Genomic DNA, 144,179 nt, shown 5'->3' with positions numbered 1-144,179 from the left:
TAAAGTATTTGAGAGGGGCAAACAGGAAATCTGTTGTGAGACTTTCACCTTAAGAAAGTGTGCCTTGCATATGTATATTTGTAAAAAGCAATAAATGTAATGTATGTGTCAAATTACGAATAAAATGTTAAGGGTCTTACTTCCCCCCTCCCCCAGCGCATTTTCTCTTGACAGCTTTCAGGTATTCTTCAAGAACTTGCAATCACCCCTGAAATCTGTCTAGGGCTTTTCTATAACGATACGACAGCTAAAAATGCTTTAATGTAATCTTTTCCAAGAAAAAAATCACGAGAAGGTCTTTTTTACAAAAATAAAGAAAATTCACAAAAATATTTTGCTTTTTCACAAAAATAACGAAATTTCACAAAAATATTTTGCCTTTTCACAAAATGGGGACCCAAAAAATAAAACCTGGATCGACCCCAGCTTTAGGTCAATTCAAAAAGAACAGCATGAAAACATGCATTAATGAAAACGACACACAAAAAAGTAAAGCATGGACTTATGCATCACATTAAACAGACAAAAACATGAGAGTGGGGGGGGGGGGCAATAAAAATGTTGCTAAATAAAAAAAAAAATCCTGCCCCCCCAGGAACTCAGTCCTAAATCCGCCTATGAACATACTATGATGCAGCTTTGTCTTCTCCTGACGAAAGAAAGCGGCGTCCATGCAAATGTTTTTTTGCTGGGAACAGGTAAGAGTCACACGGAGCTAAGCCCGACGGAACGTTATGTTATTTGTTTGTCTCACAGAGCATTGATTAATCAAACCGTGCATCCTCAACATGAAAGTCGCCTTCTTCCCCACGATAAAGTTAAAGCAGCAGCGCAAGAGGCCTTATAGGAGGTTGCGAAAAATGGCTGCCAGGAGTGCATCTGAAAGCTATAAGAACGTTGGCAGAAGTGTATAGTCGCTCTAGGTGATCATTTCGTAGATAGATATGCTTCGGTAATGTGAACTATTCAGGGTAAGGTTTTACACTGCTTGTCCTCGAACTTTAAGATCATACTACGTAGGTATGAGTTTTCAACTTACTATTCCATAACGTTTCTAAGTGACGCATGTTTACGCGTACGAAGACATCACTAGAGAACTTGCGATAATTAACTAAGGAGGTGTTCAGAATGGATATTTTGGTCATCTATATGTTCTTTGGTACATATGCATGTGCAGATGTGCCGAAAAAACTTGTAAAGTTTAAATTGGGTGATCGTATAAAAAAATTTTGAAAAAAAAAACAGAACCGACTTCAAAATTGCTCTAAAAAGTGAAAAATAATTTTATTCTTTAAATACCATCGATAATGCTTTTAAACATAATTTTTGAAGTTGGCGCAAAAACAAAACGTAAAACCCAGTGTAACCACTCTTCGTTCATATTTTTTTTCAGAAAAGCATCCAAAGTTACGAACGAAACATTTATATCGCTATTCAAATATGCTGTCATCAATGCATAATGTATGTGATAGTGAAGAAACTGGTCCTGGTTAAATTTATAGTTGTATTTGAGTTATGGCTGTGAATGATTTTATCTATCGTTTTTGCGCCAACTTCAAAAATTATGTTTAAAAGCATTATCGATGGTGTTTAAAGAATAAAATTATTTTTCACTTTTTAGAGCAATTTTGAAGTCGGTTCTATTTTTTTTTTTTTCAAATTTTTTTTATTTCATTCTTTTTAGTGTAAATGTAGGTATTTCAGAAATAATAAGAAGTTACCATCACGAAACTTCACATTTTTTTCTTAAAAATGCTCCATATTAAAAAAAAACTATTGACACGCGTTAAACTTTAAGCGATTGGCACTAAAAACTTATCTTTGTTCCTCTCGGGAAATCATGCGTAGTTAATTTAATTATAACCATTCAAGTATTACGTTTTTCCTAACTAATTTACATTCCACAGCATCTAAGTTGCTCATGATGCAATCCTGTATTTTCTTACTTAGCCCCAATCATCTGTTATCGGCATAGATGATAACGATAAAAATACTACAGAGCAGTTGAGTCAAACCTAATGGTAGCATTGTGAAGGCTAAGCTGATCCTAATCACTGCATCACCTCGCTTCCAGGTTAGGTTTACCCCAACTATGGAGCAATAGCACTGAAGAAAGGAAGATTTTGATAATTCACATAGGGTTACTATAAATCAGAGAGTTACTAAAATAAAATTATTTACGCCAAAAATGAGACGACAGCGCCAGATTCCACATTATCGAAATATCCCCTGAAGAAATTTGATGCTTGCTTCAGAGAAGCCTTCATTCAAAATTATCATTACAATTACTATTAATGTTACTGTTATATGGCACCAAACTTTTATAACAATGAGTTTCATATTGTCGCGTAGATGAAGATAGCGAAGACAATGTGAAAGCCAAATGAAGCGAATGCTCGTTAGTCTCAACTCGAGATCTTCATTCAGAACCACAAATGAATGTTACATCTCCTTATATACAACTTGAGAAAGTGCTGGAACTTTCCAGACTTGGAAAGATACAGAAATTAATAGAACATTCGAGAAAATACGGGAAACAGTAGAAACGAAATTTTAGTAAAATTCACTTTGTCCTAGTCGGGATTTGAACCCGGGCCGCTCGTGTGGGAGGCGAGAATTCTACCACTGAGCCACTGTTATCCACGGATAAAAAGTGTGAACTTCGCTACAATATCATTTTAATCATTTAATAGGGAAATTGCATAAAATTTACTGTTTTTTGCCCATAACTTTTTTTCTAAAGAACAAATATGGTGAAACAAAGTAATGGGACCTAAGTTGAGCCATCCCCTATCCATTAAAAAAAGAATCATCAAAATCGGTTCACTAGGTGAGACGCTATGAGTGGACAAACAAAAAAAAAAACATACATACGGTACGAATTGATAACCGCCTCCTTTTTGAAGTCGGTTAAAAATAGAAATTAGGTCGATATTTGATTTTTTTTTTAAATTACAAGTCCTTATTCGTAAACAGGAAGTAAAGCGAAATGAATAAATGATCCTTTTGAATCCCTGACAATCTTATAAGTTTATTTTCGTTAGATTTTTTTTTTTTGCCATCAGCCAACACCATCGGCCATTTAGAGGAAAACAATCGGCAATTGGCCATCTTTGAACAATCGGCCAACAATCGGCATCGGCCCATCGGCCAAAAAATGCCATCGGTCGAGCCCTACAGATTTAGTCTTCAAAAATGAGCTTGAATTTTCTTTCTCTCAACTATCAAGAAATTCGCAGATATGAAATGCAAATTTACCGTACTGCAGCACCTTTGCCCAAATGGAGCAGCAGTTTCACAAATCAGACGGAAAAAATGGAAATGAATTCCCTGACATTTCCAGAAATTTCAACAGTTTGTGATATTCCCTGACCATTTTAGGTGATTTTCATTTTCCCTGACAATTCCAGGATTTCCATATTTTCCAGGGGCGTGGCAACCTTGTAAAAATGCCTCCGGTTAAGCCTCCAACTTTTAGTTTAGTATCCACTTTTTGATTATTTGTTGCCATTTTATCCAGGACTTTCAGTGAAAGCATTAGCAAATGAGATTTAGAAGCAACATCATGCACATAAATGTTGATATATAAAGAAAAGGAATAATGGAAATTTAAAAATTAAAATTGCACCAAACATCTATTTTTGTTTTTAAAAAAAATTGAAGTGTACAAGTATGACTTGTTTATTCCTTGCCGACAAGGAAAACCATGTGAAAACCTGAGATCGAACTTATATCACAAACTAAGAGTGATGATATAGAACTGACTTGTTAAAAAATCAATTAACAGTTAGTGAATCCAGAAAGGTTATAGAAAGTGGAGAAACGACAGGTCTTTTTAGTACCCAGGTAGCGAGTGGTGAGGGACTATTTTTAGAATTAATGTGGGGACCATGTTTCATAATTTCACCACTATATGCACACAAGTGTTGTCTTACCTTTTTCAAGTTCTTCACAGCTTTAATAAGTGGCGAGGCAGAAACCAAGATGATATCTGAAGATGGATCTTCTGTAGCCAGCTGTAAATATGTTTGAAAAGTTCGTTTAAAATCATCTATTTGCTATTAGGAACACTCAAATGTTTTAATGACATGATAGATCAAATACAAAAGTGACGACCAGCAACAGGCTCTAGGCCCAGCTAGGCTGGTCCTAGTCAATTTACAATTCGCAGTGAAGATCAATGGCCCACTTCAGTGGCGCAGCCACGGGGGGGGGGGGGGGGGTTAAAAACCCCCCTCAGAACGCCCGGCACATATTTTTTTCTTCACATATTTTTTTTTTTTTCAAAACGGGATTGGTTTTTTAAAAAAATTACTGAACGGATGATACTGAAATTTACTGAATTGACCAAGGTCACATGACTATTTTACCTGCCATGTGTGCCGCCTTTGTAAAAGGATAACGTGATTTTGTCACGTGATCGTTTTCTGTGACGTCATGTGAAACTATCCAATCGAATTTTCAGGGGTTTAACTCTTTCCTTCTCAGAATACATAGTCGAACTCGTCCGAGTGCCTTGAATTCTACCTTGAATAGACGAACGTAGCCTAGAATCTAGAATATTTTTTACCACCTTCAAGAGCTAACAAACGTGAATAGGGGCATGTGTGCGGGATCAGGATTCGACAGGTGATATCGGGATACAATGAGAAAGGAATGCATAGGCTGCGTCGAACTCAATGGTCCTGGCGTCAAAGTTTCGTTTCAACTTGACATTTTCAGTGCTGCTGCTTTTACTCTAGAAGCAAGAACATAGGACCCGAAACGGATTTTTCAGTTCATGAAACAATATCAATTCGGGAAAAAATCCCCAATATTTTAAAGTCAATTACTCGATGACATCCAGTAGCTTATCACAGGGGGGGGGTCCGTCGGGTAGCACCATTAGCGTACATAAGGGAGGCAAGAGGGGACACCAAGCTTCCTTAAAAATGAGTACTTCCTTGCTTTTATTACCACTTTTTCGGCCAAATTATTTTTAAAAAACTCAAATCTGCACTGAAATTGCTTTCAGAGTCACAAAAGTGTCTCTCAGTATTCACTTTCTTCTATAGAAAATGAAAAGAAAAAAATAATAATCTAAAAATTATTATTACTAACAGAATAAATTTGATATGGGTTTTCATCATAACCAGGGCCGTCATTTGGGGTTCGGGGGGGGGGGGGGATCAATTTTCCCCTGTTTTTAGGAAATTAATGTTTTTACAAAAAGTGGGCAGGTTTTCCTGTTTTTGGTTTTTATTTATATTGTAAATATACCCATCCCCCGGGAAAAATTCGAAGTGACAGTCCTGATTATAACTAATGGTTTCTTCTTTATATCAAAGATATTATCGTTAAAAAATACTTTTCCAACTATTCGTTACGAAGGTTTGAAACAAGCTAAAGCATCAGTTCATCTATTCAACAAAATTGATGTTTGTACATAAAAAGCAAGTTATAGGTTCTGAACAAACTGCTTGTTTTTCGACATTTTCTTTGAGCGTTCTCAGAAAACTAGGTTCAAAAAGTTTTTTTTTGATAGATATTGGATTATCATGTTTGAATCTTATTATTTTATTTTCATTCTCCTTTTTTTTTAAATTCATGTTCCTCACCAATTTTTTTGTCTTAGATATTTAATTTGCAAGAAAGACATTTAAAAAATCTTTAATTTAATCCGTTTATTACTCAACAACCTAAAAAGGAAATTTCAAATTTGAAATAGTATGTTTCACACTCCTAATTTGAGGGAAAACGCTGCAGGAATTTGCTCCACGTGGAACGGGCAGAGATGGGAGGACACTTGTCACTATTTGATGGGAAGATAAAAGGGGGGGGGGGGTTACCCACAGGATTCGCAAATCGCAACTGAGCCGTGCAGAGAGGACCAAGGGACAGGAGATAAGCATAGAACTCTGGCAAGGCACATTTACAACCCCGAATTTTCTATGATTTTTCCCATTTCTCATCGAAAGATAGCGATCGTTCTACTGTTATCTTGATTTTCACGCTCTACGTTTTGACTTAGCATTTTTATACGCATTTATGTGCAGTACAACAAGCAATACAACAGGTTTGATCTGGAATCTTCCACAATGTCTGCATTGAAACCCACGAAAAAGAGAAAACATGATATTTCAACATTTTTTGAAAAATCGAAAAAAGAGAAAACCTGTATGGAAAGTGTTCTCCCTGCACACTCTTTGAGTGAAAAGAACCAGGACTCTGATACATTTACAGCCAAGTTCACTGAAGGATCAGTTACTAATTGTTCAGGACAGGATTTTGGAGTACATATTAGAGCTGGAAAGCAGGTAATTAGTTTTTTTTTTCTCATTGTACATTGCGAGCATCTTTTTAAAAATAAACTATATTGTGCTTTTCCATAGAGTAAAGAAATTACATAGAGAGGCTCTACTATACTGAGAAATTGAAGCCGGAAGTTGTACCGCTGTATCCCAAGATCCTTAGCTTCTTGCTAAATATCTTGAGCTACATTTTGATTCAAGACATTCCATTACTGAATTTCAATTGGTTGTTAATTTAAACTTAGATATTGTTGCAAGTTTATGAGGCACGTTTTTGAAATTGCATTACAACATGAATTAAAACGTGAACCAATCCGCCAGCTACTTTATTTGGTTGTTATTATAGCTCCGCCCATTTTTGCACAGCATTATCCCATAATTCCGGCTTCAATTTCATCTCCTTTTTACAATAGACTGGGCCTCTCTATGTATATTTCTTCACTCTATGCACTTTTCTAGAAATAAATTGAATACTTTTTTTTTTTGCCGAATACCAAACATAAGGTTAAATTTCCAACCGTACCTTTGTTACCGAATGCTCAATTAAATATGTTTAATTCTAGTATTTTTTTATTTTATATCTATTATAATATTTTATTTTATATATAATAATAAAATAAACAGAAAGAGCAGAGTGCATGCGTGCATATATGTTCTGGGTAATCTCAGGAACCACGGTATCAGGTCGAAAAATTCCCAGTCCTTCACTATTTGAAAATTACATACTTAGATAGTGAGGTAGGCAATATATTATCCATTTATCCATATATGTATATACATGTGAGAGAAATTTTTTGGTTAATCACACTGCGCTGCAAAAAATAACCTTCAAAATGCTTCTGACATTATTCCGACTGATTCTTATGAAAAATGACCCCCTGAATCCGAATGAGTCCTCCGTTTCCCCCCCTATACGTACCAATTTTTGTACCCCCCCCCCCACAAGTTTCTTTTTTCATTTGTCTTTAGTATCAGAGCTTTTATTTTATTTGGAGGGGAAAAGAGCATTGCGCTAATATTATTTTGGATATAATACTTGTAAGCTGTAGGTAGGTAAAAAATTGGCACTATTGTATTGTACTATAACTTTCGTTCAAAAAAAAAAAAAACATTCGTTTGTTTACCAACTTTCAAATATTAAAATTTGATTAAATTTAGTGAAGTACAGCACTGCACAAAATCTGTACTTAAAATAAAGACGATGATGATTATTATTTATGTAAGTTCACGTGCATTCAACTGCTATTAAAATTACATTTAATTAAATTCAAACAATTCCTTCATCTTTTTTCGTTTTTCATGCAGATTAATGACGAGCTTAAACTTAACCTTTTGAAAAAGGATTGGACACCCGGCTCAAGTTTTGATTTTCCTCCCTCAAGTAAAAGAAATTTAAAGTACCAACTTAAGTGGCTTTCGGAATGGAATTGGTTGATTTATTCGCCTAGTGAAGATGGGACATTTTGCAAATTTTGCTCTTTATTTGCAACGGGAGTAGGGCAGCAATCTCACTCTGCTGGCAAATTAGTAACATCAGCGTACCAAAACTGGAAAAACGCAAGAGATGACTTCAAACGGCATGAAACTCTTCAGTACCATCAAGCATGTAAAGAAAGAGCAGTTAATTTTATTGCTACTTACACTGGTGCCAAACCTACTATTGATGTAGTAATTGATAAAGGTCTGCAGGCACAAATTCATGCAAATAGAGAAAAACTGAAACCAATTATTAAGACAGTAGCACTTTGTGCTAGAGAAGGTTTCTCATTAAGAGGGCACAGAGACTCTGGACCTCTTCACTTGGATGAAAGCATGAAAAAGGGAGAAGGACACTTCAGGGCTCTATTAAAATTTAGAGTTGACGCAGGAGATGAGACCTTAAAACAACACTTGCAGATAGCAGCCAGCAATGCTACTTACATTAGTTGGCAAATCCAGAACGAAATAATTTCAACTTTTAACGATCTTCTGTTGAAAAAAATTGTTTTGCAGGTTAATAAAGCTACATACTTTTCTGTGCTGGCCTATGAAACGACAGACATCGGTGGCGTACAACAGATGTCCCTCTGTGTTAGGTTTGTTGAAAATTGTATTGTGAGAGAAGAGTTTTTTCCTGTAGTAGACGCTACAGGGAAAGCCCTTGCTGGTACAATTTTAGAAGGGTCGAAAAAATGTGGAGTAGATACCACTTGTCTAATCGGACAAGGGTATGATGGAGCTAGTGCGATGAGTGGTGTTTACAGAGGAGCCCAGGCTGTAATTCGAGAAACTTTCCCTAAAGCGATATATGTGCATTGTAGCGCACATTGTCTCAATCTTGTTATATCACGCGGCTGCAGCATACTGCCCATAAAAAATTGCATGGCAATTATGCAGAAAGTATACACTTTCTTTAGCTTTCCAAAGAGGCAAAGAGTTCTAGAAAAAGAAATTGAGAATCATGAAACTGTTTCAAAAGTTAAGAAGTTAAAGTCATTGTGTCTAACGAGGTGGATTGCACGACACGACGCTGTAACAGTCTTCATTGAATTACTATCCCCACTTCTCAATGCTCTGGAAGAGATATCTTCTGAGTGGAATGATCCCAAAGTGTCAACGGAAGCGCAGATGCTTTCTACATGTATTCCTAAGTGCTGTTTCTTGACAAGTTTATTTGTTTTGGATGCAGTATTTACTTTTACTCTGCCTCTCAGCAAATATCTGCAAACAATAAATTTTTTGTTGCTGTGAGAAATGTCCAAGACTCATTGCAAAAAATGAGAGACAACTCTAGTGAAAACTTTCTGAAAATTTTCAAAAAAATTGAAGAAATATGCAATTCCTTTGATATTTATATTTCTAAACCTCGCATTGCTAGTAAACAAACAATGAGGAGCAATACTCCTGCAGACACTGTAGAAAACTACTTTAAAAGAACAATTTTTGTGCCATTTTTGGACGAATTTTTGAATGCGTTGGACGAGAAATTTGTAGAGCACACCAAAATATTGCAGCCATTTCAGTTACTAATAAGGATTGAAGACACAAATGAAGAACAAGTCATAGAAGAAATGAAAACTTTAGAATTTTATGAACTAGAAGAAAACATTACAGGAGAATTTGTTTTGTGGCGCCAATTTTTAACAACTTGCAAGGAAAAACCTCTAAATGCCATCGAGGCTCTTGGAATTTGCAACAAAACTCTTTTCCCAGGCATACATCTCCTGTTAACTATAATGGCGACTCTTCCAGTAACGTCTTGCAGCAATGAACGTTCGTTTTCGACATTAAAGATTTTGAAATCATATTTGCGAAATTCTATTTCCGAAGAAAGGTTAAACGGGTTAGCACTGATGTACATCCACAAAGACATCGATATATCTGAAGAGGAGGTCTTGAATGATCTCGCTAAAAAACCCCGAAAAATGAACATAAGATTAAAGTGAAGGTAAATATAATTTAAAAAATCTTGTTTGTGCTTTTATTTTTCATTCCTCCCCTTTTCTTCGTCTTAAACCCATTGTTAATTATTTATTATTTTAAGCAAATGAATAATTACTAAGAATAATTGAAGTAAGAATATTGCTTAGTAATTATTCATTTGCTTAAAATAATAAATAATTAATATTGAAGTAATGAATAATTACTTCAATATTAATTATTTATTATTTTAAGCAAATGAATAATTAGTAAGCAATTTCAGTTAATTGATTAAATATATTGAATAATAATTTTTTACATAAAAAATGAATGGAAAATAATGCAAGAATTTTCGATTTTGAACCCCCCCCCCCCCCCAGAACTTTTTTCTGGCTGCGCCACTGGCCCACTTAAAACTATCTACTCCCTTGCTCATTACCACCTCTTCCGGTAAGCTGTTTCAAGGTTCCACTACCCTGATAAAATAACAATTTTTCCTAATATCAATGTTATTTTTTCGAAATTCCCTGATATTTCCCTGATCTGTCGCCACACAGTTATTTGCTCAAGACTGTACATTTTTGGCATTCTAAGTCTGGAATCATAGTCTAAATGAGAAAGTCCATTTATTAGCCTTGTAGCCAGCCTTTGAACCCTTTCCAATACATTAATATCTTTCTTAAGATAAGGAGATCAAAACTGAACAGCATACTACAAATGAGGCCTTACCAAACTTCTGTATAAGGGCAGAAGAACTTCTTTAGATTTGTTTGAAATAGATCTATTGATAAACCCGAGCATCTTATTGGCTTTGTTACTACCTATGCTGCACTGTTGACTAAACTTTAAATCCTGACTTATTAAGAAGTGGCAAATTAATGAAGGGGGGGGTGCAACCCCCCCCCCCCCCCCCCGATGCACAATTTTAAATTACAGAATTGTAAAATGTTTAATGTTTCATGATTTTTTCAAATCATTTCTGAAATTTTTGCAATGTGCAAACCATTACTGAACTTTCGTTTTTTTTTTTTTTAATTTGTGCCTTTGTGTGTTGCGCAGGGCAGTCTTTTCTTTGCTTGAAACGGTCGTTCATCAGAAACTGAAGCAGATGTCAGTGTTTTCACTCTCCCCAATCTATCACCCCAATAAAATGCTTTCCTTTTGTTCCCGCACCCCCGAAAACACTCTGCTGCATTATTGTGGATTAGCATGTGACCACGAAGGCAACTTAAAAGTCATTCCTCAATTCCAAGAAGAGAATAAAAGTAATCCTGTGTTGTCTCTGATTTGAAGAAAGAGAAATTGACAGCAGTGTAATTTATTGATGCCACTTAGCTGCTGTCGGAGATGATCTCTTATAAAGCTGCTGTTCTACCGGGAACAGCTCTCCCTCTCTCACCCTCTTCTGTTTCTAAACACAACTTTTTTTTTGGGGGGGGTGTTATTCTTTTTTCTCGCCTTTTGCTCAATAATGGATCAACTATTCAGTTTTATTAAAAAGAAAGAAATTTGCAAGAGGGACATTTTGTCAGTAAAATGTTATGAAAAATTGCCATGTTTAACAGGAGCGTCACTACAAGGGGGAGGGAGGGGGGTACGTCCCAAGTGACAGCCCTGAAAAAGCTTCTTATCTACTATATATTTATATATTTTACACCTTCTTTTATCAATAAAATTTCAACGACTATGGAGCACAATATTTGGGGGGGAGGGGGAGTGATTAAAAGTGCCCCTAGGGAAAATTTTGCATAAAAAGCACTTGTGGTTTGAAATAGTCTCTTCATTTAATCTCTCATAATACTACTAGAGAAAAATGAGTATTTGCTGAAAATTGTATGAACTTCTTATTTGCATAAACCATTAAAAATTTTTTCTTCCTTTTTGGTATGTGTGTGAAGTGAGGGGGGAGGGGGGAATAGCAACAAAAATTACGGTTCTCGGAACGCAAGTGCAGTATGTAATTTTTATGGGAACATTAGACATAAATATAAGGGAGCAGGATGGTGATGCAACTTAAGATAAATGGTTGTGTGAAGTAAAAAAAGTAGTATTACAAGGTGGGGGAGGGGGCCTTTTTTTTGAGGCGTCAAAAATTTGATAAATTTTTTCGGTACCGTTTTGATAAATTTCACCCTTTTACAGTGATATCTTACACATTAAAACATACACATTTGAAGAAGTAATATTTTCAATTTTATTATCTGACAATCGAGAACCATATGAAAATAACATAATTTAATACATGATTAAATAAATAATAAATTACTTTACTGCACTTAATTCAGTAAAATCATGATTAAACTTGACTACATTTTTGAGTCCTATTAAATCAAACTTTTTGAAATGAAATCCTGAGAGGGTCCAGACCTCAGTTGCTGACTATATTTAGAGTTGAAAATAAAATACCTAGTTTTGTATTTTGCTTTATTACATAATTTTAAAGTTATTTACTTATTTATTGTGTGTTTTAAGTCCAACTTTGTCTCAAAAAATTTCCATTTTAATCCTTGTATAAAATATTTTTGTTTGCAATTTTATACTTTAAAAATATATTCAAAGACTTTCCAACATATATGGCTGGTATGTCTTTGTAGAAACCGTAAGATTTTTTTAAGAGGTACGCTGGTAATCAAACTGCTGCTAAAAATATGAATTGGTGAAACAATTATTTCACTTTCGTCTTGAAATTCAAGAGTAGGAATGCCAACAAACTAATAAAAATGATATCATACTGATTAGAAATAAAGTTTTTATCCATAAATTTAATTAGATTAAAAAAAAAAAACATTCATTGAAACAAATTGCTGCCAAAATCCTGAGACTCCCCCCCCCCTCCTTCAGGAAAATTCCAAGTGACAGGCCAGTGGCGCCGACTCCATGGGGCCTGAGGGGGCCCAAGCCCCCTCAAAAATATTTTTGAGGGGGCAGAGCCCCCCCAATAAATCAAGAAAATTATTAGTTATATTATGCTTTCTAAACTCATAAATTTAACTTTTATTTTCTTTCTTTGAAGATAGCTTTTCTAGTAAAATACATTCAGTAACAAGTTAAAACAAATAATTATTGCGGTAGTAAGCAGGTTAACTGAAAACGAGTGGTGTGAATAATGATAGTGTTACGGTGCTGCAAGCACACTTAGAATTTGTCCCAGTGCGCGAACTTACGGGTCAAGTCAGTTGCTGGTGGGCAGCGATGCGATGCGCTCATCTAAGTGTTGCTGATCTGGAAAAAATATACGAGGGTTTGATTTGTATATTAAATGAGAGGCGTGATAGTTTTGAATACTTTTGGGTATTGTGTTTAAAAGAAAAACCTTCACAAAATGAACAAATTCAACATCCTTCGTTTCCTCAGAATCGACGTATACCAAAGAAGTATGAAAACAAGGAAGCCAGCTCACCGCACACTTTCAAAATCCCAAAGGAGCCGTGGTAGCCCGATCGGTAAAGTGTCGGATTCGGGGCCGGAGGGTCCTGAGTTCGAACCTCGATGGTCGAAGATCCACCGTCGTCATTAAAGGGGACTGGGCGACATTAAATATGCTCGTGGTCTCAATGTCCTCCAAGTGAAACAATACTTCTGGGGTTGCACCAGGTAGCTATTAGCTCCTGGACTAGTTCTAAATTCTCATTAACTGTTCAATCCGGTGATGGTGCTGCCATCTATCGGTATATAAAATAATGGAGGCAAGGCACTTAGTATGCAGTCCTCGACATAAATACAGTTGTAGTCAGTTGTGACTCTGAATAGGAACAGGAAATCCCAAAGCACTACAAGGCAATACATTGATGAGGTTTGCGAAATGGCGCAATCTTGCATTATTGGGCGGTTTACATCAACTGAACTCCCACTGGTTATTGCAGTTGAACAAGAGTGCTTGCTTTTGTTAAACAAAGGTGAAACAAATTTTGAAAAATCAACTGCTTTTCAAAAATGACCTAGACATTGGGAGACTTGCGTTTACATATGAGTATGTTAGCCGATATCACTAATGAAAAAAAACAAAAAACAAAAAAAAAACTGGTGTTAAAAAACATGTGTAAATTTAATTACCTTTTTACAAAAAATACTGTGCATGTTTGTATTTATGTTTTCCTTTTTTCAAAGCCAAAAAATGTTTCAGGCTTGTCGAGTTTTCGGGGTTCTAATGTTCATTATATAACTTTGAAATGCTTAAAAACTCACTATTTTTCATCTCAATTTTAGAAAATTTCCCGCTGCAAGACCCTCAGGTATGTCCCCCCCCCCACACACCCAATATATTTTTTTTAGTCCGCGTCTCTGGGAGTGCCCTTCTATGCAAGTCAAGTGCCCTACCTTTTTCAATGCCTAGCTAGAAAGCTCAAAACTCGCGGTCGCCAGTCGCCAAATGCGACCAATTTTCAAATTTTGGCGACCATTACTTTCACTTCAGTCGCCAATGTGGCTACCATTCAGCAATGCAACCTTCCCTGACCTATAATCTTGACATATGACCTCTCCCCAAATTCTTTTGTCCACTAAAAGTTCGGCTATCGGATCGCCGGGGATGAAGGGGGAGGGGGGGAATATTGTCCTCTATCTGATGTCTCTACGTTCAGCATTAAGAATTATTTTACCACAAAATGCAAATATTTTAATGTATTTTAAACACTATTATATTTATATGCAATTGTGCTTCTGAATAGAAACAAAAATCGCAATCACGACTGCAAATTCGTTACAAAACTTGCTATTTCGAAAACTGCTTTCTTTACACGCGATCGTAAAAATAGACAAATTTCATACACCAATTTAGTAAATTATGCTTTTTTGATCTTAAATTCATTTTTCAACTTTATTTCTCTTTAACAAATGGCTATTTCTTCGTTTTGCGGTATTTTTAAACTACACGTTTTCAAAATGGCGTCGCGTTGCTAGATTGTTCATTTTTACCAGTTAAGATGAAAATGTCCTTTCCGAAATAAATGAGAAGAATTAATTTTGTACATTTGGTTTACATATGAATAAACGAAAATGGCGCCTTTGAGTCAAAATGCATCGAGACAAGGTAAAAACGATATCACTAAAAAAAATTTTTTTTTTGTGAGATTTTTTTTTTTTTTTTGAATCATATTGTTTGTTTTTCCCTTTTTTTTTCTTTTTAAAATATAAAACCTACTGGAGGAGAGGACATATCCTTTTATTTACTTTATTTCTCCTGAAAAAAATTGTTATTTTTAAAGTTCGCGGTAAATTTTCAAAATGGCGTCCCGCGTTTTCAAAATGGCGCCACGTTGTAGATTGTCCTTTTTCATCAGTTAAAAGAAGAAAATGTCTGTTCCAAAATAAATAAAGAGAAGTACAATTGTATTTATAAAACACATAAATAAAAAAAAAAAAATGGAACCCTTGCGTCTAGAGAAAATGGAAAGAATACTGCTGAAATCCTTTTTTTCTTCTGCTGGATCTTTTATTTCATTTTTTTTTCCGTTTTATTTTATATTGTTTGCCTTTCTTTTATTTATTCATTTTTTGACACTCAGGCTTCGATTTTTATAAAATTTTGCATGCATTTGAAAAAGCAAAAAAATATTTTTGTAGAATCGCAAATGGTTTAGGTTTTACATGCTGTTCAAGTTTTTGGTATTTTGTTTTCTTTATCAAGGAACTAACTCGTCTTTTGGTTGAAAGCTGCGATGTTTCTAGAAGTTTTAAAAGCTGAAAAAAAAAAAAAAAAAAAAAATAATAATGATCTTCATTCTTTATTTATTTATCGTGATGTGTTTTGCTTAAAGATAAATTAATGCAGATTATAGTTTGCAAAAGATGTGTTAAATAATATCTGGGCAGGGGTGCCCGTTCCCCCCAAGTTCAATTCCCCCCCCTCCAAAATGTTTTCTCAACCCTCTTTTCCTTTTTTATTTTTCAGCTCGCGTTTTATTTTATTAATTTTTTTAAATATTTTTTATTTACTTATTTATTTTAATTATCATTTTATAAGAAAAGTTCTTTGCTACGCCAATGACATATACACACATACTAAATAAATAAATGGTATAAAATAAATTAAGTAATTTAAATTAAAAAGGTTGGCTATCATTTTTTGAGATTTGGCTACCATTTTGTGAGGATCTGGTAGCCATTGGCTACCAATTCAAAATTTGAGTTTTGAGGTATACTAGCTACAGCACTGCACGACTCCCCGTAAAAATGAACAAAAAAATGTCTCTTACTAAGACAAGTGACATGATCTAGTTGAAACAGAAAATTTGTATACCAATTTTTAGATTGTTTTACTTTGAAAACGCCATATCACATTTGTTTGTTTAAATTATACACACCAGAAAATATGTAAATTGGCATTTTCAAGGAACAAAAATCTGACCTTTATTGGGGGGGGGGGGACCTCCGTGGAAGTACATAACCCCCTAAGCCCCCGGTGATGTCTAGCCCCCTCAATAATTTTTGCAAGTCGGCGCCCCTGTGACAGGCTGTATAGAACATAAATGCTTGCATGTTATGAAAGGAGAGATACGTTGCAAGAAATCTTAGGGATCTTTTGACCAATTATCTATGGATAGGCCGAAGGATGTGGACGGACCACACACTCGCTTTATGGCTCTAGAGAAGGGACCTAAACGAGGGGATAAGCATTTAAAGTGGAAAAAGGAGATTGGCAGAAACTTCGGCGGGACTCAGGGCCAGAACGTGACTACCATTAAAATTTTGTATCCTAGCTTGGTGACAGCATGCAGAATGTTGTTACATGAATGAAGGACTCATTCGTCATTTGGGATAGCATTTAGCAAGAGTGAAGCAAATCGTTTCGATGTTTTAAGAAAATTTCATCTGGTAGTACAACTAAAGAACATTTTAAGCGGTAAGTTATTCATTTCAGTTTTTATTTTGAATTTCCTTCATAATTTTTTTTTACTGATATGGATTTTGATATTGAATGTCAGTTTTAAGTGTTACAAAATGTCTGCATTAGGAATATTTATTTCTATACAAGCAATAAGTCTTGCTTCAAAAAAAAAAATTAAATCACTGAGGTTAATATTTTTACCAACTAGAAAGTCACTCATCATGGTATGACGGGAGAAAATTTGCTTCTATGTACTCGTACATTTGAAGGCAGCAATTGCCTGTTTGGTGATATTTTGGTAGTTTAAGTTAAATTTGGTAATTTAACCCTAACTCCAGTGGATTACACTCTAACTCCAGTAGATAACAGTCATTGCTGACCATTTTTACAATTCTTCATTCTCCTAAAATGACAATCTTACCAGTAAAACAGTTAAGTCACCAGATCGAGTTGAGCCTTGTCACGATAAAGCATTCCTCTGCATGTTAAACATTACCAAAACATATTATCAAACTATCATGTCGTGATGCAAGTTTTATTGTTGAAACACGCGGGTTATTTTATTATTGGTTATTATTTATATGAGGATTAGTTTTCAAAATGCATGTGGTTGTCGCTAAATTTTTAAAATTTTGGAAACAAATAATTCAAAAAATAAATAAATAAAGTGAAATATTTTAAAAACTAGGGTTCTTTTTTTGATTTTATTTAAGTTTGTTCACTTTGAATTTGCTATTTTTAAGAATATATCAGAGTAATCAAAATGAAATGCTTTCTAATAATTCAGGTCATTTATGATTTTGTACTTCATTAACAGATGTATTTAGGTAACTCCAACCTTTTGGAAGCTTAGAATTTCCCATACGTACCTATTTAAAACATATATTTTGAAAAAATAAATAAATAAATAAATAAATAATGGACACAGCACCATTTGTTTTCAAAGCTGTTGACACGGCTGACATAATATCGAGGCTGAATTAAGTCTATGCCGCCATGAAATCCATCGCCCTTCTTCCCATCAAAGAAGAAGCAAATCTTCAAGCAAAAGAAAGCGTTTTCAAAATTAAAACATCAAACTTATGCAGTTGGTAGATGAGCTAACTTTTTATGTTATTACTTATTTTTTTGTTGATGTATTCTTATTGAAGAAACAAATATTAGTCTCGAACAGGTTATTGAGTGATTGATATTGGAATATCGCTATTTCAAAAGATAGTTGAAAATAAATATAGAATGCAGTTTCTCCTCAATTTGGAAAAAATAGCAAGTATGTTAGAAATCATTTCAGAGTGGTGTGACGTTAAAGGTGATCCATCACCATCTAAAGCTCATTGCTTGTTATCAAGCATGGTGGATGGATAATTTATTCTATTTATTTCCTGCCTACAAGAAGTAATGGCTCTGACTTCAACATTAAGCAGACGTTTTCAAACGGCAAGTGTGGATTATCACACTGCTTCTGAAACTATTGGTGGACATAAAAAATGTACTTCAACAGAAGCACCTGAATGTCAACAAAGACTTCTCCCTTCTCTACCAAAAAGCTGTAGAAGCTGCAAAAGCATTTGACAGCGACCACTGACAATACCGCTTTTTGAAGTTTCTCTTTTTCTTTTAATATCGTTGAGAGTAATTTGGAGGTATACCATATTTCAGTGCAATATCTTTCTTTTTCATTGTTGGATTCCTTTCAAAGTCATAAATAAGTTTTACTTCACTTTCTAAATCCAAGATTTTTAGCTTTTGCTAGACATCTTTTATAGTAAAGAAAGTCTCCCTCTGTCTCTCAGGAACTTATCAGCAAATGATTGAACTAAAAAATAAAGGCGAGTGGATCTTAACATAGGTCAGCCTTTGAATAAAGGTACAATCAATTGACTTGACAACTTGACAGCTTAAAAGCAGATTCGTAGTACAGCAACGTGTCTAAGAGTAAACAGCATAATACAACAAAAGGAAACAAGTTATACTCGTTTCCGCATGTGTAACTCCTTTATTGCACATTGGCTCAACATGTGTTCTCCTTGCTTTAGAGGTCTATTGTGCAGGAATTGCAAGTGAAGGTGAATGATTTTTCCTCCCATAGTCAATTGTTCCTTTCTCCCTTTTTTCCCCATTATTTTTAAATTAATTTCTAGTCATCTTTGAAAAATCTTCGAGTTAAGGAAAGTTAACTTCGAGATATGGAGAATAATTAGCATGGAATTCAAGACAAAGGGATCGGGAATTGATTAAAACTTCGAGTTATTGGACTTCGAGTTTTCACGAATTGACTGTGTATATATTATATATATATATATATAGAGAGAGAGAGAGAGAGAGAAAGTTGAGGGTGGTGGTACAGTAACGATTTTCATACATATTCATACGACATTCATTTGGGCGGCCTATAAATGTTCCCTTAACGTAATTTTTTGCCTTTATTGCTCATAAACTCCAGCCAAATCATATCAATCTCATTAGGTTTATCAAATAATATTCAAATTTTTACAACTACTCGGTATTGGCCAAGTACCTGATTAAAATTTGGCCGAGTACCGAGTACTCTACTTTGTAGCAAGTAAAATTTTTAAAAATGCAAAATCAATCACTTTTTTTAAAGTCTTGACGAAGACATTAAAAAGAAGCTTACTGAAAATGCTTCAGTTGCTATTACAGGTAGATTTCAATTGAGGCCGAGATCTACACACCCATAGAATTTGTAATGCCTATGCTACTAAGGGGTCTGCCGCCCTTAGTGACATAGCAATCCAGTAGACAGTTAGAGGATTTTTGCAGAAGGGGCCATAATTTATAGATCCAGGCCTGTTTCAGTTTAATCATTGATGAAAACTTTAATTGAATAAAATTAATCATGCTAATTAAAATTAATCTCTTCTTTCCTTTCATCCCGGTTTTTGTCAGAATTTAAAATTTAGCCTTTATGTTTAAATCAGTAAAATTAAAACCACTAACAGATTATTTAAATCATTCCATGAACGTTTTTACGTGAAGCTCTCCTTACTCTGTAGAATTTTTAAAGAGAAATGTAAACTCTATCTTACTATTATTATGTAGGGGGAGGTGGGGTACATTGGACCATGGGGCATGTTGGACCGGTCTCAATTATTTTAATAGTAAATATTTATTTTATGACTAACAAATAGCACCTATGGTCCTACAAATCCTATAATGAAATCACACAGTACATATATATTGAACAAATTTTATTTCAGAAAGTGCTATTTCAGCGGTCCTGAATAATTTTCAGAAAACTGTAACTTTATTTTTTTTAAATGGTTTTCATCAAGATTGCGGGAAAAAAATAGAACTCCTTTATTAAAGTAAATTTCTTTAGTTCAATATAATTGGCAATTTTTCCATTTTTTGTCAAAAAGAAAAAAAAATTACGACATCACTTTTTCAGATCAAGGTGGGGTAGGTTGGTCCATTCGTTGTGGGGCAGGTTGGACCCAACCAACCTACCCCACATAATTTAAAAACTTTAAAAATAATTATAACAATCTTCCATGATTTTTCTTTCGATTAAAAAAAAATTATTGGATACTAATGGTGAATGCTTATTGCTGATAATCAAAAATTTATGTCCTAAAAAAACGTTTTTAGGACATAGGCGAGGTTCCTGAACCAACACCTTTTCACTAAGGTTACTACCAAAAATAGTCTGAAATTGTGCTTTTAAGGTTTCAATTTTGAAAAAAATTGGAGGAAGATCCCTAAAACCACTCCTTACCTCTAAATATCTCCAAAGATAACCTGAAATTGTGTGTTACCCTTTTCTGGGGAAGATTCTCGCAATCTTTCTTTTCCAAAGATTGCCTAATGTTGGGGAAAAAACTGAATTGCTTTTGAAAAGAACCTTAAAATAAAAAAAATCATAAGTTACTGACTATTTATCAAGTAATTACGTCCAACACCTCCTATTTCTTTCACCACCCTTTTTTTTTGTTTTTCCTAGTTGGTCTAAAAATACGAAAGTTTTCACAAGCTCCCTGCCTCCCCCCCCCCCTAAAACCAGCAAAGAGCTTTTGAAACCTCGTTTTCAGAACTTCAATGTCGACAAATTTCCAAGAGACAGTTATCAAACACCTCGCCTTCTGAAAGCATCGAAGATCGTTTAAGATTGCATTTGTGGAGCTTCAATTTTGAAAAATGGTCGAACCCCTAATGTTACCAAATATGGTCCACAATCACCTATTTAAGACTTCAATCTCAAAAAAATTTTGGACAAGAGTCCAACTGCTCCCTTATGAAATCTGAAATTGAAAAAATTACAATATCAAAAAATTTAATGTGGAGAGCGTTTAAATCTCTTCACCTAGTATTACTGAATATCGCTTTAAAACTTCGTTTTTTAGGACTTTAATTTTAAAATAGTTTTTGGGGAGAGCCCCAGAACTGTCCTGCCCCTAACATCATCAAAGTTAGTCTGAAATTGTGTTTTTAGAACTTCAATTTCCAAAAATTTCCACAAAAGACTCTCCGATTCTTTCCTCTCTGTAGCATCACCAGAGACCGTCTAAAACTGCGTTCTTTGCACTACGATTCTAAGAAATTCTTGGGGTGAACCCCTACACTACCTCCCCCCACCATCAGAAGTTCTGATGGGGGGGGGTGATATTTTTTAAAGAATGCTCTCTTAAGATAATTTTTTGGTTGCACCATTGAGTGACAGTCTCTTGTCCCACCTCAAAAAAGATAGAAAGATCAGGGCATTGTTGCCCCCCTCAAAAAATTGAAATTACAAAGAAAGGGGGGGAGGAGAAAGCTAATCTTGGTTATATGGGCCCCCTCCAAAATAAAAACATATATACGCCACTGGAATTAAGACAACAATTGGTCCATTGAACTCTGGGTACAGGTGCTGATTTAATATCGGAGTAAAATGCTCCAAAGGGGTGGAGCAATGGAATGTTTTTTCTCATCGTTTGTAAATGCTAAATCTCAAGAAGGGATTCAAATGAAATTTGGCTCACAGAAGTTTGAAGGGAGACATAAGTATTAGTTTTTGACACCAATGTGTTCAAAAACTGGGTGGTGTTAACGGACAATCTTCCCGAAAACAGTGACTGCTATTTTTGAAGAAGTAATGCGAAATAATAACAAAGAAAAATAAGTAAATGGATGAGAAAACTCATTTTTTTGGAGAGGAACTAGTTACAATTCATATTTTAAAATACGCTGTTTTTTTTTTTTTTTTTTGGCGTTAAACGATACATGGTGTGAAGATAAAACAGAATACAAACCCGAAACCAAAAATGTACTCGAATATTTATTATTACGCATTAAAGGGAGTATGAACAGAATATTTCAAAACTGCACTTACTTGTTCAGCACAGGATATTCCCGCAATACCTCCTCCAATTATCGCAAAAGTAGCAGAAATGGAAGAACTGTCTTCAAAGTTATCAGCCATTCGATTTTTGAAAAGACATATGATGAAGGAAAAACTATATAACTCGGCCCTGCTATTACACCGTGTGGTAAACAGGCCGAGACTTGGCTGCCGGCTGGCTGGCAGCCTAGTCTCCACAGCTAGGATGCCGGCTGGTTCACGTGACCTGTTTGACGGGTTTTTCACGTCACTGTACGGCAGCGGAAACCGAACAGATGTTTGTTTACAGATTGGAAGTCGTATTGTCGCAACGTATCAATGCGTATATATAATTCGATGTTACTTTTTTAATAAAAATATCGACAAGTTCATTATAGTTTGAACCGATACAGGTTTGTACTCTGTGATTACCTACTGCTACCGTCAAATTTGTTCTTTTGTTTGTGAACGAACGAGTCTATAAACTTGAAACTTCTGAATGAAGCCTATTTTTTTTCAATTCCTTTTATTAGTGCTGGAATGACACTAAACTGAGGCTTTCCATTTGTCTACCTGAATTGCTTACAGCAGGCTTCTTAATTGTCCTGATTATCCTGATAAAAAATATTTTGTCATGAGTATTAACTTTTGGTCCTGATGATCCCAACAGGTTTTCAGTTTGTTCCTTGGGAAAAGTACCTAATTTCTTCATGGTCCTTAATCTGAACTTCAAAAGATTAAAATTAGCAATTCCCTAGTTAACCAGCAGTAATTAGTAGACTCCGGCAGTAATTGGTAATCCACTGCTTTGCTGATTTACCTACCCGCCATTGGAAACTGATTAATCAGTACAAACATTTTCATTTTAAAAGCAGTGTTCTCCATATACGCTATATACTCTCAAACATTTTTTTAGACATATAGCGTTTACCCTCAAGCTTCAAAAATTTTCATACTGTGATATATTATGTATATGATTGCATACACATTGTGCGTTATGGATTACTGGGAGTATATATACCCCTAAAGAAAAAACATGACTGGTTAAAAGTATTATCCTATAGAGGATGTAACAATGCTTATTGAATTTTAGCCTATTAATCGATAGATTCTGTTTTATATTGTTGAAATAACTTTTGCTAAGCACTTGAAATTATGCTGAATGAATTATTTACACCTAACCAATAGTTTTGAACTCCAGTTGGTATATTGCATCAAGCTGTTCTCTCACCATTTGATTCATAACTTTCAAGTATGGTAATGTTAATAACATACTGATACTCAGGGGCTGATACAGAAAACTATTTTGGGGGGAAGGGTTAGCTGAAGAATGACGACCCCCGTGAACGAACCTATGGTTTTAGGTACGAAAAATTTCAAAAACTGCTTGCGGGTAAATAAAAAGCATCAAATCAGCCTGGAATAAGACACCTAACTGGGGATAAACGTTGCAAATTGATTTCATGAGGAATGAGATGAAGTAGTTCAAATGTTTACTTTTAAAAATAATAAATGAAAAGTTAAGATACTGTAATCATCTACATTTTATGCATAAAGTTCTGGATTGTTTAGGGGGGGGGGTATGACCCTCCAGCCTCCATGACTCTCCCCTTGTATCTACCACTGTTAATACTTTGTTTGAGAAAAAAAATAGAAGGGGATAGAGGAATCACTGAGTAAAACTCGAAATGGAACCAATATTTTAAAGCTAACAAGGGCCTGATTTTGAAAAAAAATGGACTTTTAGAAACTTGTAACAGTGTCCAGTTGTGAGCCCTACAATTTGCATTGGTCTTTTTATGACAAATTTCCAGTGCAAAAAATAATAATAATAAATGAAAAACATGTGTACTAAACTTGTTTGCAATATCTGATGATATACATTTCATTTTGCTACTGAGTGCAATAGTATATATGTGCACTACTCTTTAAAAAATGTTAAGTGTTCTGATTTTTTGTAATTTTGTGTCCTGATTTTTTTTTTTTTTTTTTTTTTAAAGCCACTACAAAGTCTCAGAGACATTTCAAGATTTCTCTCTTCAGTCATGGATTAAAGAACAGAAATTCACTACGTAATTGCCACAATAGTCGGGGCTTTCCCGAGTCTTGCTGTGCTATACTCTCCTGTTTGAACAGATATTTGACCATAAGTAAGCCTTACATTACCTATTTAGTGCCGATTTTTATGATATGGTTCTATAATAACCAAGGACGGATGCAAGGGAGGAACGATCGGCTCCTCATTGAGCCGAGATGCAGGAACTGTCCCTCAACCTATTTTTGTTTCTCGAGTTCCAAAAATGTAATTTTAGATGATCTATAATGTTGTGAAAAAGTGGGCTCTCTATGGGAATTTTTTCAGAATTGTTGTCTTGAAAATACAATCGTAGAATGTTGCTTAACACTTTAGTAATATTAATCGGAACACAGGTAGTTTTTCAAAGTTCCAAAAACTCTATTCTAAATGACATTATGGAGTTCAGGAGATCACCCCCAGAAAGTATAAATTGAAATTCAAAAAAGCAATTTTGGGACACCTTTGATGACGTTTAGTTAAAGGAAAGGGTTCAGGACGTCCCAATCCACTCCCAACAAAAAGAAATAAAGCAAAAGAAACTTAATTTGTGACGATCATCGGTGATGTTAAAGGGCGGAGGTTTTGGAATTTATTGAAAGGTAATCATCTGGATCCATCCATGGCAATAACCTACAGTTACCATTGACTGATAACCCATGATCTTACTATCATGTTTACTGACTTAATCTTAATTTTTTTATGATACTAACCATTTGACAAACTATTTCAGTTAGCACATCTGGAAAATGTATGTGTATAAAGAAGTGGTCATTTGTTGGTGCTAGGGAGTGGTGTTATTCAAAGGGGTTATGAAAAACCAGGCTTGTTTTAAAAGAGGGTCACAAAAAAAAAACCTCATAAAGAAGGAGCATGAGAAATTATCCAATTTCCATTGCAGAAAAGGAATTAAAACAATTATACATGTTATGCTGAATGTTTTTCGAATGAATTAGCAATAATTTTAGCATAAAGCGACAAGATTTTTAAGCGGCATTGCCAGTCAATTATAATTTCCGCTGAAAAATTTTTAATCCTCATTGTATGCATTCAAAATCTTGCAGGTAACCAGCAGTATCGGATCAGTAGCTGATAGGCTGCTTGCGGCCTATCAAGCTCTTTTGTTAAGTTAACCATAAAGACTAGATGGGTATAATCAAGATCTCGGGAATCAAGTACTTCTGATAATCGAGACTTTTTGAAAACGAGAACTCGAGTGATTCATGACAGAACTTTTGAAATCGGGAACTCGAGTGATTGGACTGCTGGGGTATTTTGAATTCATATCTTACAATGTTTCAAATTGAGATCTTGAAATGTTTAAACTGCTTTTTTGAGTAATTAAAACTCAAGTTTTTCAAAATTGAGTTGACTTCGATAGGGGTGCCCACTAAAAAGAGGAGGGGGGGGTCTATAGCACAAACAGCACCACTAAAATTTAAAGGGGCAGTTTTTTAAGAGGGTTGTTTTGTCTTATTTTTAAGTGCGAGATCAGTCTCTTTCTAAATGAATAATCTGTAACATTTGAGAGGGTTTGCGATTACCTTGGGGGAGAGGGATGAATTGAATTCTTAAGTTGTTTCTGCAGGAGGGAGGGATGCCATCAACCTGTTATTTAGGGACTGTGGTGGCCTGATTGGTGAAACTTCTGACTTGTGACCAGAGCCCCCCCCCCCCCCCCCCCCCCCCCCCCCCCGCTCATTCTTGAAACCAAAACTGGAAATCCACTGAGCGGTAAAGTCTGGAAACTTGCTACTTGGACGGAGTTTACATTAGATGCGGAATTTAGTAATTATTCAGTTACAAGTTTTGCAAATTCAGCCTGCTGGTTTATATTAGTAATTTCAGTTTAAACACTGGCATTTTTAGTACCAAAGCTGACAACCATGGCTTAATTGTTTTCTTAACAGATCTTTATCATATAAGAGGGATGAGAGATTTAATCTCAATGGGTCCTTGCTCCAAATTAGTAAGCATTTCAGAAGTAAGGAATTAAGAAGTATTAGTTATACAATTAGATTCGTTCAAATTATTTCGATGAATATCAATGAGTGGTTATTATTTCTAATACTCACTATGCTAAATTTGTATGCTGTATCAGAGGTCAAATATGTATTTCGTTGAGTTATTTATAGTGCAAGGATAAAGGTTATGAAGATTTCAAGAATAAAATTATTTAGTAAGCACTAGAAAAATAAATTTTTTAAGTGTAATCAATGCTGTAGTTGAGAGAAACATGTTTGAGGGGGGACCTCCTTTTCATATGTACTCTGCACAATTTCAAGCCAAAGAAAAAAATTTTCTCTGAAATATTACCACACAGTAGCTTGTACAATTTATTTGTATATTTATGACGCAATGGGACTTGATGGCTATTGGAAATAACTTTTATGTCAGTTTCAGTTTTTTTTTTTTGGGGGGGGGGAGAGGTGTATTGATGTAAGCAATTAAGGTTAGTAAAACCAACCCCCTCCCCTCCAAATCCTTCAATTCATTTTGATTTTTTACTGGAATTGTTTGCTATATATGTTGTTATGCCCTTTTCTTTAATTTTCATTTTTTACTCAGTAAAATTTTAATACTGGTCGAAATTTTAGATTTCATTAGTCACTATGATTCTAATTGGAGCTCATTCAGTTGCAGATGATTGACAAAGTACTATACCCATTGTAGAGACTGCAAGTTTTTTTTTTTTTCCTTGACTTGTCTCATTGCAAAAAGAAGTTGTTCTAAGCCATTTCATGAAAGTAAAAAGAATCATGTAACGTTACCACAACATAAAAATAAAGCTTATTTTCATCTAGTATTTATGCTGTGCATATATTGTGTCATTAGCGCTATAACTAAACAAACTAGTCAAATCTTATTCATAAATAAAACACTCCTGATTGTAGTGTCTGGTTCTTACTATATCACATGTGATACATCCCCCCTAAGCCCACCCTCAAATAGAAAAGTACTAATCAAAACAATTATTCAAGTTCATTGTACAAAATATTAAGCTTTCATTCTTTGCTTGGGTCTGAAGGAGATAATTTAAACAATGTGCTACCACGAAACAATTTAAGAATAAATTCTGTCAGTGTAAGTGTATGCCAGATTTATTTCCTTACTAACATATTTATATCTATAATTGTATTTAAATTAAATATTCACTCTTTACTTTAATTGTAGAAAAATAAAACTGGTTCTTGTAATTTCCTGCGACAGTCAGATATCTCTACTAGAGGAATCTACTGCTGTGAATACTTGTAAAGAGGTCTCACACTCAAGAAAGGTGTAAGTGTAGTTTTTATTTGCCTTAACATTGAAAACAGCTTTTTTTTTCTAATTCAATTCTGGTCCAATTGACCTTTTTGCTAAGTCCTGACTTTTGAGCTGAAAGTTAAAATCTACTACTTACTTTAATAACATTGTCACCAAGGTGTGCGAGGTTTTTGACACTACGGTAAATACCATGGTTTTTACCATTCTGTCCAAAACTGCATTTTTAGTGAAACTGTATTTTGTGAGAAAGTATCAAAAACAAGGCATTTGAGGTGCCCCTAGAAATTGTCCAATTGAAGGGAAATTTTTCACAGGCTGTTCTTTTGTCCATTGGAACAAAATAAGAGGGTGGGTATCAATGCAATTTTAACTTCTGAAAAATGTCCTATAGCTAAGGGCCACTCGAGTGCATATATTTAATGATCAATGTCTTGTTCGTTAATGTATGATTGAAAAAAAGAATTTTCATTAAAACTTCATATAAAACTTAAGTGCAAAAACTATTTTAAAAAATCAGATTTTTCTTTGTACACTTTACTTCACACATTTAGTAACATTCTTTCGAGTTTTAATGGAACTGAAATTAGTTATCTTGATACTGTTGTGAATTTCCTTTCATTACTCTACTAACTGTTACATAAGAAAGTTTTTATGTAAAGCGTTATTTGCAAATTTTTTTTAAGTGAAATATTTCATAAGTGAACATTTTGAAGAAAAATATTATCAAATACTCATTAATTAAAACTAATTAATATTTATATTTATGCATCACGAATATTGCAGTAAATACAAATTGATTAGATTACACTTTAGTTTTAGCATACTTTTGGGCAGTAAGACACTTTCGGACAGTTTTAAACAGTTTTGGACAGTAAAAACCACTTGTCCTGTCCTAAACCAGTTTTGGACAGTCCAAAACCCAACCCTGATTGCAAAACATATATACAGTCGGATCCCGCAACAACGCCATCCGACTTTCGCAAAATGACTATAAAGCGAGTTTTTTCCAAAGTAATGAGTTTTTTTATTGCTGACGCAAATTGCTTGCCTGCAACATGAAATTTTTTTGAAAGGAGCTGCGTAGGCTTCGTTGACACTAAATATTGGTTTTGTGAATAGACTTTCATCCCTTTAACATCACTGAAATCAGAAATTCACACACTGTATTAGTCTAAACCTAAGCAATGCTTTGCTTTAGTTTATACAAATAACCTGGGCCGTATTTAGACTTAGCGGGGCCCTAAGCTGTTTCAGGTATGGGGCCACCTGTTGTAGTTTGGACAATGTTTCTCTCAGTGGTGTAAGATACAATTTTTTAATTTTTTTCTCCTTTACTATGTTTGTCTCTTTCATCTGCTACATACAGCAATACTTTTGCTTTTTTGATTGCTTTTCCCTAGTGTCTTTTTGGGATTGGCCTTAAGAGGGGGAATGATTTCAAGAGCTGGAGACCCAGGACTCCTCTTTAAGTTGAGTATAGAATATCCCCAATTGTAGGGGGTGCGGGTGTTTCTCCCCTGGAGGAAAGTTTGAAAAATAGATATTAAGTTCTGCATTTTGAAGCCTTATAAGATGTAGTTGGAACTACAAAAATATCAGGACAGAAATAGGCAAACAAAACTTTTTTAAAGTTATATACTTTAATTAAGATAATACGCAAATTAAGATAATGTACAGTAGAAATCATTTTTGATTTGACGAATCAATGACAGAAGTTGACAGAGAAAAGAGTGTGGGAAGAGAAAAGACAATACATTGGCTTTCGATACAGTTAGTTTTTAATTATCATTCCAACCCACCAACAAATACAACAAGTTAAATATAAAATGATCAATTGTAAAAAATGCTTTAAAACATATGGTGTACAGATTTAGAAAATAGATAACAAGACAGTAACATACAGCCTATTTGAACAATTCCTAATGATGAACACTTGATAAGAAATAAAATTGGAGCCCAACTTTGCTTTGGATTTTCAAAGACTTACTAATTATTTTCAAGTACTCTAAATCAATTAAAATTCTTTAACTCACTTCATTTGTACTTTTCTGTCTGATATTTTAGCACTTGATCCTAAATTTTTAAACTCCTGTTCTAACTTTGTAAGAAACAGCTATTTTAAATGTAAAAGAAAAAAAAACTATAGATTTCTCATTACAACAACTTCTCTTCAGTTGCAAGTGGGACAGAAAACAAAGAGGAATAGAAGTAGAGTGTAATTTTATTTTTGGGCTAAACAGATTGACAATATGCAGAAGTAAGATAAAAGCAAGCAACACCGAAAGAATTTCCAAAATTCTGCATTCGGAGTTATATAAATAGGAAGATATGAAACATGTGAATCACAAAAATATTTAATATGTTTCAGAAACATAAGAACCATTGTTTTTACATTTTTTGTGCAGGATAAAGCAAGGAGCTGAATTTGACATATATTGGCATTCCTTCTCCATACTCCCTCCCATTTGTTGTTTGTAGCTACACTTTTCCAACTTTTCAAAGTTTTCAAGTACTAGAAAATAAAATTTATTTTTCAAGTACTTTATTTTTGAAACGAATCGTACAAATTTCCGGCAGTTGGGGGCCCTAAGCTATAGCTTGCTTAGCTTGTAAGTAAATCCAGGCCTGCAAATAACCGCTCCGATTCTTAATGGTTTTTTTTTCATTCTACATATGAACGTTGATAAGATAGAATGGCTCTCAAACGTGCTTTTTCATCTAAAGTTGGCGAAAATGGAAAGAAAATGAGAAAGCTTCTGACCATTAAAGAAAATGTCAAGATTCTCAATATGCTTGAACAATTAATAAGTGGATTCAAAGTAGTACAGCAATCAGGTATGAGTGTATCTTTGATACGTGCAATTAAAATTCAAGAAAAGGAAATCCGTAAAAGTTCAGAACTTAGTTTTGATACTGAAACTCGCAGAGTAATGTCTGAGCAAAATACAATCATAAGAATAGAAACTGCTCTTTCATTGTGACTTAAAGAGGTCAGAAAGAGGGGTGCTCGCACACTTTCATAAACCATCATCTTCATCCTTTTAAAAATTATAATTACGTTTACGATATCTACTGTTCAGTGCTAATATAATGCAGTATGGAAAGACAAAACAACATTAGAAGAAGCACCAGTTTGCAAATTGCAGCAGACACGTTTTTCGGCGTTACAGGGAATGCCTTTTTCAATGCAAAAAATAATGAGCTTATGGATGAAAAGACATCCGACAAAAGATGGTTTACAAAGATGCAGTATGGTTTGTATTGATTGATTTTGTGCTTTGTAGTAGTAATTTATGTTAAATTGTAACACTTTAATGCTTAGTTATTTAACGCTAAAATGCGGGAAAAAATCATTTCTTTATAACAGATACGGTAATATATAGTTAAGAAATGTTTTTAGACAATTTAAGGGGCGTTAACACTTGTCTGAAGTAATTAGGTATGCTGACAAAAAATTTCTAAACATGCGTTGTTCCACAACGCGAAATTTCGACTTGTGCGAGGGGTCTTGGAACGCATCCCTCGCATAAATCGGGATCCGACTGTATTTTTATTATAACTTGATGCCTTTTTAAAAAGAATTTATTTTCCTTTTAATTAGTTTATAGTTCTGCAAGAGATTTTGAATCTTTTGGCCAAGCTTAAAAAGACGGCAAAAAGCTGAAAAGAGAAGCGAAGTTGCTACAGGAAAAGGTGGAGATGAATGTGATGTCCAAGAAAGCTCCCAAGTTGCAGCTGCAATTGGCGATATTAATGCTGCAGAACATGAATTTGTTTTGTGTCTGTCAAGCATTAATGGTTTGATGCAGTTAAAAGTGATGCATTCGTAAGTATAGCAAAATTCCTGAAATTGGTACCTTATAATTTTGTAACTTACTTTTTCTGAAAGTTGTGTACTAGTAAGTAGCTAAAAATTCCCCAAACTTTTTACTGACGAGAGTTTATTCTAGGAATGCACCAATTCGTTGGTAATTAGTCATACTGCCGATTTTAATGGGCAGAAAAATTATTTTTTGAATAAAATTATATATTAAGTATGCCTAGAACAAGAAACTATGGGTGAATTTATTGTACATAAGTAAATATTTTTTTTATTGTTTAAGAACCATAGTAGGTGGATATATGCAGCCTGACTCAGTTCCCCTCGCTTCCTCTCAAACTTTTGACAGAATACTCCTATTCAAGCAAAAAAAAAAGTTTTTCAGTTATTGTACTCTCTTTTTATACACATAACTACAACATTTTACAATTTGCTTTAAAAATTACACCCTTTAATTGAGCAAAAATGTTATTGTGTAATATGTTTTTGTTTTTAATGCAGGTATTTTTTTTTTCAACTGAGAGAGCAGTAAAAGCCGTTATGATTATAATTAATCAGCTAATGGTTAATTGGCCAATTTGCTTATCCAGGGTTCGTATGCCCTTGAAAAACCTTGAAAAGTGCTTGAAAAATAAAAGTTCATTTTCAAGTGCTTGAAAACCTTGAAAAAGTTTCTTAGTGCTTTAATTCTCTCAAATATCACCGGATTGTGCTTAAAAGTTTTAAAAAAGTATTTCACGAATGTAATTTTCGGAACATGTCCTCAATATGCAACATCGCGAAAAATTGCTTCCGTGTTTGGGATTTCAATCCTATTGCATCTTGTAAATATTTTGATGTTTTTTACAACCGAAAGATATTTTGACATATGGTGCCTTAGATGTTTATTTTTTGTATAATTTCATTAATTAACTAAGGAATTAATTTGGAAACCATGACAACATGGAACTTACTTGGATTTCGCGGAAAATCGCTCTTGTGTTTAAAATTTCAATCTTTTTGCATCCTGCAAATATTTAAATATTTTGACTAATCAAATTCGCAATTATATATTGCGAATTTGATTATATATATTGATTTGCGCGAAAATATTATTTTTCAATAATATTTTCGCATATGCTACCTTAGATTGGCATATTTTTTGTTCAATTTTAATAAAAAACTAATAAATTTATTTTATGGGAAACATGCCAACGTTGAACGAACTCAGACTTTGAAAAATTGCTTCTAGTGTTTGAAATTTCAATCTTTTTGCATATTGCAAATATTTAAATATATTGACTAATCGAATGTTATTTTCATACATGCTACCTTAGATTAGCATATTTTATGTTTAATTGTAGTAAAATATAAATTTTTTTAACGGGAACATGACAACATTGAACTTAATTCGCAAAAATTTGCTTCCCTTGCTTGAGATTTCAATTCTTGTGCAATTTGTAAATATTTTAATATTTTTGGCAATTTAGAAGTTATTTTGACACATGCTACATCAGATTAGCTTATTTTATTTTTTGTTTTAATATCTAAAGAATTAATTACTTTGGTCTTGTTTAATTATATGCTTATTTATTTTTGCAATTTTGAATTTTGTTATCTTTCGCTAATTTTCGGTCATAACAGATTTTTTGAAAAAAAAAGCAAATGAGCAAGCACCTAACAAATTAAACTTAAAGTTTGTATTTTAGATATAAAATTGAATTATATAATTTTATAAATTTGAATTTATAAGTACATCATTTTCTTTATGGCTGCTAAAATAATTAAGGTGTATAACATGGGTAATTATGTTATGATTATTCTCTGGAAATCCAGTAGTGTTCGTTATGATTTTACCTCCCTATATCTCTGATTTTCCTCTTTACCTCAAATGTTCAAAATTACTACTTTAGTGAGGTACTTGGAACAGCTTACGGAAAGAGGCTGTAATCAGCCAGAGGGTTGATACTCGTTCCTTAAGGAGGGTCATAGATCTTCATTTAGATCCAATAACTGACTAGGACCAGCCTAGCTAGGCCCAGTGCCTGTTGCTGGTTATCAACAGGCACTGAGCTTGGTATTTCTATTCAGAATATTTTGACTTAATAAACTATTTTAACATAAGAATTAAATTGTATGCATATCAAAAGTTATTGTTGCACATATGTATGTATATTCAAGTAATAGGAGTCTTGGTTTTAAAAATTACTCTCCCTCCCCCCTCGCCCCGATTTGCTCTTTGAAACTTTCAGGTAATTTTTTATGAACTCACAAACCATAATCACACCTGAATATTATTCTCCTTCTAAATTTAAATTCTAATTTCAACATTAACCCATTTGTTCCCAAAATAAAACTACTTGTGTCATAATATATGTCAACTTCTTGTGAACCTTTTCAATTTCGAAATATGGCTCTATGAATCTGAACTTGCACATTTATTGATTATTACAAGTTATTCGGTGAAAGCTGAATAGGCTCAAGTTTACATTCAGAGTATTGATCACTTCTTAAGCAGCTTTTGTATATTTTAAGGTGTGGAGACTGGACTGTGGACTTTCATAAACTTTTCTTTTTTACTAACTTTTAAATTTACTCGATGATGCTGAAATACCTTATTGGCTGAACAACTAATACATACATACGAATGACTGATTTGCATACTTTTAAATGATTTGCGAACCTCTAATATTTTAGAACTTAATAGTGCAACCTGAAATTACTTTCTGGGTGGTGTTTTTGTCCTAATCGCCCTTAGATTGTAATAAACCACCGTATTAATATTGGAAACAAATGTTGAAACCAGGGGGAGGGGATTTCAAAAACTTCTCTCTGGCAATGCCATTGAACTTGGGTATTTTGATTTCTTCCCATTTTTTTTTAATATTAATTTTCTGATTCTAGAAAATACACTTCTTTGAATGTGGAGAAAAATTAACCCTCTTAGGATCTGCTTCTTTTTATGACCGAACTTTTAAGACATTTTCAGAAAAACTTTCGATACAGTATATCTTTCATCAAAGTGTCTCTTGTTGTAGAAAAAGCAATTTTGTTTTCCTATACTTTTTTGTATTATTGCCTTATTTCTATGTTTGCAGCATATGAAATCTGCATACAATATTTTTAGTATGAATTGAATTTTTTTTTTGCCTTGGAAAAGTACTTGAAAAGTGCTTGAAATTTTTTCTCCATGAAGGGTATGAACCCTGTTATCAGTGCATCCCTAGTTTATACACTGTAATGAACTATTTGATGGCCAAAATAGCAATAAAACTTGCTTGAGCATGTTTTCAAAGTCACAAGGAATCTCTTTTTCAATAGAAACACATGTAAGCTTATGAATGAAGAGAAATTCCGCAAAAATAGATTGCATATTTACAAAAGTCTCTGAACTGAAAGTTCTAGTGAAACATATCTTCATTAATTGTGACCCACCATGTTATCCTAATTGAAAATTAATAATATATGCCTATTTACTGATTGAGGAAATTAGGATCATTCAAAAAAAGATTTAGAACTTTTTTTGAAAAATGTGAAAGCCCATACAAATTTTTGAAAAAAAAAAAAGTATGTATTATGAAGTAGATTTATTGCATACCAAAATATATATAATGACCTGTTGACAAAATGTATAATATACTCTTACTCACCAATAAAAGGTTTATAAAAAAACTTTGACTTTTGTCGGAGTCATATTTTTTATTTAAGTTTTAAAAGGGGCTCTCATTGGCTGTAAGTCTTTAAAAGAACTTCAGTTGCAAAAGTTTTCAAAATCTATTCAAGCAGTCAGGGCCGGATTTGGAAATGTGGAGGCCCTGGGGTAATGAAGGAGTGGAAGCCCCTAATCAGGGTTCCAAAAGATCATCATATTTTCGAAAATATTAGATACTTTGATAATATATCCGAATATTTTGATATATATGTATATATCCGATATTTTCAACCCTTGAAAGTTAGGATATTTTGTAAAAATTTTATTGTGGGGGCCCTTTTCTTGTGGAGGTCCCGGGGCAGTAGCCCCGCCTGCCCTCCCTTAAATCTGGCCCTGCAGGCAGTATCCTTTACCTAGGAAAATAATCCATCTACTAGACCATCACTCACATAATTGGTTCCTTCATTTAACCTGTTACTATTTTCCTTGTTTGGCAACTGTTTTGCAGACTTTTTTATTTAAAATACTATTTATTCCACTATTTTTAGACCATAACTTAGTGGCAGCCCTGTTATGTTTATCTTGGCATCAAAAACTTGGCAATCTGATATTTATCAATGGAACAATGGTATGATGAAAAAGGATGGCTTATAAAAATTGCTTTTGGTTGAGACATTTTTTTTTCAATTCTGGTTCATATTTGATCTACCATCGTAAAAATGTTATTGAAGAAGGGCTTGATTTGGAAAACGTTCAGTTAGGCCTTAATCATCGATGAAACAATTTTATGATCTTAAATCATCTCTTGAGAATTTCTCAACCAGGGATTTTACCTGGGCGGAAAGGCCGAAGGACCTAAGTTTTGTCATGTTTTTGACTACTATATTAGAATTGGTAATATATGTTATAACGAAGGGCTCTGGGAACTCAAAACTCTCTTTGCTGCCCCACTACTTAAGTCATATTAATAAATTTTGTTATACATAATTTGTATCTTTTGTTATGTGTAATATATAATTCTTACTATGCATTTATTTAGCCTATTTCACTGTGTAAATTAATGTGTAATTATATCTTAAGTGACTAATTGTTTTTTTTTCTTTAGTTAGTGTAAAAATTAAGTACTAACAAGCAGAGACTAATTCCATTAGCCATCAAGTCAGTAAAGTGCTAGCTGGTGCTGCTGATTGGAACTTGCATCCTTCTAGAAAAATCGAAAAGGATACTAGACTTGCAAATCCGAATAAGAAGAAGAAAATGTATAGATGCAAAAAAAAATGTATAAAACTTTTTTATTCATAATAAATTTGTAAATATATAAATTGCTCCAAAATATTCTTTTTGAAGAAAAAAAAAAGAAAACAAAGAAACAAACTTCCTAAAATAATAGTGGCTGCTTACCGTTGGAAGCTCCCTATTAGCCATTAGAAAAGTTTTTATAATCTTGTAGCGCATGAATGCAACATGTTTCCTATTTTTTGTTTTAATGGCTTTACTTTTATCATTTAGAGAAAACATTCTTACAGAATTAAACTATCAATGAGTAGAATAGGATGTTCGCATCTGATACTTAATCTTAATACATTCAGGGCCTGGTTTAAGCGTAAGCATGAGAAGCACAGGCTTTAAGGACCCCGAAAATTACAAAAAAATATATAAAAATTTCATAATGGGTGTTTAAATTTGTATTGCACTATAAAATTTTTCTAAACATTTTTATTCAAGTATAAGTTTATTGCTGGCTCTGTTTTAACGAGGTTTACGAGTTCAGTGGAAACCTAACTCTCTCCCCATGGATTGATTAAACTATTTGGAGTGATGTCTACTCACTATCTGGAGTGATGTATGAGATCACTCAGATGTAACTCTGTGTTGGTATGGATCGAACTATTGCTGCTTAAGGCATTTATTTTGTTTCTGTTGATTTACAATGTTTCAAAATGTTTGAATCTTTTGTATTTTTTTTTTTTTTAAATGTAAGTTTCAAGTTACAAATACAGAGCTGTTGATATTTATCCGGATTATACAGGCTGATAAATTGACTAGCACCTAATTTGCTGGGCCCAGAGCCTGTTCTGAGTTTTCACTTTTGTATCCGTAATGTAAAAACAATTTCTTATTACTATCTAGTGTTTCATTTAGTTAGAAGCAATACTTAACATGCAACTAACAAAATACATGCAGAGCTTGGAAACCAGTTTGGGGGAAGGAAAAGACTTAGTTTAAGATATTCAGTGACATTATCAAAACAGATATACCCCGAAATTTTTTGAAATTGCAGTTGCAAAAACCCAGTTTTGGGTAATGTTTGAGGGAAGAAAGATTGTGGCCAATCCCTGGGAATTTTTTGAAATTGAAATCTTCAAAACACAATTGTGATAATATCTTGGGTAACGTTTAGGGGACCGGTAATCTTTACCCATTGAAGCTCTAAAAACGTAATTTTGGTTGACTTTCAATGATGTTATGTGGAAGAATTTTCGGAAGCTCCTCTCCTGAAAATTTTCAAAATTTAAGCCCTAAAAACTAAATTTCAAACAATCGTTAATGGTGGAGAAGGGGGGGGGGGGACGAAGAAACATTCCGCCGAAAATTTTTTGAAGTTAGCTTTTGAAAAGGCAGGTTTTAGAGGATTTTCGGTACTGTTTGTGGGAGGAGAGATTTGGGGTCACTTTTCGGTAATTTTCGGCGACGCTCTCCCGGAATTTTTTCCAGAATTGAAGCCCTGAAAACGAAAGTTTGAACGATCTTTGGTAAGATTGGAGGGGGGAGGGGGAGTTCGAACACAACTCGAATTTTTCCGAATTGAAGTCCGAAAAACGAAATTTTTCGCAATTTATTTTTGTGAAGGTTCGAAAATTTCCCCCCGCTGGCTGCGGCCTTGCTTGAAAAACATCCCCAACATTTTAAGATATAGAATTAATCCTTCGGGGTGAATGACACCCAAAATGTGTCTTAAGAGCGTACGAAAAAATACATGCTCAAAACTTGCTCCAATATTTAAAATTTATAGAATCCAACAAACGCAGTAGCATTACTACAAGAAGGGGGGTGCTACTTGAATGGGTTTAAAAGTTAATTAAAAGTATAAAAATTTCATTTCAGAAATTATTTTCAGATTTTTTGGTTGTATTAAACGTTGCATATTTATTTTGATTAGGTAACATCCTTGCTTTAAATTACTTTAGAATTCTCGCGAAAATCTTCAAAAATCCCGGAATAAACCCAGTTTTTTCTTTTCTTTGCAATACTACTTATGACTGAAAGGTGGAGGGTAAACGACCTTGGAAACTAATACGAGCGAAGGCAATATTCCACAACAGTATTGCCCAATAATATATGCAGGGCCAATGTCACCTGGTTAGCAAAGTATCTGCCAAAGTTGCGAAAAAAACTTGCCGGCAGTATTGCCCAATATAATTACCCAACATTGTGAAAAACTTTACCGTTTGGTGGCGGCCGACCCAATTAGACCGATAATGACGAATTTTGTTCTACAAAATTGGCCAGCCCTGCATCTGCCAGTGTTGCAAAAAGCTTGCCGGCATGCATTGGCTAATTTTGTTCTGCCAGTATCAGCCAATACTGGCGCTGTGTAGTGCCCAATATTGTATAAAGTAAACCGTTTGATGTCAGCTATCCTAACTTTACGTGATATTGGCCAGTCTTCCAAACATCTTGTTTGCGACATTTTTTCATTGCACATTCTTTGTCGTAGATGGAACAAAACCCAGCGCCGGAGCGGCAACTTATGAAGGAGAAAATTTTTAAGTGCACTGCGCACCTTGACGAGACCTGGGAAAGCATAAACATGCGTTTAAAGGCATTTAGTTTCGAAAAATTTCTGGGATACAGCCTCCTGATTTCCTAGTCCCTCCCTCTCTTGTCAGAAAAAGAGCTAAAAACCCTAGTAGCACATGACGTACGACAATATCGTAAAAATACCAATGCTATATCGCTGTGTCATCGGGTCACAATATAAAACGATGTCTAATCTGACAGAGCGTGCGCTATTGTGACAGTATCGTTACGCGTCATTGTAACGATGACGCAAGTGTCATTATGCAGTCATCCTTTCCCATAGTTACGATATCTTCCTATATCGTTTATGCGTCATTGTAACCATAACGTAAGTGTCATCGTGTCGCAATGAGAGAGGGGTGTAAAATTTCAAAAATTTGAAATTTTTAAATAAAACTGGATTATTTTTTATTTATTCCATTTTATTCATAAAATAACAGTACAGCTTTGAAATATGACTATAATAAAAATAATTTTGTAAAATATCGTTTCTCGTAATATCGTGACGATGACGCGCTAAACAGCAAAAACAGTATACGGCAATGACGTACAGATGACGCCACGATATGGTGTGCTACTACGGAAAGCTATCTTTTTAAAACTTGAGCTTAGAAAGGTTTCGAAATGGGAAGTTTGAGCGACGAGCATGTTGGGTGCTGGGAACATTTTGGGCTCCCAGCACATCGGGCCCAATGATCCCATCGCCCAAAATGCTCGGCGCCCAATGTTCCAGGCGCTCAATATGCTCGGCGCCCAAAGTTCCTAGATCGGAAAGGTTTACGCTGGAGGGTCACTTACCTTGCCTCTTCTTCTCTGACCTGGCTCAACAGAGCCTAAAATGGCGTTTTTGGGACATGAGTAATTTCTTACAATTTCCCAAGCGATTCCCCCTCCCCCGTCTTGTAATAAAGACAAAGATAGCTTTAAAATGTTTTAAGGTGTAGGTATAAAGACTCCCAAAGTTAATTATTACCTAAAGATAGCTTTGTTTTTAGAGCTTAACTCTTTCTTGGACACCCCCAAACCCTTTTAAGTTGAAAGGTGTCCGTAGGAGAGTACTCTCACCCTTCCAAAGTTTCGCTTATACAGGCTAAAATTGCGTTTTTAAAATTCAATATGAAAAAGTTTCAAGAGCAGCGCCAACCCTGACCTTTTAAGTAATACACTATAAAAATCATTTCTAGGCCTTGAATTTCAGAAGTTTTCCGGGGGAGGTGTTCCTTTATTCCACCTCCATTTCTCTTGCGTTAATACCAAAAAAAAAAAAGTCAGACATTGCGTGCTTTTGATTTCCAGTATGAAAATTTCCAAAGTAGATCCCCCTCTCATTTTCTTCAAAGATAGCGAAAGATATATAGCAGAAAATTGATTTCAGTTTCGATACCGTTACAAAACAAAGTCCCGTTTTAAGGTGCAATTTCAAAAAAAATCCGGACTAGAGCCACTTAACTTCTCTTTCAGTAACAAGACATCCCCTTAACATCACCAAAAGATCATAGGCGGCTGTACCAAAAAAGGTGTTAAACGAAGTGTAGAGGTTGGAGGGGGGGGGTAACCACTGAAGCTTTTTTTTTTATTATTATTCGTGAAATTGGGCTATAGTATTCCTGGCTTTTAATACTACTGATTCAATTTACTTCTTAAACTGCAAAATATGGCCTCGAAATTCGGGGCGGAGAATCACTTTAGATTTTTCCTTTCAATTTTAAAATTCCATTTTTATGAAATAAGATGAGTAATGTCCCTTTATTTGGAATATTTAGTTCATACTTTCGTGAAATAAATCAATTTACTCTATAAAAAATTAAAAAATCATTTTTCAATCGGTGTCTTTGTTCATCCTCTTATATTAACGAAAACCACCAAAAATTGCAATTTTAGTTTAACTCGTTACCTTCAAATTACTAATAGATTCACCTCCCCCCTCCCTTTTTCCTGCGATTAAATCTTAAAATTTTATTAAAAAACTTGAAGGAATCAAAATGGTGGATTCAAGGCCTGGTTTTAGTGGTGGTCCTTTCCAAAAAAGGAAGGGGGGAGGCCGTCATTTCGGGATTCAGGAGGAGCAATTGCCCCCACCCCCCATGTGCTAGGTCGAATCTTTTTTTTTTTTTTTTTGAAGTTCGAAATTTTATGTCAATGAAACGTTGCCCCAGAGGCTGCGACTGGGACTGAAAAGTGCGGGGGGTGGGGGGGGCAAAAGGAAAAACCTAAAAGCCATAGGATTTTTAGCGGCAGCAAAAAAATGAAAAAAAAAAGTGTAAAATTTTGTTAGGGCTAGTTTTGAGAGCAGATGAGGGGTAATTGATGTGAACTCACTTATTTCTTAAGATGTTGATGAATTTTGTACACAAAAACTTTCTTCGAAGAAACACTTAGACTTACAATAGTTACCAGAAGTTTTTTGAGATGTCACAAAAGGTTGGTAAAAATTTCATTAAACAACTACACTCCTGTTTGTGAACATTGCAACACCATGAAGGAAGCATCATAGTTGAATAAAATTCAATACCCAGTTGAGTGATAATGGTACAAATAAATGATTACATTTTCAAACCAAACAAACAATAAAAAGAGATAGAAAATTTTGTGGGGCCACCACGCGTCGCAATAAGAGCTGCTACACGACTCGACATGGAGTGAAACAAAGTTTGAATATCTGCCTGCGGAAGAGTATTCCATATTGTTTGTATGCGCAACCAAAGTTCGTCTGTCGAAACAACAGGACGAGGATCACGAGCGAGACGCCGCCCAACGAAATCTCACACACGTTCAATCGGTGACATATCCGGGAAATATGCAGGCCAAGGAAGAAGTTGTACCTGCTGCGAATCAAGGTAGGATTTGACAGTCCTGGCGACATGTGAACGGGCATTATCCTGCTGGAATACAGCCCCTGGCAATCCTTCAGGAAAGGAATAACATGGGGCTGTAAAACTTTGTTTATGTATCGAATACTGTTCAAATTGCCCACAATTCGTAGCAATTGTGATCGTCCATGATATGCTATGGCACCCCAGACCATAACTCCGAGTGTTCGTCCATGTGGCGTTCGATAATGCACTCCGGAATGTGCCGTTCACCGGCTTAGCGCCTGACACGAATTCGGCCATCATGGTGCCACAAATTGAAGCGAGATTCGTCTGTAAAGACGAGCTGCTGCCAATCAGCACGCCAGCTCCTATGCACATTGGCTCATTGTAGCCTCAGGCGGCGATGGTTTTGCGTAAGAGGAATCCTGTATAAAGGAATCCTTGCGCGCAGCCTACGCTGTAGCAAACGTCTCCGAATTGATGAAGCACACAATGAAACACCTGTAGCTGTTGACCACTGTGCTGCCAATTGTCTAGAAAAAGCTGTGCGGTCTGTCAGCGCCATACGCACCAGGTGTCTTTCATCGCGATCTGACGTCACATTTCAGGATCCGAGCCCAGACATTACAGGGTCGGACCCAGATTTCCGAGCTGTCCGACCTTCGTCCGTCCACTGCTTCCAAACATGCATGATTGTGCTGCTGTTATGCTGCACAAGAGCGGCTACTGCACGATAAGACAATCCAGCTTCACGAAGGTGAACTATTCTGCTCCATTCAAACTCCGAAATTTGCTCAAATTTCGCTTTCTTTCGTCGAAGAGGCATAGTAAAGATTCAGTTACTCTAGCATATAACCACCGATAATCATACACGCCTCGCTACAGCCGTCTACTTATATTCGGTTCGATCCGCAGTTCAGAGGAAGCTGCTCAGCATACGCATGCGCTACCGGTCTGCAATTCTGATCATTTGCATATCATGCCGTACTTTACATTTCCTGCAATTTTCAGCTCACTCGCGTAAGTCATTCGTGGTGTTGCAATTTTCCCAAACGGGAGTGTATTTAAGTAAAACAATTGATTTACTAATATCTAAACAATGAATACATAAACTAAAAGTTACTGCTTGTGATAAATAATGTTCGGTAAACAGATATACAAAGTAAAACAAAGAATTATGTTCAAAAAATTTTTGACATTCCTGTTTTTTTTTTATTTTTAGATTTGGTTTCTAAATTGGAAAATAAAATAAATAAATGAACCATAGAAAAATAACCCCCATCCCCCCCCCTCCGAATCGCCGCCACTGCGTTGCCCTTATAACCTCACATGCGCCACGAAAATATTTAGGCGTCCAGCAAAAGGTATAAAATGTATAATTCTTTTCAAAAAAGTTATTTAAATAAAATATCAAGTTCAAAATTTAACTTAAATTTGAAAAAGTCTATATATTGAGCACCATGTGGGAGACATTAATATATTGCAGGAGAGCTAACATTTCTATTCAACGCTCATCGGCTTAACTGTTTATATTGTTCAACTTGATAACTTTTTGAAGGAAATTTCAAAATATAGGTCTCTTGCGTGTCACCTAAATATTTTTGTGGCACATGTGGGGCCAACTTTTTATCATCATGAAATTTCGAACTGCAAAAAACTTTTTTTTTTTTCGATACGGCCTAGTACAGTGCTGGTTCACACTTTCAGGCTCAAGTCGGCACGGATTGTCATTGTTCAAATTATATGAAACTTTTTTACAATTGTTTTTGCCCAAAAGGAAAAACATGAGGCTGTTCGTCTTGAATCTACTTTCGTTTTCTTTTTGGGACACCCCAAATACGCATGCGTGTGTGTACACACATGCGATATTGGCATTCTTTCCATCTTAAAATTTTGAAGCTTTTTTTTCGATTGGGTTCAAAGCCCCCCCCCCCCCAAGAGAAAAACGACCAATTCCCCCCCCCCCTCATGCGGGGAGGACAAGGCGATCAAGCGCTCTCTCGCGGAAATTTAACGTGGACCAAAACGCATTTTTAAGCAGGCTTTGCTTAGAGGATGAGATTATTATAGGGCACTTAGCCCTTGTAGCAAACATATAATATAGGGAAAGTGGGATCCATTCTCTTAAACTTATTAATAATACTTAGTGCAAAAATTCCTATAGAAGTGTGCACTTTAGGTGAAACTATAATTGAAGTTTAATGAGCATAAGTAATAAACACTAACCTGGAAACGCTTCTGTGAAAAATGTTGCTTGAACTCCCTAAAACATTATTTTTTGGAAATTTGTTTTGCCTTTAATTCTGTGACGCAGAAAACGAAGCCCAAAAATGTGCAAAACCAACCATACAGTGATGACAGGATTGCCATTTGCCACTCACTTATAGGTAAAAAATTCTTCGAGTTTACCCTGTGTGAGTAGCAGCATCACAACTGAGCAAACACTAATCCAGTATAATTTCGATTTAACGATATCAAATTTACGGATTCCCTCAATTAAATGATACATTTCACTGGTTCGGATTTAACTTTATTGAATATATATATGCTGCTCGATTTAACGATAACTTTCTCCAGTCCCTTGGCAATTGTTAAATCGGTGTATTTGTATAAGAAAATGAATGTCCTAAAAAAATGAATGTTCATAAAAACTTTTAGGACATTAATTTTCTTTTAAACTTTTAAGACATTAATTTTAGGACGGAGGGAAAATATAAATTAATAAATTAAAGAGGAAATGAAGAATTCATTAAAACTGAAATAAATAGCATGGTGACTGAATATTTATATATTTAACTTTTTATTTTTTTTTAAAAAAAGCTCTCTAAATCATTCATTGCTTGTACCTTAAAAGAAAAACACTAAAAGTTAGCAGAACAGTATATTGAAGACTAATCTCATGATCTCTAAATTAAATTAGCATAAAATTCAAGATGCATGTCAAATAAAATATTCAAGACCATTTGATTTTACGATAGATATTTTAAAATTTACTCAAACAAAAACCTGGGGAAAAAATGTGTATGTTAAAGCAAAATTGATTTTTATTTTAATCTATTCATTTAATTTTAACTTTTATTTAATTATTAGTAGCTTATACATTTAGCAATTTTTGCAACTTCCATTTCTGAAACGTCCTGCATTTTAAGAAAATTTGCAAAATTCCCAAGTTTTTTCCTTTTTTTTCGCGGGGGGGGGGGAGATTTTGAATTCCTTGTATTTTCTGGTTTTTCTATGGTATGGCAACCCTGCGTGACATGATTAGTGTAAATAAGTACAAAAGCTTGATGGATATTTAAGTTTTACGGGTGTGACCCACTTTCCCCAACGGACAAAATCTAAGAAGACATAATATAGTAAACTTTATTCTTCATTCTGTTTTTAATAACGTAGTTGACTCTCTTTTGCCCTAAATGATAAATAGCTGAAAAAAACTACTAATGAAAACAATTATTTATTTTTTATTATGTTATTTTTCCATTATATTGATTAAACCTTTTGGAAAACCAGAACTAGTTAGTGTTCCAAATATTTACTGGCGAGTTAGAAAACATAAAGCATAGTAGTGACAGAAATGTACATAATGTGATTTTGTAGAAATGGCAGTCTCTGGAACCTTGAAGTGAGAATCTTTACTTATCCTTATCAAAAGCTAAAATTGAAGGAAACTGACATCCTGAGTTTCCAGTCAAAAGAGTCATTGGGATTCTACCTTATTCCCGAAATATAGCAGCCAACTAATTGTTTTTTCGTTTATCTTGATGGTTGTGCAAAGTCATCCCTGGCTATTTGATAAAATTCTTAATAATTTAACTTTATCACTATCTTTTCGCACTGAGGAATTCTTTTCTCAACTTCTCTGATAAAGAAAAATTGTGACAACATAAAATAGGTCAGTTAGAATGAGTCAAAAAGCACAAGCAGAGTAAATGGCAGTTAATGAAACCCAATTTCTCTGCTATGTGCCATTCAGTGGGTACAAAAATATAAGCTTCTTGGGAAAGTGGAGTGAAAAAAAACATACATTATGAAATCAAATTTATTAATATATGAATACATTTTAACAGAATAGAATACAGTAATTAATGGCTTTGCAACTTGTTCAATCAGAAAAAAGGTTTTGTAGTAGTAACTGCAACAAAACTATCTTTTTTTTCCTGCAATTGTTAGTAAACAAGTTCCTATACTAATTCATCCTTTACACTTCCAGTTAGTTCTAATTTGGTTACAGTACTTTTACTACTGTTGCATTTTTTCTCTTGCTAAAGCCTTTGGTAAATAAATTACCTTTCGTAGCTTTCTGCCATTTGCACCTATCATCATTATTGAATTTTTTAAAATATGTTTATCTACTTTAGAGAGTTTATACTTTCTACTTGGGGCTAATTTCTTCAATATTAGTGAAATTAATATTGCTTGGAGAGAATTATAACATAAAAAGATTTATAAACTAGTTCACACAATGATTGAAAATATTTTTTTCATCATACAACAAATAGATAAGTGTGAGGCATATAACTATATGATGTTTGTTGCAATATATTTAAAATGTGTTTCTGGAATTTCTAGAAATTTTTCTAGGTCAATCTTTATCTATCCAAAAATTAAAATTCAAGAAATTGATGCCAGTTATAGTAGCTTCAAGTTAAAAGGGTTTCTGATAATTCACATTCTACCCTACTTCAAAACAGCTCAATAATCTAAACAACGCTTACTTTCTTACTAATATAAACTCACCAACTTATAAAGCATTAATTGTAATTAAAAGAAATACATAGGATTAATGTAATTTAAAACATAGAGTACGAGTATTTAAAACACAGTATTATATTAATAGGAGTGACTTAACAGCATGCAGTAAAGTGAAATGTAAACTGTTATAACAATAAATAAGATGATTTAGGACATGAAGACGGCTGTTTTTTGATCCAGACCAAGAGCGGAACACGTCCAGGGGTACTGCAACAATACTTTGAATGTAAGGCACCAAGAGAAAATGTGTCGACGAGGATGCACTGAAAAATACAAGCAGAGGAAATAGTAGCTAAAATGAAACCAAATCTCTCCACTATGTGTCATTCAGTTTTGAGCAGTCACAAAATTTCAGGAACCTGGAGGGTAAAAAAGAAAGCATTCATTTTTCAGTTAAAATATATAATAAATATAAATCAATAACATATAGTTGATCTTAATTTGTTCAACCAGAATTTTTTTTTTTTTTTTGTAGTTTTTGCATTAAAATAGTTTTTTATCTGCTAATATCAGAAAACAAACCCTTTCTAAAATTTAATATTGATTCGAAAGATCTGTAGTTTGAAAAATACACAAAGAGAAATTAGAATGGAAACAATATCAACAAAACAAAGGTGTTATGCAATTTAGTAAATAATATAATTATTATTCAGTAAAACCTTGGATTCCTGAACAAAAAATTTACTTCACCTATAAATGGAAGCAACACAGTACCATAAACTAGCATAGAAGGATACAATTTTGAAGCAATGCATTACATTTTATAATCAAGGGTCCATTGTACATGGTTTAGGGCCCTGAAGACCACTGTTCCTTGATCCAGACCGAGAGCCGCGCACCCCTGGGGTAGAGAATAGAAGAATGTATGGCACGAACAGAATATACGTCGACGAGGAAGCACTGAAAAACACAAGCAGAGGAAATGGTAGCTAAAATGAAACCAAGTCTCTCCACTACGTGTCATTCAGTTTTGAGCGGACACAAATTTCAGGAACCTGGAGGGTAGAAAAAAAGCATTCATTTTTAAGTTAAAATATATGATAAATATAAATCAATAACATGTAGTTGATCTTAATTTTTACAAACAGAACTTTTTCAATAAAATATTTTTTTATCTGCTAATATATATGTCAGAAAACAAACCCTTAAACAAAATCATTCTCTTCACTTCCAGTTGTTTTATTTATTTCATTATACCAGTTGAATTATGTTGCATTACTTTGATTTCAGTTATTCTTTTGCTTAAGAAAATTTCAGTAATTTGCACCTAACTCATGCTTTTGCAAATTTTTAATCTGATACTCTTCCTAGACCTAGAAACACTTCTTTGAGCCATTTTTTTCTATTCTAAAATTTAAACTTGATTCGAAAGATCTGTAGTTGCAACACAAACTAACAAAGAATCATACAATTTTGATGCAATACACTACATTTTATAATCAAGGGTCCACTGTATATGGTTTAGGGTCCTTTGAGACCTGTTACATGTTGCTGTGCTTGAGTCCCAAGTGGAGCTGATATTTTGTTTGACTCGGGTTGCACTTTCTGAAGAAGAAAGGCACCCTTTACGAGGAGAAACCCCTCGGCTCCCCTCATGTGCCAGTCCATCAGCAACTTCATTTCCATAAACATTTACATGTGACAGTATCCACTGAAAAGTAATTTTAGGACGTCTGTAAAAGTAATGTCTGTCTACCTGTTACTATCAGAAAGATTTTCATAACATACAGCACTAGCCAAATGTATATAAAAACAGCACATTTAAGATCCGTTACAAAATGACATCACTATTCACAGAATACAGAAAATTTCTCATTAAAGAAAGTTGAAGAATTTACAAAATACAGCAAGAGAAACAAATTGAAAAGAAAAGAGTATTAACAGAACAAATGTATTTTCCAATAAAATAAATACACATGTATTCAGGAAGAATTGCTTTTTATAATCAATGACATTTTAGTAAATTAAGGAAGCACAAGTAAAGATTATGTATTAAAACAAGGATAAAATTACTAATGTACACACAATTGTTCATACTATATAATTCACATTTCAAAACTATTTCCTCCAGAAATATTCCAATTAAAAAATATTATTATCGAGACAATTCATACGGATTGACTTCCATTAAAATGCAGATACTACTAAATATTTCACTTTTTACACATATTAATTTCGTTTGAGATGTTAATAAGAGCAATTAAAATGACTTACATCGAATAACTTTAAATTCTGGTTCATTCTTGAATTGCAAATATCAATTTCTTACTTCAGTCGTTACATCGGAATGACGGGTCATAATCAAGAAAAAACACACACTTGGTTTCGTAATTTGTTCAATCAGGTTTTTTGTATCTCTCACTATGAGATAACACAAACCCTTTAAAATAAAAACAATCCATTCTCCTCTCTTGAAATTGTTTTATTTGATGATACCAGTTGTACTTGTGTTGCAGAACTTTGACTTCAGTTGATTCTTCTGCTAAGGCAGTTTTCAGCAATATGTACCTAACTACTGTTTCTGCACATTTTCAATCTGATCCTCTTACTAGAGTAAAAATCAATTCTTGGAGCTACTTGTCTTAGGGAATTCAATAAACAATATAAATATCATTCAGTGAAACCTGATTATCTTAACATACAACATTTTCCAAAAATAAATAAAAGCAACACAGAAATATAGACTAGAAACACAGAGCATATAATTTTGAAGCAATACATTACATGACAATCCAAGGTCCAAGTGCCACAGTTTAGGGCACCACCGAAGAATGCTGTTTTTTGATCCAGACCAGGAGCCGAGCACCCCCAGAGGTATTGCAGCGATATACGAATGGATGGTAACAAGAGAAAATACCTCGATGCATGGATGAGAAAACACTGAAAAAAACAAGCAGAGGAAATGGCAACTAAAATGAAACCAAATCCCCCTGCTGTGTTTCATTCAGTTTGGAGAGGACACAAAAAACGTACTTCAGGAATCTGGAGAAGAAAAAAAGCATTCAATATAAATCAAAATTTATAATCAAGAAAAAACACACACTTGGTTTCATAATAGGGAAGTTTTCGATTTTTCAATTTTATTTTTATATGATAGAGTAACATGTATGAACATCATAGGTGAAAAAATTTTTGCGATACGATAAGTAGTTTTTTTTAAAATTAATTTTTAAAGTTCAAGCGCCTGTGACGTCAGATGGCATAGGAAGTGACGACATGCGCCTTCCGGTAGGGGAAAAGTCGAAGGTCACGCATTCGACTTCGAAGACAAAACGTAAAAGGCTTATCTCCTCGCATTTAACTCCTCGCGTTTCTGGAACATTAAACCTCTCATCCTCTCGGAAATATTCGAATATCCTCATTGATGTTACATGAGGAAGATTATTTAGATTGTGCTTTAACGAATCCGGTCTCCATAGTGTGTTCAAAAGGATTATTTAATTTCTAAAAAATAAAAATATCAGCGCGCTCAAAATGTTCCTAGCGGAAACAAGGGATCTTCGGCGGAAGGCTGCCCATTCACGCCCTGTGACGTAGGCTCGTGACATTTCAGAAGCGCGCACTTTTGCGCGTGGATTTTTAAAAATTCATTAAAAATCAACCACGGTGTTTTAAAATTCGGCGATGGTGAATTTTTTAGTTTTGAGGGTCAATTAACAATATCCAATAGCCAAAATATGAACATTTAATAGGTTGCAACTTCCCTATTTGTTCAATCAGGTTTTTTGTATCTCTCACTATGAGATAACACAAACCCTTTAAAATAAAAACAATCCATTCTCTTCTCTTGAAATTGTTTTATTTGATGATACCAGTTGTACAGTAAAATCCCTCTAATACGGACACTATCGGGACAATTTTTTTTGTCCACAGTTGAGAGGTGTCCGCAGAACAGGGGTTTAATAATGTTATTTGCATTGGAACTGGGGAATTAAAAATTGTCCGCATAAGAGGGGTGTCCGTTAGGAGGGGCTTCACTGTACTTGTGTTGCAGAACTTTGATTTCAGTTGATTCTTCTGCTAAGGAAGTTTTCAGCAATATGTACCTAACTACTGTTTCTGCAAATTTTCAATCTGATCCTCTTACTAGAGTGAAAATCAACTCTTGGAGCTACTTGTCTCTATACTTGAAAGACCTGCAGTTTATAAAATATACCAATAGAAATTAGAACGAAAAGAATAGCAACATAACAAAGGTGTTAGGGAATTCAATAAACAATATAAATATCATTCAGTGAAACCTGATTATCTTAACATACAACATTTTCCAAAAATAAATAAAAGCAACACAGAAATATAAACTAGAAACACAGAGCATATAATTTTGAAGCAATACATTACATAACAATCCAAGGTCCAAGTGCCACAGTTTAGGGCACCGAAGAATGCTGTTTTTTGATCCAGACCAGGAGCCGAGCACCCCCAGAGGTATTGCAGCGATATACGAATGGATGGTAACAAGAGAAAATACCTCGATCCATGGATGAGAAAACACTGAAAAAAACAAGCAGAGGAAATGGCAACTAAAATGAAACCAAATCCCCCTGCTGTGTTTCATTCAGTTTGGAGAAGACACAAAAAACATATTTCAGGAACATGGAGAGGAAAAAAAGCATTCACTATTAAGTCAAAATTTATAATTAAGAAAAAAAACACAAATGGTTTCTTAATTTGTTCAATCAGGTTTTTTATATCTCTCACTATCAGAAAACAAACCTTGTTTCATTTATTTCACTATACCAGTTGTATTTATGTTGCAGAACTTTGATTTCAGTTTTCATTATTCTTTCGCTTAAGAAATTGAATAGAAAAGAGCATTAACAGAGCAACAGTACATTTCAATACAATAAATACACGTAATTTCAGCAAGACTTGCTTTTTATAATCAAAGACATTTAAGTAAATTTATATAGCATAAGTACAGGATTATGCATTAAAACTAAGATAAACTAATTACTAATGTACTACACATAATTGTTCAACGTTCATACTACATAATTCACATTTCAAAATTATTTCCCACAGAAATATTCCAATTAAGAAAATTTATCATTAAGCTGTAGTGTCTATAAAGTAGCACACACAGAGGCTACAGGATCTTAAATTTCTCTTCATTGAAACACATAATTAAACAATAATTGAGACAATTCATATAAATTGGCTTCTATTTAAATGCAGATACTAAATAGTTCACTTTTTCTACACATATTAAATTTGTTTGAGATGTTAATGCAAGTAATTAAAATAACTTACTTCGAATTACTTTACATTCTGATTCTTTCTTGAATTGCCAATAGCAATTTCTTACTTCTGTCGTTCGGGCAGGAACGGTACCTGGAAATAAAGAATATTTTAACAAAACAAATTCCAGAAATTGATTCCTCACCTAAATCAAGTCAGCAAAGAGAGCAATGAAGTTTTTTTTTCCGATATCATAAAAGGCATAATAAAAGATAAGTAATTAATGCATTAAAACAAAAGAAGGTACCTTGCCGCTACCCACATTGCACGTTGGACAAAACAAAGGTGTTTTGCAATTCAGTAAATAATATAATTATTCAGTAAAAATTTGGATTCCTGAACAAAAAACATACTTCACCCAGAGCCCGACTAACTAAGGGTGAGGCCCAAGGCCCACAATAATTTTGAGGCCCCCTAAAGGCTATTATTTTAAAAATGTGTGTATTTTTTGTATAGTTGTAATGCTATGCATAATTCTTTAAGTAATTTGGGGCCCCTTAGGAAGAGGGGGCCCCAGGCCCAGGCCTAGTAGGCCTGTGCGGTAATCAGGCCCTGACTTCACCTATAAATAAAAGCAACATAAACTAGCATAGAAACATAATTTTGAAGCAATACATTGCATTATATAATGAAGGGTTCACAGTACATATTTTAGGGCCCTTTGAGACCTGCCACATGTTGCCGTGTTTGACTGTGTGCGCTTCGTAGTAAGGCTAGTATCATTTGATCTTCCCAGCTGATTGCCATAAGTAAAGCAAAAACAGGGTGGGTTGCTTTTTACCCATGTGCAGGAGTCCGTCTCTAAGCGGAGCTGATATTTTGCTTGACTCTGGTTGCAATTTCTGAAGAAGAAAGGCACCCTTTACGAGGAGAAACCCCTCGGCTCCCCTCATGTGCCAGTTCGTTAGCAACTTCATTTCCATAAACATTTACATGTGACTAACCACTGAAAAGTTTTTTTAGGACGTCTGTAAAAGTAACGTCTGTCTACCTGTTACTATAAGAAAACAAATCCCCCCCCCTTTCTAAAATTTATCCTTTTCACTTCCGGTTGTTTTATTTATTTCACTTTTCCAGTTGCTTTACCCTCTGTATTACATTATTCTTTTGCTAAAGCAATTTTCTGAGACTTGATTTTCATAACAAACAGCACTAGCCAAATGTACATAAAAGAGCACATCCAAGGTACAAGATTAGTTACAAAATGACATCACTATTCACAGAATGCAGCAAATTTCTCATTAAAGAAGGTTGAATAATTTATAAAATACAGCAAGAGAAACAAATTGAATAGAAAATATTATTAACAGAACAAAGGTATTTTTCAATAAAATATATACACATATGTTCAGAAAGACTTGCTTTTTATAACCAACGACATTTTAGTAAATTAAGGTAGCACAAGTAAAGGATTATGATTAAAACAAGGATAAAATAATTAATAACGTACACACAATTGTTCATACTACATAATTCACATTCCAAAATTATTCCCCCGCCTCCCGCAAATATTCCAATTAAAAAAATTTGTTTAATTAGCTACAATGTCTATAAAGTAACACACACGCCTAGGTTACAGGATTTTAAATTTCTCCTTATTAAAACACATAATTAAAACAATAATATCGAGACAATTCATATGGATTGGCTGCCATTAAAATGCAGATACTACTAAATCTTACACTTTTTCTACACATATTAATTTTGTTTGAGATGCTAATGAGAGGAATTAAAATGACTTACTTCGTATCACTTTAAATTTTGATTCTTTCTTTTGAATTGCAATTCTTACTTCACAGTATTCGTTACATCGGGATGAGGGTAACCTGGAAATAAAGAATATTTTAACAATACAAATTTCAGAAATTGATTTCTCACCCAAATCAAGTCAGCAAAGAAAGTGTTGAAGCTTTTTATTCTGAAATCAAAAAAGGCATAATTAAAGATAAGCAATTAATGCGTTAAAACAAAAGAACATACCTGACCATTACCCACGTTGCATTGGACGCTGGACGATCCCATTCTTGAGCGGCAAATAGGGGGTATAGGAATAAGATGACATCACCGGCCGGCAGCATAAGAAATGTTTATATTTTTCGAGTCCGGGCAGCCGGCAGCGGAGTCACTTCGTGGTAAACAAACACGGAAATCGGTCAATGCAGGAACGATCCTGACAGATAAACGGGAGGCAACCCTATATTTTGGCGCTAAATGATATCATTCTCAGACTTGGCGACAAGGATTCTTCCTGTACCTCGTGGGTGGTTTGAAAAATGGCTTGAAGAATGTAGTAATGAGTAATGTGTTGATGTATTTATTATGATGAGATTTTTACAATTAAATATGCATGAAAGTAAGTGAAACATTTTCTTGGATGTGACTATATTAAGTTGTATCTTTTTGCTTTTTTTATTTTGAAAAAGAGCATGTTCCTTTATTTATGCTTACTGTCTGACCACGGATTGTATGGAATGACAAACACCGTTTTACAGCCGGAAATGGATAAATTTATTATTTTTTACCGATGTCAGATTTTGCAGAAGCAAAGTCTCATTCAAATGAGCGGAATACGCGCATCAAATTTTTACTTTTCCCCCTTATTCACATAGATTCGTTGATCTGGACGTTTGAAAATTCCATGCAATCTGTGGTTGGACAGTACAACGGTCATGAAATTAACACAGGGATTCAAGTGAAACACGGCCGATCGCAATGCACCGCTGCGATCGCTATTTCCCCAATTTGAATTCAAGTGTAACATTGCGATTGTCTTCAGTCCCGATTCCCTCGCAACATTTGCAATTGCTCTCGAGCTCTTGTAAGTCTGGAAAATCCCTCGCAAGTGCAGAAAAACATCAATGGCGTCTGTTTTGAATGCAAAGTTGATTTTAGAATTAATGGAATGTTATTGTTGAAAATTTTTTACTCTAAATTGGCAACTCAATGCAAGACTCGTTTTTTGTTTACCGTAACCGTAGCATTTTTGCAGTAGCCTTCATTTTACATTGGAAGTAAAATTGGTTTTATTTACTTTAAATATGCGATACTTCTTCAATTTAACATTGTTTTCATCCACAAATGCAGTACTTATTTTAATTATGACTTAATACTTGATGGCATAATATTCTGCATAGTCATTATACTACTTCGTCGTTTTGAAGAAATCAACAGAATTTTTTTCCGGCTGAACAATACAAGTTGAATTACGACTGTGATGAGAAATTATAATTAAATTTTCTTCATTGTTGTAATTTTACTAGTTAGTACTATACTAGCTGAGAAAGAAAAAGAAAAGGGATTGTTGAAAGTGAGTAAATTTGTTTAACGTTCACTATCTTACTAATATAAAATCTCAATTCTAGGCTAGTATTTTTCAATCATTTGCTAAAATTGCATTTACTTGCGCATTATGGTACAATAACAAAATGCATCAAACTTAGCTACATGGCCCCGGCATAAGTTCCTACTATGACATGCATTGTACTCCCATTAAAAGGTAAATTGTGAAAGTCTGAAATCTGGTAAATGTCGACACTAGTCAGTGCATATCAACATACACATACCAAAGGCATCGGTGATATACTTAATATTTCTGGTGAATCGTCAGTAAAAGTCGACATTCTTTAATTTTGGTGTTTTGCAGTAACATATATGTACTGCATATCCATGATTTTAAAAAAAGTAATTGGCAGAAACATTTCGCTGTAAATAAATGAAAAAATAAATGAAAATCCAAATCCCGTTGTTTTTTTTTCCAATGAGGAAAAAAATAATGGCAGTACTTCACAAAGGTGCATATTCAAAACGTAGTCAGACAAGGGGGGCAAATTTCGAATTCAGTCGTTTAATACTGGTTTGGGAGGGGGTGATAGTGAAAAGCGAGCAGTGCCAGATGTTTAATTTTTCTGTTATTTTTATATGTCTGTGGCAAATGTTGAAACTGATGCCCTCACTAGTGATGGGCATTATCGAGACCTTTTGATAATCAATATCTTTCCAAATCGAGAACTTGAGCGATTGATAATCCAGATCTTTTGAAATCGAGAACTCCAGCTGAGTCAATCAATAACCAAGAATTCGTGACAATAAGAGTTCTCGAGTGATTCGATTATGCCCATCACTAGTCCTTACCCGTCTACCTTCAAGGTTTTATATCAAGTTTGAACAAATTTGAAGAAAATAATTATGGTGAATTTTGCCACCTTTCAGAAGTTGCCGCCTGTAGCAAGGGCTTGCTCCCATATATATGTAGTACAGTCCAACTCACTAAAAACAAGTGCAAAGAGACCGCAGCATTTGCTTCTTATATATACCAGAGTGCTCGTAAAAAAAAGGTTTTGTGGAAAAAATCATGAAAATTTATACATACCGAGTTATTTTTATATTTCAATATAACACCAAAGTGAGCTATTTTCTTTGAACTGTCTTTTTTCTCTCTTTCTTGTTATTTTTTCAAGGATTTCGTGATATGAAGAACATCGCCAATGGCATGCGGCTTTAAATAGTTCGAATTTTTTCTGCACTTTAGAAACTATTGAATACTGTAAGCCCCGCTTAATCGGGTAACAGATAAACGAATAACCCGTTTATATGAATAAAACCTCCTGGAACCGAATATTTCTCCATAGATGCAATACTAAAGATCCCTGCTTAATCGAATAATTTTCCCGGATAATCGAAATTAAGTAAGAACACTTATTGTTTGCATTCGACAAACCTCACCGGTCGACCGGTGAGTAACGGGTTACTAACCGCAACGTTCTATCACCTTTCGGTTACCATTTTACAGGGGCGCCGACTTGGAAAAATTATTGGGGGGGCCGGATGTTACCGGGGTCTAGGGAGTATGTTAAAGCACGGAGCCCCCCCCCCCCCCCGAAAAAAATTCAGATTTTTGTGCCTTGAAAATGCCAACTTACATATTTTCTGGTGTGTATAATTTATACAAACAAACATATGTGACAGGGCGTTTTCAGAGTAAAACAATCTAAAAATTGGTACACAAATTTTCTGCTTCAATTAGATCATGTCACTTGCCTTAAGTGAGGGATAATTTTACAGTTCCATTTTGTAGGGAGACGTGCAGTACCATAGCTAGGCTACGGCACTATACAAGGTAGTGCACTTGAGTTGCATGGAAAGGCACTCCCAGTGGCACCGATTCAAACCAACTATTGGGGGGAGGTTACCGTAACGGGGGCCTTGCCAGGAGAAATTTTCTAAATTTGAGATAAAAAAAATAGTGAGTTTTAAAGTTTTTTAAACATTTTAGAGTCATATGATCAACATTAGAACCCCAAAAACTCGACTCTCGGTAAATCGTCACTCTGAGAAAATCGACAAGACGACACAATTTTTGGCTTTGAAAAAAAAAATGGTATTTTTGTGAAAAGTTAATTTAATTTACAGTAATAATTATACTTTTAATCTATTAGCAGTGAATATATAGCTCTGAAAAGATTGAAATGATATTTAAATAAATCTAAACTATCATTAAAAGAATAAAGCATAAAAGATTGATGTCGCACTTTGATTACTAAAAGTGAAATAACTAATTTAAGCTTGCTTTGAATAAGGCCCAGAGTTCATTAAATAAAAATAATGTCTCAAAATTAATGCTTTAATAGAGTTAAAAAAGTTAATAAACAGATTACTTCATTAACTCTAATAATTGAAGAAAACTATCACGCCTTCCATTAAATAAACAAATCAAACCCTGATATATTTTTTCCAGATCAGCAACACTTAGATGAGAGCGCCGCCAGCGAGACTTCATCCGAAGGTTCGCGCACTGGGACAAATTCTATGAGTGCTCTCAGCACCGTAACACTATCCTTATTCACACCACTAGTTTTCAATTAACCTGCTTACTACAGCAATAGTTATTTGTTTTTATTCATTACTGAATGTATTTTACAATGTAACTATCTTCAAACAAGGAAAGTAAAAAATACCAACATAATTTTGTGATTTTAGAAACCATAATATGACAAATAATGTTCTTAAATTATTGAGGGGGCTCTGCCCCCCAAAACAAACTATTGAGGGGGCTCGGGCCCCCTCAAGCCCCATGGAGTCGGCGCCACTGCCATTTTAAGCTGTTGATTGGTTGATTAAAGCACGTCATCGGTTAACTGGTTGAGCCGGTCGCAAGCAAGCATGGAGTTAACCTATAAAGTAATATTTATTGCCAACTGTCTTTACATTAAGAAAAATAGCGCAGTCGATAACCTGATCAAATAACACAAATGAATATTGTACACAATTTAGACAATGATAAATTGACAAATATATGGTAGACAAGGAAGGGGAAAAGGGTGTCAGAAAGTGTTCCCAAAAGATCTTGAGCGAGCAATCGCCTATTATGGAATTTTTCAAAAAACAATGTTGTTCTGAAAAAAAGTGCCAAAAATAAAGATTTCATAACTGAAGTTGTAAGCTACTTTTTATAATTTTCATACATACTTGTAATATACTTGTTTATATAAGAAATTATTTTGTTGTTTATTTAGCTTATTTCTAAAACTTAAGAAATAACACTAATTATTTCCCTTAAAAACTTGTTTTTTTATTATTATGTTTTAAGACAAGTTGTAAATTTAAAAAGGTAAATAAAATTTCCCCGCTTAATCAAATAATATTTCTTGGAACCGACGATATTCGATTAAGCCGGTCTGACAGTATGTCCAAGGCTTAAGGCTTAGAGCTACAATATCCTTGGAAGTATATCTCGGAAATGATTTAACATTCGCTTCAACAAATATAATTTCTAAATCCTCCACAAATTTTTTTAAAAAAGGCTGTGTCACTTTTTCTCAGGATTTATGTCTTTTTTTTTTTTAATTCAAAATGTTAATGACATTTTTCGAGAAATAGAATAATGTTTTCTGCAGTGGAAATTGACAAAAATTTTATGACTGACAAAAATATTGCTCGCTTGAAGCGGGGTTTGCTCGATAAGGTGAGTTACGCTCTTATAGGCTTAACATTGTACCAGCCAAAGCTTTTTGATTCCCTCGCTAAATCCAAGTTCTCGTTAAATCAGGGCTCGTTATAAGCAAATTCGACTGTATTAACCAGATACACTACAAGAAATGGTTCCGTAGGTAATTTAGACCTTTTAGTAAATAGACAAGTGCTCGAACAAGATGTGCAGAAACAACTTCTGCCGTAGCCTCTGATAGGATGGAAACAGCATTGTATCCTCGTTGGCTATGTTTTTGCCCATTTACTTCAAAATTTGCACAGTCCATGGCTGCAGCTGAGTTTTGCATCTAGTTATATTACAACATGCTTCCTTCGCCCTGGATCCGGCACTTGATGTACGAGAGAGTAACCTGCAATTGTACCAGACAGTCCGGTTATCACATCCAAAGACTGCAGTTTGGTTCTTGTTAGAACTCATCAGTCTGGAATAGTGTGAACAACCGAGTTGGAGGCAGATATCAACTCATTGGAGCTGAAAGCGCCAACAAACTGGTAGACAAAGTAAATTTATCTCACCAGTGGGTGTCCGCAGCATGGTGCGGTTCGACTTGTGGCGGGTTATATAGCATGTAGCGCCGTAATACTACATGAAGTACATGGCTGGTTTTAAGGCCAATGTATGCCTTTACGTGCGGCGGTGATGGGAAAATTGTATTACAGCAATGCATTTGAATTTTTAAATCTCAGACTTGTTTACGCAGGGCCAACGAGAGACCATTGCAGTCTAGTCGAAAACTAGGGGTCACAGCTCAGTTTTATGAGGAGAGTGGGGGCTGGAGACCAAATTAACAACAGGTTCGCCTTGGCTCTCAGCTGCCCTGCTTTTACCCCAAAAGCAAACCAATTCCCACTATTACTCCGTATCCCTGAAACAGCTATAGTCTAGAGGGAAAAAGATTCCAAATTCTAGAATTTCAAAGCTTTCAACTCGTATCTCCTAACCTAAAATTGGCCTGACACTGCAACCCCGGTTATAAGTAAACCTTCACCTCCATATAAAACATTTCTCGTTATGCTACAATGCCCAAATACACCCCTTTGTGTCCAATTCCAGGGCTAGCAGGCCCCTTGTGAGCCAGCTTCAAAGTTTTTGCCTGGTACATGGCTGTCCAAAGAGAAGGATGAGCAGGGCATCCCCCGCCGGGCGGGAGTGAAGACATGACAGCGAGCTCTAAACTGAGCTTTAGCTGCATTAAAATGTATTCTTTTTACTTTTATTCAGTACTAGTGGTACCCACACCGCTTTGCCCATAGTAGAAAATTAAAAGGTCTTTTGGTTCGCCTTTATATTTAAGTAATGTATGGTGAATTTCTCGCCAATTCACTTGCCCATGTTACAGTTCCTCGTTATGATGATTTTGTAATTTACTATTCCACATTGTGATAATTTGTTCGGAGAAATTTTCTGAAAATTGGAATAGAAAAAAAAAACAAAATTGAATTTTTGAAAAATCGCTTCGAGGTGCACACCCGCATGCTACAAACTTTGCTAAATTTCATGAAAATCGGCCAAACGGTGTAGGTGCTATGCGAGTCACAGAGATCCAGACAGAGAGACTCAGCTTTATTATAAGTAAAGATTTAATTTAAAATACTAACACATTCCTGTCATTTTTAATAAAAGGAAAGATAACATGGTCAGTCTCTTCGGACAGCCCTGCCCCTGCTTTTCTACCCTCTGTGCGGCCTTGGTCAGGCCCGGATCTACATACTCGCAGACCCTGCAGTGTGTGTGGGGAGGGGGGCGTGCCACTGAAAGTGCCCCCCGGCCCTTAGTGACATAGAAATTTAGTAGGCAGTTAGCCGCCATGCTGATTTTTGGCAGGGGGCCTCAAAATTGATAGATTTGGGCCCGACCCTGGTCATACTGTGTTCTTTCATTGTTCGTATTACAGTACATGTAGGTGTAATTAGTTTTATAATTTTGTATTTGAATAAAATTTCTTTTTTGAAGCTACACTTGTTTCAGGGTAACAAGAAATTAGTTTACATTTTACTGATGAAAAAACAACTGACTTCCCTTAATAACAAAGAAGATATACTGCAATCACACCTGTTTAAACGAAATCAAAGAGACCTATTATGATCTAGATGAACTAAAATAAGTAAAATACAGTAAAAATGTGTTTAGTTGAAGTAAAAAGAACTTATCTCTGCACAATGTGTATCAGCATTTCAAAACTGGATGTATCTTATCAATGTGATTATTTGTAACTATTCTAGAAATTGGCTCCAACTTTTAAATTTAAACTTGTACATAACCCAAACTATTAACAAAAACTCATTTTGCTTCATAAGTAAACATATTTTTACTTATTACTTGTGCAAATGTATTCAACGTAGGGAAAAAAAACACGTTCAAATCAAACAGATATTACAATAGGCAGTTTAAATTCAAAATTCTCTAAGTATTATTCAATAGTCGTTGTGAGAAAATTATTTGAAAATCTTTGATCCTCATCAGATTCATTCTCATCGGATGATTATCAAATCGTAATTTTCCTTTATACATCATGCGTTTTATTCAAAACAAATACAATGTGCATGTGGAACATATAGAGCATTTCTTAAACGGCAACATTTTTTATCCAGTTTGCTTTCTTTTCCAACTGTAGAACTGAAAGTTGAAAAAAAAAATAGCACGGAATATATCCATTACGCGAGCGAACATGAATTCAACATCAAAACAAATATTGCATCACGATTTTAACCATCTCAAACCCAGGGAGCTCAAACCTAATTCTCTCATTGGTTGACATCAGTTAATCGCTCCAAGTACTTGCGATTATCATCGACCAGTAGCTCCTACCCCGACTTCTCACTTGCGATTGTCCAAATTGTTTCACTTGAATTCGACTGCCAACAGCGATTGCAAATCTCGTCGATTGCGATTGTCTTTTTTGCGATTGTGTAGTGTTTCACTTGAATCCGGCCCTAAAAGCATGTATTAAGATTTATTATGGCTAGGCCTTAGGGGTTTTTTTCTAGATTATCATTCTGTGCATCTGTACTTTCTATCCGGACAAAATTTATATTTATTTATGCCATAATTAGACGTCTTTCAGATATCTAATATAATATGGGAAATTGTTAGACGTTAGCTTGCATAGGTGTGCATTAAATAAACGTTTTTCGTGTGCTTGAGATTTTTGCTCCCCCCCCCCCTTGAGTAATCGAAACTATTAGGCTTCTTTTAATTTCCCGCCTAAATTAACGTACATTTTTTTAAGACGTCCTTAAGGATTTTTCCTGTAAGCGTGCATGTATTCACATCATTAAACGTTTATCCTTTTTGAAACATTTAGATGTTTCCTTTTCCTTGCTTAATTAAAGCTACTGAGTTGCTTAATTATCCAAAATTAACAATCATTTTTCTCAGACGTGTTGACTTTTTGTCAGAATTGTTCCTGTCAGCCTTTAGCGTGCGTAGATCTGCGTCAACTAGAAATCTGTTATCGTGAGTAAATTGTTTAATTTTCTTCATACAGTAAAACCATTTTGATGTATAATTAATTTAATTACTGCCAGAATTAAATTTATTCCTGTCATCTATTCTTAAGGGCAGATTCCTCCTGTTAGCCATTAGCGTGCAAAGATGTGTTTCTAATGAACGCTATTGAAAATTGTACTATAAAGCATTTTTGTTCCTTGAACAATTAGGAATATTTAGCAGCAAATTTAATTTCCTGCCAAAATTAACTTTCTTTCAGATATCAAGTCTTAAGTAAGGATTCTTTCTGTCTCCTGTGTAGTTGAGCATCAAATGACTTCATTCTGACATTTATTTTCTTTTCCTGTTGCATAGTTGAAACTATTTAGGGTCATTCCTCCGTCACATGTGGGACAAAAATATGCTTAAATTTCATTAACATTTCATCATATCTCTTAATATTTTAATGAAACTGGGGTAAGCAATTTTTTTAATCTTTAAATTTGATACAAAGATACTTCTGAAACAATTTTGTTATTTAAATTAAAATTTATTTACATGCGTCACGTGCGGGACATCTAAAGTCAACCTCTGGTAACTTGCTTGTGGATAAGCTAATACTTTTGCTTTATTAATACAGCAATGACGAAACAAATTGCAGATTTTGAAAGCTATGGTTCCAATGTAAAGAAAACATATCTCATAAGTTAAGAAATAATTATTTAAACCACTGAAAAAAAAAATGTCTATGCATATTCCATTGAAAATGGTCATTTTGTCCCGCACGTGACGGTTTCTGTATTTCATAAAAAAAGAAATAATTTTAGAAGAAAGTTTTGGCTAAAGAAGTCACACATGTGTTTGTGATGTCTTAAGCAACAAAATTTTGTTCATTATCCTTTTAAATTATTATTTTTTATGAAATATACGAAGCGTCACTTGCGGGAAAAAATTACCGTTTTCCGTGGAATAGCCCTTTAACTGTTCAATTTCCCGGCAAAATATTTCCTTCAAAAATTAACTCTGTAAAGGTTTTCCCTGTTAAGTCCCCTTCCCTTCAACCATCATATCTTTTCTTCTTGTTGAATATTCTCCCTAATTAGCCTTCCCGGGTGTGCCACAAATGAACATTTTTTAATTTTCATATTCTTTGTGTCAGAAATCAGTATGCTGTTTAATTTACTGTCAAAATTCATGCATTTTAGGTATTATTCTTATCCAGCATTATAGATGTGTAACAAATAGGTGTTTATCATGACTAAAATACTTATTTTCTAATCCTTACGTAATTGAAACTATTTAGCTGTTTAATTCATTACTTAAAATTATGTGCCAGATTTTTAATCTCTACTGAACTTTAACTTTGTCTAACAACAAATGAAAGGTTTTTGTAGTTTGCTATGAGCTAAATTATTTAAGCATGAAACACTATTCTATTAAGGCAGTGGTTGCGGCACCGACCGCCGGAAATGCAATGAAGTACCGACCTCCTTCTGCGCATGCGCAGAGTAGAAATTACTGCCTTGGGGTCGAGATTGTTTTATAAACCCGACCAAGGGGGGCGTTACGAAGGGCGGGATCTAATTTCAACAGCCGACCAATGATATTCTATGCGGTCGGACGAAATATGTATGGCCGACCACACAAATTAAGATTCTTTCCCAATGAGTCTAAGCGGTCGGACGAATTATGCATGGCAGACCACACAAATTAAGATACTTTCCCAATGACCACGCTGAGCGGTCGGACGAAATATGTATGGCCGACCACACAAATTAAGATTCTTTCCCAATGTCATTCTAAGCGGTCGGACGAGTAATATATGGCCGACTACGCAAATTAAGATATATACGCCGAGCGAAATGATAGTTCTGGAATTAATATAGATATTAAAACGGCATACACGATCTGTAATTATGCTTTAATCATAATTCAATTATTCGATGCGATACATCGACCATCTCCGACCCATGCCCTCGAGTGCCGCTGCTTTGGGTCGGACATGATTCAAATAGACCTTATGAAATTCTATAGAGGTCGGATGTATAATATGAGACTTAATATGAATTTCCAGTGAAATACTATATTTAGCGATAATTTAATAAGAATTAAGGTAGATTTACGGCGACTAACCGATGTGTGTCACCGCCAGTCGTATAATACGGCAGGAATTCTTTTCCGAACTCTGACTCATGCCCTCGAGCGCGAAATTCTAGGGAGGAAATCCGTAGAGCTATTCATTTTGAACTCTTTTAAACAGTTTTCGAATATTCAATGTACGATTTGAAACTCGCAACGCGTTCCATGATGCTAGCCATTTTTACACGAACCAAGCACGCACGCACATGGTCGGAAGTAGTTGGAACTAGTGACGTCGCTAGTTGCACCCGCCGCGCCACGCGAAGCGAAGGAGGCGTGTCAATCCGTTGAAAGTGTCAGATTTGCGCATGCGCAAGTTTCTAGGTCGGATGCCGAATCCAGCTCCGACGGTCGGTGCCGCAACCACTGCGTTCTATTAAATTAGTAGGGCACCTGGTACATTTGTCAATAGAACCTGAAGTATAAGTTCACCTTTCAGTGAGCAGTCATTGTTAGTGCAAGGATTGAAATCTCTGAGATTGTGGGTTTTTCACTGGTCAGTCATCAGTTCCAAGTTCATCTGATGCACAAAATTCTTGTGGACATGTGTATAAAAATGCTTTACTTCAGTGTGTCCAAAGTTTAATGTTCTATTTGTATTATGAATACATTTTTCGCTTATTGTTTATTTTTCAGAAGGGTTCCTCCATGTTAGTTTACCAAGATGTCAATTGTTTGATCCTGAATAGCGAGAAGATGGATGATTTCATGGAAACTTAAAGCACAACACTAGTTGAATTCAAACTTTGCATGACAGTTACTTTATTAAAGTCTGCTGCAAAGTCTTAATTTTGCTGGTAATAATGCTTTAACTGGACCTTTCAATGAACAAGAACAACCATTAGAATCTTTGAAAGGCTGGGTCTATGCTTTGCAATCATAAATCAGTATTAAGTTCATCTGCTGCACAAACTTCCTGTGGGATAAGTATAAAAATAATTATTTCAATGTGCCCAAAGTTGAACATTCAATTTGTATTGTGAATTATGAATACATTTTTTGCTTATATTTTTCAGAAGGGTTCCTCCATGTTAGTTTATCAAGATGGCAATTGTTTGATCCTGAATAGCGAGAAGATGGATGATTTCATGGAAACTTAAAGCACGACACTAGTTGAATTTAGACTTTGCATGACAGTTACTTTATTAAAGTCTGCTGCAAAGTCTTAATTTTGCTGGTAATAATGCTTTAACTGGACCTTTCAATGAACAAGAACAACCAATAGAATCTTTGAAATGGTGGGTCTATGCTTTGCAGCCAGAAATCAGTTTTAAGTTCATCTGATGCACAAACTTCCTGTGAATATAAGTATAAAAATAATTATTTCAATGTGGCCCAAAGTTGAATGTTCAATTTGTATTGTGAACTATGAATGCATTTTTTGCTTATTGTATATTTTTCAGAAGGGTTCCCCCATGTTAGTTTACCAAGATGTCAGTTGTTTGATCCTGAATAATGAGAAGATGGATGAGGTTATAGAAACTTAAAGCACACTAGTTGAATTTAGAACTTGCACAACAGTTACTTTATTAAAGTCTGCTGTGAAGTACTAATTTTGCTGGCAATAATGCTTTAAAACTGACTTGTTAAAATTCAAGTGCATTCAACATCAGTCATATAGTGTAGTCTAAATATATGATTCTTGTGTCTGATGTAATAAAAAGCATTTACAGAATTAATATAAAGTCACTTAATTTATGACTAAAACCCTCTTTATAAATGCTAACATTTTTTAGGCTAATTTTCCTCGAGATAAAAAGTTTGGTTTGAATATTTTTACTTGGTCACAGATATATTTTATTTCTGGTACAATTATTTTGCTTAGAATTGTAACACAGCCGGCTTAAAAAAAATCTGTGTATTATTCTATTTTAAAACAAATTCTTGCTGTTATCATACCAAGAATGAATATGCTTCTCTAAGTTATTCCTATAGTTAGCTCAGTACTCTAGTTTTTCCTGGTGCAAAAGTTTCATAAATGTCAAAAGAAAAACATTTACAAAACTTCTTTGGCATGCTGGCATTAAAACTTGGAGATCACTATCTGTAATTTTATGGTGTAAGAAATTAGGGGTATGAGGAAAGTAGAAATTAAGCAAAGTATTCTAGTGAGGGAAATCAAAAGAAAATGAGCATTAAGTCAACATTGCATTTTAAGTAAAAGGTATCAGCAAAACTTAAGTGTATAATAGTAGTGGTATATATGCTTTATGTTATTGATATGTTTCAAAAATCCCGTCAAAGCAATGACATATATAGTTTTTTCAATTATTTTAAAATTATTATATTAAATTTCAAAGCTATAGTTAAAAGATTGTCTTTCTTTGGGTCAAATATATTTTTCTTGTACTTTAATTTATTGTTTTCTACAAAAGCGCTATATTAGTAGTTAATGGTAAAAATAATATAGTAGTTTGGTAACAAGTTTAGCATGATAGTCATTAGGCATGTATTTTCCGTGGGGATTTTAAAAAGATCATCCTTTCAAACTAACAGAGGAGTAATTTTAAGCTATATTCATGTTTCAATGTCAAGAAAATTTGAGCAAGAGCATTAAAATATTCGCACCTTGTTGAATAAGTGCTGAAAAGCATGTGGAGACATTCCTCAATTTATCATACCATCCAATTTTTAAGAATGTTTTATTTTGGATTTGGTTATATGCTGTAATTGTGTTTTTCAGTGTTAGCATTTAAACAACACACATTACAATTATAAGTGGGTAATTTTGCTTCTAAATTAAAATAAAACCACATCATTATATTTTGCATATGCTTCACACTTAGCAGGTTTTATTTTATAATACAATCAATGTAATTGACGTTCGATTTTAACAAATTTACTGTAGTACATTCGTCCCTGGTATAACACGGTACTTGCACAACACGGTTTCGATATTACACAGTACGAAACTTCAATTTAATACTTCATGGTTTTGATATAACACGAAAGTTATCTTTAATAAAGAAGACTTTTCTTTTTTGTTTAATACATTCTGTTAATGTTTGATAACTCTAATGATGTTTTACTTTGTTTTTCATGAAACTTGGTTTCGATATAACACGATAGACATACTTTAATTTACATTATTTCTAAGTCTCGTTAAACACGGTTTCGATACAACACGATACATATTGACATGATTTTTACTATGTACATGATTAATTAGCGTATAAAATATGTTAATAAGTTTAAAAAAGTCTCGTATAACACGATTTCGATACTACACGGAACGAATACGAGAGACGCATGTATATTTACAAGAAAATTATTCAGCTTTATATATTAAATAGTTTTATTAAGAATTGTTATTTAACTTTATGTTTCACATAGAGTTTTATTAAGAGTTTGTCAAATTTTAATCTATTCAGAATTCTATCATGTATCATTTGAAACACATTACTTGGAAAATTCTTTTCTATTTTAAACAAGTGTTATCGTTTTTTTTTTTCTCCTTAATCCGTTTGCTATATGAACATTTTTCTGTATTAAACGTTTTTTTTTAATTACTAAAAAGTCATAGTTTTGATTTTTTTTTTTTTTTTTAAATGAAGGCTGTTTTGAGTGTACAAGCGCCTGACAGCTCGTCATTTCAAAAAAAAAAAAGGGGGGGAACGATGCGGGAAAATACTCAGTTTCCATTGCAGGAGAAAATCAAGAGTAGGGAATTTTTAAACGGGGAGGGGCGGGGGTGCACCCCTAGTCCGTTAATTTAATGTTTGTTAATCATGGAGTAGGAGAGGATAGAAATTTTTTTAGTTTGTCAGTTTGAACATACATTTGCCCTTTGTATACTTATATGCACATATTATATAAATTGGGCTAAGTAAATAACTTAATGAAGTAGTGACTTGCTCCTTTCCTTTTCGCTGCAATAAATTAATAAATAATAGTTTAACGTAACAAATCGGTGGGTAGCCTTAAGTCCAGGTAGGTTTGCGTTTTCTTTGAAGTGGAAGAGGGGAAAAATTCTAACATATTCTCTATTAGGGGGCAGCACAATCAGAAATATTTTTCTGCGGTCCTTCATTTCGAAATTTGACATGGAGGGAGGGGGGTGTGCACTCAATGGGGAATTGACTTGGGGGAAAACAACGAAAAACACGCCCGCTATCCACTTATAACTAATAAAAAGCATTATTTTATGTCAAATTTTAATAACTCTAAACTGTACTGAAATCGGTTTCTATGCGGAAAGTATCTTACTAAACCATGAGAAAAATATCTGAGCCCCTCCCCCCTTAAAATTTTGCTTATGCGCGCCCATGGTCCGAACCCCCTAAATGACGACGGACTTACTTGTGGCTCATTAGCAATCTTCGTGTTTTCATAAGCACTCAAGGATTAGTGAGAATTGCTTGAGACTCAATGAAGGTGCTCCCCCCCCTCCCAAAGCCCAATATCTAAGGTTGTGCTTCTGTTTTTGGGCGTCCACTGATGTCCTGTGAATGTCTCCATTTGCAAGGGAGTACTACTTTGGCTATTTACTTACGTTCTTAATAAGTCATACATATCATTTTATTACCAATCTCTGAACTCTCAATATTTATTGCCACAGTATCCAACTATTTATTGCTGCTTTTTCCAAAGCTTATGCATAACGGCATGGGGTTGGAAAAGCGATATACAGTTCATTTTGACACAAAAGTTAATATTGTTTCTCTTGAAAGTTGCGTATGCTGTATCTATGTTACAAAAAAATAAAAGAGAGAAAATATTAAAATTTTTAATGAACCATTTCTAATAAAAAATGTTACAACTATTATTTTGCAGAAAAAAATTGCAAAATTACTGCATCTAGGGGTTCCCCCCTCCACTTAAGAGCAAGGGTGCACCCTCTCCAAAATAAGACCCCATAACAGGGAAAATACCAACTCGAAAAACCCCCTCCCCATAACAATTTCGATGGTGCAGTGCGCCATGACCTCCCCAAGGTGGGTACCCCTCTGCATCTAGGTGTTTCGTAGTTGTCCCCTCCCCCCAATCGTGAGTAGCACCCAGGATACCCCTTAAAATTTCTATGGTACGGTTCGTGCCACGATCCCCCTTGAGTGGGCACTCAAGGGGGTCAATTAATATGTTATCAAAATTAAGGTAGTTAGTACAACGAGGGGGCCTCCGTAGCTCTGTGGTAGAAGCTTCGTCTTCCAAGCCGAAGATCGTGGGTTCGAATCCCGCCTGTGCCTTGAGTGTTGTTTCCTTTTCTAGTGTTGTAAATCTTTCCTGTGTGTGTCCGGAGCCAAGGCGCTTGGCACGCAGTCCTCCCCAGACAACCACCTATCTTTAAAAGTTATCTACAAGAGATCCACTAGCCATAGAACTGGATATGAGCCAAATACAAAACATGTGCATGGGATGTCCGAATGTGTAATTGAATATCCACCAGTGGTCGAAAGGTTGAAAATTTTTAACTTCCAGTGACATCCAAAATATCCAGACGTTCTGCGGCGATCTCAGAGATATGAAGGGGATATTCTGGATAGCTCATGCACATGTAGAGGATATTTCTTTCCTATTCATAGGATGTAATGTCCAGAAAGCTTTTGGATGTCTTTATAACTGCTTATAGATATGGATTTTTGATCATATAGATGTATAGGAGATATTAGAATCGATGTTTTATAGATTTCATGTTTTTAAATATATTTTAAAGCTGGAAACAAATTTACAGGTTTAAAACACGCAACTTTTTGTGTATTAAAAAATAAGTTATTTGGAAAATATCTTAAATTTGCTTTCTCAATGCAGTGACGATCCTTTTTACTGATAAATATGAATTAAAGTGTTATATTTGCAAATAACTTATTTATTGATACACAAAAATTGTGATTTTGAAACCTGTAAACTTGTCTACAGCTTTAAAATATATTTCAGAAAAATTAGTAATAAGTTTTAAATAAAGTCTTCAGTCATAAAAGTCATTTATAAACTTTTCTTCTTTTTTTTTCAATCTTCAAAGGAGGAATTTTCATTCTATACCTACCTATAAATTTTTTTTTTTGCATACTGTTCTAGATTTTTTTCACCGATTGTCATGAATATAAGTGTTATATTTGCAAATAAATTAATTTATTGATATAAAAAATTGTAATTTTTAAACCTGTAATCTGTTTGCAGCTTTAAAATATATTCCACAAAATTTAGTAATAAATGAAGTCTAGATTCATAAGTTATTTACAGACTTTTAATTTTTCAATAATCATCAAAGGATGAGTTTTCATCCTGTGGGTACCTATAAAAGGAGTTTTTACTTTTTCGCATACTGCTTCAGACTTTCCAAGTAATTTGCTTTAACCAATTTTACAAGTTAAAAAGTAGCAACTCTTTGGTGTCGATGAATAAATCACCTAAATTTAGCATCTCTGCTAATAATAATTCGGAAAAATGTTAATAACTGTAGTTAAGTGCGAAAGCTTTAATACTTTAAGTAACTTATTTGGCACCATGAGTAAGATCTGTTCCTGATACTTATGAATAAAAGTGTTAATATTTGTAAATAACTTATTTGCTGATAAAAAAAAAACAATCTTAAAACGTGTAAGTTTGTCTATAGATTTAAAGTATATGCCACAAAAATTTTAATAAAAATAACATTCTATTTACAGGCTTGTTCTATTGACTTGATGATCCTCAAAGGATGAGTTCTTATCACTTGTGCACTATAAAATGTTTTATTGCACAGTGTTACGATTTTTTCCAAATACAGTCAAGCTCGCCTAATGGAATAGCCAGTCTTCCACAAAAATTACTCTAATATGCCGGATATTCTATTAAACAGAATTAAAATAGACATAAATGGTTCTGTACATTGAAAATGTATTACATTAAGCAGGATATACAGTTAACCGATATTCTAATAGGCGGGCTCGACTGTATTTCCCCCTCCTTTCTGCAAAACGGTTCCTATTTCCTCTAAAAAATGAATTAAATTTAATCTTAGTTTGCAAATTCTAGTTTTCTGAATTTTGAAGTATCATTTTCTTTTTGGAAGTTTTATACTTAATAAAGCATAATACTTAATAAAGTTTAGTTTATTTGATAAGTGTTCAAAAAGAATTAACTATAACACTAAAATATTATGATGCATTGTGATTAATGCATGTATAATCTGAAAAAAAATAATAGACAAATATGAAAATATTTATTTTGTTTCATATCTCTTAAAAGATGTCGAATTTCAAATCTGAAAACTGAACTTCAATAAAATTTTGATATTCCTAGGCAAAATGACCTACCTTTATATGTTCCTTCCTTTACATGAGTTACACACAGCAAATCTCTACTTTTTTTAACTAAATTCTACGTAGTGAAAAAAGCTTTAATGTCATCAAAATTACTGTAAAATGTTTTTATTGACTAACATTTAAAAAAATGCATACAAACAAAACATCACAATTGCATGAAAATTTGACAGGGACAAAACATCTATGTTTGTTTTCAGCAATCAGGAATTGCTTCTTGTTTTCACTTCACCGGTGAATGATGTTAGTCCTTTGATTTTTGAAAAGGAGCCTCGGGAGTACCACCGTTAACTGGCTCAAGTCCTGCTTCTCCAGCAAGCACGGTCTAAACCAGCAGCACTGACCACCAGAATCCGCTCCTGCTGTGCGGTTGCTTCTGTATCCTACACACACACCTTCAAACATACACACGTCTTTACGCACACACACGCCATCAAACATTCACATATCTTTACAAATACACATACACAAAAACACACGCACCAGTACATGCACACTCATGATTGCAAAAAGCTTAATTTTAATTCAAGATGTCAAAAATTCAGGTTTATTATTATTATTTATTTAATTTTATCTAGTCAGGTTTTGATGTGCCGCAACTAATTTTTAACCACAACTTTCATGGCAGAACCTGTTGCCCTAATTTTGATTAATACTGGGAGAAAACCAATTTATAAAAATACTTATTTTGGCAATGCCAATGCAACATCTGGAACTTTGTTAATACATATTACAGCAGGAAAAAATACTTAGAATTTAATGCAAAAATTTAGAATTTCAATTACAATAACATCATGACATTTGGAACTATACTTGCCTGCAACTCAAGTGGACAGTGACATCATCACGACACACAGAAGAAAAACCGTGTTAACAGATAAAACGTCACACTTACTAGCTTCCTCACCCTACCTGCTTCACAAATAAGAGGAGATCACCACCTGTGTATGAGCTGCTACTGGCTGGCATGTTTGATTCAAATGGTTTTAATGTTCCGCGCTGCTTTGCTCGTAAAATTGAAAATATTTAAAGATTGACAGAAATTATGACTAAAAAAGGTAGTATGCGTGGGTTTAACGAACAAATCTGATTTCTAAACGGTAGAGCGTAATTTCACCCGAATATCGGAAAAGACACAATGAACTATTTCCTTCATTTGGTCTCATCTTATTTCTCCATTGTCAAGTAAGCTTGCAGTCGAGTATACAATACTCAAGAAAATTGCAGCCATAACCACAATTGCAGATGTAACTGGCGTGAAGACCTTTTCACCAAAAAGTCCAAACTGTTCCAAAATATTTGAATTAAACACCTCCCTTTTCTAATTTTTGTTCTGAAAAACAGCCAAGAAAACCTTTTAATTCAAAAAATGAGAAAATTGCAAAAATAATGGACTGATGCTGCATAAAGCATGTGTTTTCACATTTGGAATTATTAAATTATAAGATATACTTACCTTATATGTTTGAGTGTTAAAGGATATAATTTTAAAAGATGTCGAAAACACAGAGAACAAACATAAAAGAGAAACTACATTAATTTAAATAGTTCCTCCTGAATGTTTTTCTCAGTAATTTTTCCGCTTGGTTTTTTTCTTCTCTGCTAAAATAAAGAAATAAATATTTGCTATCTTGTTTTTCATAACAATTTATGAATTATATATTTACATACTTGACAAACACAGGATACTGCAATAAAAAAAAAAAACTGGCTTGACAGAGAAGGAACATAAAAAAGAAACTACATCAATTTTATTAGGTAGTCGCGGTAAAATGTTCCTCTCCGGATGTTTCTCACTCTCTATTTTCTCTTTCATACTATAAAATAATTAAATATTTGCAAAAGAATAATTTGTATATTGTATTATGAGTATTTAGTGTCATTCTAAGTGCTCGGTAAAGTGTATGTCAACAAGGTTGATGCTCTGAACTCGAACTAAGAGCTACTTGGTACGGCACTAGTGAAACCTACACATCAAATACATACAATGTGAATTTTGAAGCCAAACTTTTATGAGTAATAGTTGGCAAACTTGGATTCATATTTAATTGTTGCAAAATTTACAGCATTCAGAGACTTATAAAACATTACACTAATTTTAATATGTTAGATTTTCCAAAAACTTGATACTTAATAACCCCGTCAAATCCAGAAAACTCATCTACATTCTGGCAGGACAAAAACACCTGAGAGAAAAACTTTACATATGCACTCTCATTAACCTGGCATTTTTAAACAAAACCACTTTTTAGTCAACAGTGGGCTGAGTTTTCAAGCAAATATAATACCATTTGAATTTAAATAAAACAATCGGGAAATTGAAAAAAAAAATCATGCCAAAAAATGCTTATTATTATGGAGGAGAAGTGAGACACTTTTAATACATTGGTAAAACCAAAATTCCAGCATATGAGATTTCATAGCTTTTAGGGAGAAATAATATTAATAGTAGTGCTCATCTTGCTAATGTAAAAGTAGAGGTGCTAAAACATGAATGCAAATAATAAACTCAGCATTGGGCCTTTTTGTGCCATCCGACAACAAGGGGAAAGACTAAAATGCAATCTTTATCTTTATAATGCAAACACATATTCAAGCAATGTGCAATTGTAAAAATTAACAAACTGGATAGATGTTTTGGGGGAATGCATGCTTAAATCGAATGGTTAAACTGAACATTCATGAACATAAAAATTTCTAGAAAATAAGCCTTAAACATTTCCACAAAACAACTTTAGAGTTTTAATTCTTTCAGCAAAGTAACACAACACATGCAAAGAAATCTAAGTTAATACCTAGCCTACTTGCAAGATAGATTTTTATGTTTAAAAAAATGAAAAGTTAACATTGTGGAAGAAATGCAGATCGAACATACACGAACAGAAATCAAAGTTAGGGTACCTGTGAACTTAACTCCTCATTAGTGAAAAAATTATCATTGAGTAAAAAAAAAAATACATTTACCAGAAACAAAGAAACATACCAATAAAGAAAAGAAAAACTTCAAAACAGTTTAATACTCCACTAAATTTTTAAAACAGCAAACAAAGTAGCAATGGACGACATTCAAATCAAACGGAAAAGCGGTAGGTAACATACAAACACTTAACTTTTGCTGACCAACAAATGTTCTAAAATGTGAAAAACACAAAATCAGCAGCATCTGAAACACTTATCTGAGAAAAGAAAATAGCTATATTAATTAATGTAGTTACAGCAAAGAAAAGTATCCAGTACAAAATTGTTACCACCGAACTCACGCCGCATCGCGATCGCGATTTTGTTGATAAACAATGAAGTTTAGAAGAAGAAGTGTTAGTTTTCTTAGTTCAGCACATTTTAAAAGGAAATGAATTTAAGAAAAACTCACCTGAAATCAACAAAACTTTAAATTAAAAGAATTTTGCCACAGAGACCTGAATATAAACAAATCAAGTAATATCCAAAAGTCAAATATCTAGCAGATATCCATAAATGAGACTTAGATGGATATTTTTTTTAAACATTCAGGTTATTGAATAGCCATCCACAAGCTATCCAAATATCTATATCTAAAACATGTAGAAATCTGGATAGCTAGACGACTTGCGAAAATCCATATCCAAAACCTGGATATCCATAAGCTATCCGAATATCCACATCCAAAACATGTAACCGTTTGGATGTCTTGAAGATATACCAGAAATCCATATCCATAGACATAACCAGATATGGATATCCATCAGCTGTATGGCAAATCCAATGGATATTTGGATATGTCATGGACCTTTTTGGATGTCTAAGAGACATTTGTGGTTGTCTGGGTCCATCTATGTGAAGCTGTTTAGCTTCTAAATAAATAGATAAATAAAGTGCAACGAGTGGGACTTCAGAGCAGACAGCATGATTGAAATTTTTAGGGAGAGGAGAGTTTGCTAAAAGTTGTCTTTGTCGTTTTTAGGAGATCTCATTTTGGGGATGCATTTGAGGGGAGGGGACGTCATTGTTCTTGAGGGGGAAGAGGAGCATCTCTGATTTAGGAAAGATGTTTTTGGTGCAAACGGAATCTTATAAAAAAAGCGAAAAAACTGTAACGTCATTTAGTTTGCTTTATTATAATTCAAAATATATAACTTTAGAACACAGAACGAACCAGTTTATTTTCGTAAACTAATTTGCATTTAATGATGTTTACCATTCTTGAAAATACCAATACATGAAAAAAAGTACACTTAAAATCGGAAAGAACACACTCCTTCAGGAAGTGTTTCCAAAAAGGAAAAATAAACTGCAACTGTATTGCTTATGGTATCGCACTTTTTTTTTTGGCATCATGTTCGTCATTATGATAAGAACTCGCCTTGAAATAGATGAAGTCGCCAATATGGTAACCATGGACCCAGGATCGTTCCTGCATTGACCGACGTGTAACAAACACTAATGTCAACAGATTGCGCAATTATTAACAGTTAAGGATAACTAGCGAAAAAAAAATTATTACCAACATGCATAACAATTTCATTGACTGAAAGAAAAAGTAAATTGATATATGCAAACAGATTACTTTTGACTGTAATTGTTTATTCAAAAGCTTTGAAAAAGGTACTAAAATTATTGCAATTAATTTCGAAATGATGTGAAGTGAAATACTAACAATGATGCCAAATGTCGTCGCCAACCCGATATACTTCGCCAAGCATTTGCAGGATTTTTTTTTTTGAAAAAAAAAATCTTTTTTATAGCAATTTAGCATTCAGCAGAAGCAGGGTGCCCAACTAGAGGAGGGAGGAGGTCGTGGTGCCCGCTGTACCATTGAAATTTTTAGGGGATGTTTTAGCCGAATTTTTTTTTTGGGAAATGGGTTTTGCTCTTTGGAGGAAGAGGATGGGAAACCCAGCACTGAGCACATAACTTGCAGGGATGACGATCAGGGGAGGGTCAAAGGATCAACTTACCCCCCTGAGACAAGAATTTTATTACGATCATTTTTTAGATTAAAAAAATAGTGCATGGAATCAATGCTAACCCTTTTTTTGAGCAATCACATTGCTTATTGTTCTCATTTGATTGTTTTGATGTCCTATGATTTTATTCCCGCCCCCTCCCGATACTGCTGCTTTAGCGAGCAGCATCTCCAGGTTGCGCCCATGTTCTACACACAGACACACTCATGCATGCACATGAACACAAAAACATGCCTACACACACACACACTGATGCCTGCACACAGACACAAACACACACTCGTGATTGCGAAAAACATGACTTGAATTCAAGAGGTCAAAATTCAAAAAAAAAATTTTTTTTTTTTTTTTTAACTTGGTTCTGCAAAGTATTTTTTCTCAGCGCATCATAATTCAAAGGAGTGACTGGGTTTGTTTACTGGGCTACTGCTATTTTCAATTTTTTGTTCATCTTCAAAAGAATAATAATCTCTGATGAGGTTAACGTTTTTCAGAGCACTCTTCCATCTCATATCACATGCGTGTGTGTGCACATGCTTTTTCCAAAGTGACCAACCTGTCTGCTCAAAGAAATGACTTTTTTTGAAACTTTGCAGGAATATGATCCATTGTGCCATTGGAAGTTTTAGGAGGAGTAGGGGGTGGCAATTTCAAAGGATTTTTGTCTCATTTGGGGTGAGGGGCTCTCCATAGCATATGAGGGGTGCTCTATCACCCTTGGAGGGATGGGCACACCTGCTTAACTGATCCTTTTTTACGATGGAGGCTTGTCCATTGAAACTTGACGCCTCTTACGAAAATTTCTGGATTCGCCCCTCATGACAATTACATATTTTGTGATTCTGTTTGTGCAATTTACATTTCTATAAACTTCATATTGATTACATTAAAAAAACATAATGAAAACAGAAATCCAACTGAAACATTTTAATGGCGCAGCCTGCATTATGAGCACCCCCGACAAATATAAAATCAATTGAGAATAACATTTATAATTTTTTCAGGTCATATTTATATCCTCTAACAAATATTTCACGTCAAAAACGTGAATTTTTACTCTTTGAGCTCTAGTTAAAAGATTAGGGCCGCAACTTCTCCAGTGACATGGCTAGAAAAAAATTTTGGAAGGGGACATTGACAGTTGTAGTCTTTTTTAAAGTCAAAAAAAAAAAGGAAACTTTCTGAGTTTTTCAAGGAAGAGGAGGAATATAAACCCAAATTTGCCCCCCCCCCACCCTCTTCCATCCTTGGATACGCCTGTTTATGAGCTTATAGCGTCGTCTCAGAGTAAAACAGGATATTTAAGTGTTATTCAAGAGATAAAATGTCTTAGTATTCCTCTGAAGAGACAGTATATGAATATTTAATTTCTACTATGCAATACATATTAGAAAGGTCTTCTATGTGTCCAGGAGGCATAGTTAGGGGAAATATGAACAAAAATGTGAGATTGTGAGACATGAAACCAGCTCTCAAGAGAACAAAATGATTTTAATAATTTACATGTTCAATGAAATGGGTAATTTAAGGTGCTCTGTTTCACTTTTCCAACTGTACCGTAATTTGGTAAATATTTCTTATTAGATTAAAAGAAATTTACTTCTCAATGTAAAACTTGTTTGACTTTCAATTGTATAATAATTTTAACAAACTCAAAAGAAACAATTCATATAAAGATATTTATAGGAATTTTTGATATTTACTCATTAAAGGTCTGTATGTGAGAAAAAGACCTTTAAAAATTTGTTTTCAGCAAACTAATATTTAGAGAAAAAAGTTATCCATATTCATGATGTGTTTAAAGTAATAATATTTATTTTCTTAAATAAATAATCAGAAATGATTTTTTTTTACTAGTTGAAAAACAAATGATATATGTAATAACTGCATGAATATCAGAACTGAATAGAATTTGGTTAGCCAAAAGGCTTTGTATGCAAATGTAAATTATGTAAAGCATTTAGGAGGGGGGAGGGGCACAGGAGAGCAAGTGGATGAACTGGGAGCAAAGCAGAAAACATCATTTTGATCAGCAACAATGTCAAGCAGTAAAAACACTGAGAAAATTGTACCATTGTACCACATAAATTTTACTGGGAGTATTTTGAAACAATTTCTTATTTAATGGACAGTTGAAATAATTTTTATCCCTTTGAAATAGGCCTGTGATCCCCCCGCCCCATCCTCAAAAACAAACTCTGTTGGGAAAACCGGTTTTCGTTACCGATATTCGTTAAGAATTTTACTCTTTCAACGCAAACATAAAAAGCTCAACCAAGGTCAAGATTGTACTTGCTTTGGCAGTAACAATTAAATTGGAATGGCCAAGGTCAAGCATCTTTTTACCAGAGCAAATCTACAGCTCAGTTTAACTACTTAGGAAAAGAGGGGGGGGGGGGTAGGGGTCATAATTGTTTCATTGCTTTAAAACCAAGGGTTCCCTCTCCCCCTTACGGATGACATATAATGAAAGTAAAGATATATTGCTAGGAATGTATCCCATGACCCCTCTGGCAGAAGTCGAAATTACGCGTTAAAAGGGTGTGAAAAATAATTTTTTCTTTAAATACTTGCAAACACCCATCAAACTGTTTAAACCATTGTTTCCCTAGATATTACCATTTCTCGCATAAAAAATTGAATTTTTGCAGTACTTTTAAAACATAACAATTTTATTCAACATAAAATTCTGTTACGATGCACAAAATCAATGGGAGTAGATAAAACAGTATGGTAAATGTAGAGTATGCAGTAATAACAAAATACTGCACCATAATAACACTGTAGAGCATTGCCCCCAAGCCCCTTGAGATCCTTTGGGCTTAGGGCACTGAGTTAGTATCACGAACGTCCGTGGTTCAAATCCCGACGGACATGCATGGCTCTTTTACGTCGTCCACATCTGTATGTCACACCCATTTCCATAATGTTTATGTTTCCCTTACACAACTGTGCAAACTTCAATATTTAAACTCCTACAATTTACCTTCTCTTGCCTTTTAATCCAGGTATGGAAATTCACTCATATCTAATTGAAGTGCTATCTTTTATGCGCTCTTTAGTTGTTCAACCATATTAAGAATTTTTACCTTTTCTTAAACTATCAATCACTTTTTCCATCTTTGCAAGATAAAGATGAAACAGCACGCTTCAGTGGCAGTATATTTCATTAGCTTTTATATTAAGAATGGAAAAAATAAATGAAAAATACAGAGTAAATATTTATACATACTAATTAAGCCATGTGAAAACTAGTGGGAACTTCTACCGTCAGTGTCCGATTGCTGAAAGGATGAAATTTGAGTCTCAAAATCAACATTTAATAACCAATAATGAAGCCAGTACTTAAAGATCATGATTCTGACCTGAAAACTTTCGTGTTGTGTGCGAAGAATTCGAGTTAGCTCAAATTCGTTTCTCATGAAAAATTCACATTATAGCCATTTCGCATAAGTCAATATGTTGTAGCGCAAGTCCACTGTACATAATATTTTTTTTTTGTATGCAAGGATTAGTAGAGTTGCACATATTAAGTAGTTGAGACTTTACGAAAACAGATAAAACAATACTAAATACTTTTATTAATTAAAACAATACATTTTAATGAATGAATTACCAATGTTTTGAAGCACAAAAATTTCAAATTACTGCAAACATAAGTTTCTACAGTAAGTTGTAATTTTTGTGAATCGAAAAGTTGGTAATTCATTCACTTTTCAAGCACAAAGGTATTTGTATGCTAATACATTTTTTAGTTCAATCATTGATTCTAATAGGACACCAATAAAAAACTAGATTTTCCTTATCACTGATAGCTTTATTTTAAAATATCTTTTTACAATCCAAAATGCTTTTTTTCAATGATAAACAAATTTCATAGTTTGAAATGGAAAAAGAAAAGATATGAAGTCAAACAGTGCCAAACATAATTATTGTCTCTGCAGTGATATAAAACAAATCTGCCAAAAAACATACTATACAAATTTGCAAAACATGAAGAACTACATTTTTGATTAGAAATTTACTCTTGTACATATTTATGCTTTATGTCTTTCCACAGTTTCTGAAAGGAAAAAAGAAATATTTAGAACAAAACTAATACAATAAAATATGCAAACATCATGAAGCTGTCCCTAAATAATGTAACACTTTATTTCAACAAATTTGACCCCCCCCCCCCCTTGTCAGAACATCACAATTTTTTATAGGCATATTGTTACGAAAAATGTATCTTCTTTTTGAAACTTCCCTCTCTCTTTTCAAAATTTTATGAACTTCTGTCTCCAAAGCATGACATTATTAGTGGATAGACCCTAAAAGAAATGTATACAGCTGACGTTTGATTTTACTCAGATTTGAAATCCTATAATGTCTTCTATTGAAACAATGCCATTTGATTTTATGAATACTTTTAGCAGTCTCAAAGAGTGCGTAAAATTGTGGGTGAACTGTTGCCAACAACTGTAGCGGACAACACAAATTGAAAAACTGACCCAGGCAGGGTTGTCCTATTTTGTCCATCCCAGAAAAAACAGTCCTGGACAAAATGTCATTTTGTCCATTTCATCCATTTTGTCCACTTCATCAGTAAACTGAAAGTTTTGAGTTAAAAATTTGAAGTTTGAAAATAAGAAATAATTATATATTTTTCCTATTCAAGTAATATTTTAATATAAAAATAGCATACATAAATATGTACATAAACAATTGATTGTAAAATATTTTAAAGTGAAAATGAAAAGAATTAAGATGAATTGAAGTTTATGTGAGTGTGTTAATAAATCAAATGAGTGTTAAAATAAATTATAATGCATGTAATAGCATTTATAAAACAAGCATATCAGCTGTAAATTTTAAGATGTTTATCTGTGATATATAGCTTTATTGCCCATAATAAGTGCATTTATAAAATTAAAAAGGAGAAATAAAAAGTTTTTAAAGGTTGGAGTTTCAAAACATTAAAAATCATATTTAAAAAACAAAGAAAAACCACTTGATATTAATAAAAGAAATGTTGGCATGAAGTGAAATCTGTTCTTGCAATACTAGACAAATGTGATGACCAGCAACAGGCTCTGACTAGGCTGTTCTCTCATCAATTTATTGGCCCCCGATGAAGATTAATGGCCCTTTAAACCTATCTACCCTCTTGCTTATTATAGAATCTTCTGGTACATTGTTCTGAGTACCCACAACCCTATTTAAGTAGTAATTTTTCTTAATTTGTACGACATTAACATATCTATAAAATACGAGGGTTGTTTTTTTTTCAAGCACCGTTTAGCTATAAAAAAAACTGGGTGAATATTTAATTTAGATAAAATCCCTGTGGCATGCCCCCCCCCCCTCCCGCTCATTATGTATAAACCAAATACGAAGTAGGAGGTCAGTTAAAAAAACAACTGCACCCTCCTTGAAAACTTTCTGGATCCGTCCTTAAATTAAGAAGTATGCTTAGATGTAAACCTCCAAAGCTGCATGAAAATAACCAAAAATCTTACTAATATTAGGGTCTGGTGGGGTAAAGTGGTCATAAAATCGTAGGTTTTCAACTTAGGTGGATAATAAATACAACAAATTCTTTAAACACTTCAACTTTTTCTGTTGTTATTTTACATTGCATTATTAAAGAACACGGTACATTGAATTTTAGGAAGAAAAATATTGATTTTAGTAGTTTTATAACTTTCTTTTCCCTATGTTTTTATGACCACTTTACCACATGGGGTGGTGGAAAGTGGTCATAGCATAGGGGAAAGTGGTCATAGTTAAAAATAGATGCAAAACCATTATAAATAACCCTAATACTAGTATATTTCAGCTATATTCATAGTTACAAGTATATTCACGAGTACATGCGTGTATACACGAATATATATGTGTCATGTGTTATACACGAATAAACACGTTCCTTTATGAGTAGATACACGTATACATCAGATACATGCATGCACGTGCCTACTCAAGTATATACGAGTATATAAGCATCTATACGTGATTACCTACAGAAGTGTATACGTGTCTACATGAGTACATACGTGTCACGTGTATATATGCGTAACAAGGAATATCATATGCGCGTATGCACTTGTATCTCGAGAAAATACGTGCATACTTGAGTATATAAGTGTATAGTAGACGTATATACGCATATATAAGTGTACATACATACATATACGTGTATACACGAGTTAATTCGTGGATCCATCCAGTGCGTCTTTGGTACGTGTCTACTCACGTATATATTACATGGAAGCACGAGTATATACGCATGTATACATGTAAACACGATTATATACCCGTATAGACGTATATACGTACATTTACGTGTATACACCAGTACATGTATGTATACACGAGAATATACCCTTATATACATTTCGGCCTACAGAGTGATTCTAAGCTCTTGAGAAAAAATCAAAGGGATGTGAGAGGGGAGGATAAGAAGCAAAGAATCATAAGGAAGTTATAACCACTGACGCGCTACATGCACACAAAGCGAGAAACTGATAGATGCAAAGCAGGGCACAAATTTGCTGCACAAAGATGATTTTACCTTACATTTTAGTTTTTAAGAAATATTTAGAGCAGTTGTTAGAAGTTATAGCCTGTAGTAGCTCACGCATCACAACAAAGGCGCAGCGGCTGATGAAAGTTTTCCGAAATTTCTCGTTACTGCAACAAAGAGTGATCTGTGAATACGTCGCATGTATTACAGCTGCAGGCCGCAACTTTCATCAATCGCTTTAGGAAATTTGCGTTAAGCGTAGTATCAGGTTTATTGATGTGTGGAGTAGATGTAAACGAGATTGGATTGCTAGGGATGGCCTACATCTGAGCTCTACAGGGGTCAAAATGGTTAGTGGTTTGGTTTTAGAGGCTTCAGAATCAAAAAACTAAGTTGGAATGGGGGGCATGGTTAAAGGAGCAGAATTCAAAAGGGTACTAACTATCGGGATTTTAGTAGAAACGGAAATAGGGTGGCTAATAAGAGAAAAGATTTTAACACTTGGGATTCAAACAATCGTGCAGCATTAAATAAAAGTAAGATGGGCTTACTTAAGGTTTTTTATACAAATGCTCGTAGTATTAGGAACAAGATGGAAGAATTGAAAAGCATAATTATAGACGAGAGGTTGGATATTATTGGAGTTACCGAGACATGGGCTACCGAAAGTGATGATGATTTATTATCTATTGCTGGGTATAATTTGTTTAGACAAGATAGAGTAGGTAAAAGCTAGTTGAACTGCACATCAAATCAATTTAAATCCATTTTTGGCTTCATTCTGTAAGTTATTTTTTCTCAGTGGTCATACATTAAATGATCTACTGGGTTTGTTTTCTTGGCTATAGCTTTTTGCTTATTTTCAAAAGCATAATCATCTCTAATGAGCTTTCAACCATTGAAAAATTCTGGGAGGGGGGGAGGGAATTTGAAAGGGTTTTCATCTCATTTAGCTGGAGGAAACCTATCCTTTTTTTTTATATAGGAGGTATTATGCCCCCCACTTACAAATATTTCTGGATCCGCCCGAATTATGGGTCTTTTTTCGTTTGTTGGGGGGGGGGATCTACAGTATTTGGGGGGGGGTATTCCAGCGCTTTTAGGGGTGGACAGCATCTCCGTCTTTATGCCCTCAATATAAATTACTAACAAACGCATTCAAATAAAAAAAAATTGCAACAAATAAGCAATGACATTAAAATAAATAAATAAACACAAATTATCAAACATATTTTCTCAAAAAAGGACGGATACTTACTCCTTCATTGTGTTTATCAAACACATAATCACATCCAACATCAACAGCTCTTTCGAAAAAAAATGCTCCAACAACTATTGTTAAAGCAAATGTTGAAGTGCGTTTGAAAAGTGTTTGATAAAGTTTGGTCATCAACGCCATTATGTACTATTGAAAATGTAAATACTGATTCGAAAATAAATCTCAATCTGATGTCTGAATCAGAACACGACCTTCACCGTAGTCTCAATGATCAGCCATCAGTTTTAGCGCTTAAATGGAACACAGATCCTTAGGAAAAAGAATGTGGTAAACCTGGAAATCTACTATGTGTTTGACCAGAACGAAGAGGAAAAATTTACAAGAAATAGCGATAGTGTGCCAAACTGGCAAACTCAAAGAAAATTTTATTGGTACATTCTCTTCCAATAGTTGCTAAACCAACCGGTTCAATAGGTACATGACCGTTGAGAACAAAAACAATGAAAAAACAGAGAACGGCAGAGAACAGAGACCGATTTAAATGAAGCTCAAATAATTGCAAATAATAGCACACAGACGTGTTACACCGGGGTTAAAATATGCTAAGGACGTTGCCTTTTAGATGGAAAAAGAACCGACCGAAGAAAATTACCTCAGCAATCAGTACAGATTGTAACGAAATGTGATTTTTCGTGTCATCGTTGAGCAAAATCAGGTTTCTTCTTTAAATACATTTTAAGGTTTCAAAGTAATTAAAAGTACTCGCACACTGTAGTAGGTGTAATGCAATCGTTTAGAAAGGAAATTATGTTTGACTTTTTTAACACCGTTTCATTTTTTTTTTTCATTTATTGTCCTTCAAAATCCCAACAACGAACATTATTTAAAATTCAATTTTTTAAAGCACATGAAATCCCCCCCCCCCACCCGGATGAGTTGTACAGTCTAAGGCAGATTTGGGCATGGGACCTTTGTGGCAATTTTTTAAATAAAAATCTGCTCAATTACACAATTCAAATTTACAAGTCAAATCAAAATTTTGAGAATAATGAACTTTGTTATCCTTCAATGAAGTAAATCTTATATTTTATTGCCCCAAAGTTAAGGAAACTTTTTTATTAAAAATGGGGCAAAAAAGGTAAGTACGTAAAATATGAATTTTTTATATTATTAAATGGATTTTTGCCACTAACAAAATTATTTATAGGAAGCATAAAATACCTTTTCTTAAAAAATAAAACTTTATAACCACAAATGTGCAGGAACACTGCAGATACGTATTTTGGCATTAGAAGGCATGCTTTTTTCAATGCACAAAATGTGAGCTTATGGATTTAAAGACATCTGACAAAAGTCTGAGTTTTTTACATTCATCAGCTCACATTTTATGCACTGAAAAAGATTTTCCTTGTAATGCAGAAACATGTGTCTTCAGTGCTCCTGCACATTTACTTTTAACGTTGTTTCATTTGCTTTTAAAAATTATTTACATTTGGAAGACTAGATTGATATAATTTGTTTTAGTTACAACTGGATTAATCCTACCTTTTATGCATTTGTTTATTTTTAATTTAAAAAATAACTTAACTGTAAAATATTGACACAAACAAAATCTTTTAAACAATGCATAATTAAATTTCAGCTGGAATTTTGTTTTAAAAACTTATTTGGGCACTGAGTTGACTACAATTTCAACGAGTTCAAAATTCGTAGCGTGTGTGTTGGTGGTTCTCCTTAAAACATAATTGGAACTCGGTACTCGGCCAAAGTGCTGCTCGGTACGTCTCTACTTGATATTATGGACACTTTGCGGCACCCTTCGCCTCTTAACATGGCACCCCAGTGTGCCATGGCATCCAGTTTGAGAACCCCTGGGCTAGTGCATTCACATTTGTGATTCTTCAGTGCACAACCAATTTTTGAGAGCTTATTTCTCGTGAAACAAAATTCTTGGCATGCTTTTGAAAAGATACCCTGATTACCCAATTAATAATAATGAAAACAATTTTGAATGGGTTTTTGGTGCTGTACTGGCAGTAATGGCATTTTGCCAGCAAAATTATCAACCCTAATTTGTTGGTTCGAACTTGTGAGAATGGAGGAAGCTGGTCAAAAATTTTGCACTGAAGATTGAATCTGATACTCATTTAAGCTATTTAAAACTCAACTCATTTCACAACTCTGTCATTTTCAGTTGTGTGTACTGAATAATTTGTGATTCAACATTATTTGTTATTGTTGGTTCATTCTTGGTTCTTGGGGTAGGTGACCTGTGCCACCACCTAGTTTGGTATATTTTAGGGGCAGCAAGTTTCAGACCGTTAAACGTTTTAAAAATATTGTGTATCCACACTATAAAATTGAATGCTTGGCGAATTCTGCTTCGCAAAGTTAGAAATTTACTGGAGGCAAGCTGAGGCTCATGCCCCAGGTGGCAAATGCAAGGGTTCAAAGCAATATTTCGTATTTTGCTATAAAGTTTATCTTTGCTCAAGGTTTCTCCTCCTCCCTTTTACATTTGTTATACTCCTCGCAGGAGAAGATATGTAAGAATTATCTTGAGAGCTCCCAAGCTAAAGCTAAATATTTAACTTCCCCAAATTAAGTTGGAAAACCTTTAATTCCTTATTCAATGAGTAATTTTTGAACGGATCTAGAGAGCACCTCCCTCCCCCTTTGCCTCCCCCCCTAAATATGTTAAAATCCACCAATGTGAAAATCCTAATTTGATGATCACGTTTTCCCGCCGCTCCAAAACCAAACACAGTTGCTTTTAAATCCACGTGGAGAGTATTTCCGTTTCCGGCGGAAATCGAGTCGAAGCATCCCGAACAACAGCCAATACCCGAATAGCCTTCGTAGTAAGTGATCGCCATCTTGAGATGGGTTGTGAAACACCTTTCTCTCGGTTAAAAAAACCTTGTAATATTTCTTTGCCGCATTGAATTTATCATCTGTTCTGCTTACTTTCACACTTCATCGTAAATTTCGGTTTCTGTGTGGAACAACTTATTGAAATTCGTATTTGTGTACATGTTATGGTAGGTTCAATGGAGATCGGGTTGTCTGACGAAGAAATCCCGAATGAGCGTTCGGTAGATGTCGAGAACGCCATATCCGGCATTCCAGATGATCCTGACAGAGAAGTTTGTTTGGATTCTGATTCTGAAAGGGCATTAGTGACAGTGACAAGTATGCCCCCCAACGTATTGGTTAGCACGACGACTGCAAACTTATTTGCAGATCAAGAATCTTTTAAAGCAACTCGGATTATCATTCACGAACCTCCATCCTTAGAAGGACAACAAACAATCACTTTCAACGCGCTTAATAGAAGTTTGTCTGTTCCAGAAAAGCATTTTAATTGGGATCCTTCTGTTTACAATAATGTATTACCTGTCAGATGCAAAAATGTTCGTGGTGAACTACATAAATCCAGATTTGGCTCAGGTTAGAATATTTTTTTAAACATTTGAAGTTCCATTTTTTTTTTGTTCATAATTTTCCATGCCCTACGAAAATGATCGGTCACGAATTATTATTTATTTTAATGCTCATTTGAGCAAACTAGAGCAAAAAATTATAAGGTTTGGTGATGAAAAAGCACTTCGTACTAATGATTTTCTTTTTTTTACTGTTTATTTGATCGCAGGTATTGGACTTTTGTAATCAAACAATTTTTAATGTTTACATATGTGGTTTTTTTTGTACGTTTGTCACGGATGGTATTTTTCATCTGTATTTGTATAAATAATAGACAATTCAATGCAATATTTTTTTACTTTATCTTGCTAAATTTTGAAGGAAATCTTGATTTCCCCCAAATACTCAGGAAGGGGGTGTGGGACACCTTTTTTTTCTTATTTGGTAATCACGTATGCATGAAATTTCCTGTTTGCATAATTGACACTTGAGTGCACAATGTCATTAATTTGTTAAAATAACCTAACTTGAAAATTTTTATGTTTTAGTCAGAGTTGCCAACTTTTGAAAATCCAAAATCATAGCTGCATAGCCTTTGTCACAAAGTTCGTTTTACAAGCTAGTTTTCATAAACATATTCATATTAAAAAATGCTTGACGTCATATTTCTTACTCTTTCGTTCTCCCTTGTCACAAAGTCGGAATTTCACGACCCCCCCCCCACACACTTTAAACATAATTCTTTTGTAGTAATCCACAAATACTTCTTTATTGTTCATCAGAATTGTCGAATTTATTGAAGAAAGGGGAAGTGCGTGATCCTTTCGAGTCGGTTTGAAATTTGTGAATGGCAAGTGTTCCATTTTTTGCCATGAAAGTGCATGTTTGAAACTCTGTAACTTTTGATTGATTGAACAAAATGTAACAAAGTAGCATATCTAATTGAAGGAAATTGAAAGCTCTACAACTTTGTCTCTGACAACTTCCATGAATACTAATCCTGGGAGGCACTTAGGAGCAAATGTTTGACAAAAAGAGAGAATTTTTCCGAAAATCATTGATTTTTCATGACATATGACCAGAAAATTATTGGAAATTTGACAAATATGTGCAGAAACAGTTTCATAGTAACTTTATTTAGCTTGAATTTTTATTTTAAACGCACTTTTTCCCCGTTTCCGACTTTTTCTCAAAAAACCCAAAATTTTCTTCCCCCCCTCTCTCCCACCTTTAGCTCACCCCCCAGGGGTGGGGACTTTTAGTATGTTCACTTACTAACTACCCCTAACAATATTCTGAAGTCAAAAATTATCGCATATTCCATGCAAGCTACAATGTGTTCATTGACTGGACTACAATGAGAAAAAGTTATTCGGTTGTTCTCTGCCATGAACCAATTCTGTTGTTATTTAACTCAGTTAAGTTCTGAGATAGTATTAATGGGTCTACCTGCAAGCAGGGCCGTCGCTAGGTACATTCATTTGGGGGGGGGGGGGGGTGATTTTGCCGACTGACTCCTAACATTTTGCCGACCCGACAGATACATACGTACACACATTATATATATATATATATATATATATATATATATATATAATAATTCAGAGCCTCTCAACAGAATTTGTTTCATATTGCAGTCTAAAATATGAAATATGCAATTGTAGACAAGCTACGGTGCTTCAGTGATACTAAGGGGATGCATTAATTTCGATTCAAGTCAAGATAGACTGCTGTCCTCCGGAAAATTTCCGAAATTGGCATACTAAAATCATGATTTTAGGCTTGGTTTATATAAGAAGCAAGAGGATCGTGGATTCAATCTTTTTCGCTGGAGTCAATATGAGGCTTTTTTTTTTCTAGAAAAGGTGGTTTTCGGGAGTTTTTCCATAGAAATTTCTAAAAACAAAAATTTTATGCCATCTTTATTGGCATAAGATTTTTGTTTTGATGTTTGAATTTTGTTTTGTTTGTTTGAATTGCGAAGGAAAGGGATAGGGGGTTTGGGGCCCCTTCCCCGAAGGTTTTTCGAAATTAAAGTTTTGAAAACACAGTTTTAGGCTATTTAAGGATGCTTTAGGGGAGAGGGTAGGCAGTGACGGATCTACATTTTTTTCTGAGACGGGGAAAATATCGAAACTACCGCCCCTATAAATCTTTCAAGTTTTAAAATTGAGTTTCAACGAAAAAAAAACAAAAATAGTGTGAATTTGCCGTCTCCTAGAAGTCGCCGCCCTTGGCAACCCCCGTCTCCTCCTCCCCTTAAATCCAGCACTAAGGGTAGGCATTTACAGATGTCCTGTGAACAGTGGCAGATTAGCTAGAGAAAACGGCAATGAGGAATTACAAGGAATTTTGGAGGAGACGTTCTGAGGAAATTCGAAAAAAAGAAAAAGAAAACGTATTTTATCCATATAAAATTTAACACATAAGAACATTTTCTACTCAAAAAGTTTTATAATATAATGGTGAATTAATTATGTTGTATATAATTTTTTGGGGGGGGGGGGGAGGGGGGACCCTCATGGTAATCATTCGTTTTGGTATCTTTGAGTACTTTGATTCTGATTGAACATTTCCATGGCGCACAAATAGGGATTTTAAGTATACAAATCAGAAGAATTGCTTTGTATGGGAGAAATAGTTTGCAAAATAAGTTATATCATCCTAGTAATGTTAGGCTAGAAAAAGTGGTGTTCGGAGGTTTCTGCCCCTGAAGATTCTAAAAATGAAACTTTAGACAGTCTTTGACGATGTTAGGGGGAGAGCAGGCTCAGGAAATTTTTCGAAACTGAAGTCTTAAACAGGTGATAGTAAGTCATGTTTCGTTTCGCTGGGGCTCAGGGGCACTCCCTAGGCGATTTTGTGAAATTAAAGTTCCAGAAAAGCAATCGTAGACCACCATTGGTGATATTAAGGAAAGGAGTGGATTTCATAGACTCTCCCCGTAAATTTTCTGCAAATGATGTTCGAAAAATGTATTTTTATGCGATCTCTGCGATGATGTTAGGGGGCTGCCCCACGGAAAAATTTTAAGAACGTAAGTCTTGAAAAAAAAAATCTCTAGCTGCGCCGCTACCCAAATCTATCAATCTTTGATGGATTTGGGTAGCGGCGTAGCCAGGGAAGGGGCCCAGCGCCCAGGGAGAGGGGCCAAGGGCATAACCCTTCTTGGACGTCAAAGAGAGCCTAAAACCTTGTTTTTCGGCTTTTAATTTCGGAAGATTTTCCGGGGCGAGCACCCCCCGATTCCCAAGCACTTCCATAATGTTTTCAAAAATGCGGTTTTCGGGTTTTAAGTTTTAAACAATTTTAGGTAAGACCTTCCACTCCTCCCCCTCATCCAACTTAGCAAAGCATAGCTTTACAATGTTCTTTGCATAGTCAGTTCCCAAACACCACATTCAGAAATACTGAAGGAGAAAACATGTCAGCATTTCTGACCTCTAGTTAAGCATATGACTCATGCATAAATTTTGAGGTTATTTATCATTTTTTTAAAATACCCAGACTTAACAAATAGGAGTGTATTGGAGTTTTAAACAACTATTAATTAATAATAAGCAGATATAAATAATTAGCATAATCTATTATGAAACCAATTTAGCAATTCAATGAAAAATAATTAATGTGATAATCTCCTTGAGGTAAGAACCTAAGAACCTTTTGAATTGTAGTTCTAAACATATAGTTTTAAACGTTAAACGACTATTGGTGATGTTAGGAGAAGGTGATATGAAGTGATTTCGCTCGAAATTTTTTTGAAAATTGAGGTCTTAAAAGTGCCATTGTAGGCCATTTGTGGTAAACGAGGTTCAGAGGCTCTCTCTCTCGACAACTTTCTGAAATTGAATGCCAAAAAAAAAAACAAGTTTCAGACGATCTTTGTTGATGTCATAGGGCCTTCCTGCAGTAAGTTTTAAAAAAATTTTGAAAAAAAAAAATAATAGAACCGACTTCAAAATTGCTCTAAAAAGTGAAAAATAATTTTATTCTTTTAGCACCATCGATAATACTTTTAAACATATTTTTTGAAGTTGGCGCAAAAACAAAAAGTAAAATCCATTGCAACCATGCTTCGTTCATATTTTTATCAAAAAATCATCCAAAGTTAGGAACAAAACGTTTATATCGTTACTCAAACATGATGTCATGAATGCGTAATGCATGTGGTAGTGAAGAAACTGGGCCTGATTAAATTTATAGTTGTAGTTGAGTTATGGCTATGAATGATTTTATCGATCGTTTTTGCGCCAACTTCAAAAATTATGTTTAAAAGTATTATTGATTGTGTTTAAAGAATAAAATTATTTTTCACTTTTTAGAGCAATTTTGAAGTCGGTTCTATTTTTTTTTTTTCAAATTTTTTTTTTTTTTATTCTTTTTAGTGTAAATGTATTTCTGAAATATTAAGAAGTTACCATAACGAAACTTTACCTTTTTTTTATATATAAATGCTCCATACTATAAAAAAACAACAACAACTAAAAACACTCCTTAAACTTTAAGCGATTGACACTAAAAATTTATCTTTGTTCCTCCCTGAAATTCATTTGTGTGTTAAAACTTATCTTTGTTCCTCTCGGGAAATCATGCCTAGTTAATTTAATTATAACCATTTAAATATTACGTTTTCCCTAACTAATTTACATTTCACAGCCATAGTTCCTTTTTATGCAATCCTCCTTACTTAGCCCAAATCATCTGTTATTAGCATACATGATAACGATAAAAATACTACTATAGTTGAAGCAAACCTAACCTAGTAGCATTGTGAAGGCTACTCATATCCTAATCACTGCATAAACCTCGCTTCCACGTTAGGTTTACCCTCACTATAGAGCAATGAAACTGAAGAAACTTGATGCTTGCTTCAGAGAAGCCTTCATTCAAAATTATCACCGCAATTGCGCAATTACTATTAATATTATTGTTGTATGGCACCAAATTTTTTAAACAATGGTCCTTAAATTTAATCATTTAATAGGGAAATTGCATGAAATTTACTGTTTTTTGACCATAACTTTTTTAAAAAAACAAATATGGTCAAACAAAGTAATGGGACCTAAGTTGAGTCATCCCCTATCCATTAAAAGAAGAATCATCAAAATCGGTTCGCTAGGTGAGATGCTGTGAGTGGACAAACAAAAAAAACTAGCATGTTGTGGCCATCACGAAACTTTCTTCTATATTTTTATTTTTTCTGATCCTTCCCCATGCTTGACAAGGAAGCAATATTCCTAACAAAAACAAAATTACACATGCAAAAACTTGACGACCATCCCAATGTCTGAATTATTGCAGAAGCAAAGCAAAGAGCGAAAATTGAAAGTTATTTTAAAAGCCTTGCATGAATTAATTACAAATATTTTATTTGTTAACAAACATAAGATGGCAACAGTTAAAAATTTTAAATCATTGAGATAATATTTCCGATCATTTCCATACAATTAAAATCACGAGAAATGCGCAGACGACAATCTATTACGATTTATCTTTCTTATTGTTGCATTAATAAAGCTATTTTTATTCGCTAAAAAAATAATGATAATAAAAATAAATCAGCACCTCTTGGCGCGATTGGCGCCAAAAATGAACCAAAGCCTGTTTACATATGGATTCACATATATTCCAAATTTCAACCAGAATGTAGCATTACTTCTTGAGATAGGGCACTCACAATGGAAAAAAAAAACGGGCGATTGCGCTACCCCCTTTTTAGCTGTTGACACCAAAATAAAATCAGCTTTTATACCCACTAAGGGCTACTTGCCGATAAATTTTTCTTTCATTCCGTTCATTATTTCTTGAGATACAGCAGTCACAATTGACGACAAAAAACGTTCTATAGCTCAACCCCCGTTTGAGTTATTGACACCAAAATTGAATCAGCACCTGTTCCTGTTACTGGCAACATATAGACCAAATTTTGTTTGATTCCGCCAGTTACTTTCTGAGGAATAGCAATCACGCGTAACTCAAAAAACATCCCATTGCTCCACCCCCCTTGGATGAATTCGCGCCAAAAACCAATGGGCACAAGTTCACATAGGGGCACATATGTGTACCAAATTTCGTTCGATTTCATACGGTAGTTTTTGCTGTAGAGCGGCCACAAAAAACTGGTCACACACATACACACAGACAGACATTTTCCAAAAATAGTCGAAATGGACTCAACACACCTCAAAACGTTCGAATCCGTCAAAATTCGAAATTCGAAAATTTGCAGGAATCCAATACTTTCTTCTATATATTAGATATAGAAGAAAGTAAAAAGAAAAAAAACATACATACGGTATGAACTGATAACCGCCTCCTTTTTGAAGTCGGTTAAAAAACGCAACTTACCGTATTTTCGGGATTAAGCGCCGCGGCGCATACAAGAAAAAAAGTTTCAAAAATGGATGCGGCGCATATAATGGGAGCGGCGGGTATAGTGTTTTTTTTTTTTTCCCCGATCAAGTTTTAAAAAAAATCCGAGTTTGCAAAAAAGTTGAACATTTTACCAATAGATGGCGCCACACTTTTCCCTTTCGTTTTGCGAAATGAGCGACAAGCAAAGCAAAGAGGGGTAGCCATGAGGGGAGGTGAGTCAGCGATTGCTGGTGTTGCACCATAGAGAGAAACGCTAAACCACGTGAGCGCTGAATGACGTGAGCGGCGAGGAAGCCTCATCGAAGCGAAGGGGGACGGAGGGTCAAGGAAAGGAGCTTGTTAGCAAGACTAGCAGGGGAGGGGGGTGGAACTTCCAGTTTTCTAAAGGGGAATCACCCCTTTCAACAAAGTGGGTTGCTCGGGGTGGTCAAGTGACCTACTAATTGAAAACTTGTTTCTCCGTCTCCCATCCCCAATTTTATTCACTCACATCGTCGCTTTTGCTGTCGTTCGTGCGTTCTTTTCTTTCTTAAAGTTTTTACATCGAGTTTCATCTGAAATGGCTCCTACTAAACGACTTAAGAGTTACACTGCAGCTTTCAAGTTGGAAGTTATCGCTAAGGCTGAAGCGATCGGAAATCGTCCTGCTGCCCGGGAATTCGGAATTGATGAAAGATGTGTTCGGCGTTGGAGGTCCGAAAAATCAACGATCGAAGCGATGCCGAAGACAAAACGTGCCCGACGAGGAAGATCAGCTCACTGGCCGGATTTAGAACGGGACCTGAAGAAGTGGGTAGTGGAGCAGAGAGCTAAAGGAATTTCCGTTTCGACTGTCCGGATTCGAATAGAAGCCAGGTGCATCGCTGCTAATTTGAATATTTCCAACTTCAAAGGCAACGCGAATTGGTGCTTCAGATTCATGAAGCGGAATCATTTGTCCGTCAGGCAGCGAACAACTGTGGGGCAGAGTCTTCCAGCTGATTGGATGGAGCAGAAAAAAAAGTTTTTAGACTACGTCGAGAAGCTGAAGAAAGAAAACAACTTTCAGCCTCATCAGCTTATCAACATGGACGAAGTCCCTTTGACTTTCGACTGCCCTCCCAACAGGACTGTCACATCTACCGGTGAGAAGAGCGTCGCCATTACAACCACGGGGCATGAAAAAACATCATTCACGTGTGTTTTGGCTTGCACGGCTAGCGGAGAGAAGCTGAAGCCTATGCTGATTTTTAAGCGGAAAACGGTCCCGAAGGAGTCTTTCCCGTCCACCGTTGTCATCCGCTGCAACGAGAAGGGGTGGATGAATGAGGCCCTGATGTCAGACTGGTTTAACGAAGTTTGGAGAAAAAGGAAAGGCGCTTTTTTCCAACCAAGTGGAATGTTGATTATGGACTCCATGGCGGCGCACAAGACCGACCCTGTGAAGGAAGCGGCGCGGCAATGTTTGGCGTCCCTGGCCATCATACCAGGTGGGCTTACAAAAAAGTTGCAGCCCTTGGATTTGGCCCCCAATCACAGTTTTAAGAGCCACATGCGTCAACAATGGGAGTCCTGGATGGTGAACGGACTGCACGAATACACGAAAGGCGGCAACCTGAAGAAAGCGTCGTTCGCGGAAGTGGCGAAGTGGGTAGCTGCAGCTTGGAATGCGGTAAAGCCGAGCACCATAATTTCCGGCTTCACCGAGGCGGAGATCATTCCCCGAGTCCCGGATGTTGCTGCGGAGGACGATGGCTCCGATGACGAGGAAAACAGCCCGGAGCTCGATGCAGACTTTCTAGGACTATTTGCGTCCGACAGCGAGGACAGCGATTTCGAAGGATTTTGAATCGCCGATCCATAGTGGATGCGACCCACTGAAAAAAGCGTGCTTATAGTGGCGCCGACCACTTAAAAAAACGTGGAGCGCCATGAGGAGAAGGGTCCGCGTCCCGCGCTCTGGATAACCAACCAATGTCTCCTCCCAAAGTACGAAAATTTTAATTATAGTAATAATAATATAGTTATGTTAATTATATTCTTTTAAATTTTATTTTCATTTTATTGCAAGTTTCTGAACGTCTAAATTGCGCTTTTAAGTTGCGTTAAGTTGGATGCGGCGCTTATAGCGGGCGCGGCGCTTATAATGGGTGCGGCGCGTACATTAATTTTTTTTTTCCGGCGACGATAATTTTCGATGCGGCGCTTATACTGGGTGCGGCGCTTAATCCCGAAAATACGGTAGATTACATTTCATTACCATAAGATAAAAGAAAATGGTTAGGTTCTGCCATTCCTCCGTCCCTCCTCTCCTAAGCTACTCCCCTAAATAATTTTATTTATTAAAAGAAAAAAAGGTAGGAGATCCTCCTCCAGATTTTCTTTTTAAAAAACATTTTAGCTGTTTTAGTTTTTTACGACGAAATTTTCAATTTTCACTCTAATGTTTTAATTGTTTAAAGTACAAAATTATGCAATCTTAATACACTCTGTTAACATTTTGAACTTACAGACTAAGATAATTTAAAGCTTTTATATTTTAAATTGAGGTAGGGTTAAACGTTTAACATTTTAAATACAGGTGGTATTTTTTAGTGATACCTAATAAGATAACTTTATTTAAATATCAGGAATCCTGAATCTCTTGATAACTTTCATTGTACGTAAATTTTTTATAACTCATTTTTTAAACACTCATTAGAGTTACTGGTGTGACTTTTCTATACAAGAGTTTGAATCTTTTCCTCTATTTGAAACATATTTTCTTTATTACTTTCTTCTATATCTAATATATAGAAGAAAGTATTGGATTCGTGCAAATTTTCGAATTTCAAATTTTGACGGATTCGAACGTTTTGAGGTGTGCTGAGTCCATTTCGACCATTTTTGGAAAATGTCTGTCTGTCTGTGTGTGTGTGTGTATGTGTGTGTATGTATGTATGTGTGTGTGTATGTATGTGTGTCACGTCTGTGTGTGACCAGTTTTTTGTGGCCGCTCTACAACAAAAACTACCGCATGAAATTGAACGAAATTTGGTACACATATGTGCCCCTATGTGAACTTGTGCCCATTAGTTTTTGGCGCGAATTCCTCCAAGGGGGGTGGAGCAATGGGACGTTTTTCGAGTTACGCGTGCTTACTATTCCTCAGGAAGTAACTGGCGGAATCAAACAAAATTTGGTCCATATGTTGGTATTAACAGGAACAGGTGCTGATTCAATTTTGGTGTCAATAACTCAAACGGGGGTTGAGCTATAGAAAGTTTTTTGTCGTCAATTGTGACTGCTGTATCTCAAGAAATAATGAACGGAATGAAAGAAAAATTTATCGGCAAGTAACCCTTAGTGGGTATAAGAACTGATTTTATTTTTGTGTCAACAGCTAAAAAGGGGGTGGCGCAATCACCCGTTCTTTTTTTCCATTTTGAGTACCCTATCTCAAGAAGTAATGCTACGTTCTGGTTGAAATTTGGAATATATGTGAATCCATATGTAAACAGGCTTTGGTTCGATTTTGACGCCGATCGCTCCAAGAGGTGTTGATTTTTTTTTTATTTTTTGCGAATAAAAATATTTTTATTAATGTAACAATAAGAAAGATAAATCGTAATAGATTGTCGTCCGCGTATTTCTCGTGATTTTAATTGTATGGAAATGATAGGAAATATTATCTCAATGATTTAAAATTTTTAACTGTTGCCATCTTATGTTTGTTAACAAATAAAATATTTGTAATTAATTCATGCAAGGCTTTTAAAATAACTTTCAATTTTCGCTCTTTGCTTTGTTTCTGCAATAATTCAGACATTGGGATGGTCGTCAAGTTTTTGCATGTGTAATTTTGTTTTTGTTAGGAATATTGCTTCCTTGTCAAGCATGGGGAAGGATCAGAAAAAATAAAAATATAGAAGAAAGTTTCGTGATGGCCACAACATACTAGTTTTTGTATTGGGTGTGTCCTAGGAAGCCATCACGTTTATTTTTTAGTTTTGAACTTGTTATGTAATTTTATAACGGCTCTGGCTATTCATTTTCTCTATTGGTTAAAAAAATATTTGAAACGTATTTCAGCTGTCTTTGGTTTGGTAAATGGTAATTTTAATGATGTACATGTTTGAATGTTCCTAAATAATATTTTAAGATTGCATTTTCTTCTGAAATTTTACAGCAAAAAAAAAAAAAAAAAAACATTCATTTGTCCCCCCCCCCCTCCTTCTTTTCTTTTTTGAAACTTTTCACACCAATTTTTTCATCCCAGCAACTTACTTAGAACTCTTATTTTTCAATATTTAACAGAAGATATATATATACTTATATAAATGGGGAAAGGTTAAAATAATGCTTTGAAAATATTAGTTAAAATAATCATACCTTTTCTGCTGCATTCCAGCATTCCAATAAGCGTTCCCCCCCCCCCCTCAAATTCAAGTAAAATACTTTTTCAGATTTTTCCTTACTTGCCACAATGACAATTATTGTTCATCCACATGCGAATTAAATTCAAAACTTTAACTAGTCTTTTTTTTTGGAATTCATAATGAATAAAATAACTATGCAGGATAGTCACTCAAGTCTTCTGCCAAACTCGGGAACCGGACAAACTCAATGCACTTGTATCTTTTCACGACTCCAATGCCAATAACCTTCTTTTTCCTTCTTCAAGCAGAAAGTTCACACAGCAGGGGTTGGACAGACCGTCCTAAGCCCCTAAGCACACAACAACAGGAACAGTTGATCCAACTCTTCTCTAATTTTCCCTCGAGCTCCTAGTTCCAGACTTCAGAGAAAGGTTTTTAACAGAAAAGACCCCTGAAGGTCTGAAGTTTCTAATGTCACCCCTACACGCGATTACGCCACGCCATCTCCACGACGGCATTTCTAAGTGTTACAATTGGCGGACAAATGTCTTGCTTTAGTTACACAATAAAGTTGTCTGGTCGACAAATCGGCATAACCCCTGCGAGTAGAATACTATTTTAGTTTTTACTCGTCAGCCTAGAAAAAGGGGAAATGGTGCTAAATGTGTATTCAGAAGTTTGTTTCAAAATCAAACACTTAAAATACATACCAATGGGACTTCATGTTGTAATAAAACCTTTATCTCTATTTTAATTTTTTTTTTTAATCATTTCGGCACCCTATGTATTTCTCCACTTTGCTGTGATTTTTTTTATTGATGATTTAATTTTATAAATGTGTCCACTGTGCACTGTCCAAAGCTATCATGTTTATAATGTAGTTGTGTTTTTAAACTGAGATTTTCCGTGAGTTTCCATAGTTTCTATTTTGAAAAAAAATATTCGAATCTTACATCTCGGCTGCTCACAGGTAATCTTCATGTGTGATACACAGCTTCCCAGATATTTCTAAATAATATTTTAAGATTGAATTATCTTTTTAAAATTTACAGTGTAAACACTTATTAGAACTCATGATTTGCACTGTAAGTTTGTTAAAATAAGAAAATGTAAAAATGTGCACACTTCCATTTAACTTTTATCAAAGATATTATAGTGAACTCAGAATTCACTCTAAAAGTAAAAATTGCTGATTGTAGCTGAAATAGCCGACTGAGTACAGGAAGGTGGCGCGGCGCCCAGTGGTTGGGAGGTTCCAGTGGCCTCCATAAAAGCCCTTATTCGGCCAAATTTGTCTGATTATTAGGCAAATTTTAAGACATTATTGCATTTTTAAAAAATCCTGAATGTCCCTTCTCATGTGTGCATTGCATATGCGTACTTTATCATTCGGAAAATTGAGAATTTTCCCCAAGAATTTAAGTTTCGGGTGTCCCTGGATACAGTGTCGACAAAATAATACTTTGTTCAAGTAAATGTCGGTAAATTGAGAATACTGTGCAATTAGCAGTCGGCGAAATGATTATGTCTTTCAGGTGGACTTTCAGATGAATAGTCGTACGCAAAATATACATGTTTTTTGGTTTTCCCTTTTTCAATAAGAGCTGAAAACTTGCACATGGTCAAGCTACAGACTACTTTACTCTAAGATTTAGAATACAGGATCAACTGAAAAGGCCAAAATGCCGACTAGCTGAATTTTCTGAGAGGACGCCTATTGTCTCGGCAAAATGAGCAGTCACAAACTAAGCAATCGGCATAGTGTCAGCAATGTAAAACTGAATGTAAACGGAGATCCTATTCATTAGTTTCTCTTGCGCAAAGTATGAAAAGGTTAGATGTATAACTTTGTATGAATATGTTAACTTTTTTAAAAAAAATCTGTCAATTTAAGCTTTGAAATTCCGAAACATTGAAAATGCCGACTTATGAACTGATTTTGCCGACTGGATGTAATCACTGGGAGGGTGAGACACCCCCCTCACCCCCTATGGCGACGGTCCTGCCTGCAAGAAAATGCTCAGAGGTTAAAACTTAAATCATCGATTTTTGATGTTGAAAGAGTTAGAGGAGGGTGAATTCAAAATTTTTTCTTATTAAATAATCAGTATTTAGAAACACTTCTTAATTTAATATTGAATTTCCTACAATTTGCTTGAAATACAATTTGAAAGACTTGACTCATTCTGCTGCAAGACGATTAAAATTTGGTGCTCTTGGAGGCATAAATTTACATTTTATGTGCTCTTCAGTTAAAAAATTGTACAAAGTATCATTTTGTTCATCCTTCAATAAAATTTTTTACTTTCTGAATTGTAACCTACAAAATTTACTTTATCCCTAAATATTTTTTTATAAGTTTGCCTCGTCGGGCAAAAAACCTTTTCAAGCAAGCTATGGATTCTCTGCAAAAAAATTGTTTATTTTTTTCAAATGGATTGTTTTTGTTGCGATGCACACAAATATGCAAACGTATATCTTGAGAAACCCCTCTTTCTTTAGGTATTTTTTACTAATTTGTTTTGCATTTAAATGAAACATTTTTCATTGTTTTTTTTCTTGTAGGAAGACGTGGGCGCAGCATCTTAGTAGATGGTACTTGGTACACTCCAAGTGAGTTTGAAGCACTATGTGGCCGAGGTAACAGTAAAGATTGGAAAAGGAGTATTCGTTATGCTGGACGCACGTTGATGTGCCTTATTGAAGAAGGTATTCTTCGTCCTCATGCTACTGCTTGCACTTGTGCAGCTTGTTTTGATGACTTCTCTGGAGAAGATGGTCCAGCAGACACCATGGTGAGTTGAAATTAAAAAGGAAGCTAATTAGTTTTTTTTTTTAAACCAGATTAGTACTCAATTAGAATTTAAAGGGAGAGGTAAAAGTCTATGTGTGTGTGTGTACTTTCTGGTTTGTTTAATGTGAGACTTTATCTGATGCAAAATACAGATCTTTACTTCTAATCTCCTCCTGTGATATTGTCAAAGTTTAAACCCAATTGTAAGCCATTGTTTATGATGTCTGTGTGTGTGTGGGGGGGGGGGGAGGTGTACAGAAACCTACAATTTTCGAAGTTGAAATTTCAAAAACATAATTTTAGACAACTTTCAATGATGCTAGGAAGATGGAGCCTGAAAGGCGTTTTCCCTCACAATGTCCTAAAAATGAAGTTTTAGATTTTCTGTCAAAGTGTTTCAGGAATAAAAGGTACTACCTGGATTTGTTTCAAAATTGAAGCCCTAATATGTCACTTTTGATGACAGGGACAAGGGAACCTCCCTCTCAAATTATTCCTAATTGAAGTCTATGTATGCAATTATTGGCCAACTTTGATTTTTTTGGAGGAGGAATGGGGTTTGGGGATAGCTTCTCAAAAGATTTTCCAAATTGCAACTTTGAAATTGGAGTTTTAGATGACCTTTGATGATGTTAATGATGATGAAGTATCAGGACGTTTACCTGGAATTTTTCTGAAATTGAAGTTCTAAAAAGGCAATTTTAGCTTGCCTTTCAAAAGGAAAGGAATAGATATGGGAAAGAGATTAGGCTATGCAACAAAAGATAGAACTTAGCAACCATTGTAAAATCCCGAAAGTACCCCCCCCCCCCCCCCCGTATTTTCAAAACAAAACTTGTTAATTTCAGAAGGGGGGGTTATAATCTAGATTTTTTTGAAAAATGAGCCAAAATAATTGTTTTTAGTAGTATTAATTTTAGAGTACAGAAAAGAAATAAGTAAATAAGAGTTAATATTAATGAAGAGTGAGAAATTAATTAATAAAAACCTGTCATAATTTTCTAGTAGTAATAAATTGCATGTGGGCGCCATTTTTTCGAAAGAAAGGATTTTGAACCTTAGTTGGCGAAATCCCTATAATTTATCGCTTGAAAATTCATCATGTACTGAATATAATAAGGTTACAGTAAAAGAAGCAAAATCTTAATGTTCTTGTTTTAGAATAAAAGCAAAAATCGCAATCACGGTCGCCAATTCGTTACGAAGATTAATTTCGAAAACTGAGCTTGTAAAGTTCGCGAACGCAAACAGAGACAAATCTCTTATTTGATTTTGTGAAATATGCATTTCTGATGATCGTTAACTCGTTCAATTACTTTATTTCTCCTTTAAAAAAGGTCATTTTTAAGTTTCGCGCTACTTTTTAAGCAACGCATTTCCAAAATGGCGCCACGACAAAAATGCTCCTTCCAAAATAAATAAAAAGCAGTACAGTCGTATAAATTCCTGCTGTAATGCTATGACAGGGTTCGTACTTCCTTAAAAAAACCCTTAAGAAACCCTTAATTTCATCAAGCAAAATTAAGGTCCCTAAAAAACCCTTAAAAAGTCCTTAATTTTCTGAAAATTTCCTTAATATTTTAACCACTGTATCAAGTTTGGTCCCCTTTTTCTTATTTTTTTCGTTTTTTACCCCTTCAAATCTTTATAATCCGCGATATGTGCCGAAAACGTATGTTTTGGAGACATGCCGACCACGTTAAACACGTGCTTCGCCGAAAATTGCTTGCCTTGTTTGAGATTGCAATCTTTTTGCATCCTGCAAATATTTCAATCTTTTTAAATGTTGGAAGGTTTTTTTACAATATGCTACTTTATATCTGTTTATTCTTTTCATTATTTCAATAATATTTTTATTTCTTAAATTTATTTTAGAAAAAATGCAAAAGACTATCGAAAAAATATGGTCCAACTCCCAGTCTCTGATTGTATTTAAACTTGTCATGGTTACTATTTTTATGTATTTGAAAAAGCTTTCAATATATTTATGGTGAATCTCTAAAGGTTTTGGTTAGGCTTTACAGCCTGTAAAATTTTTTGGAATTTAAAGATTAAATAAAGCAACTTCAGTTTTTTTTTTTTTTTAAATCGTGAAATAATATGAAGTTTTTTAAACCAAACTATGAGTTCCATTGCAAGGAAAAAGGATAATCAATTATATATATATATATATATATATATATATATATATATATATATATATATATATATATATATATATATATATATATATATATATATATATATATATATATATTTTTTTTTTTCAAATGTTTTTTTGTAAAAGAAATGTTAAACCCCCTCTCCCAATATATATATATATATATATATATATATATATATATATATATATATATAAAAGATTTATATTATTGAGTGATACAGCCAAGATTGAACTCTGGCTCCATCAACCGCTTTATTCAAGGACTCAGGAGTTAGAAATTGCTTTCTCTCTTTCAAAATTTAAATTTATATAGAAATAAACAAACTTGCGAGAAATAGTATGATATAGCAAATTTGTTCGAAATAGGATTTTAGTAACAATAACAGATCAAAAGCAATAATAACAAAACACTAGTTTAAATATCTTGAAGAAAAAAGATTTTAGTTATTTTCCTTCAATTTGCCTCTCATTCTAATCATGTATGCTAAATGATAATGCTTTAATATGCAACTAATTTTCTACAGCTATCCCCATTTTCCTAATCTTTTTTTATGACTGAAATTTGAGAATTAAATGTTATTTTTTAAGAACAATATGTGCTATCTATTATATTAATTACTACCCAATCATTTCAAGCCTAATTAATAAGGAAAAACTTTCGTATTATGTTTGAAACTGGTTAATTCGCCATTTTTTGTTGAATTTTGGAATGTCATGGACTCAAAGGGCACTCATGATCTCATCTCATTTCTGCTTGATTTTAAGAACTCTTTTTTTCTTGGGGGGGGGGGGGGGTTCTCCATTTTCCTCTTGGATCACTATGATGTGAAATTTTAAAATTTTATTCACTGATAATGGGACATCCCAGTTGATTGGGCCTCTCCCTGCTTTTTGGAAACTGATGCACTTGTGCATGTGTATATATATAATATGTGTATCATATACTTTGCCCCCCCCCCCCCCCCCGGAAAACTTTAAAATGGTATACGCAAAGCTATCTAGTTATTTTCCCGATAAGTCCTTTTTTTTGAGAGAGAGTCCTTAAAAAGTCCTTAATTTTTACTTTTAAAAATGAGTATGAACCCTGTATGAACAAAAAAATAACAAAACAGGCTCCATTGCATCAAAAGGAGTCTAGAAATTTTGGAAGGAATAAACCCAGGAGACCATTTTTTCTTTCTTTTTTGTTCAAATCATTCTGTTTTTTTTTAGAAAAGAAAACCTGCACATGGGGGCGGGAGAACTAAACCTCTGTAAATGCTTTTCAAGTAAAGCAGAAAACGTTATCCTTTTTTTTTTTTTTGGAGGGAGTGGAAAATGAAGATGATCGGAATTTTTTTCAGGTGAAAAGGGGGAGGGGGTATATTCAGGATTTTAAAATGATTTCACTTTCCACAAAAAAGGGGGGGTTATAATCGATAGGGGGGTTACTTTCGGGATTTTACGGTATTTTAGTAGTCATTCAGAGTATTTTTGAGCTGGTCGGTATAGTTCGCCAGTCCAGTTCTACCTCATATGTTTTAATTTCTTTGACTTAGAAGGAAAAAAAGTCCTAGTGAGGCATTTTTGCTGGCAAGGTCATAAAATAAGATTTCTGCTCTTTATGATTTTTAAAAATAAAGTGGCACAAAGTTATACAGCCTGGTTCAAAGATACCCTGAACAACTTTTGGTGCTCTTAATAGTTTCAAACTTAGATACATAAATATGGAGAGAAAAAAAAAAAAAAGAAAGAAACTCCTACTTAATTTTGTACAACAGAGCTACTACATTTGATACAGAAAATTAACACTTGAATTTTTAAATTTCATTTTTTAAACTTATTTATTTACATTTTTACATTTTAGAAATGTGTAGAAAAATAATCAAAAATAAATTCAAAGCTTACTCTTATTTTCCATTTTTGCTTGTCTGCTTGTCTATAAATAAACAAACATTAATAAATGTCCATTCCTCTATATGTGCACACTAGCATTTGACCCTCCAAGAAATAAATTTAACAAGTAAAAGAAAATGGTTAAAAATAAATGTTTGTTAATTTTCAAGACCTCCCCCCCCCTTCCCCCTTTTTTTTCAATACGCCAATACTTTGTTTAAGAATAAGAATTGTTGGTTACAGTGGCGTAGCTAGACCCAACTTTCGGGGGGGGGGGGGGGGTTACTTCTTTTATATATATATATATATATATATATATATATATATATATATATATATATATATATATATATATATATATATGTGTGTGTGTGTGTGTGTGTGTGTAATCGCTTGGAATTTTTTCCTTTCTCTTCTCTCTTCTTTTTCTCTTTTTTTTTGAGACTAACTTTTCGGGGGGGGGGGGGGGTTGTCCCCAAACCCCCCCCCCCCTAGCTACGCCCCTGGTTGGTTACAAAGAGCATTTAATATTTTCTAAATCTCACGTGCAAAAGAAGAAATTCATTTAAAGACTAGTTTTATAGAAAAAAAGTAGAAGAGAAAGGTGTACTGGATATTATTCTGTCTAAACATTCTTAGTGTGCTCCTGAGAAAGGAAGAATGCCATAGATTATTTGGTTACTATGGGGTATCTAACTTATCGGACTTCGCTTGCGTAATCCTTTTGATGTCAAAACATTTTCTCAGAACAGAGCAGATTGTGCAGATGTGGACTCCAGAGATGTGCACATTGGCGAAAATGTGGTAATTAAAATAGTAAAGTCAAGTATTTTATAATTACCAATTACAAGACCAGCAAGCATAGGTTCCATAAAAAGGAACCGTAGCAGTGGTGATGATGAGTGTGTTATAAAACCACTAGTGTAGTGCTATTAAAGTTCTGGGGTCAAAAAGGGTAGGGTAATTATCCATAGACGGCTCAAGGTAGGAGATTTCTATATTTTTTCGTTTTGAGTTTAAAAAAATTGAGACTCTGGTTCAGGAACTCATAAAGCAAAATGAAACCATTGTACAAGCACTCAAGCTTGAAGCGGATTCCCCAAATGAGTCTAAAGTGATGGATCAATTTTGATTCTTTTATAGAAGGTTTCCAGGCATTCTTAGATACCCCGAATGTTCCAAGAGAAAAAAGGCGGAAACACTTATATCAAGTTTGTCATTAAAATTATACCATTTTTACTGAAGAATCTTTTGCCACCTGATAACCTTGGGGGAAAAGATTCCAAAATGCTCAAGGACGTATTACGAAATCATCTCAATCTGAAGCCATTAATTATTCTCAGCCATCACATATTTTTAAACCATGAGTCGATTAACCCCCCCCCCCCCCCCAGGGAAAAACTTATAAATCAACTGCCGAATTAATTGGTAGGGAAATTCATAAGGGTAATGCTAGAAGGGAAACCAGAAAGGCCAATACCAGAAGAAAAAAAATCTCTCAAGATTAAAAAAAAAATAAAATGCTCATGATGTAATGGGAGGAATCATTCTGAAGATGAATGTAGGTTTAAGACTTACAAATGCAGTAAAATTGGCCTTTTAGGAAAAGCATGTTTTTCTGCCAAATCAAATCAAGTTAACAAACCTATTAAGCACAAGCAGGTGGATGCAGAAGCTTTTTCTGAAGTTGAAGGTACTGATTCGTGCCTATTTATACTATGCAAGCTGAAGAATGTACACTGCCTGAAAAGGAAGAAAGGGAACCTATAATGGTGAAAGTCCAAATAGAAGGCCATTCTTGTATTCAATCTTGTATAATAGTATTATGTATATAGTAAAATGTAGTAATTAGAATATTAAGGTCTAGTATTATTATGCTTGAATGATCAATTACCAATTACATGACCTGCAAGCATAGTTTCCATAAAAATGAACCAATAATGTGGTACATTTCAAATTCTTTTGATAGTTGGTTGATGCCAAAATTTTGCGGCTATATGCAATATGCATACAAAAAGAAAGAACTTTTGGTATATCAAGAGTGTTAGGAAGCCTAATATTGTCTCCTGTTGCTGGGATGGCAATGGTCCTAAAAATTCAGGATAATTAATTGGTTATCTACTGTATAAAGTTTTCCGCTTGTTTTGACTTCTTTTCTTTACATATAGCTTTAATAATTTTTGTATTTTATAGAGTGGACCTGTTAGGCTGTTCACTCCTTATAAAAGGAAAAGGAGAGCTGGTCGGCCAAAACTCAAAGTATGTACCCGATCGAGAACGTCTGACAGAGGCAGTAAGTATTGCGAGATAAATTTCATTTGAAGTAATGTACAATATGTAAAATTGTTGTTCTCAAAATTTTAGCCTTAACACTAACACTGCTAAAGAAATTTTTTAAAAAAATTTGTTTTCATCAAGGATTTTTAAAAATCATTGTGTTTTTAAAAGCAGTAGATAAAAGAAAGTGTTCTTTTCAATCAATGGCGAATAGTTAGGATTATTGTTTAATAATTTCTCTGCATGTGATGAAATGTCACGAGGATTTAGTTCTTGGTTTTGATTGAACTGTCATCAAAATTACAATAGTTATTATCAACCCTAAGCTATTTAGCTTATTCTTGATGGTAACTATTCACCATTTTAAATGACCGAAGTGAACTGTATATTTTGTTATCAAAGTGAGCAAATGTTTTTGCAACTTATTGCAACTCATTTTAGAGTTTGAATCTTGTCTGAGTGGTGCAGAGAGTAACTATTTTTTTATAAGCCAGTTAGTATTATTATAAGTAAAACTAACCTTTTGAATGTGAACTAACATTAATACTCAACTTTTTATTGTTTATGTGTAAAAAGTGATAATTTACTAATTCGTAAATTTTTCTTAGCTATTAATTCTGCTCCAGTAGAGTTGCAGCCAGAAGATTTGACATTGCAGAACACATCAACAGATGCTCTTACTACAATAACTGGTATGAATTAAGATTTCTGTTGACACTTGACATTTAAATATAAATTTTTGCAATTTTACTTGTCTGAGTATTAGTTTATTTGTACATAATTAACCACCCTGGGGCTGTCCCAAAATTGCATGTTAAATGGACGAGATGTTTTGTAAAAAACTGGGTGGTGGTTAAACTAATTCATTCAGATAACATTTTCTGTGTTAATTTCTACATTTGTGTTATATGGAATCTATGAAAATTTTACTCATTGTTTATTTTCTTCTACCAATAGTGCCTTTAATACCAAGAAACACAAGCAATCCCATCATTCCTAATACAGGTAATTAAAACTTTTGATGTAGATTTAGCAGTAAATTAATAAGCAAAATGAAACAATGCATGGTTCTTTTTATGTGTAAATGTGTTTGACCTGTAAATTCTGGATTAATAGAGAAATTTAGGGCATAAAAAAATGTGGAATGTCTGCGAAACCTTTCTGCTCAAAAACCTCATATAATGAGTGACTCCCATAAGAAACAATAGAAAATATCTAGGGAAAAATGACTCCCTTTCTGAATAATATTTTGCCTCACAAAAGACGTGCTCAAAGTATGGAAAATAACTGGTTTATGAGGTATGTATTTGTTAAGTAAATGTGTTATTGTCACATGTAAAAATGATATTCAATCTGCTTTTTTATGCAAACTTAGCATAGTGGATTTACAGGGATTGGATTTTCAAAAAAATTAAAATTAAATGTATTTTATCAGGAAATATGGTTAGGAAAAAAACCTTTTTTTTTGCAGCTCCAACGCAAGTTTTATTGATTTGAAATCCAACACAAAAATACAATAGTATGCAATTTAATGTGTGACCCGCGTAGGTCACCACACATTGCTAGTGCAAAAGAAATATAACTGTGCTATGTATTAAGAATAAGAGTATTTTTATCTTATAAAGAAAAAATGATAATAAATAACTACATACCAATAAATGCATTTCTTAAACTATTTAATATTTACTGCTGCAATATGAAATAGTTGTATGCTCTGTAATTGTTTATGTATTGGTATGTATCATTACAGCTAGGCTAGGCGTTTCAATTTATCACTCTCCATAGAAGATCACACTCATCTTAAAACCATTCACCCCATTGCAAGTTACAGTTGCTTTTGATACACAAATCCATAGCTTGGGGGAGGGGGGTCTGCAAGTTCATAGGTTTTTAATAATGATTTTGTGTTCTTGCAATCTTGTTTGAAATTCTTGGGTTTTGTGCTTTATTGATGAAAACAATGCATTTATTTAATGCCTTAAAGATTAAAGCATAATTTTTTGGCTCAGCAAAATGGAGGTTGACTTCATGCTGTGACTAAATAAAAAGATTGCGTTGGAAGTAAACAAAAAAATAGAATCTTCCTTTCTCTAACCCTCGATGTTATTTCTTTGTATTATTATATCAAAACATTAATGAAACAGTTTTTCTATCAGCAGAATGAATCTGATGATTTTTGCACCATTTAAAAAAAAAAAAAAAAAAAAAAAAACAAAAACAAATTGTGCCAAAGAAATGGTTCTTGAGAGATTAATTTAAATATTTATTGTTATGTTTTTAATCTATTGCTTTTGAAATTGATAACCAAGCAGCTACAACAGTAGCAATTCCAAAAAAGTGAATTAATTTTAATAAATATCAGACCTTGTATGTGGATTCTCTTTTCTAGATCTTGGGAATTTTATGAGCCCTATCTTTGGTTTTGATTTAAAATTTTAATGGCAACTAATCCCAAATATGCCAACTACACAACCCTTTTGAAGTAGCAGTTTTTCTTAATTTTAAGATTGATTTGGGATTTGAAGAGCATAAAAACAATGATCCTTGGCTTTGCCAACTGCAGAACAGTCTTTTTCTCCATTTTAATCAACTTCAATAGCTGAATCTGTCCCTTTTCCCTCCTTGCTCAATTGTTTGGCAAGTGTTTTGCATTATGAATAAAATTCTGGACTAAACATGCTCATAAAACATTTCACTGTACTAGCATATTATTTAAAGTGATTTATAATTATAATAATAATTAATTGCTAAACTGATTGCACATAAAATTTTAAATAAACTAGCTGTACCCGACGCGCGATGCTACGTCAACAAAAAAATACATCATTATACTGATTTTCATGACAATCGGTTGAACGGGGCAGAAGTTGCTACTCTGCAGTGCCACCTGGTGGCGAGTGGCTTCAATGAGCATATTATGCACCTTCTCCGTGGAAAAATACATATATATAGCAATTTTTATAATAATCGGTCCATGTATCAACTGAAGCCGTGACTATACTCAAATTTTGTACTCACGCAGTTTGCAAGATCAATCAATCGCTAAAAATATCAAATAGAAAAAGTTTTAAATCCCCCCGTTGCATGAAAAGCTATAAAGCAATAAAGAAAGAATTTATTTGTTCAAACTCAAGAAAAATGGCAACAGCTAACTTCTTATCAATGAGATCTTTCACGCGAATTAATTTCGGCAGCCGATAATTTTATTCGTATTTATCCAATGGATTGTGACTTAAATTGGAATAAAAAGGAAACTATCGATTGGATTTTTTTCGAACTGGTCTATAAACATTCCCAGTACCAAAAATAACAAACGGTGAAAGTTTCAGCCAAATCTGCCAGGTAGTTTTAAGTTCATGGATGACATACAGACAAACATTCATTTTTATATATATAGATAAATGAGGAAAAACATCATCTGAAGGGGTTTTTTTTTAAATCTTTGAAAATTAAGGCTAAAATAGATTACTGGTTGACATTACACAATTGAATATACAAAAATTGTAATTTTCCATTTCAATTCAAATTAAATAAAGTCTAGTTTTATGGTACGTAAACTTGATTTGTTCCTAAAATGTTGTCCATAAATAATGTTACACTTTTCTTAATCATATTTGACCCCCCCCCCCCTTTTTGTCAGAAAGTGTCACACATCATTTGTGGATGGCCCCTATTCACTGATATTAAACTATTGTTATGATTGAATAGTGAAATTTTCTTTGAACTGAAATATGTATACACAGGATCAGACAAATTCTGGGTATCAAGTTGCCTGAGCTACTATAGTTAAAATTTGAAAAAAAAAAAAAAAAAAAATCTTTTGAACTATTTTTTCATAAGCCATGTTAATCTGAATTTTCCCATTAAGTGTGAGAAATAATTTGTCTGGCTCATTCATTTTTCCTCTGACTCCGTAGCCTGACACAGTTCCACTTTTCATTTGAGCAGTTCATTATCTATATAATAAATATATTTTTTATATTTTTCTGTAGAATCTGTTATTGTTACACCTGCAGCAACCCCTCAAACTCCTGGATGTGCTCCAACTGCATTAGACTTTAGTGAACAAAGACATTGGTGGAAATTAGAAGAGGTAATTCAGAAGCAAATTCATTCCATTTTTTTTTTTTTTTAAAATTCTTGTTACCTGCCTGTCAGGTTTAAAATTGTTATTGCTAGTGCCTGTTTGTAATGCCAAATTCATTCCTAAGAATTTTTGAGCTGTTTTACCTGCTGTGAAGTTTGAAAAATGTACAATGCATTGATGAAATGAAAATGTTCATAAAACAAAAATATACATACTAAGGAAATATTTGACATGGTTTAATTTGTACTAATCAATAGCCATTGAAATGGGAAGATAATGTTATTAAGGCCAGCTACTGTACTCTTAATACAAGAGCAGGGGCAGCAAATAGGGGGGTCAAGAGGGGGCGGTCGCACCCCCAAATTTTTTTAACAGAATGATAGAAAATGGGTGAATTCAATTTATGTAAGTCGGAAATCAATGTTTCTTATTAAAAAAAAATCTCGCTGGTTCTCAGCAACTACTTGATGAAACTCGACACATTCTCAGACTAGAAAAAGTGTTTTTCGTTATTTGGATGATGATTTAGAAATTCATAAAGTATTTTCCAGCCTTTTCAGAACAGAGATAACTGATAGATAAACATGGTTAATTTTAACTGAAGAAGACATTTCCTCATATAAGCTAAATATTTCATAGTTGTGTGCTCACAGTGTAACGATGGTATGTCCAATATGAGAGGCCCGTGCAAAGAAAGTGGTATGGCTCCATGGTTTTCACAAGAACATTTCTTAATATTTTACATTCACTTTTACGCTCACTTTTGAAGTGTATATTTAATGAGTGTTCATCGCTTTCTTCTGCTAGAAACACGTTTCAGCTGTTCAATGCTTTCATAGAAACTTCTTAAAAATGCATTTGGTTATTGAATTAAAAAAAAACACATCTCAACAAATACCTTTTATGGGGCTCTATAATTATGCAATCTCGGAGTGACGCAAGATGATCTTCAAGCGTAAAACCATAAAAACATTTCTCTATAACTTCAAAGCAGTGATTTGACAACTGGAAGAATTATTGCAAAATGATTCTTTCAATGGTGAAAAAGCTCATGCCCTTTAGCATGTATGACTTCGTTTAAATTTCTATTCAGTTTGTTTGTATTAAGGAAAGTTTTTGAAAAATGCTTTACTCTATCAAAACATCCTCAATCCGCTACCTTTAGTTTTCGGACTATTCAAGCCACAGTTCAACCTACAATTGATCTGTGCACCATACTACCATAGTTCAATCTACAATTGAAACTGAAAATAGATTTTACATAGTTGTATATTTCAATCAAGCGTGACACTTTAAAAAAAAATTCTTCCTTCGTGCCGATTTCAAAAAGGCGGAAAAAAAATAGTGACGATGATGTGAAGTCAAACATAGATTTTTTAATATTTTGTATAAAGTAATAGATTCAGTTTCGAATGAAAATAACGCAAGATTTGATGATAATTATTTTTCTGTATGGTTGGCTCTATATTATCAGGATTGGATTTTGAAACCGTAAAATAAAATGTTTCAATTATGGGTAAAATTTTTAGCATGAGGCAAGAAAAATTACAAGCAATATGCCGACAGACCGGTTATCGCATCCAGAGACTGCAGTTTCGTCAATCTGGAATAGTGACTACTAGACCTGGAGGCAGATGACATCTCATTGAAGCTGCGACCGCCGACGAGACTAGATTATTCAATGATGAAAAATTAAGCCCGTCACAGTTTTTGAAGTTGCTTGGGTGATTTTGAAGAGCAATATATAAAAAGTGTTTTCATACATAACTTAGTTACTTCAATTATTTTTTAACTATTCCAATCAGCTCAACTAGTAGAGAAAGATTTTTTTATTTCTCAGGAGGTTGATTTCGAAGCACATTGGGGAAAAAAAAACTTTTCTATTTAGCTGTACTGGCAAAATAGCACAACACTGGGCACCGATAGATTAATAACACGATTCCCTGCTCTTGCGAATTCCAAAAATCATGCATTAAAACTTTTCCAAAAGGTATAAAAACTTTAGTATCGAGATGTTTTGTATGATAACTGATTAGAAAATGAATCAAAGTTTTAATTGTTTCTAAACACTAATTTTTATTTGTATTCAACCGATTTTATGACCACTTCTTGTTAACTTATGTGTGTTTGATACCACACTGTAGTTACACATATTTAAGAAACTCGACCCCCCAAATGAAATGCTGAAATGCCGCCCCTGTACAAAAGCTACTTCAGATTTTTCTTTTGACAATGCAATTGATGATGTGCACAGAATTGCTATTTGATCACTGCTAAGGAGACTAATTTTGTCGTATCTGTTTTGATGGTCATAGTAAAAAACAATTTGATAGAGAATTGCCTTAGGTAGTAACTAATTAGATAGGAAATTACAATATTAAGTATAAATCTGAGTATAATATTTAGATAATCAATAAAGCGGATCTCAAGGCTGCTAACCTACCCCTTGATTGCTCAACTGATAGACCTGCCCCACCTCCCATGTTGAGCTGAATACGTCTTTGGATACAGTTAAAGAGTTTTTGAAATGTAGCTGCATGCGATATGTTAACTCAAGAGGTAGGGTCTTGTGGGGTAAAGTGGTCATAAAATCGTACGTTTTCAACTTAATAATATATACAATAAATTATTTAAACAGTTCAACTATTTTTTTGTTGTTATTTTACACTGCATTATTAAAGAACACAGTACATTTAATTTTAGTAAAAAAAATATTGATTTACGTAGTTTTATAACTTTCTTTTCCCTACACATTTATGACCATTTACCCCATGGAGTAAGGGAAAGTGGTCATAGCATGGGGTAAAGTGGTCATAGTTGAAAATAGATGCAAATCCGTTATAAGTGACCCTAATATTTGTAAATTTAATTTGTTTTTATAGTTACAAGTATATGTGGGTATACACGAGCATAATGGTGTCGTGTAAACATGAGTAAACACGTTTATATACCAGTTGATACATGATCAGATACCTGCATGCACGTGCCTACTCAAGTATATACATAAATACATGAGCATATGTGTATACACGTATACATGATTACCTACAGGAGTGTATACATGTCTACACGAGTATATACGTGTCGCATGTACCTACAAGTATATGTGTATAAATGTACATCATATGCGGGTATGCATTTGTATCTCGAGTATATAAGTGCAAACCTGAATATATACGTGTATAGTAGACGTATACTCACATATATAAGTATACATTTGTATACATAAATGGCTACTTCTGTATGTAAGTATTTCCGGGGTAAACTTCAAAACGACTGGACCGATTTTAACCATTTTTTCACCACAGATAGCTACGTTATCAGGAAGCTACATAGGCTATAATTTATTTCTAAAACACTTAGTTTGAAAAAGTTATGATGGAAAACAGTAAATTTCATGTAATTTCTCCATTGAATGATAAAATATAAAACTCCTTGTTACAAAAATTCTTTGTCTTACAACAATAATATTAATAGTAATTGTAATGAAAATTTCGAATCATGGTTTCTCCGGAGCAAACATGAATTTAATGTCATTTAAATATTTGGAAACTCTACTTTTTGCATACTTAGGGAAACATAGTAGAGAGCTTTTTTTTTTTTTGTGTGTGTGTGTGTGTACTGTTTAATTAAATAAATAAATCGCACATTTTTTTTAGTGATCTTTGGTTTTTGTTAGTTCATATTTTGGAAATTCTTCAAATTTTTATATGTTTAAATTAGAGATGTGTCGTTCATGAACGAACGGGTGAAAAAGAACGAATCCTTAAAATGAACGGATCCGTTCGTAAAAAATGAACAACCATTCTTTTGAACGGTGAACAGTTTGGAACATTGTATTGATGCACTTTTGATAATTGTTTTTTTTTTTTAATTACATTCATCTTCAAATTTTTAACTCTGAATCAGTCTCAAATTTCCTTTTTCTCAGTGCACTACAATATATTCATTTCAAACTTTTTTACTTTCTGCTTTTTATTCATTATTTTTCTACTATCGTTGAAGTTCATTTGCAGTTTTCCAATGTGTCCATCAGTAATGATTTGTGTAACTTCTTTGGGCAACTAACAAAATGTTTGGGCTACTAGCAAAATGCCAGCTTCCTGTCCCATGCAATTGCTAAAACCTTTCTCACGCTTTTTGTTGCCAAAATTCATAGGCGGATTTACGGGGGTGCCAGGGGGTGCGCCGCACCCCCAAAATTTTTGGTTGGGTTTTGAAAAAAATAGTTTAGTATATTTCACTCAGAAACGCAGTTGGAGGGGGGGAGGGATGCATAGCTGCTATACTAGTAAATTTACTTGAATCCAGTGTATCACCACACGTCGCTAGTGCAAGAAAAACGTAATTGTGCTGATATTAAGAATGTAAGTAATTTTATCGATTTGGAAAAAAAACCTAATAAATAATTTCATGCAAATAAAAAAACTTCTCCAACAATATATTGTTCAGTGCTGTGTTATTGTATAGAATAATAGCATGTTCTGTAATTGGGTATTTATTCGTATATCAATACCAATTCTTCTATTTTGAAACAACAATGGCTAATAAAGTCCAAAAAAAAAAAAAAAAACATGGCTATTGCAAGAAACTTTATCAATAAAATCTACACCGAAAACAACAGAAAACTAACATTTTTAAGGTAAATTTTCAAAAATTTTTGAAGGAGGACTCCCGGACATTTTGCTGCAGTGGTGCATCCAGGGGGGAGGGGACGCAAGACTGGTGACTCTCCCCACACATGCTGAGTAGATGTTTTAAAAAAATATTCTTATTATTGAAGAGAAGAAAAGATCTCATTTTGGGAAAACAGTTATTTTACGAAAAAAAAAAAGAATATTGGGAAAAAATATTAATTTCTTTCAAAAAGAAGTACTGACATTTAAATTTTTCAACAGCTTCAGATTATTGGCGGTGAATTTTGTGCCTCCTCCCTCCTCCTCGCAAAATCCTTTTTCTTTCATATCTCCCTCCTCCCTTTTTTTCATTTTTTTTCTATTTCGTTTTCATTTTCCCTATTAGTTCTCAAAATTTTTCTTCTCCAAAGCCCTTTCTCCAGCCAAAGTTATTACAGAGTAACTCAAATTTCGTTTCTTGGGCTTCACTTTCGCAAAATTTCCAAGGAAGATCTTCTAATCACCTAAATACATCAAAAATCGTTTAAAATTGCGTTTTTGGAGCTTCAGTTTTGAAAAACTGCAGTGTCCCTAACGTTACCAAATATGGTCATACACTCATGTGTTTAAGACTTTAATTTTGGAAAATATTCGAACTAGTCCCTCCGACCCCCCTTTCTCTAATATCATCAAAAGTGTTAACATTTTGGTATTGAAAACTACTATATTTCGAAATATTTAAGTGTTAGAATCCTTTTTTTTAATACCATGGAGGTATTACAGAAAAACTTCATTTTTAGGATTTCAATTTCGAAAATTTTCTAGGGGAGAGCTCCAGAACACCCTGTCCGGTAACAGTATCAAAAATTGTCCTCCGTAGTATTTTTAGAACTTTTATTATGAAAAGTTAAAGAGGTAGCATGGGGGAGGGGAGAGGGGTACATATTTCTATTTGCTTTTCAAAAAATCGATTGGAGACAGTCTATGAGTGTTATTCTTAACCCAAACTATAAATATGGACTATAATTACATTTATATGACTAAAATTTTTAAAAATGACCTTGGAGCCATGCGTACCTTTCTTGCCCCCAAAATATCACCAAGAACTGTAAAACTGCGTTTTCAAAAATACTATTTCAAATTTTTTCTGAGGCGTGAATCCCATTCCAAACCAGTAGCTGGATTCACCCATTGCTTCTAATATCGACTTTCGTTTAAGACTTTTTCTGCAGTTAGAAATGTTAAGAATTGCCCAACCCCTAATCTTCCTAAATATGGTTTACATCGCGTTTTTCAAACTTAAAAGTGTGTCCTGCCCTAAAATTATTTTCTGATTTCGCCACTGCCTTGTTATTCCGGGAATACCCCCCTCCCCAGATCCCTGTTATTGTTGCACCCCCAAATATTTCGGCTTAAATCCGCCTATGCCAAAATTATTTCTAAAAATACATTTTTGGTCATCCTTTTGTTTTCTATGACATCCCTATCAACTACCATCTATATTGATTTGGCTTTATTTTTTAAATTATTAACACTCTTTTATTAGCTTCACCTGTATGCATGTATGTATGTATCTTGTAACGGAATCTTGCAACTCAAATTTCGCCCACTTCCTGCTATCAGATTCTTTTGAAATTTGGCATGCGACTTCAGACCCGGTGACAATGCAATATCCTATAATCTAATTAATTAATTATTAATTTTTAGTTTATTCCAATTTTAGTCAACATTTTGGTATAAATCCAACAATGTGAAGAATAAAAAATTGAAAGAAAAATATTTAAAATTGCGCACAAAAAATATTAAAAAATATATCTATAAAAACCTTTGATTTTTCTGCATCAGACGAAATTTATTCCAATGTTCCAAGGTAATTAGAACATGAGTTTAATTTTTTTAAAACTAATTTCATGAAGTGAGCCTTGAATTGGCAATTCATTGTTGATCAGGTCATTGTTGAGCAGTACTTTTATTAAAATGTATCTCAAACTTTCAAAGTAATATAAATGATTTCTGCACACATGCATCAATGACTGGGAGAGATTAGCTGGATTAGACAATTAGTCGACAGGCAATTTATGGGCGCAGATGAATGTTTTCAGAGTTTGGCTATTGCACTTTAAGGGGTATAGTTATTCTTTTTAGAGTTCGAGAGACCGTGTTTGGAATGCTACCCGAGACTTTTAGTCCTTCATTTTGAAGAACTAAAAAAAACAAAAAAAAAAAACACGCTTTTATATCAAAATTAACTAAAAATTAAGAAATAATCTTTGGGTGATAATTATATAAAGTAATTGACCCCAAACACTTAATTTTAATGTAACACAAAAAGCACAGAGGGCTTCTTATCAGCTGTCTTGAATTTCTCGCTTTTGTTGTCCATGCAAAAATGTAAATAAACAGCGCCCCACTGGCTTTTTTTATTACATTAAAATTAAGTGTTTGGTCAATTACTTTATATACTTATCATCTAAAGATTATTTTTTACTTTTTAGTTCATTTTGCAACAAAAGCATGTTTTTTATAGTTTTTTAAACTATTATTTTTAAACTTACTTGACGACTTCCAAGTCGCTTATTTTACATTCAGTATCCAAAGATTTTAGAAAGGATTATTGCTGTCTAATTTTTTTTTCCCATTTAAAAAGGGTCACGATTTTTTTTCTAATCTCATCGGTAGTGTGGAATAATTTTGTAGCTGCCTAATATTTAGGTGAGTCTTTTTTTAAATAAAGTTATCTGTTACTCTGGCTGAGCTACCAATGTATTTGTTGTTACTTTTTTCGTTATATTTGAAGCCCGAATAAAGTTTTTTGATTCATTTTTCATAAGCGTATTTTTTTTCTTTAAGCTAATTTTAGTTATCTTTTCGTTCAAAGAATCTTACTGATCTAGTGAAACATGTTGAATGTATGTGAATATGTCGATGTTGTGCAGAGAGATCCCCTGCAACTTTTTAAAATGAACAAAGTCGTTCAAATGAACGAGTTAAATAAACGGATCAAAAGAATGAACGATCCTCTGATGAACGGATCATTAAAAAGAACGACATTGCCCACCTCTAGTTTAAATGTCGTGCTTTCGTTTCTAACTGAATACTATTTCGGTCTTAATACTTATTGTTATTTTACTTTTATGAGTAAGGAAGAAGCTTGATTTTTAATCAGGTCAAAGTGGTGTGTTTTGAGTTCTTCCTGTTGAAACAGAAAACAAATGAAAGTAGTGATTGTTTCTCACAATTATTACTGGCCCAGGTAACACCAGGTATTTTTTCTAGTACTTACATATACGAGTATACACGAGTGAATTCGTGGACACTTCCAGGTGGTACGTGGTTTGTACATGTCTACTCACACACACACACACACACGTATATATATATATATATATATATATATATATATATATATATATATATATATATATATATATATATATGTGTGTGTGGAAGCACATGTAGATAAGTATGTATACATGTAAACACAATTATATACCTGTATAGAGGTAGAAACGTACATTTACGTGTATAAACTAGTACATGTATGTATACACGAGTATATGCGCTTACATACATGTATGCCTAGAGAGTGAATCCAAGCTCTTTGGCAAAAACCAAAAGGGTGTCAGAGGGGAGGATTAGAAGCAAAGAATCATAAGGAACTTATGGTCGCTGACGCGCAGAGGTGGCACGAAGCTAGGTGCCAGGGGGGGAGGGAATTCCTAGTTCTGTCGGGAAATTTCAAAAAATTTCAATGCAAAAAATTGAATTACTAAAAATTCTCTTTCAATCACATGTTCATTCAATGTTGCTAAAATTCGTTACTTGTTACTTGCTACTTCTGAAAAATAAAGGTTCCCAGGCTACTAATGACATCCTCTCATTGGGAGCCCTGGGTTATTGCCGAGTCGTGAAGAAATGGAGAGACAGAGAGACTGGATTCGTCCTCTGGTTTGTCTATACAGCATAAGAGATGCGATACAAAAACAGATAGAGGAGGGTGTGAAAAAGCCATAGGCGATGACAGGCTATCGGGAATTTTCAAAAGAGAATGAGGGATGTGTAATTCATCAGTCAAGGGCCAACCCCCCACTCGGCGATTCCCTCGCTCTGACGAGTGCGGGGTAGCCCTTGGGGTTGGCATCTGCAAGTACACAAGAAACGTCGAACCCTTGATGGACCAGGTGGCATCACTTAAAACAAAGAGTTTTATCACAAGGAGAGTTGCAGGAATGAAGTCTTCGATCATTCTATCATTTCCAGTTTGACTCATCAGAGTACAACAGATGATTTTGTTTAGTGGTGTTTGAACATTTGATATGATGAGTTTACTGGGCGTTCATTTGAAGAAAGTGCAGTTTGTTATGTTTTTCGTTGTAAAGCACCAGAAGGCGTTTTCGTTGGAAAAATTTTCCTGTCAGAGATCCAATTTCCTGGATCAAAACGGTAAGAAGGGAAAAGGTTATTTTTTCAGTGAAGGGAATGATTTTTATTTTTTTTTAATTTGAATTATGATTTTGTGGAATGATGTGCATAAAAAATACCCGTGATAACGTTTAACCGATAGTTGAATTTAGGGATGCACAATAAGTTAATTGGTTTATTACCAATAACTTGGCTGTTCATAGTTGGTCGATTTATGAATAATGATAATGATGATATTTAATACTAATTTCTCCATTACCGTCCCCCCCCTTTCTTTTTTTAGAATATTTCAAAATTTCGTTCAATTTCTGTGAGCGAAATTTCCTATTATTTTTAATGAAGTTACATATGCTAGCTAAACATAGAAAATTAAAATATTTAGCCAGGGTTCGTACGGGTCATGGAAATCCTGGAAAGTCATGGAAAAAAAATAACAGAATTTCAGACCTGGAAAAGTCATGGAAAATTGAAATTTTCATTGAAAGTCATGGAAATTTATTTCAAGTCATGGAAAAATTTCCTGGACAAAGAGAAAGGAACAGTAGCAGCTAAAGGAGCATTAGAAATGAGTGATTTAACAGTGTAGCACATAAAAAGCTATTAAAAGTGGAAAATTGAAAGATCCAAAAATCAAATCTGAATTTTGAAATCTCATTGCATCCATTTCTGTCGCAGCTGCTTGCCATTTTTTGCGACGTGATTTTACTGCCTGGACATCACTTAGTTTGAATTTTCTGTTATTTTCAACACTTCTTATGTTTCATATTCTGTAGTAGCAAAATTTCACGTTCTTAGTTTTACCACGCCCACTCAAAAAAAAAAAGCAATTCAATTGCTTGCGAGTTCGATTCCATCACTTGTAAGGACTTTATTATTAAATTTATCAGAGTTTATCTTAATTTGTTGAATGTTTTAGAAAATAAAGACCTTAAGTCAGGCGATAGAATACAGAAAACGAGGAATTCTAATGCTCTAAAACAATAGTGCCCAACATACAGCAAGCAAAACTAATCCATGCGACCCACTGCTACGTTCAATGTCAAGAATCAAACATGTTCTGGAATTTCTGAATCTATTAATTTATATGCATTTAAATATATGCAAATTTGTAAACAAAACAAGTATACTTTTGAATCAGAAGATTGATTCATTACTGAATGGTTTTTTCAAGAAAGATTGGTTTAGAAACATAAAGAGCTAAACTATGTGGCTTTACTTCAAAGAACCAAAATACTGTCAAGTTACGTGGATGACTAAAGGCACTATTGACACTAAAAGGTAACTTTTGAAGCAAATTTATTGAAACTTAGTGATGACTCATTCAACCTTTGTCCCATTCAATATCATTCTGCCTGTTTTTAAAAAAAAATCAGACATTTAAGCATCATCATATTCGCTTAACTGCATTTTTACTTTACTTAAATTTATATGATGAAGACAAATAAGAATAGTTTAGTTTTTTAAGTGTGCACTTATATTTTTTCCGTTACGATTAAGTGCTTCAATGAGATTGGCTGTGGCATTCATATAGACGTTTTGCTAATGCTCATTTCCATATATTACCAAGTTTGAGATAGTGCTATTCTCTTCGTATAACGAGGTCATGAAAATTTTCATTGAAGTCATGAAAAAGTCTTGGAAAAGTCTTGGAATTTTTTCATTCAAATAGAGTATGAACCCTGTTTAGCTAATAGTTGCCAGTATTCAGCGGAAGCTTTTAACATAGTAGCTACTTTTTGTCATTAGTAACTACATAATCTAAGATTTTTATTTTTTATGAAAATAAATTATAAGGTAAGTAACTAAACTAAAACTAGGGTGTACAGAACAGTATTAACATATGAAGCATTTTGCAACATCGGAAATTGGCGTATTTATTCAAAACAGAAATACTAAATTAACAAAATGGGGTTGTTTCCATCAGTCAAAAGTACTACTTTTAGTCACTGAAGTTGATAGAATGAGCAAAAATAGCATGGAGCGAGGAAAACCTTGCATTTTCAAAACGTTTAATTTTTAATTAATTTTTTAGTGTCCGATTTTTTAAACAAGGCGTGGTCTTTATGACGTCAAAAGTGATGAACTTTGGCCCGTAATCCATTGGTGTGCTGAATGCTTACACTTGCTGTCTACCACATTTCCAGGTTATGATAAATCAGAAGCAAATTAAATATTGCGCTTTATGCTTGCTATCTGTTAATATTTTAGTCAAATTTTCATTTAGCTAAATAAAAAAACAGTTAATTGTGCCTCTCCCTACATTTTGGAAACAATGTTATGCATTTGTGAAAAGAAAATATGTATCAAGTACTTTGCCCCCCCCCCCAGAAAAGTTTTAAATGGTGTACCTATAGTTATCTAATTATTTCCGATGATTCCTTAAAATTTTTTGAGAGTCCTTAAAACGTCCTTAATTTTCACATTGAAAAATGAGTATAAATCCTGTTATAGTTATATTTTTTATTGTTTTCACTAATTTGAGCTTTTTTAATTTGTAAAGATGGTAAAAAATGCAGTACGTCAAGTTTCTGACTTACAGAAGCATGTTGAAGTTGTCAAAAGTCAAAGTGCTATTGCTCGGCAAGCTGCTTTAAATCAGCTGAGAATTCAAATGGAGAAAGAAAAAAATGAGGTATTGTTACCATTTTTTATGCTAAATTTGTTTATGACCAATTTCAAGGTCATTGTTGCATGTTAAATTTTAATTGTTTAACACTAGGAAGGCCGATCTTCCGATATACCTGGAACGGCCGGAAGCAGTCAAAATGACCATTCTTTAAAAGAAGCTGTTAAACTCGCATAAAAATGTCGAAAACTAAGGAAAGCATTTATATTAGCTTAAATATGACTTATAAATTAGTTTAGATTGAAGTGTTTAGCTAAATTATTTATTTTATGTTAAAACATTTATTTTTTAAAAATGTGACATTGCAAAAATATACTTACAGAAAAGAAATATTACTCAATCTTGTTTACAATCCATGCATATACTTATTATTTTTATTTTGACGGTACATGACCCAGAAATGAATTTGTGGCAGTGTTCACATGTATATGCAGTCTTATTGCCTTTACAATTCTTGACCAGTTAACACTGCTTTCTCTATGTTCCACAACTCATGGAGACAGTTTTCAGATCTATTTTTACAGCTTTTGTTGTTACTTCAAGGTATTTCGATCACAACTCCTCTGATAATTTTAAGATTCCCTGCGACTTATTTTTACGCTGAATATTTCTTTGTATAGTACCCACGGATTTATTCCAGCTAAATCAAGCACATTGAAAAAAATATTTACTGACCACCGTCTTGAGCATGATTTCACCAATACTTTCTCGCCATTTGGTCAACCACATCAACCCCATATTTTGTTGAGTTATAAAATGAGATAACTTCTGGTTTTTTTTTCTCTGTATTTCTTACACTTAAATTTGGATGCAGGGAGCTCAAAAGAAGGATGTTCTTTTGCTTTTTGCACAAGTATAACGTTAGAGTTATGCCGTCGTTATGCACTGCTTTGCTAGAAAAAAGTGCACCTTTTTTCTTCTTGAAGCTTATTGAAATTTCAGTTTTTGCTCTTTTGATTGTTCCAATAAAGCTTATGCTTTTCTTCTTCAAATTTTGTGCTAAATTGAGAGAACCAAAGAAATTGTCTGTTGTTACATTCCTTCCACTGTTGTAAAAGGGATCCATAAGTATGTAAACTGCGTGTTCTTCAACAGTTAAATTCTCAGGGCGCATTTCATCTTTTCCCAAGTATGGAAACGCGTTCAAAATGTATTTGGATTTCACATCTGTAGCCAGCCAAAATTTGATGCCAAATTTGTCTGGCTTGTTAGGCATAGACTGAATAAATTTTCATCTTACTTTAGTTGGAAAGAGTTGCTCATCTATGCATATATTCTGTCCGGATTTATAACACGACAAACAGTTCTCAACAAATTGTTCCCAAATTTCGGAAATAAGAGCGAATTTATTCGTCGACAAACGTTGCGACCTTGTAGATTTCATATCGAATTGCAGGTACCTAAGAATTTCTTTAAATTTCTTTCGAGGCATTGTTTCAGAAAACTATTTATGCCCCCATTTCCTTGACCACAGCGCATCAATAGAAAGCTCTTTAGCTAACATAGCACCTCTAACATAAAGCAAGGAGATAAATACATCTAGTTCCTCCAATGTCACTTTCCAGTTATCATTTTTGCATCTTGCGCTTTCTGCTTCGGTACACTGTTGTATGTGCTTCAACATTTTTTCATTTATGAAAAGGTGCCGAACACTGGTTGCTGAATCATGATCAGCGTTTCTTTTTGCAAGTGATGTGGAGCCACACTTTTCTTTCAAAATATTTTGTGACGGTAGTCTTCCAGGTGTAGTTTGGTCAAGCGATTTCCAAACAGTTCCATTTTTTGCCACTTCTTCTTTCGAGGCATTCTCATCCAAATTATTAATATTTTGTTGAATTCTTGTTCCTCTGCCTCGAAGCTTTTTCCGACCTCGAACAGGTAAGCAAACTTCATCTGGCTCAGTTCTATTTTCAGAGCTTGATTGATAACTCTTATTTTCGTCCGATTCAATTGCATGAAAAGAATTTTCTTCTGTATCAAGCATGCAATGGTCACTTTCAAAACCAGAATTAATAGCATCCGAGCCAGTATCATCCGAAGAAATACTATGCATTATTTGCATAATTTCATCTTGGGTAAGCAACTTTTTCCCAACAGCTCTGTGAGCCATTTTGCAATATAATGTGAAAAAGATAAAATTGGAATTTTCTAACTGGGGGGACTTGCTTACTCACAAATAGAAAACATCTTTCACATACACTTTGTTCAAATCCAATAGGGGAAATGTGACTCGCGCCGTTTGAAGGCAAACAAGAAAAGTGTTGGCCCTCGGGAAAAGGACCTACGGATGTGGAATGGTAAGTTTGGGAGAAATGAAGCAATGGAAACTGAATTTCAATTTAAACAACATTTTATTTAAAACATATGTATATGTGTAAATAGGAAAAACAAACATTCAACATTTATAAAATCAAATCCCCATAAACAAATTAAATATATTTCCCCCCAACATATATCAACAAGAAATATCACATTATTCGTTTTCTCTAAATTTCAGTTCTAAAACGTCCTCAATAAACAACCCTAAACAGCATGCCACATTTCCAAGAAAAACTATTGGAAAAATTTCATACCCTTGTAAGTCCACTCACAAGCACTTAGCACACAAAACATGAAGGCCACATCACTAAAAAGGATGAACTGTTGAGTTGAAAAAACCACACGTGCACTCGTGGACGACAGACCATCCTCTGTCAATGGTCACTGCATTCCAGGCACACCCATACCACAGTAGAGGATTCCTCACCATATGCAGTACAGGAAATTATTGACCTGGTTTCCTTGCCAAACAGGAGAACATTCAGTAGTAGAGTCTCTTAGAGGTCACCTCACCATTCGAAGAAATGCCTCACCCTACACTGAACCCGTACGGTCCGACCAGCTCGGAACCTAGGATGAGCAGCTTCGCTCCTCCGGTCCTGTTAAGTCTATTTCAATACATCAACTCTTTCTTTTTAAATTTTAATTTTTACAAAACCGCCTTCCAAACATAGGGTACTGTTTCAGAACTTATCCTGCACCTCAGGCAGGCAAAACGAACTTTAATTTTACATTTCTTTCATAAACTTCCACGTCCCCTGCGTGGACAAATCAATCAGAGCTCACATGCTCATATCAAAACAAACCGTCTGCAGAACGGAAGCAAATCATAAGAGATCGATTGATTGATTGACTTTCTATTTAAACCTTCTCTGTTACCCTGACGCAATGACATGACGTCGTCAAAATTTACATCTGTTGCATCTGAAAGCAACTCACGGTTAATCCTTTAACTGTTGCTATTTCTTAAATTTGCATTCTTTGCTGCTACCATCAGAGAGATCCTCAACTCATTGAGGCCTGACGTCACGTCCGTTGATGGGCAAAACACGTGATCGACATGTTGGGTGTTTAGTCACTTAGGGTTTTCATTCATACGCCCGCCGGATAAATTACGTCTTTTAAGACCGGGAATCTATTTTTCTCAGATTAGTTTGAATTTACAGGTAAGTTTTGAACAATTTAAAATACAGTCAAGCTTTTTATGAATCTCTCCAAGAACCAAATAATGGCTTTTGCCAACAAAAAGAAAACAGGAAAATCAAGGTTGGAAACAAGAAAGGAAAAATTCCAAATCCCCGCGCATGCGCATATCTTACAGAAACAAGTGTGGCTAAAGGTCATCTTTTTTCAACCACCACTTTTCCCATCTGTTGACCTAACAAATTTTGTCTAACTCCCGCAAGGAAGGTAAACACCAAGTTTAGCAGATGCCTTCTGTTTCACATTTCTGTAGCTATCAAGTGAATGAAATGTCAGAATTCAAGTTGTATGGCTAAATCATTTTATTTATAATAATCCAATAATTAACAACTGTAAAACAAACTTTAACATGAGTAAAATGTATAAACAAGTATGAGGAATTTCAACATTCAAAAACATCCTTCATGTTCCAAAAGAACATCCTCCAAAAAACATTTGACACCCTAACTTGAATTATCCTAAAAATGTTTCAAAAATTTTAAGTCCCTAACTCTCATGGCGAAACTCTAAAAGCCATCCCCTAAGTGCAGGACGTCGCCACAACAGTGAACGATCCTCTCAAAAATACGAGTATCGTCAGTCGAAAATGAGAAACGCAAGCAGAAGAAGTGATCTCCTTCTCATTTCCCCCTGCTTATATAATACGGCGCACTCAATGCACGTCACGCCGGATATGCCTACGTAAGAGCTCAGTCTGGATGCTTCCAGAACATTCGATTTGCCGCGGAGCTATCGGGAGATTACATCATCTCCGCTCGTGCTCTGACGCCACATCCTTCTTCCTGACGAAACACCTCGTTCGAAGTCGTTCTGATGTTTACAGGTTGATTCTCCCGTACGCGAATTGAAACAAGCGTCCTTTAAGGGACAAGATTAACTGCCTTTTCATTATTAAAGAAATACAAGTGAGTAAAAACATTTACACTTAGTTTTCACTTAGCTTTCAAAATGAATTGTTGAGAATATTTCTCAAAAAGACATTTTTGGCTATCAATGCCCTCCCTTCTCGACAATTCATTTGATCTCACATATTCATTTAATTTCAAGCATTATCTGATTTAAATTTCCAAAAAAATTCTCACTCTTCAAAATTTCTTTAAAGACAATTTATCACTCAAAAAAATTAGTAAATTTTTAAATCTAAATCTCACAATAGTTAATTTTTATCGTCTCAAAAATTCGTTAGTTTCAACATTTTGTAAAAACAAACACTTAATATTCTTCTTGAATTTAAGTAAAACAACATTTGCACATCACAACAATAATATCACAAAACATAATTGTTAAAGTCCCATAGGAGTCCTAGAGGAAAAAAGTTCAACCATATTCAGTCCAAAAATTCTCAGTCACAATCGTATCTTCACAAAATGTCACTGATCTAAAAAAAATCCCGTAGTTGGCAAAAGCGCATGTGGGTGGACAGACATCAGATTTAATCTGAAAAATAACGATAAAAACCACAAGTAACTGTTCTAATATCAGCAATTTAACAACAATTGTATAATATGTATAATCATAATGAACAGTTTTGAATATAAGTTCCAGCTTCATTTTTGATCAAAAAGAATAAAAACAGAAGTATATAAGCTCATTTTTACTTTAGTTTAAGTTGACAATCCATATGAAAAAAATTTAACAAAACCATAAAAAATGACTTTCTGCACGCGTTTTTCACAAATGACTGCTCATCATCGAAAAATGATTATCAAAAAATTACAAACACTTTCTACAATAGATTAATCACTTGAATTGAAAAAAATTTCTTGGAAAAATTTTAAGTCATTTTGGGTTGGTGGCTTTGTGAAAATATCTGACAAGTTAGATTTACTTTCTACATATGAAACAGTAAAAATATCTTTAGCAATCAAGTCACGAATAAAAAATAATTTCACATCAATATGTTTACTCCTGTGATTTTCAATTGGTGATTTTACAAAATCCAAAGAAGCTTGATTGTCTACATAAATAATTGCTTTTATTTTTATGAACTTTAAAAGTTTATTTTTCAAACATTCTTCCAGAATTCTGTCAAACCACAATGTTTCTTTTACCGCTTCTGTCAATGCTATGAACTCCGATTCCATAGTTGATAAACTAACACTCCGTTCTTTAAAAGTTCTCCATTCAATAGGAGCTTTGTCTAACATAATTATTTGACCCCCCAAAGAAGTTCTGTCATCTTTATTTGATGCGAAGTCTGCATCTGAAAAAGCTACTATTTGGATTTTACTGCATTTTAATTTTAATTTTAAATTTCGGGATTGATAAACATATCCAATCAATTTTAAAAGGCCAACCCAATGACGTTTCCCAGGGTTATTCTGAAATTGACTAAATAAATTTACAGTGTATGCAATGTCTGGTCATGTTCTATTGGCTATAAATGCTAAACATCCTAACAAATTACGAAAAGGAAACTTAGTCATTTCAAACTTTTCATTTTCTGTCTTAGGACAGTCAGAGTTAGAGTAAACAATGCCTTTACTAATTGGAAGAGAGGTAGATGGGAATTTGAATTTCTTAAAACGATCATACACTTCTTCTATATAGGAAGTTTGATGTAGATACAATTCCTTTCCCATTAATTCAAATTCTACCCCTAACAATTTCTTTGTACTTCCCAATACCTTCAAATCAAAATGTTTACTTAAAGAATTAATTGCACTGTTTATATGACTTTCCTTTTTACCAAAAATCACAATATCATCAACATATACAAGCAATAGAACATTAGGAGTAAAATATACACAGTTACATGAGTCAAATTTCTTAAAACCAATTTGTGATAAAACTTGATCTAATTCATAAAACCACAAGCGTCCACTCTGGTGTAACCCGTAAATAGCCTTATTTAATTTACAAAAATAATCTTCCTTTCCTTTTGTTACAAAACCGGGAGGCTGGCTCATATATATCAAGTCATCAATTGGTGCGTATAAGTAAGCGCTCTTTACATCACACTGTATATTTAACCAATTTGCACATGTAATTAACAGAGAAAAGAAAAATCTAATTATTCCAAAATTACATACTGGGCTGTATGTCTCATCAAAATTTTGGTTTTTGATCTGGCCTTATAAGATTTAATTACCCCTTTCTCATCTTTCTTTAAAGTGTAAACCCAGCGAGACCCTACTGGAACAACATTTTCCGGTAATTTTGCCAAATTCCAGACTTTTCGGCTATGCATAATTTCTAGCTCAGTCTCCATTGCTTTTTGCCATTCAGCACTTTCTTTTACCTTTAAAGATTGTAAGTCCTAGGGATTTGAATTTCATTTTCTAGTCATAAATTCTTATTGTTTTTCTTTGAGCTTACAGACACGTTATTTACTTGCCCCTCTGTTAGATCTTTCCCTTTAAAACTAAACTTATCTGGATCGTATTTTATATCTTTTAATTTACAATACTTTTCAATGTCATGTTTAGATCTTAACCTTTTCTTTTCCCCTTTCTCATAATAATATACATCATTTCGTGTGCTATCCGGTCTTTTCACTACTTTTCTCACCCAAACTGCATCGCATAGGTGTAAACCACTTTCGCTGTCAGAATCCTCAGATTGAGAACTCGTTTCACTTTCTCCGCTAGCAATCGAGCTTTCAGAATCGGTCGATTCTGAACCCTGCTGTTCATTTGCCATTTCATTCTCTCTCAAGGTTGCAGGCGGAAGTGCCATGGGCCATGATAGAACTCGATTCTCCTCCTCATTTGACTCATTTCGAAAGTCAGTTTGGAAAAAATAGTTTTCTTTGAACGATACATTTATTGATTCTATAATTTTGTTGCTGTCGGGCAGATAAATTCTGTACCCTTTTCTATTAAACGCGTAACCTATGAGAACACCCTTTTGTGCTTTTAAATCCAATTTCTTTCTTAATTGTTTGGGCACACCAACAAACAATATTGTTCCAAAAGCGCGGAGATGCCTTATAGAGGGTTTTCTCCCCCCATAAAGTTCAAATGGGGTTTTAGTCTGATTGGCATGGCAAACCCTATTCCAGGTGTACGTAAAATATTTCATTGCCTCTGGCCAAAAATTCTGAGGTAAACCGCTCTCCTTTAAAATCACCCGCGTACTATCTGCAATTGTTCTGTTAAAGTTTTCTGCCGTCCCATTCTGTTCAGGAGAATAGAAATTGGTTAATTCATGATGTATACCTTTCTCCTTAAAAAAATCATCTAACTCATGGTTTACGAACTCAGTTCCGTTGTCTGTCCTTACAGCCTTGACTTTCTTTCCCAAAAAATTTTCCGCTTTTATGATATGATTCATTAAAATTTCGGGTACTTGGCTTTTAAACTTTATAGGGTATAGAGAACTTCTTTTTGAAAAATCATCTGTAACAGATAAATAATAACGTTCTCCATTTCTACCCTCAACATTGCAAGGCCCCCAAACATCACAAAAAAGCAAGTTCAACGGACTGTCTGACTTTGTATCCCCAATAGGTTTAAAACTCACTCTTCTGAATTTTCCTAATTTACAAGGGTCACAATTAATTTTAAAATTTTTAAATTCTGGTAAACCATTAACAGCTTGTGAACTCCCTGTCTTTTGGATACATTCTGTATTTATATGTCCGAAACGTTTATGCCAGGTTTCAATATTTATATGATTGGACTCTAAAAAAGTATTTTCATTATCAGTATTACAAACAGGCAATTGGTTTGATTTTACAGAATCAACAATATATACACCATTTTCTAAATTTGCTTTAAAAATAAATTTACAAGTTTTATCTAGTACTTTCACGGAGCCACCACCCCCTTCAAATTTAGCACCTCCCAAATCAAATTTGGGTCCGGACAATATATTTCTCCTTAACCTCGGTGAATACATGACATTTTCTAAAACAACAGATCTAATTCCGAAACGAACTTTAATTTCCCGTGTAGATTGTTATCCGTGTAGAAGAACAATTTCAACTTTTTCCATGATTCTCGGGGATCTTCGCAATTTTTGATAATCTTCCTAAGTCGTTGCTCAATATTTAAGAAAATCATAGAAACTGCTGCTCTCCTCCGAACATGGTAATCTTTAATATCCGCTTTTGTGATTCCTTCCTCTTTGTTCTCGATCGGTTCTTCTTCCTCTCCATTAACAATTTTCCAGCAGTTCCTGTCCATTAGCAGGAACTTGAGGTTTGTCGCCCATTCGACATAATTCGAATCATTCAATTCTTCAATTTTAACGGTTTGGGTGGACATAATTCTTTACTGGGCAAAAATTTCATATCGTTTTCAATTCATAAATTCTTTCATCTTTTTGCTTCGATAAGATCACTCAAAAAATTAATTTCCAAATTTCTAATCGATATTTCATCCAACAACATTTCTTCTTCAAATTCACTTTCTTCAAGCTTACGGAATGTAAATAGGGAAGGGCAGTCTGGGCCCATAACCCTCTTGTTGACCAAACAAATTTTGTCTAACTCCCACAAGGAAGGTAAACACCAAGTTTAGCAGATGCCTTCTGTTTCACATTTCTGTAGCTATCAAGTGAATGAAATGTCAGAATTCAAGTTGTATGGCTAAATCATTTTATTTATAATTATCCAATAATTAACATCTGTAAAACAAACTTTAACATGAGTAAAATGTATGAACAAGTATGAGGAATTTCAACATTCAAAAATATCCTTCATGTTCCAAAAGAACATCCTCCAAAAAACATTTGACACCCTAACTTGAATTATCCTAAAAATGTTTCAAAAATTTTAAGTCCCTAACTCTCATGGCGAAACTCTAAAAGCCATCCCCTAAGTGCAGGACGTCGCCACAACAGCGAACGATCCTCTCAAAAATGCGACTATCGTCAGTCGAAAATGAGAAACGCGAGCAGAAGAAGTGATCTCCTTCTCATTTCCCCCTGCTTATATAATACGGCGCACTCAATGCATGTCACGCCGGATATGCCTACGTAAGAGCTCAGTCTGGATGCTTCCAGAACATTCGATTTGCCGCGGAGCTATCGGGAGATTACATCATCTCCGCTCGTGCTCTGACGCCACATCCTTCTTCCTGACGAAACACCTCGTTCGAAGTCGTTCTGATGTTTACAGGTTGATTCTCCCGTACGCGAATTGAAACAAGTGTCTTTTAAGGGACAAGATTAACTGCCTTTTCAAAATACAAGTGAGTAAAACCATTTACACTTAGTTTTCACTTAGCTTTCAAAATGAATTGTTGAGAATATTTCTCAAATAGACATTTTTGGCTATCACCATCCCCCATATGCGAAATACGCAAGGAAAAAAATAATATGAGAGAAAAAGTAACGCAGGATCATTTTGACCGTTTTTGGCCGTTCTAGGTATATATTAAATCATCTAAGAAACAAGTAAAGATAAATGGATGATTTTTTTAGTGGTAGAAGTTTACTTATATTTAACTAAAGTCAAAAAAAATTGAAGGGATTGGTGCAACCAAAAAATTTTGAGCGCATTTTAAGCGCGTAAACGGTCAAAATGACCGCTCTGGCCATTCTAGTGTTAAAATTCTAGGTATGTATAACATCATTGAATTTCAAATATGTCTGTTTCAAAAATTGGTAATTCTTATGTCAGTGATAGTGTCATTTTAAATTAAACATACTACATATTCAATTATCATAAAATATCATGTGTTTCAACATTTTCCTTTTCAATTATTTTTTGTTCCTGTCTGTACAAACTTTATTATCATTGAAATATTTTAGAATCATATTTTCAAATAGGCCTTAACTGCTCTTCGTATGGAAGCTGACGTGGCACTTTCGCAAGCTATTCTTGAAGCTAAAGTTGAAAAGGATGCTGCTGTAGAAGAGGCTGTTCAAAAAACCCGCCAAGAAATGCAGCAGAAAATCCATTCTCTTGCGGGAAGTCATGCAGATTCATACAAAGTAATTTTTCCCCCCTCAACTCTAGAAAACAGTTTTTGTTAGTACTGTTCGTTTTTCAGTATTCAGTTCATTAACAAGAAGAAAAAGGTTAATAGCTTTTAAATATCAAATTTTGTTCTACTCTTTCAAAGATTCAAAGACATTGACTTAAATACTTTGCATAAATTGAGTAAAGTATGGACAGTTTTATCTATATACAATTTCCACATGTCACTCCCAAAAAAATGCATTACTTAGCTTTAAATTTTGGCAACAAAAGAAATGTTTTCTTCTGTGTAGGATTTAATGATTGGTGGTCGTGCGCACCAAATATGCTATAGGATATGTACCCGAGAAACTTATTTATAAATCAAATCAATTGTTTTGCTTTACCTACTTATTAGTGTATTTTATATATAAATTAATATATATATATATATATATATATATATATATATATATAAAACATCCAAAAATGATTGTTTTTGAATAAAAGGGGAGAGGGACTAAAGACGATGTAAACTAAATTGCTGTATTAGGAAACTTAAATCCTTCGTGGGCTGACAAAAGAAAAAAAGGCACATCCGCATCTTCGTTATATTTTTAAAAAAAGAGAAAGAAACGTGAGTACAGAAACACTAAGGCATGAACAGCATTTGGATACATTTCTGAGAAGATAAACAAGTGGCAATTGTGGGACACATTGAAACGAAATTGCCGTTTTCAGTATTTGGAGTAGAAAGTAGATAATTGATACTATCTTGCTAATTATTTTTTTTTAGTTGATGGAAAGGGGTGTAAAACTCAACAGTCTAAATTCACTGCTAAAAAAATATAAGAATTATTTTATGGAAAAAAAAAATATTTTTGTTATCAAGTAAAAAAATGAAACATCTCACAAAATAAACTAGGGAAAATTTCTTCCCACATCTTGCACCAAACTGTTCATACTGGTGACAGCATAAGCTGTAACAGTTTCTACTGCTATTGTGACTTCAACAGTGTTGTGCTACCATTTATTGAAAAAGTATTCCATTATCAACAGCTTCAGATATTGTAAAAAATTTTAATTTCGGTTGTGAGACTTTTTGATCACTTTGTGTTTAAGCTCTCCCAATAAAATAGAGCCCCTGCTCAAAACCAACCAATTTTTCAAAAGCAGTGTTAAATAATATTAACCATTTTTATTCATTTTATTTGAGGTTTAAAAAATCTACAATTTGCGCAATTAAAAATGGGATTTTCAAATATATCAAATCTAGTTATTGAAATTATCTCTAATAACTTAAAATGTTAAGACAAACCAAGTTGTGTCATTGGTACACAAACCTAATTCTATGCTTATTACCATCTTGAAATATTTCTGAGTAATGGCCCATGTACGTTGGGGGTGATTTATGCACATGTGCATGTGTGCAATATCCCAGACAGCCCGGCTATCACATCCAGAGACTGCAGTTTTGTTCTTGTTAAAACTCCTCAGTCAGGAATAGTGAATAACCGAGCTGGAAGCAGATGTCATCTCATTGAAGCTGATATAACCAAGAAACTGGTAGGTAACACAAATTCATCTCACCAGCCCGTGTCCACAGCATGGTGCGGTTCTATCTGGTTTATTGCATGTAGTTCTGCCTTAGCCCTGGCTTAGGAGCGGTAACTCACTGCTAAATACCCAAGGTTTGCCTACAATTCACAAGTTGAACCACACCATGCTATAGTACTTGCTGGTGAGTCCTGTGGCAGAAAGCTGCCGACACAGCGACATTGTCGCAGAATGAGAGAAAGTTTGTGCAGAAAGATTTTGCACTAAGGAGGGAAAAAAGGGATAGAGAGTGGGAGAAGATCAGCAATAAAATCATTCTGCAGAACAATACCAAAGGATAGCTGTTTCACGGTAAAAAATGTAACTCTACTTTGAAATAAGGAAAAGGCCTGATTTTCTGCAAAAAAAAAAAATAATTGCGACATTTTACAACAACAACAAAAAAAAACTTTGGCGAGCCCCAACTTGTGTCACCTCAAAACTCTTCGAGGTAAATAATGTAAGTCTAATTCAAAACTAAATGTCTCTTTGGGGAATGTTATTGTGTACAAAATGACAAAATTTATCAAAATCTTTAGAAAAATGCAAGTTAAGTTGTTAGATTTACATCAATTTTTACTTATCTACCTCAAAATTTTTATAACCAACCCTAGCAAAACTTTGTACTCCCCTCCCCCCTCTTTTTTTTTTTGCTACCACTAACAGTCCTATGGCTCCCCCACCCCCCACTTTTCAGCTCCAATCGTTAATTTTCATATAATTGCTTATACAGTTCTAAATTTTCTTATTCAAGTATTCCCTTGAAGCATTCATAGCTTCATGTAATTAAAATATGATACTGTAAAATAAGATTATTCAGTGGATATTTATTTTAAATATTTTATATTCGTATGTTCATGTTTCCAAGGGATACGGCCTTTTAAACGCAACTCAAAAATCTGTTTTTGATGAAATCGTTGAACGAGCAACAAAAGCGATAAATACCCTAATATCAGGGGTCGAAGTAGTCCTATATATCCTATCAGGCTTGGAGTAATCGCCGATTACGTAATCGTAATCTGAGTAATCGATTACGTTTTTGTGTAATTATAATCATAATCGTAATCTGTTAATTGGATACTGCTGTAATCGTAATCGAAATCATAATCAGGATTTTTCATGCGTAATCGTAACTGTAATCTAAGTAAAATAATCCGTAATTTCCCCCTTGTAATCGTGTAATCTTGACTTTCTAAAAGAGAAAACATTTAAGCCTCCCTTTTATTAATGTATGGAAAGATAACATAGTTCAATAGTTACATTGAAAACAACTTTCTTTAAGCGACTATTCAGTGCTCCCCACTCGTCCCTGTTTGCAAACGAGAGCCATAAATCAAGTCCCATCTTAAGTGTTTAGTACAATTAGTAGGGTCTGGTGGGGTAAAGTGGTCATAAAATCGTAGATTTTCAACTTAGGTGGATAGTAAATGCAATAAATTCTTTAAACACTTCTACTTTTTTTGTTGTTATTTTACATTGAATTATTAAAGAACACGGTACATTGAATTTTAGGAAGAAAAATATTGATTTTAGTAGTTTTATAGCACTTTCTTTTTCCTATGTTTTTATGACCACTTTACCCCATGGGGTGGGGGAAAGTAGTCATAGCATGGGGTAAAGTGGTCATAGTTAAAAATAGATGCAAAACCATTACAAATAACCCTAATACTTGCATTTTTCGATTGTTTTTGTAGTTACAAGTATATTCGCGAGTACATGCGTGTATACACGAATATATACGTGTCGTGTTATACACGAGTAAACATTCCTATATGAGTAGATACATGTATACATCAGATACATGCATGCACGTGCCTACTCAAGTATATACGTGTATATAAGAATGTATATAAGCATGTATACGTAATTACCTACAGGAGTGTATACGTGTCTACACGAGTACATACGTAACACACGTATATACGTGTCACAAGTATATACGTGTCACGTGTATATACGCGTATAAACGAACATCATATGCGCGTATGCACTTGTATCTCGAGAAAATACGTGCGTACTTGAGTATATAGGTGTATAGTAGACGTATCTACACATATATAAGTGTATATACATACATAATATGGGTATACACGAGTTAATTCGTGGATACATCCAGTGCGTCTTTGGGGGAGGGGGGACCTCTCTACTCACGTATGTATAATATGGAAGCACGAGTATATACGCATGAATAAGTGTAAACACGATTTTATAACTGTATAGACGTATATACGTACATTTACGTGTATACACCAGAGCATGTTTGTATACACGAGAATATACGCTTATATACATGTTAGCCTACAGAGTGAATCTAAGCTCTTAGGCAAAAATCAAAGGGGTGTGAGAGGGGAGGATAAGAAGCAAAGAATCATAAGGAAGTTATCATCACTGACGCGCTACATGCACACAAAGCCAGAAACTGATGGATGCAAAATAGGGCAAAAATTTTTTGCACAAAGATGATTTTACCTAACATTTTAGTTTTTAAAAAATATTTAGAGCAGTTGTTAAAAGTTACGGCCTGTAGTAGCTCTAATACACGCATCGCGACAAAGGAGCAGCGGCTGATGAAAGTTTTTCAAAAGTCTCGTTATTGCAACAGACATGTGTTATTGCAACACATCAGTGAATGCGGCGCATGTATTACAGCTGCAGGCCGCAAATTTCATCAAACGCTTTAAAACTTTTTTAAGACCTAAAATGTGTAAAATTGTCTTTGTGTAATAAATTTGTGATCTTTTTTGCATCCATCAGTTTCTGACTTTGCGTGCATGTAGCGCGTCAGCATTGTGTTTGTGACCATATATTCCTTATGATTCTTTCTTCTTATTCTCCCCTCTAACACCTTTTAATAATTTGCTCAAGGGTTTAAACTCACCCTGTATACTTGTATTTCTTATGCTTGTATGTAAGTGTTTACTCGAGTACGCACGCGTATATACGTGTCTACCTGAGTATATAAGTGTTCGTATATATACGAGTATAAACGAGCATATACGTGTATAGTAGAATGTATAGCTGTGTGGATAAAAAATACTTGCAGATACACATATACGTATTTATTGGTGCATTTATGTGAATACGTTTATGTAGGTGCCTACACGAGTATACATGCATATGTATGCGCATATACTCGTATATTAAATCTCATTTCCCACAAAAACAATACATATTAAGTAAAATTAATATTTAATTTGTATCTGCCTTATACTTAAGGATTCAGTGACATTAGAAGAACAATATTCGTTAAGCCTAATATTATGACCACTTTACCCCATCTTACTTAAATTGTTATAAAAAATTATGTAAAATAGATTCAGCTAACTGCTAATGAGTAAGAGTTCTTTAGACATGTAGGAATCTTCCTGTGCAATCAATCTGTTCATAATTCCAACAAACAAAATTTCCCAAGGAAGTTAAAAGAGGTGTTTAGATTTAAAAAATTTTCATATTCACGCAAAATATTTTTTTTTACCAAATAAAATTTTTCCAATTGTAAAATTTTATATTCAAAATGTAGTTTCTAGCTGCCTTATTCTAAAATAAAATTTTCACATTCATTCGAACATTTATTTCCAAGCTATAGCTATTTCTTTGACGTATGACCACTTTACCCCATTGACCACTTTCCCCCACCAGACCCTACCCTGTGAAGCTTTTGCATTTCAGGGCTTCTTGGGGACGTCTTCTCAAATCCTTACAATTGGTCATTCATCAGTTTCCCTTTCATCTGTCAATGTTAGGCAATCAAGGGAAGCACATTGTCGCCTCAAAATCGTATTTTAGCGGAAAAGTACACTGATATCAAAAGTACAACTAAGTTTTGCGCAATAAAAAGCTTTTAATTCTTTTTTGTACTTTCATGAGAAAGTAGTGAATGACTGAAAAAAAGATTTTGTCAAAAGAAAACCGAATTCGCATTTGTGTTTCAGTGATTCTTTAAGTATTCTTGCCTTTACACGTATTGCATTTATTTTTTGCTACATGAAATCTAATCTAAACCCTGGTGAATAAGATCCTCGCATAGTCGCATCTTAAATGTATGTTTATATGTTTACAACTGATTTTATCTCGAATTAATGAGTATGTATGAAAGTAAAAAGTTTGCATTGTTAGATTTTATAAAATTTGTTTTCGTTTTATTGTATCAAGGAATTAACACAAATTTTGAACTTGAATTATCTTTTCAGCTACATTTTTAAAGTGAGAAAAATTGCACTTCTCTGTTGCATTAAAACTGTGACGTATAAATATCATTATAAAATACTCATTTATGCAAAAAAAAAAAAAAAGCTGTATGACAAAAAAGTGGAAATCATAGCAAAATATGTTATGTCCAATCTTATTTTTTATGAGTGTTAAACTGAAACCTTTTAGCGCTTGTAAAAGTGCAATTTATATAGTACGTGAGTGATTCAAAAATGAAATCAAAGCATATGCAAATAGCTTATCAAATAATTATAAAATTGATCCTGTAGAGCTGTAGGGGTCTAACACTCATAAGTATACTTTTGCTAAAAATAATACTACCCAAGTATTTTTTCACCTCTGCGTCATCTGCTCCAGTTCAACGATTGTATAGCATTAATGGAATTTTTTTCACTTCTCAGAGAATAAGAGGGAAAAAACCAGACATCTTTAAAGTATTAACTACACTTAGATGCATTTAATTCCTTTTCTTTTTTTAAATTTTCAGTTGTTTAGTTCCGTATTTTTTACCGCGTATTTTATTACACTGCAGTTTTTCTGCACAAAGATCCATACGAAGTTTTTTTTTTTTTTTTTTTTAATAACTGCGTATTAAATTGACTGACAATATACTAAATAATTGAGAATACAATGCTGAAATATGCCATACAATTTTCAGAAATAATAAGCTATAAAATATTGAGCAGTTTAGCAGTAAGTCATTGCCCTTAAGCCAGGGCTAAGGCAGAACTACTGCAATGGCAAAATAATAATGAACAGCCGAGTCAAAAACAATATGCCCTGTGTATCCATTTGAGTAAGAGTGTGCCTATACCTGTACAGTATTTGTAGCATTGTGTAATTCACGCAGTTTGAATTTTCTAGATTTTTTTTTTTTAAATCTTTCATATATTACTTTTTCCCTGCAACAGCGCAATAATACAAAATAAATAAACTTTAAGTTAATACTACACGGTAGTAACAATTATCTCTTTAATATTAAATCAAAAATCACAATTTTCAACTATCACGTTGTTGATGCAAAAGAGGGATGTATATACATTATAATGTAAATCTATAATCGTAATCAAAATCATAATCGGCATATTATAATCGTAATCGATTACATTTTCTACGTAATCGGATAGCTGCTGTAATCGTAATTACGTTTTGCCAGAGGATAATAATCGTAATCGTAATTGTAATCCGCCTGTTATTGTGCCCGTAATCATAATCGTAATCGATTACATTCCCTCGTAATTGACTCCAAGCCTGTATCCTATATTTCCCATATTTTCAAAAAAAAGCATCAAAATTGTCCTATATTTCCTATATTTTTCAAAAATGTCTTATATTTCCTATATTCCCGTTTTATACCATATATATCTTTTAAAAATAACGGCAAATAAACTTTCTGACATCGGATTTTTCGCTGAAAGTACGTGCCCAAACGAATTTCAAATTAAAAATCTCAACTGACTAAATTCTGCAACAGGCATCTTCTCTCATTGGCTACAGCAATTCTACGTCACTCTATAGTGGGTGGAGTTTCGAGAACTAATGTTGAAGTTGGTTTTAGAATTTTGCGTTTGGGGAGGGGGGCAACAGCCGTTTGTTTTGTTTTCCATAATGGTTTTCGTTGGTATATTTTTGCGTTCAGTGCATTTTCTGATCGGAATGTTCTAATTTTCTTTTTGCAATCTTTTCTTTTTGTGGAATTTTGGGATCGTGGAATGGTTAGTTCCTTATGATGTTAAAACGTAGTTTGTTGTAATAAGTGGAACTATAATGGCGAAATCACATCGCTTAACAACATTTCGTGTGGAGTTGTTGAACCAGGAGGACATTAATTCTACAAATTTTGGTGCATGGTGCACTAAAGGAAAAGATGATTTTTCCGCTTTTTGCCATTTTTGCAACTGTTCAGTGCCCATAAGCAATAGTGGATTTTCGCAATTGAGGCAACATGCTAAAACATTCAAGCATAAAGAGAACTCTGAAAAACGTCAGAAGGATCCTTCTCAAGCTCTGTTTGTTCTTAATACAAGTGGTAAAGGGTTCAGTTTATATATAAAATCTAAGAGCAGTGAAATTAGTACTTGGGTCATGAGTGAAGAAGAAAAAATAAAAATTATCTTTGTTCAAATTTTGTTTAGTTATGTATACAAAGTATACTAGTTATGTTACTAAGTTTAGTTATGTATAAAGTACACTTTTTTCAAAAATAATTCTTTCAACTACAGGAAATTCATTATAGATGTAAGGTATTTTGTTTGAGTTTTTTTTTAAACCAAATCATTGATAAGAATAACTGAATAATATATGATATGTATTATTTCTTTTTTCATAGCAAAATTATTCATATAATGTGTCCTATATTTTTTGTGGAAAATGTCCTTTATGTGACAAGTCGGTCACTTCTACCCCTGCAATATAGCAGTGCGGTTTTGTTTACCTCTGATTGAGGCATGAAAATGGTGGACGATAGGTCGGCCTTTCTTTTATAAGGGCTCTTGTCCTAGCTTAGGGGCAGTATTTTACTGCATAATATAGTATAGTGTGTTCCTTAAAATAGAAATGTTTAAAAACAATTTTTAAGTCCACCAACTTCTCCCATTGACCTTGATCCTTTCTGTGATATCACAAACAATGTAAATGAATATTCCCAAGATGTAGATTGCAGAAGCTGTTGGGCATGAAAAATTAACGTTAGCGAAGTAACCTAGTCTCAAATGTTTAAAAAAAAGAATTAACTATCACGAATTTCAATAATTATCCCCTATACAGGGATTTAGGGCTTTTATTAAACGTTAGAAAGAAAAAATTTAATTTTTTTTTATCGATAATTTAAAGTGTTTGTCAAAACGTTTTCTCTTAATAAGATTCTGGAAGTAACACACTTATTGTCTAGAGCTTAAAAATCAAAGCATTTTCCTCCTTTATTTTTCAAATTTAACAATTGTTGTTTTACTATTCCTATAAAATTCTTGGTATTCATTTTTATTTATAAATATTTTCAGCTTTGTGCGAATTGTAATCGAGAAGCTGTATCCAAATGTACGGGCTGTCATCGAGTAAGTTACTGTAGTGCCTTTTGCCAGAGAAGGGATTGGAGAATTCACAGAGATGACTGTTGTGAAAATGTTCTTACTACAGCAGATGAATGTGCGGAACTTGTTGATGACTGTGATGATCCCACAAGCTAATCTTAAGTGTTCTTGTACATCAAAGTAAAAAGCAAATTAAAACCACTTGTGCTTTAAACTTCATTGTCAATTAAAAACAAAAAGTCAGTTTTTTATTACATGATCTCAAATTTATTTATGCTTAATTTAGTGCCAAATCAATTTAATTCAGTTGTCTAATTTGATATTAATTAGTTCTTAATTTCAGTGTTTATTCTTTTATTTTATTGCTTGCAATATTGTATACTTTATTTAACCTGAAACTTTTGAAATTGATTTAGGTATTTGAAAAAATGATGAGTTTTTTAGATTTACTTCTGTAAAAAGAACAACCGTATGATTCTACATAACAAATCTTACATGAAAATCTTACATAATTTGCAATTCTCATATTTCTTCCTTTTAAGTATTAAACTGCAATTTTTATTTATCAATTTATTTATTTATTTATTTTAGCTCTCAAAATGTAGTACATTTTTAGCCTTTATGCTTCTTTAAAGAATAGGAAAAAAGAAAGGTTAAAATTACTATTTTAATTTATGTATAGTATCTATATGTATTATATTACATAGTTATATTTATGTATTGTATATAACTTGGAATACGAGTTTTTCTAATTTATTATTTCTGTTGTGCAATCAAGATGTTGGGGTGCCTTTATTATATTTACTAAAATAACAAATTTTAAATATCTGGAGTCTCTCTACTCTGCTACAACCCCAATGAAAATGTCATTTCAGATTTCACATGCTCTCTTAAATTCTACATTCTCCATCTGTTGATTTGAGTACAAAGTGACGTCATTTTGATATTGCCTTCAGTATTTTAGACTTCTGCCCATTACAATGACATTTAAATTAAACAAGAAAGTACCCCTCGCCCACAGGAGAATGTTTTTATTCTAAAAAATGAAGAAAAAAAACTATAGGAAAATTAATTGTAGAAATTTGCGCTTTGTTAAAAATCCATGAAGTTCAACCAAGATTGAAAGGCAACAACTATTTATTTGTAATTGATTAGTCAAAGAATGCATAACCTAAAAAAAGTTTCTGAAAATTATACACTGGCAACATTGGTTGAAAATGTAGTAATTAAAAGAGAAAAAAACACAATGTTGTCTTGAAGCAGAATAATTCAAATGCCATTTAAGGTCAACAAAATGGATTCCAGCCCAATTTTACCCTTTAATTGAGCAGAAAGCTCATTCGTTTATAAATACGAAAGTCAAATTAGTTGAATTCAGCTTTTAAAAAAGTGATGGAGGTACCATAGATGGCTGTAACGAAAATTTCGTATAAAATATATGTACTTTAATTTCTAAATTAGTCTCTCAATATTGTTATGTTTGTAATAAAAGGTTAGGAAGCTTTTTAATGACTTTATAGCTAAAATCTTTAGAAACTGAATTCCTTGGGCATTTAAGTTCTGATTGAGTCAAATGCTTCATAGGAATATAATTTTTACTGTGAAATGCTCCCTCAGAAGTATATTTGAAGGGAGCTGGAAAATGTATCTTAATTATTGATGGACAAAATTATTGATGACTGATTGTAGACTTCCAAGTTAGCCATGTGACTTATTTATACATGTACATTTTTAATTAGAGCATATTGATAATTGTAAGAAATATTTAAATTTAATTTGGGGTGCCCATGGGATTTTTTTAAATAAAGGCAAAAGATTTATTTTTTTTTTATCACAAATGTCTTTTTTTTTTTGCAATTTTCAATAAATCAAGGTAATTTGTCATTAAATATATTTTTGTAACTTACTGAATATTAAATATTTAATTTACACATCATACAAGAATGGAGCAAATATATCATCATCTCCTTTGCTTTTTCTTGTGGGTACTCATGTTTTTTTTTTCTTTTTGTCAATCACTATATACCACGATTCAGCATGTAGCAGTCTTTATGCTGATGTATGAATTAAAGTTTTGTTGCAGTTTTTCCAATCGATTTTGAATTATAAAATTCTAAATATATTCATAATATTAATAACTATCTGCGACAATCATTTTATGTGATAACCAAGCGCAAGAAAATGGCAACACTGCAGTCACACGTTGTTAGCATAATTTTCCTTTGTTAGTCCTCTTATGTGTATTTACCATAAAAATAAAAAATGTTCTTTGCTTGACAATA

General features: G+C 34.0%; 2 protein-coding genes and 1 long non-coding RNA gene across 9 annotated transcripts in view; 2 read left to right on the top strand and 1 right to left on the bottom strand.

Annotated features, from left to right (window-relative positions):
• Nucleotides 1-22,001, bottom strand: part of LOC129228634 (pyridine nucleotide-disulfide oxidoreductase domain-containing protein 1-like) — a 271,523-nt gene extending 249,522 nt beyond the window's left edge. For all 5 annotated transcript variants that reach the window (XR_008580920.1, XR_008580921.1, XM_054863334.1 and 2 more), the window contains exons 1-2: nt 21,845-22,001; nt 3,936-4,016 (exon numbers count right to left, since the gene is read on the bottom strand). Coding sequence is in view for 3 of the 5 variants with exons in the window: in XM_054863334.1 (XP_054719309.1) it covers nt 3,936-4,016; nt 21,845-21,934 (171 nt within the window). In the remaining 2 variants the exon portion in view is untranslated. The remainder of the gene's footprint in view (nt 1-3,935; nt 4,017-21,844) is intronic.
• A 1,538-nt stretch (nt 22,002-23,539) lies between these two features.
• On the top strand, nt 23,540-35,859 carry LOC129234516 (uncharacterized). The gene is made up of 4 exons (XR_008581547.1): nt 23,540-23,982; nt 27,081-27,185; nt 30,775-30,999; nt 35,730-35,859. It is a non-coding gene; the product is annotated as an uncharacterized LOC129234516 (long non-coding RNA).
• Nucleotides 35,860-84,223: 48,364 nt separating this feature from the next.
• LOC129234515 (deformed epidermal autoregulatory factor 1 homolog) lies at nt 84,224-142,463 on the top strand. Of its 3 annotated transcripts, XM_054868523.1 has the most exons (10): nt 84,224-84,413; nt 86,744-87,148; nt 100,399-100,628; nt 106,860-106,959; nt 107,552-107,635; nt 107,901-107,948; nt 110,936-111,036; nt 122,569-122,700; nt 132,934-133,098; nt 141,868-142,463. In XM_054868523.1, exons 2-10 carry the CDS (start codon nt 86,749-86,751, stop codon nt 142,051-142,053), a joined length of 1,446 nt encoding a protein of 481 aa, XP_054724498.1. In that variant the 5' UTR covers nt 84,224-84,413; nt 86,744-86,748; the 3' UTR covers nt 142,054-142,463. The 3 variants fall into 3 exon arrangements, with proteins under 3 accessions (XP_054724498.1, XP_054724497.1, XP_054724499.1); XM_054868522.1 differs by lacking the exon at nt 84,224-84,413 and having other exon boundaries at nt 86,582-87,148; XM_054868524.1 differs by lacking the exons at nt 84,224-84,413; nt 107,901-107,948 and having other exon boundaries at nt 86,582-87,148.
• Nucleotides 142,464-144,179: the final 1,716 nt, after the last annotated feature.

Source organism: Uloborus diversus, chromosome 1 (genome assembly GCF_026930045.1).
Source record: "Uloborus diversus isolate 005 chromosome 1, Udiv.v.3.1, whole genome shotgun sequence".
Taxonomy (NCBI): domain Eukaryota; kingdom Metazoa; phylum Arthropoda; class Arachnida; order Araneae; family Uloboridae; genus Uloborus; species Uloborus diversus.
The sequence above is the reverse complement of the archived record's forward strand: the minus strand, read 5'-3'. Positions and strand labels throughout refer to the sequence as shown.

Coding starts and splice junctions, on each gene's coding strand:
- LOC129234515 (XM_054868522.1), top strand. CDS start 86,737: ATGGTAGGTTCAATGGAGATCGGGTTGTCTGACGAAGAAATCCCGAAT. Junction 87,149..100,398: donor TAAATCCAGATTTGGCTCAG/GTTAGAATATTT, acceptor TTTTTCTTGTAG/GAAGACGTGGGCGCAGCATC. Junction 122,701..132,933: donor TGGAGAAAGAAAAAAATGAG/GTATTGTTACCA, acceptor ATTTTCAAATAG/GCCTTAACTGCTCTTCGTAT.